This window comes from Cryptomeria japonica, chromosome 7 (genome assembly GCF_030272615.1).
Source record: "Cryptomeria japonica chromosome 7, Sugi_1.0, whole genome shotgun sequence".
NCBI classification, from domain to species: Eukaryota; Viridiplantae; Streptophyta; class Pinopsida; order Cupressales; family Cupressaceae; genus Cryptomeria; species Cryptomeria japonica.
In genome coordinates this window covers 768,567,796-768,711,974 of record NC_081411.1, presented here as the reverse complement: position 1 = coordinate 768,711,974, position 144,179 = coordinate 768,567,796, and the positions used below count along the sequence as shown (strand labels likewise).

At 35.7% G+C, this 144,179-nt stretch overlaps 1 protein-coding gene across 2 annotated transcripts; it reads right to left on the bottom strand.

The window, feature by feature from the left end:
* Positions 1-64,256: 64,256 nt before the first annotated feature.
* LOC131056706 (uncharacterized) lies at positions 64,257-117,851 on the bottom strand. Of its 2 annotated transcripts, XM_057990954.2 has the most exons (15): positions 117,689-117,851; positions 117,173-117,524; positions 115,657-115,697; positions 97,187-97,256; positions 96,896-97,044; positions 96,543-96,638; positions 93,091-93,161; positions 92,820-92,881; positions 92,555-92,618; positions 92,378-92,462; positions 92,170-92,296; positions 91,864-91,949; positions 84,450-84,510; positions 70,538-70,689; positions 64,257-65,240 (listed from the first exon to the last, which is right to left on the bottom strand). In XM_057990954.2, the coding sequence occupies exons 2-15, from the start codon at positions 117,246-117,248 to the stop codon at positions 64,971-64,973; spliced, it is 1,410 nt and encodes a 469-aa protein (XP_057846937.2). In that variant the 5' UTR covers positions 117,249-117,524; positions 117,689-117,851; the 3' UTR covers positions 64,257-64,970. The 2 variants fall into 2 exon arrangements, with proteins under 2 accessions (XP_057846937.2, XP_057846938.2); XM_057990955.2 differs by lacking the exon at positions 117,689-117,851 and having other exon boundaries at positions 117,173-117,660.
* Between the last annotated feature and the right edge of the window lie 26,328 nt (positions 117,852-144,179).

Sequence of the window (144,179 nt, the reverse complement as noted above, 5' to 3'; positions counted from 1 at the left end):
TCAAAGGCTCATGAATGAAGTCTTAGTTGAGTTTATTGGTAAATTTTCTATTGTGTATCTTGATGACATTTTGGTCTTCAGTGGGTCCAAGGAGGAACACCTTAAGCATGTGGAGATGGTCTTGAAGAAGTTGAAGGAGGCTCAACTCAAAATCAACCTTGAAAAATGTGAGTTCTTGAAAACAGAGTTAGTTTACCTTGGTTTTGTCATTTCACAAGGTTGTTTAAAGATGGATCCAAGTAAAGTAGAACCAATATTTAATTGGCCTACACCTAGGAACATAAGTGATGTTAGAAGTTTTCATGGAATGGCATCTTTTTATAGAAGTTTGTGAGAAACTTTAGCCATGTTTGTACTCCTATACTCAACACCATTAAAGGAGGGATTAAATGTCAATTTAAGTGGACATGGGAAGCCAATAAGGGGTTTTAATTATTGAAAGCTAAGATAAAAGAGTTGCCAACCCTTAGATTGCATGATTTCAGTCAGTTGTTTACAGTAGAGTTTGATGCTAGCCAGAGGGCAATAGGGGTTGTTTTGAGCCAAGAAAAATTGAATGAAGCCAAGAAAAGATACTCCACATATGATTTGGAATTGTATGCCATGGTGCAAGCATTGAAGAAGTGGCGTCATTACTTGCTACCCAAAGAGTTTGTAGTTTAAATTGACAACCATTCCCTTAGTTTTCTTAATGGGCAAGAGAAGTTGAATCAAAGACACCTAAAGTGGGTTGAATACTTACAATCCTACACCTTCACTATCAAGCACAAAAAGGGCACTACAAACAAGGTAGTTGATGCATTAAGTAGGAGAGTCATTATTGGCATATGTGTAGAATATGTTGACATGATGATATTGTGTTGTCATTGATGTCAATATGCTAAAAGGAAACTGGTAATATGTTGAAGAGTGAACTGGTAACATGATGAAGAGTGAACAGGATTATTGGAGTTAAGCAACTAACAAAGAGAACCGGTATGATGTTGTCAACCGACATATGTGAAAAAGTGAAGCGATATGCTTATCCATGTGAACCGGTATGATGTTGTGAACTGGAACCAGTATGTTAGAATGAGAACTGGTATATGGAATATTTGGTATCTAGGGTTCATATGGCATAACTACTGGTTGGTAGTCTTAGCTTCAGGGTTTCCAATTGAAGTGTTTCAAGCCTGTGTGTTTCAACCAATGGCATTATGTGATGAGTTAGCATTGTAATGGAGATCAGATCATGTTGCCACATTAGCCTCATGCATGTGAAGGATCTTGCATGAAGGAGATTGATCCTATCTACCTCGAGAATGTGTGAAGTCTCTGCAAACGGTGGAGAATGCGTGATGGGTTATCACCTCTGAGAAGCGGTGAAGAACAAATGATGGAGAATGTCTTGAGATTTGTTCAAGACCATTGTATTCAAATGCAAAGTGTTCAATGGTCAAGATTGAACTAACTAAATTTCACAACCTAAGTGTTTAGGGTTTAGGGTTTATGCTACCGACCTATCTATTTCCTATAAGGTCGATGTGGTGTTTCATGCTGAGGTTGTTGGCAAATGTTGTGTGTGTATCTATGTACAGAGATACATGATTCTTTCTAGACCAATTGAGAGAATCGATACCTGCATAGTGTGTGTGCAGAAAGAAGGAACTAAAGTGGATCTACATTGGCATTGAGTGCTATTACCAGATCATTGTAATACCTGTTGATCTCTAATCACTTCAACAGTTGAAAAATCCCTTAACAGGGTAGCTTTAACCAACTTGTTGTAAATCCTTTAATAGGGTGACTCAAAGCCATTGAGTTCATAAAATCCTCTAACAAGGTAACCTCTAACAGGTTTTAACCCTTAACTGGGTATTCTAGCCATCCCTTAACCGGGTGATCCCTAACAGGATCGGTTCCTAATAGAACCTAATGTAACAGTCTTTAACCAGACTAGGCTTCTAACAGAGCGAACTTCTAAAGAGTTCAAAACAGCTTGTGGGTATTCATCCCCACCATGGTTTTTCCCAGTTGGGTTTCCATGTGAAAAATATGTGTGTCATATGTGATGTCTTTTTCATGTGATGCTTTGTTGATTTATGTCAAGTGGTGAATCATGTTGATCTAGTAAGTTATTATATCTATGATGATAGATTATCTGCTTATGCATAAGGACAAAGTGGAAATGAGGGAGTAGGTTGTATGGAAAGCTAAGAAGATTGACCGGTTCATGTCTTTCACAGTTGCACTATGTTTAACTGGTAGTAGTCTGGTTTGGACCAGTGTTAGGGATTGCCAGTAGTTTACAGTTTGCAATCAAACCGGTTCAGGAAAAGTTTTTGTGCCTATACTGATTCACCCCCCCCTCTTAGTACCGGTTTGGTACTCACTATTCATCATTGAGTTATCAGTCATGACTATGCAGGAGATACAAATGCAAAGTGTGGCATTGACTGAGTTAAAAAACCTCTACAAGGATGATAAAGATTTTGCAGAGATATATGTTGTTTGTTCTAATTTTTCTAACACCTCACATGTCTCTTATTCGGAATATATGATACAAGAGGGTTTGTTATTCAAAGGACACCTTTGCATTCCTCAATGTTCTATGAGACAAAATATTATTCAAGAAAAGCATCAAGCAGGTCCAGGAGATTATTTTGGCATAGATAAAACTTTGGAGCAGGTTAGTAGGTTTTACCATTGGCCCAAGTTGCAATCAGAAGTGAGAAGGTTTGTAGAACAATGTGCAATCTGTCAAAGAGAAAAAGGTCCATCAAGTAATGCAGGTCTATACCAACCTTTGGTCATACCGTAGAGGCCTTGGGAATGTTTGAACATGGATTTTGTGTTAGAATTACCAAGAACTCCAAGGGGATTTCACAGTGTGTATGTAGTGGTTGATAGGTTCATAAAAATGACACATTTTATACCTTTCAAGAGCACCAATGATGCCACCTATATTGCATAACTCTTCTTCAAGGAGATAGTTAGAATTCATGGCCTTCCAATCAGCATAGTCAGTGATAGGGATGCAAAGTTCTTAAGCCACTTTTGGAGGACACTTTGGAGAAAGTTGGGCACAAAATTATCCTTTTCATCTACCTATCATCCTCAATCAGATGGTCAGAAAAAGGTAGTCAACAGATCCTTGGGTAATCTTCTAAGATGCCCTACCAAACAACATGGGCAGACTTGGGATTTGGTAATCGATCAAGCAAAATATGCATACAATGACTCAATTAACCGAAGCATAGGTAAAAGTCCCTTTGAGACAATGTATGGTTTTCATCCTAGGGGCATACTAGAGCTCAGAGATCTCAATTCTATGGCACTTAAGAGTGCATGATAAGGTAAAGTAGACCTTACAACAAAATTCCGAGTAGTATAAGATGAATGTTGATAAAAAAAGAAGGAATATGCAATTTAAAATTGGAGATTTGGTCCTAGCATACCTAACGAAGGAGAGACTTCCAAAAGGGCATCCTAATAAGTTATTGATGAAGAATATTGGGCCTCTCAAGGTAGTGCATAAATATGGTCAGAATGCATATGAAGTTGAAATCCCTCCCACCTTGGGTATTTCTCCTATCTTTAATGTATGTGATCTCTATCCATACAAGAGTCACAAACACATTAATTAGACACTTCATCATAGGATAATGAAGATTGGGTGAGAGATTTGCCACCAAGACAATCGATCAAGTTGGAAAGTATCTTGGACACCAAGGTAGTAAAGAAGACAAGGAAAGGAGTATACAAGCATTATCTTGTGAAGTGGGTAGGGTTACTTGAATCAGATGCTATGTGGATGTCAGAATCAGATATCCTTCAGCATAGATTGGAAATTGTAGACCTCTTAACTCAAGGGACTTGAGTTCTTTGTCCCAAGGGAGTATGGTGCGAGGCACACATCACTCCAAGCAATTTTGGTTTGTTCTAAGTTTTTGTGTTTTCTTTCAAGTTGTAATAATGGACCAACCATTTGGGACTCAATGGAGCCATGGTTGAGTTGTCCAATTTTTTGTTGTGTTCAGGATGTTATTAGTCTAGAAAGTTGTAATGTTGATGTTGTTCATAGATGCACTACTCTAAAATAGAGTCATCATGTAATGGGGTCCAAGGCATTATTTAAGGTCTCCTCGAATGAATTGAGGGCCTTTTAGAGCCTCCAAGTACACTTGAATACAAAGTTGCATCTTAAGGTTCAAAAATGTAAAAGTTACTAAGCAACATTTTGCAACATTGCAAAAAGTTGCATTTTTTATATTGGCAGTGAGGAAGTTGCTTGTAACCAACTGAACTAGGTAGTTTAAAGCCCAAGACATCATCATTGTATAGTTTGGGAAGTTTGTAATACAAAAGAAAGTTTTTGTTGCAAGAAGAAATATTGTTTTGAAACCGATTTAACTGTTTTCCTTTATTTGTTGCATTGTACGGTCCAATACAGACTTGTCAGAGGAAATTTACTGGCAGAGGATGAAATATTGTTGAGTCTAATTTCCAACAAGGTAGATTAGCAACTTTGTATGTCTGGTTGCAGAGATGTAATCCATTCTTTGTGACTAGGTGCAAAACCCTTGCAAACTAGGGTTTAAGCAAACATGACTCTAACCTAAGCATCCATTGATGGCACCAGTTGAAATCATGTGGAATGACAAGTTAGGGTCTATAAATATGTTTAGAGTAGGTTTTGTGTCTTTTCATTCCTTTTTGGTGATTGTAAAATGATACCCTAGGCTCACAGCTAGGAGTTGGTGAGGCTAGGACAGCAGAAGATTACATGTGGATTGGTAGAAGAAAAGTTGACCCATGGTTGGAGACCCCTTTGAGTGCCCTTAAATAATCCTTGATTGTTTTCTACAGATGTTTTGACTGGTGAAGGTTTTTAAGACCAAATTTGTAAGTCACCCAGGTAGGCCTAAAACCCTTAAAATAGGACAGTATTGGAATCCCCATGTGTACGGAGAACCCAGACGGCATTTTGAAATATTGTCTGTAACTTTGAAAAGGTGTCCATAAATGGAATTTATTTGTGGCCTTGTTTGGGAATATTTCAATCTAAGCCCTGAAAACCAAGATAAGAGAGCTAATTGCATTAGGCCTATTTGGAGCCCAGTAGAGACAAAGTAAGGTTGAGAAAGCTTGGAGATAGGCTTGAAGGTGAAAAAATCACTAAAAGACATCAAAGATACTATGTAAGTTCATTTCACACACATAGAACAAGTTGGAGAGTTAAGATCCTTGCAGAGGTTGTTGGAGCCCTTAGGAGTGGTGTTAGGGACTGAGGTGGAATCCTCAATAGGAAGGTTGATTGTTAAATATTAGTGGCTATACCTTGGAGGCAAGCCAAAGTGGATTCGGCCTTGGAGGTCTAACTAGTAGAACCCTTACCAAGTACCATTGGATGGGCTTGAGGAGCTAGTGGGTTGGAGAAACCAAGGAAGACAACTAGGTGTTTTTTAGCAACTCCAAGAATCTCTGCATCAAAGGGCTATCTATTACAACAGAAGGACTTTGAATGGATATGAACTAAATTACACATTCATCGAAAAGGATTTCTTAGCAATGGTGTTTTCTTCTCAAAAGTTCTGCCACTATATGCTAGCCCACACAATCAAGTTGATAGAAAAAATTGATCCTCTCAAGTATCTACTCAGCAAGGTAGCTCTCACAGGAAGATTATCTAAATGGGTCATGATTCTAAGTGAGTTTGATATTCAATACACAGAATGATGGGCTATAAAAGGACAAGTAATTGCAGATCAACTGGCAGAAGCACCACTACCAAACCAACACCCACTACAGGTGGAATTTCTAGACATGGATGTACTCACTATCACCCCCAAGAAATGGACCCTATACTTTGATGGATCTTATACACAACATGGATTGAGTGCCAGCATCATGTTCGTTACTCTAGAAGGGCACACAATTCCAAGATCTTACAGACTAATTTTCCATGCACCAACAACATTGCTGAATATGAAGCCCTGGTAACCAGAATCAAGGTGGTTGTGGAATGGAGAATCATAGAATTAAGAGTCTCTAGGGATTCTCCATTATTTATCAACTAGATCAACAATGACTATCAGACAAAAGATGATAATCTAATGCCTTACAAAAGAATGGTGGATGACTTCAAAAAATACTTTGTGCACATCACCTTTGAGAAAATTCCAAGATTGGACAACAAAGTTGTTGATGCAATGGCCACTATTGCCTTACTTCTACAAATTATAGATAAATAGAATCGTTATGAATTCCTGGTGGAGCAATTGTTTTTTCCAGCCTATGACAATTCTGCATCCCAAGTCATTTGTGCCCTAACTGATTGTGACTCCCCTTTATATGAGAAGATATATGACTATCTCAAAAATAATACCCTCCCACCCGACCTATCTCACAACCAAAAACATAGCTTCATCTGACAAGCCACCCGCTATACCTTAACCGTTGACACGTTTTACCGCCAAGGTCTAGATGGTACTCTTCTTCGATGCCTAGATCGTAACAAATCTGAATCCACCTTACATGAGCTTCACAAAGGTATTTATGGTATGCATTCAAATGTTCCTACTCTCATCAAGAAACTTCTGAGAATGGGATAATACTGGCCGACAATGGAAAGAGAGTCATATCAATTTTCTAAGAAATGTCCTAAATGTCAAATTTATTGTAACCTCATACATTCACTAGCACAGGAACTACAACCATTCACCACATCTTGGCCTTTTTATCAATGGGGACTTGATCTGGTAGGAAAGATTCATCCTTCCTCTTTAAATGGGCATAAGTATATTATCACCGCCACGAAGTACTTCACCAAGTGGATTGAAGCAGTCTCGATGACCACCGTAACTGGAAAATAGATCCCATCATTCATCCTCAACTATCTCATTTGCAGATATGGTATTCCCAGTTCCATCATCACAAATAACGAACATCCTTTCAAGAATCAAGATGTGTGAGAGCTATGCGAATGATTCAAAATCCAACATCACTTTTCCACACCATACTACCCACAAGGGAATGGCCAAGAGGAAGCATAAAATAAAACAATCCTGAAAATCCTCAAGAAAACAATAAATGATGTCGGCAAGGATTGGCATATACAACTTAACCTGGCACTTTGGGCGTATAGAACAAGTATCCGCACACCTACAGGGGCTACACCATATTCATTGGTGTATGGTTTAGAAGAAATCCTACCTCTTGAGGTAGAAATCCCATCTCTCCGAGTATTTTTGAAGGGCCTATCGAGTGAATAGGTTGCAAGAGCTAGAGCTTCTTGATGAAAAACGACATCGTACCTATGACCATCTCAAGGCATATCAGCAATGCATGTGCAGAAGCTATAATCACAATGTCATCCCAAGGGCTTTCAAAGTTGGTGATCTCATCCTAAAAGAAAATCCTAGAAATCAGAAAGATCGAGAAAAGAAGGGGAAGTTTGAGCCTAACTGATTGGGACCCTTTGTCATCATATTAGCCTATGGATCAAGCGCATATCAGTTGTCAACTTCAGAAGGGGACGTGCTTAATGAACCAACCAACAACATCCATCTGAATAAATTCTACACTTGAGTCGTCTAATGCACAGATCAAGCAAAAAAGAAAAAATAAATAAATAAAGTATCAAAAATCGTCACTAGGGTGAAAACCTAGCAAACAATCACCTTGTGACACGAAAAAATTAAAAAATCAGAAAAATACAAAAAAAATGAAAAAATCAAAAGTGCAATAAAAACAAGTGGTGAAAACTTGGCAACAAGTGCCACTTGTGAGAGAACAACTCTTCTATCTATTAATACTCACATCCTATCTTTGATCCATCTAGCCATCGCAGAACGCTTATGCATGCAGTATCAATCCCGAACATACTTAGTGTAGTCACTATCCTTGATTATCTGATCAGTCATCTGCATCATATCTCATCATGGCTTGGTGATGAATTATGTATATTCATATCAAGTAGTATCTAGAGTGGGGGCAAGTTTGTGACCTCGCTAGGGGCATTTCACCTTTGGGTTTTAACATCAAAACAAACACCTAGCAAGACAACAAGGATCAGAACAACCAACAAATGACAACGACAATGCAAGAAGACTAGATATCATGGAATTAAACTAATTGGAATTGAACAAAAGATCTATTTGCAAGATTTTTTACTTGAAAAGAATACATTTCTAATAGCATGCATGCTTCCTTATGTTTGTTAATTTTTGTTTATCATATCTCCTAAGTGACTCAAAGATGTCTCAACGACTAGAGAAGAAAGTAAGGAATGTGATGTTTTATTTGTCTACTATCTGTGAGTGAAGTCTTTTACCATGAAAAATTTTCCTACAAAGCAATCAGGTGGCATATCGCTGAGGACATTTTGGATTTGTATGGTACAAAGGTTAACTCTAGTCTGTTTACGTAAGCAACACTCAAGTCATCTTGGTTCAATTATACTTTGACGCTTGTGTTGTCTTGCAATATCAAAACTCATGTACGTTATACTCAGGTCATTATGGTTCAATTATACCATGATGTTTGTATCAACTTTCAACAACTCAAGGCTCGATGATGAAAACAAAGGAAGCACTGGCACTTTGATCACAATGGATGACAACATTGACAACAAGAATGCATATTTATCTTTGCATTAGTTGCACATCATTATCATCTTAATATTGCATTAGGTTGCATATCATTTTAATCTTGCATTAGTTGCACATCATTATCATCTTAACCTTGCATTAGGTTGCATATCATTTTAATCTTGCATTAGTTGCACATCATTATCATCTTAATCTTTCATTAGGTTGCATATCATTTTAATCTTGCATTAGTATCATTTCATTATCATTATCATTTACACATCATTTTCAAGATACATCTGACATCATACATCTCATTTTCAAGATACATCTCATCATCATCATCTAGTCACATTCATCATTGCATCCATCACATGCATATCTATCGCATCATTATGGAATCTTTCTTCACTTTCATATCTTCAATATTCTTCCAAATATAATCTATCATGTCTTATAAATGATGTATCTTTTCTGAAACCAGACGTTTTGATCATGTCTTATACAGCATGTATCTTTCCTGAAACCAGACGTTTTGATCATGTCTTATACAGGATGTATCTTTCCTGAAGCCAAATGTTTTGATCATGTCTTATACAGGATATATCTTTCCTAAAACTAGATGCTTTGATCATCTTTGTCTATACAAAAGGTGTTATTACAGAAACCAGACTTCACCTCAATTCTATCAGTCCATTTCATCTGATTCATTCTATCATGTCTTATACAAGATGCATCTTTCTTGAAACCTAATGTTTTGATCATGTCTTATACAGGATATATCATTCCTGAAACCAGATGCTTTTCCCATCTTTGTCTTATATAGGAGGTGTCATTCCTAAAACCATACTTGACCTCAATCTTATCAATTCTTATCAATCTTATCAATCTAATCCATATGATCAACCATATCATTATCCCCATCCATGAGCATATCATATCGACATGTAGAATGCTAGATCGCATTATCCACAACACACAAAACCACAAAATATGATAGAAACATTTGCATTCATCAAATCCAACCATCATCTGCATATCACCTTCTAAACATATAGTATCATTACAAACATCATATAAGCATGTAAATCATAAAAATAAAAAACCACACACATCACATCATTTGCATCATCATCTGCAAAATTCATATAGATTAAAAGCATATCATGTTAGGACCTGGAGGCAACTGAGAGGGGGGCTGTGAATCAGTTGTCAATTAAGTTCAACCCAAATATAACTTAATCAAACTTGATGCATAATACTAGTAAACTAAACTTAATGTCGGTTGACAGATTAGCAGTTAATATTAATACCGGTGAAACTCAATGCATAGAATAGGAAGAGAAACAATATCCACAAAACATAACACAGATATTCATACGTGGAAACCCTATAAGGGGAAAAACCACGGTGGGAAACCTTACCCACAATTAGATGATACTACTATAGATAGTATGAGTATACAAATGGGGTCTGTACATGTAGAAAGGCCAACCGCCTAGAGCTCACTGCCCAATCACAAAATAGGAGTCACACTGACTACAATTGGATGGTTAAATCCAATGATAATGTACTGTTCAAATTAGCATCTCCAATGCTGGATTCAATAACGGTTAAGCTCTGATAATCAGCTTCAAACCTTCCTTGAACCTTCTCTATGGTGTGCTCATATGATCTTCAATATTCGCACATACCATGTTACAATACCATAACCTTACTTACAATATACTTCTCTCCCTACCTATCTCACAAATGCGATCTTACATATATATCAAAACCTAGGACCAAATGTGTAGGTTGGCTAACTAAGAATATTATAATTAAACCAATTACAAATAAGTCAAGATGCGATGCATCATGTGGGCTCAATACATTTACAACAATGTCCAATTAATTAAATCATCTCTATAACGTGTTGTGTTGATTTGGAATAGATAATGCATGTCGATCCATAACCTAGACCAATTTGTTGGTAACAGCAAATATGTCAACCCGATTAGACCAATAACCAAAATACCAAAACCAAGTGTCCAAACCATGTCTTTGACATAACCAAGTGATCTTCAGATGATAACAACTTATCTTCAGTGTCGGTGTACAATATAACCTATCGATGAACAATATACCACTGACTGTGCATAAGTCACTGAACTTGTCGGTGAACATAATGTGTCAGTTCAATATAACCAAAGATCTCCAGAAGATAAGTGTTGACATCAATGAAAAAACTAATGCAACACATCTATAATACCAACAATATCCCCCTTTGGCATTGATGGCAACACAAGATGGAAAAACATCTAAGTGCCAAAACAGAATGCCAAAAACCAAAAACCAACAATCTCCAGAATAGATCAATACCAGAAATCCAAATAAATGCAAAGAGTATAGATCTCTCCCCCAATGAATAATATCTCTCTCCCCATAGAATAATGTTTTTCCATAGATATCTCTCCACCTTTGACATCAAAAGCCAAAGAAATACAAATACTAGAACAAATAACCAACTCAATTACAATAACAAATTGTTTTAACCAACTACTCCCCCTGAGAAGTAGCTCTCCTCCATCAAAACTGAAAAAAACTTTCTTTGTTAATTTTGTCGGTTTGATGCCAATCATCAACTATCTAAGTTTCTACCGGTGAGGGTATTACCCCAAGATTCTCTCTAAGATATTCAAAAGTTTCCTTAGGCAAAGGCTTAGTAAATATATCTGCAATCTGCTTTTTAGTATTCACATAAACCAATCTCACTTCTTTTGCTTCAACATTCTCTTTCATAAAATTATATTTGATAGAAACATGTTTAGTTTTAGAGTGAAATACTAAATTCTTAGATATATCAATTGCTGCTGAATTATCACAATAAATGATTATAGGTTCTTTGTATTTTACCTTTATGTCCTTCAACATTTGTTTAATCCATAATACTTGAGTACAGTTAGTTGCTGCTGCAACATATTCTGATTCTGTTGTTGATAATGATGTACAACTCTATTTCTTGCTCGACCATGAAATCAATCTGCTACCAAGAAAGAATGCCCCACCAGTGGTTCTCTTTCTATCATCTACATCTCCTACCCAATTTGCATCGATGTATGCACATAAATCAAAATTTTCATCTTTAGGATACCATAAACCAAGATTTGTTGTGCCTTGTAGATATCAGAAAATACTTTTCACTGTTGATTCATGATTTTCTTTAGGATTACTCTGAAATCTTGAAACAATACACAGTGCATTCATTATATCAGGTCTTGTTTGTGTCAAATATAGTAAACCTCCAATCATAGATTTATATCTTGTCGGACTAACAGGAGCTGAATCATCCTTCAATGTCAATTTATCAGTTGTAGTCATAGGAGTACTTACCAGTTTGGAATTTTCCATACCAAATTTCTTCAATAGTTCTTTCAAGTACTTTGTTTGACATATGAATATACCTCTATCAGTCTGTGAAATCTGCAATCCTAAAAAGGATTTTATCTCCCCAATCATAGACATTTCAAATTATTCCTACATCTTATTAGCAAAGTCTTTACATAATCCATCTTCTCCTCCAAAAATGATATCATCAACAAAAACTTTAATAACCAAGATGCCTTCATTAGTCACTTCTAAATATAAGTTTTTGTCAACATTACCTTTAGTGTAACCAAGCTTCAAAAGATATTTGTCCAATCTAGCATACCAAGCTCTAGGAGCTTGCTTCAATCCATACAAAGCTTTCCTTAATCTACAAACCATATCTTTATCATTTGTCAATGAAAACCCATCAGCTTGTTCAATATAAACTTCCTCTTCAAGATCGCCATTCAGAAATGCATATTTTACATCCATTTGATATACTTTATCGTTCTTGTGAGCTACAAATGTAAGAAATAATCTAACTGCTTCAAGTCTAGCTACTAGTGCAAAGGTTTCATTGTAATCAATTCCTTCTTTCTGTGAATATCCTTTACACACTAATCTTTCTTTATTCTTGATTACCTTACCATCTTCATTAAGTTTATTTCTGAATACCCATTTAGTTCCAATTACATTTTTGTCTTTAGGGCGGGGAACCAATGTCCATGTATTATTGTTTTTAATTTGTTCTAATTCATCTTCCATAGCTTTAATCCAATGTTTATTTTCACATGCCTCAATAATAGATGTTGGTTCAATTTGAGAAATTAAATATACCTCTTCATTTTCTAGTCTTCCTCTTGTCATAACACCTTGATACTTATTCCCAATTATCTGACTTTCAGAGTGATTTAGTCTTACATACCTGGGTGTGTTCACTTGTTGTTGTTCTTCAATCACTGTGGAATTCTCTGATGATGCTGGTGTGACTGGATCCACATTCTGTATCGGTGCACTCTATATAGGTTCATTTATGATCATCTAAATTGTTGGTTCAGAATCCATAGATCTTTAATATCCTCTAAATTGTTCATCTATCTTCACATTTGCACTCTTAATGATTTTCTGCAATCTTTTATTAAAACATCTATATGTCTTTCTCTTAGATGAATAACCAAAAAATATTTCTTCATCACTTCTAGGATCAAATTTACCAATATACTCATCTCTCCTAATATAACATTTTCTTCCAAATATTCTAAAATATTTAAGAGTAGGAGTATTACCAAACCATAGTTCATAAGGGGTCTAACCGGTTTCACCTTTGATGTGAAATCTATTAAAAGTGTAAACCGTTGTATTCATTGCTTCTCTCCAGTGCACATAAGGTAGATTTGCTTCTAATATCATGCTTCTAGCTGCATCGAGAATAGTTATGTTCTTCCTTTCCACAACTCCATTTTGTTGAGGTGTCTAGAGTGTTGATAGTTGTCTTCTAATTCCATTCACTTCACAAAATGTATTAAACTCCTTAGATGTAAATTCACCTCCTTGATCTGATCTTAAACATTTAATTTTCTTACCAGTTTCATTCTCTACCATTGCCTTGAATAATTTGAATTTCCCAAAAGCTTCTAATTTCTCCCTGAGAAAAGTAACCCAACACATTCTAGAATAATCATCAATGATTAGCATAAAGTATCTATCTCCCTGTAGACTTCTTGTTCTTGCCAGACCACACAAGTCAGTATGAATTCAATCAAGAACATTATCAGATTTCTCATAAACACTCTTAAAAGTTGTTTTAACTTGCTTTCCCATTTGACATTCCTTACATACCGGATTATGAGGTTTTACAATCTTAGGTAAATCCCTTACTGCCTTAGATGAACTGATCTTTATAATGCAATTCAAAATTCACATGAAAAAATCTTTTATGCCATAACCAACTTTCATCAATATGTGCAATCAAGCATGTCTTTTCGTTATTATTCAAATGAAATATATTACCTCTAGTCTGATTACCGGTTGCAATCTCCAAACCAATTCTATTCATGATTTTGCATTTACCATTCTTGAACTGTAACTGAAATCCCTTTTCAACTAATTGACCAACACTCAAAATATTATGCTTCAAACCTTCAACATAATAAATGTTGTCGGTATTGTGCTTACCATCAAAAGAAATAGTGCCTTTTCCTTTGATCAAACAAGCTTTATCATCCCCAAATCTTACTAGACCTCCATTGTATTCATGAAAAGATAAGAATTTACTTTTATCACTAGTCATATGATGTGAACATCCGGAATCTATAATCCATTCATCCTTTTCTTCAATTTTAGCTGTCAAGGCCTGCTCCACTGATGGAATAGTAGGTGACAGTTGATCTTCTTTTATTGCAAAAAAAGCCCATCCATTGTCTGACGGTTCTTCATCAGAATCATCAGTAACTCCTTCATCAGCATAGTAACATGATTTGTCTCTATTCTTCTTAAATTTGTATCTTTGATATTCAGGGTTAGGTTTATATGTCCTTTTAGCTTCTTCTCTCAATCTTGCATGTCTATCAGGACATCTAGATGCCATGTGACCAAGTTTATTGCAATTAAAACATTTAAATGGTGATTTACCTTCATACTTACTTCCAATAGGACCTTTAGGCATTTTTCTTGCAAATAGTGCTTCAAGTTCTTCCAATTCTTCATTTTCCTTTCTGATATCTTCAAGTTCTCTTGCATAAAGTGCTTTCCAATTAGATTTATCAGATGATGATGATGATGATGACGCTTTGAAGGCTAAATATGTCTTAATTGTAGCAACAGGACCAAATTCCTCAAGCTCAAATTCTAAAAGTTTTCCAACCAAGGTATCTCTAGATATTGTTGTATTAGGCATTGTTCTCAACTCATTTATAGAAGTTAATTTCATTTTGTATGCCGATGGAAATTCTCTTAAAACTTTAGAGACAATTTCATCTTCACTTAAGGATGTAAGGAAAGCATAGTGCAGAAAAATGCTTCCCTAATGTCAATTTGCAGGGGAAATAAGACTAGTATGTTTTATAACTTTACAGAATACTAAGATTAGCATATACGAAATAGAGACAATATCAGAATTCAAACACACATGGAGATAAACACCATGAATTTACGTGGAAAACCCTTTCGGGGAAAAACCCACCACCGACAACAAGAACACTTTATTCACAGCAAAGAATCTTTACAATAAAGTCTATTATCACAGCACAGGTGTTCACTCTGATTACTTTGGGTACACACCACAATATACAATTTATCATTAGAATAGCAGCAATGTTTGAATCTCCTCTTGGCTTCATATATGTTTTCATGTCGATCATTCAACTATCAGTTTGCACCAATTAGTTAGACATCTTAAAGTTTACATCGATCTGCATTCGTGAGAAAACAATTATCCCACATGCATCCAAGAATCGAACCGGTTTGTATTCAAAAACATCGGCTCAGACAAGTTCACTCCATCGAGTATCAGAGTAGATTCAAAACTACATCTTTGATGGTCGATGACAAACCTGATCGCCAAAGGCGATTCAATCGGGTATCGGTAAGACAAACAATCAGCTATCCTGAACATCCGATCTTTCTCTCTGTGCTCCGCCATGTGGCACCCCCTGATTGGTTCTGGGGTCCCTCCTCTGACATCTTAGCATGGCCTCACTATCCGCTTGAAATTCTTCTTTTTTGTTGGGTCACGATGGAAAGTCTCACGAGCAATTTCCCATCGCGACCTAGTGACCACCGATGGATCTTTTGCAATCATCATCCAATCATTTCGATCTTCTCGGCCTTTAATTCGCCTTAATTGCTCTTTTGTCAGGTCCCACCACTTGGTCGCCATGTCGCGAGGAATATACTAACGAGCAGTTTCCCATCACGACATAACGACCACCGTTGGATAAACCTTGATCGTCATTCAATCATCTCCGATCTGCATGACCCTTATCTCGCCTGGACCGCTCACTTATGTCAGGCCCCACCATGGTCACCAAGTCGCAGGAAATAACATGCGTGCATCTTTTCATAGTGGTAAAATGATGATCGTTGGATCTGGAACTAAACTGCAAGTCTTTTATCCTTTCATTCATCTGATAACCGATGCTACCTCGATGACCGAAGACAACTTCATCAAGACATCGGGATGACTTCAAACCTGCTACTTCGAGCTCCAATATGTCAAGTTCATCGGTAAAGGTTATACTGATAGAGTTCACAGATTTTCTTCACATTGTTTTACCGGTCAGAGTTAACCCAATCAGTATGAACAAAGGTCAAGTGAATTAGAGGCATACTTCCAACAAACTCCCACTTGATGAGGAATTCACTGGATTTCTTGGGTACTTTCCAAACATTATAAAGAGGGATGGGTACTGATACCCATCGAGTTAGAACACCACCTGAACTTGTGAGTGCTCATAGGTTTTGTTAATGCGTCTGCAAAATTTTCCTGAGTGTTTACCTTATTCAGATTAACCTTTCCATCTTCTACCATGTCACGCACAAAATGGAATTGCACATCTATGTGTTTAGACCATGGATGGTATGTAGGATTATTCACTAAACATATAGCACTCCGACTGTCACACTGCACTTCAACCTACCCTGCATCAAAACCAATATTTGTACTCAAACACTTGAGCCAAATAGCTTCTTTACAAGCATGTGTGGCTACCATGTATTCTCCCTTTGTAGTGGACAAAGCGACTACAGACTGTGGCTTGCTCATCCAACTTATTGCTCCACCGTTCAGAACAAAAACATATCCATTGGCAGATCTTCTGTTGTCAATGTCCCCTGCCCAATCAGAATCTGCATAACCACAAATGTTGAGAGTTCTCTTTGAATCATTTAGATTACCATGATAGCATAATGCAAAGTCTGAAGTACCCTTCAAATATCTGAAAACTCTCTTTACAGCATCTCAATGCGGTCTTCCTGGGTTTGACATAAATCTACTTAATACTCCCACTATTTGGGAATGTTTGGCCTTGTAAAAACCATTGCATACATCAAGCTTCCAATAGCACTTGCATAAGGTATACTCTTCATGTCATCTATCTCTTCTGGAGATTTCAAACTGTCATGCACATATAATTTGGTTCCCTGCAAAATAGGAACAACCTATTGTTTATAGTCAGACATATTAAACTTATCAAGAATGCTAGTGATGTACTTTCTATGGTTGAGCCAGAGTTTTCTCTTAGACCTATCCCTCTTGATTTCCATTCCCAGAATCTAGTTTGTTGACCCCAAATCTTTCATTTCAAACTTCAAAGATAATTGGGACTTCAAGTTTGAGATCATACCTTTGTTATTTCCAAAGAACAACATGTTTTCAACATACAAAGCAATAATAAGTACCTTATCATCTTCAACCTCGTAGTACACACAATGATCGGCAAAAATCTTAAAGACAACACAAACGTATCATATTTTTGATACCACATTCTGGGAGACTATTTCAAACCATAAAGAGACTTCTTTAGTTTACATACCAAATGTTCTTTACCCTTTTTCACAAAATGCTCAGGCTAGGACATATAGATTTCTTCTTCAAGGTCCCCATGAAGAAATGTTGTTTTCACATCCATTTGCTCAACTTCCCAATCATATGCAACTGAAAGTGACAAAATAAATCTAATAGATGTCAGCTTAGCTACAGGAGAGAATATTTCTCCATAGTCAATACCTTCCTTTTGAGAACACCCCTTCGCAACCAATCTGGCCTTGTACTTGTCAATGCTACCATCTAGACCATACTTCCTTTTGAAAACCCATTTACAACCCACCATCTTTCTACCTTTAGGCAGAGATAGCAGATTCCATGTTCCATTCTTGTCCAATGATTTGATTTCATCATTCATGGCTTCCAACCAAGAATCTGAATCTAACATATCCATGGCTTCTTTTATAGTGCTAGGCTCATCAACATCAACAAGTAAAGCATAGGCACAATTTACATTCAACATTGAAAAATTATACCTATCTGGGGTAAACCTGTCAGGTTGTCACCTCTCTCGTGTGGATCTTCTTAACACTTGTGATGAGGCTTCATTTTGTTCTTCTTCTGAACTTTCAGAGCTACTTGAACTCTCTTCATTTTCATCTTTAGGTACATCTAGAGTTTTCACTTCTTCTCCTAGTGGGAATTCAACCACATCCTTCTCTTTTTCCTTCTCTGTAGGTTTATCTATAGACATAGGTTTCAGATCTCGGAAGATGACACTTCTGTTGTACACAACCTTTCCAGTCTCAGGATTCCAAAGCTTGTATCCTTTAACTCCAACTCCATATCCAATGAAAATACATTTGACTGCTTTGTTATCCAATTTAGATCTTTTAACATCAGGCACATGTGCATATGCCTTTGAACCAAACACACGAATGTGTCTTAGAGAAGGTTTCTTATCAGACCATGCTTCCATAGGTGTCTTGTCTACCAACGTTGTTGTAGGTGACCGGTTCAACAAGTAACATGTTATAGCAACTGCTTCTACCCAAAACTTATGTTCCAACCCAGCACTACTCAACATGCTTCTTGCTTTCTCCATCAAAGACCGATTCAACCTTTCAGCAACTCCATTTTGTTGTGGAGTATAAGGCGTAGTTCTATGTCTTCCGATTCCATGGTCTACATAGTACTTGTCAAAATCTGTATTGCAATACTCACCACCATTATCAGTTCTTAAACATTTTATTCTCTTTCCAGTATAATTTTCAACCAAGTTTTTAAATTCCTTAAACCGACTGAACACTTCTAACTTACTGTTCATAAAATAAACAAATGTCCTTCTTGAATAATCATCAACAAAGGATACATAGTACTTTGATTTAGACAAAGAAGGTACATCCACTGGACCAAACACATCAGAATGCACATAGTCCAAAATGTCAGAAGATTTATGAGGACTTGAATAAAATTGAACACGGTTTTTTTTCCGTATATGCAATGTTCACAGAAATCAAACTCAAGGTTACAATCAGTAAGTCCTACCAGATTTTTACTCTTTAAATTTTTCAAACCTTTTTCACCAATGTGACCAAGCCTATAATGCCAAAGCATTGTCTTTTCTACAGGAAATTTAGCTTCCATAGAATTTACATCATATGTCAACTCGGTAGTTCTATCAAATTTCTTAGTGACTATATTACAGCACACAGGTTCAGCATTTAACTTGTATAATGTACCAATGCGTTCACCCTTAGCCAAACTAATAGACCCTCTAGTCATCTTACAACCACCAGACACAATAGTTACCAGGACTCCAACATCATTCTTCTTGCTTATAGAAAGTAGGTTTCTTGCCAAACTTGGTATGTGCAAAACTCCATTGATTCCCTTTATTCTCCCATCAGGGAATTGGATTTTATTTCTTCCTCTCCCAAAAATCTCCAGTGTTGAGTCACTTGTTAAGTACACCTCCCACTAGCATACGGTTCATACTTTGAGAACCACTCCTTGTGAGATGTCATATGGAAAGATGCCCCTGAGTCAATCAACCACACATTGTCAGAAGCAGGCATTGCCAAAGCTGCTACAAAGGGGTCTACATCACTGTGAGAAGATTCATTATCAGAAGAGTTCTTTCTCTTCTTCTCCTCTTTGCAGTCTTTTTGAATATGACCCTTTTGTCCATGGTTCCAACATTTCACCTTAGACTTATTTCCAAGAGACTTGGACCTCTCTTGAGACTTGGACTTGGACTTCTTTCCTTTCTTTTTGTCTTTGTCCTTTGGTCTTCCTCGAACAGAGAGTGCATCTTTTGTCATCTTAGAAGAATTTTTTCTCATTTCTTTTGACAAAAGAGTACTGCCCACAGTATCCATCTTGAATTGGGACGTAGTATTGCCAATGGCCATCACCAAATGTTCCCAAGAATCTGGCAATGAGCATAGCAGTAACATGTAACATTCTTCTTCTTAAATAGCTACACCAACTAAGGTCAATTGAGTGAGAACCATGTTAAACGCATTCAAATGATCTACCAAGGATGTTCCTGCATCCATTTTCAAAGAATATAACTTCTTTCTAAGGAAGATTTTATTCACCAAGGTTTTGCCCTCATAGATGTCTCCTAACTTCTTCCACAAATCACTTATAGTCATCTCCTCATGTACATTCAATAGAACTAAATTTGCAAGGTTGTCTTATGATTCCTTTGGCTTTCTAGTCTGCTAAGTCCCAATCTTCTTGCTTCATGTCTGAAGGTTTCTGTCCACTCACTGCAATCCAAAATTCTCGATCAACTAGCAGGTCCTCAATTTTAAGTTTCCATAAATCAAAATTGGAGCCATTGAACTTCTCAATATCCATTCTTCCAAAAGTGCTTGCCATCTTAATATGTAAACAAGTAGACACACTAATAGACTCCAACTGAAATAAATTAACACAAAAAACTAACCCTACCCACAAGGATAACACAACTGGCCAGGCTCTGATACCACTTGTAAGGAAAGCACGGTGCGGAAAAACGCTTCCCTAATGTCAATTTGCAGGGGAAATAAGACTAGTATATTTTATAACTTTATAGAATACTAAGATTAGCATATACGAAATAGAGACAATATCAGAATTAGAACACACATAGAGATAAACACCATGAATTTACGTGGGAAAACCCTTTCGGTAAAAAACCCACCACGGACAACAAGAACACTTTATTCATAGCAAAGAATCTTTACAATAAAGTATGTTATCACAGCACAGATGTTCACTCTGATTACTTTGAGTACACACCATAGTATATAGTTTATCATTAGAACAACAACAATGTTTGAGTCTCCTCTTGGCTTCATATACATTTTCATGTCGGTCGTTCAACTGTCAGTTTACACCAATCGATTAGACATCTAACTGTCTGTGTTGGTCTGCATTCATGAGAAAACAATTATCCCACATGCATCTAGGAATCAAACCAGTTCATATTCAAAAACACCAGCTCAAACAAGTCGACTCCATCGGGTATCAAAGTAGCTTTAAAACTACATCTCCGATGGCCGATGACAGACCCGATCGTCGCAGACGATTCAATCGGGTATCAACATGACAAACAATCAGCTATCCTGAACGTCCGATCTTTCTCTCTGCACTCTACCACATGGCACCCCCTGATTGGTTCTGAGGCCCCTTCTCTGACATCTTAGCATGGCCTCACTATCTACCTGGAATTCTTCTTTGTCACTGGGTCGCGATGGGAAGTCTCACGAGCAATTTCCCATCGCTACCTAGCGACCATCGTCGGATTTTCTACGATCGTCGTTTGATCATTTTGATCTACTCGGCCTTTAATTTGCCTTAGTCGCTCTCCTGTCGAGTCCCACCACTTGGTCGCCATGTCATGAGGAATATACTAACAAGCAGTTTCCCATCGTGACATAGCAACCACCATTGGATCAACTTTGATCGCAGTTCGATCATCTCTGATCTGCATGACCCTTATCTCACCTAGACCACTCACTTATGTTGGGCCCCACCATGGTCGCCAAGTCACGAGAAATAACATACATGCATCTTTCCATTGCGGTAAAGCGATGACCATTGGATCTAGATCTAAACTGCAAGTCTTTTATCCTTTCGTCCATCTGATAATCGATGTTACCCCGATGACCGAAGATGACTTCCTCGAGTCATCGAGATGACTTCAAACCTACTACTCTGAGCTTTGATAAGTTGAGTTCATCGGCAAAGGTTATACCGATAAAGTTCATAGATTTTCTTAACACTGTTTCATCAGCCAGAGTTAATCTGATCAGTATGAACAAAGGTCAAGTGAATTAGAGGCATAATTCCAACAAAGGATCCTCCACAACATTGTATTCCCAAAACAATTTCATTAACCCTTTCCATAAAAGAAAAAATTCTTTCATCTTCTTCCATTTTTAGATTTTCATACCTGACCTGGAAGCATTCTAGTTTTGCAATTTTGACAGTGGTGTCTCCTTCATTCAATGTCTCCAATTTATCCCAAATAGCTTTAGCAATAGATCAGTCTAATAATCCCATGATTTGTTGATCTGACAAGGCGCTCAAGAGTGCTTCTCTTGCTTTGCAATCATTCTCTTGATCCTTATCCAATTTTGGTGGATTAGGTTGATTCGGTGTAGGACCAACATAGCCATTCTTTGTAACATCCCATATGTCTCTTCCAATGCAATTTAGATGTGTCTCCATTCTGATCTTCCATATACCTTAGTTAGTTCCATCAAGTTTCAGACTGTCCTTCCTGAAAAAGTTTGTTGCCATAGAATCTACTCAAGTTGTTAAACTTCTGCAAAAAGAGGACTTAGCTTTGATACCAATTGTTAGGACCTGGAGACAACTGGGGGGGTGAATAAGTTGTCAATTAATTTCAACACAAATATAACTTAATCAAACTTGATGCATAATACCGGTAAACAAAAGTTAATGTCGGTTGACAGATTAGTAGTTAATATTAATATCGGTGAAACTCAATGCATAGAACAAGAAGAGAAACAACATCCATAACACATAACACAGAGATTTGTACGTGGAAACCCTATAAGGGGAAAAACCACGGTGGGAAACCTTACCCACAATTAGATGATACTACTGCAGATATTATGTGTATACAAATGGGGTCTGCACATGCAGAAAGGCAAACTGCCTAGAGCTCACTGCTCAATCACAAAATAGGAGTCACACTGACTACAATTGGATGGTTAAATCCAATGATAATGTATTGTTCAAAGTAGCATCTCCAATGCTGGATTCGGTATTGGTTAAGCTCTGATAATCACCTTCAAACCTTCCTTGAACCTTCTCTATGGTCTGCTCATATGATCTTCAATATTCACACATACCATGTTACAATACCATAACCTTACTTACAATATACTTCTCTCCCTACCTATCTCACAAATGATATCTTACATATATATGAAAACCTAGGACCAAATGTGTAGGTCGGCTAGCTAAGAATATTACAATTAAACCAATTACAAATAATTCAAGATGCGATGCATCATGTTGGCTCAATACATTTACAACAATGTCCAATTAATTAAATCATCTTCATAACATGGCGTGCTGATCTGGAATAGATAATGCATGTCGGTCCATAACCTAGACCAATTTGTCGGTAACAGCAAATATGTCAACCCGATTGTATCAATAACCAAAATACCAAATCCAAGTGTCCAAACCATGTCTTCGACATAACCAAGTGATCTTCAGATGATAACAACTCATCTTCAATGCTAGTGTACAATATAACCTATCAGTGAACAATATACCGGTGACTGTGCATAAGTCACTGAACTTTCCGATGAACATAATGTGTTGGTTCAACATAACCAAAGATCTCCAGAAGCTAAGTGTTGACATCAATGACAAAACTAATGGAACATATCCATAATACCAACATATCATTTAGCTCATCAATATAAAAATCGTTGCATCCATATCATACCATCATGCACATGTGTGACCACATGCTAATCCAAAGGATAATCAATGATACAAGTCAAAACAAATCATCAGTCAGAACAAATAAATGTCCAAAGTCCCTAGATATCATATTATTATCAAAAATCAATCAATCAAAGCTCCATATCAAAATCAATCAATCCAAGTTCCATATCAAAAATCAATCAAATCCCATATCGAAATCTAGCAACATATCAAAGTTCAGTATCATATCAAAAAATAAGTCAATCGAGACCCATATCAAATCAAAACCCATATCGAATCGAGACCCATATCGAATCAAGACCCATGTCGAATCAAGACCCATATCAACACTTGAACCATATCGACAATTAGGATTCATACCAATGCGACCTCGATGGACGTGTGGGGCATGTACACGCTATGCCCACATTAGTCTTCCTCATTTCTTCAAATATTCTTTTTAATAAAATTTATCAACAGATAAATATCAAAAAATTTGAAAATCATATTGCATCGTTGTTGGCATTTTGATGATTATGTTGTGATTGTCATTGATGGACACACACTTGCTATGAGATCACTTTGAGAATGTATGAATTATTCTCAACTGGTAATTGTTCCAAACCGGTATCATGTTGTAGTCTTTAGAATATTGTTATTATGCAGAAAGTGTTTACCGATCTCAAGAAGTATAAAGACCCAAGCAGCATAGAGAGATCAAACAGTTTAAGGATCTCAAGTGGAGTGGAGCAAAGGAGCCCCAAGCGGCAGTTATCTTTTTCCCAGTCTTCAAGTTTTGTCAACCGAAAATCTGTTTGAACCGGTATTACTCTGAGTCACCAACCGTTAACTGGAAAGTTGAACAAACCAGTAATACTCTGTGATGAGTTACCAACTGATATATTTGTGTGATGAGTTACCATCCACTGACACTTTGATGGTGATTTTGTGTCGTGTTCCCAAATGTGTCTAGATACAATGAACCTAGGAACTTGCAATGTAATCCTATTGGACCGACATGAAATCAGATTCCTTTTAAGGACATCATGTCTAGGGTTTTAGTATGTGTGTAGATGATAGGGTTTGTGGTGGTTGATGAGCTCTTGAATGTGCGACCTTAACCGAGAAGATCAAGTTTGTGAGTTGTAACAGAGTAAGAAGCTACTGAAGACTGAAGTAATGCTAAAATGCATTAAGCTATGAGCTATAATGGATCTAATCAAGCAGACTGTGTCATTTGCTAGATCATTCACTTGTTGATTACTCACATCTTTGACAAGTTAGAAACCCTTAACCGGGTAGGCCCAGAAAAGCCTTTGTAAATCCTCTAACAAGGTAGTTCACATCTGTGGATCTGAAATCCTCTCACAAGGTAGTCTTTAATCAGACTTATCTCCTAATAGAGATTGAGATTCCTAGTAGGATATGTTCTGGTAAAGAACATTGTATGACCTTAATCGGTGTGGTTACTATTCTGCCAAAAGTTACTTGTGAGTTTCATCTCACCGTGGTTTTTCCCATTTGGGTTTCTACATCAAAATATCTTGTGTTATGGTGATTGTGCTTCTGTGGGTGAATGCATTATTTGCTATTTGGTTTGAATGTGTGTTAACCGGTTTGTTTGCTAAATTGTTTTACCAGTTTACTGCTAGACTATTAAAGTGTTTAAGTACAGTATTTTTTGGTATACTAATTCACCCCCCCCCCCTCTTAGTATTCATCAATTGTTATCAGAGCCAACCTTTCTATAAGTCTAACCACTTGGAAAGAGATATGGGGGAATACACTGTGAGGGAACTTACTCATCAGCTCACTTAGTCTGAGCAAGCCTATGATGAACTTATGGTCAAATCACTAATACATTTAGCCTAAAATTATGACGGAGAAGGTATTTTGTGATCAAACTTGATTTTTTTTTTTTTAAATACCTGATTTCGTCAGAATTTTGATGATAATGCAACATTTGGTTTCGACGGAGAAGGAATTAGCAATGACATTAGGGTTTTTTTAGAAAAAGTGCCCACGTTCGTTGAAATTCCGACGACTGTGTGCATTACTTTAAAAAAAAAGAAAAGACCAAGTCATTTCTTAAATCCCACCTCAAAATCCTGCCTCTCATTCGACGTCCTGCCTCTATAGCAAACCTGTGGAGATCATTGGTGCGACAAACACGGCCACAGTGGGGAACGGGGGAACGAAGTGCCAAGGGTTGGCACATAACCAGCGAGGATGACTGCAAGGGAGCCCAAAATGGGCTGTGTAAATGATGACGCCTGGGCCTCCATCAATAGCAATAAGAGCTACAGATAGAGGAAGATGACTAATCATTGGTGTGACAAACATGGCCGCAGCAGGGAACAGGGGAATGAAGTGCGCTTGCATGGCAGAAACTCACGTCTGGTAAGCAAAAATCCATTCTATCTTATCTTCCATATAATGAATGCCTATTTCCATTGGTAAGAGAAGATTTCATTTACTGTGTGTTTGAATGTTTGTGTAGAAAATGGTGGAGTCATTTGTAATAATTCTGTCTGTCACGCAAATGGTGTATGTAGTGGTACTCATTCTCTCGCATCGCTGAATAGAAGAACGTACAAGGGTTGCCCTTTCTTGCAACCATTTTGTTTTACATTCTTTAAAACATTTTGAAGTTCACGGGCACAAAGTGCCAAGGGCTGGCACATAACCAGCAAGGACGACCGCAAGGGAGCCCAAAATGGGTTGTGTAAACAGTGACGCCTGGGCCTCCACGAACCTATGCTCGGAGCATGAAAATGATGATGATTAAAGGATCACTTACAAAAAAATGAGTTTGTATTTTTTGTGAGAGTAATGCTTGTGAGTAAAGGGCTAGCAACCAAAGGCGCCAGTTTAAGGAAAGTAAGGATCACGAGACTTGTTTTATTGCTTAGTAAAATTTTGAATATATTTGTTCTGATTGATGAAATGAATTATTTCAATTTGAGCCATATCAATGAGATGAATCAAAGAACAAGTAGCAATAATTGTTGGTGTAATAGGGATATTACCTAGCTACTTCCACTATTAGGTCATTTTATGCCTTATCATTTAAGTTTACTTAAGGTATACATAGGATACTTATCACTTTATGTCTCATATCATAAGATTAAGATACTTTCATAATCTTATGATATCCTACATGTCTCATCTTGACCTATATAATCAAGGGGTTCTATTTATAATCTCATTCATTCATATTGTAAACTTGCATTCATTGATAGGAATATAGTTTATTCGTGTCATATTGATCTTCTCATTTTGTTGTGCTTTCCATTAGACCTCTAGATCTTGGGTGGCTATCTCCATAGTCAAATCTTAAAATATTTACCTTTCTAGATTCTATAAAAGAAATGGTTTTATCAAGAATATCATATGGAATAGCTTCTAAATATTTGCATTTGATAACAATATTGTTAGAGCATTTTGCTTTATAGGAAAATAATCTAAACTAGACTTTTTTTTTCAAGTTAAGACAAAACAAAGTAAGGTAGTAAAATAATCACTTTCTCTAAATTGAGATTTTTTGGCAAAATTTTCCAAAAAAATCTCTAAATTAGTCACATAAACATACTTTCTCACTATCTTCTCCTCCATATAACCCCTTGGATCAAATAAGGGTATAATTCTGAATTCTCTCAAGTTATACATAGTAATATCTTTGTCACATTGTTTTAAGTTTCATATCTTATGGTAGTGGTTACTCTTGTCATATGATTGCTATTGTGTAGATGGGTCCTTGAGCCTTGGTTTAATCCCATTTTTTTTTATCTATATCAAAGATATTCTTGGCATCCTCAATCAATGGCGATCAAGCTCTCCCTACCCAGATTAACCTATCTCTAAATTTGGAAAATGGGTGCAGAAGTTTGAGTATGAGTACTCTTCGGTTATTTGTCATGCTTGTAAGGAGAAAAATAAGGATGAAACTTTCCCTATTTCCCAGGAGATTCAAAATATTGATTCTAATCAAGGAAGTTCCCCTTTGGATTGTTCAAGGATATATAATGCTTTGGGTTCTAATGATGGATGTGCTAATGATATTGTGTCCCTTCATTATCTCAAGAAAATAGGATTTGGAGAGAAGGGTCCTTCCTTTGTGCTCAATCAAAGAGCTTTGGATCAATTTTTTAAACCACCCTGATTTTAGGATGGTTCATTTTTGCTTTGGTTATTCTGCCTCTTGTTGTTTTGTTGTTTTGGAGTTGTTTTGTTTTGTTATTTTGTTGGGATTAATGCTTCATCTTTCTCTTTGCACAAGGGATCAGGGCCCTTTCAAAATCCCTTCTTATCTAATTAAAAACACTCAATGATGATGGATCATTATAGTCCCCCCTCTAAGCTTGGATTTAAAAATAGAATGAACTCTAACTACTTGTTTAATTCTAATAGAATATGACATTAGGGTACCTAGGTAGCATAAGAGGTTGTTTACTAAATTCTTCCACCTTAATGATAGTTAATGTTAAGGATTGAATGAAACAAACTCTTGTTCATGGATCACCTTCTTAGCCTCCTATGGAAGTCATTCTTTGTGTGGTCTACCATGACCATAATCAAGGTCTTAATAAATGTATTAGATACTCTCTACTATCAATAAGAGAGTTATCATAATATAGTCATGGCGAGTGGTTACAAATAAGATTAGTGGGTCCATAGTTCCCACTTGGTTTGTACTTAGAAACATTATCATTTCTTAGTTGTATGGAAACTACAAATTCATGCATCTAGGCAACAATACACACTAGCTATTATATGATTCCACTAATGAGAAAAGCCTAGTCAATCTTATAGTTTGTGGAATTAGTCATATCCCTCATATAGAATATCTATATATGGAGTATTCTTGCCTATAAATTACCTATTATTTTGCTTAATAATGTGATTATTTCACATACATCATAAAAGTGCCCTTCTAATATGTTTGTGCATCAATCTTGAAACCATATTTTTATTAACCAACCAATGATAAGAATTATCTTAAACACACCTCTATATTTGAATCCCACTAGCTTTGATAATCAACCATAATAACCTTAACAATGCATCGACGGCAACAATGCCTAATAAATCATCAATTGTCTTGGGTGAATTAGCCAAAGCCAACCCATCAAATCCACTAATCTCCCTTGCATCCCAATCATAAAATTTTATGGTTGTTGGAACAAGGTTGGGAGATTGAAGAGATATAAGGAACATTTCAACTTCCAAAATACCAAAGGAACAAAAATAATTAGCTAACACATCTTCTTTTGGGAATTTTTGTATTTAGTTCTTCCTTTGCAAATCAACATACCCTATTTTGGTTTCCCAAATATTTACTAAATAACTTTGAAGATAAATTGGGAAGAGAATCCATCATATAGATATTTCTTTTCAACAGCCTTAGAGGACATTGTTTTGTCTATCATTTATTATAATAGCTAATACCCAATTTTTTTATAAGATAACAAGAAAAACCTCCTCTTCACAAACTATGTTTTCCTTAATCATCCAAGAATGAAAAAAGGAACCCACATAAAATTTACTTACTCCCTACCATGAAGGCAAAAGAACATCCAATTTAAAGATTGATGTACCAAAAGGAAAGAAATATCACCTCAATATTTGTCTTGAACTTATACATTGAATCTATACACACGATAATCCCCTTAATAACTCTCTCACAACTTTCAATGCTAGAAGAATGAGTGTTTTCACAAGACTTTCATACTATGATATTTATATCAAAATTCACTTGCATAGTTTTAGAGTCAAGCTGACCCATTCTCATGAGTAGTTTACATGAACCCCTCATAAGAATGGATCACTTAGTACTCATTTCATCAAAGTGATGCTCATAGCGGTGAAGCATTAGAGATTCCTAGGAGGTCACCCATACTAATACTACTCTAAATCAAGCACGTTTAACCATGTAGATTGTCCCAAGATCAAACCCATTCAACTTGCCACCCCATTTGCAAAACCTTCATCAAGTGGTGTGCCTTATAAACCATTCATTATAGAGCAATTTTAGCTTATCCATTGACAATTGGGAGGTGTTGATGTGTTTTTTATGCACATGCGAACGTAGAATAAAATACCCAAAAGTATCTTATCCTCTCTTGAACAAAGTTACTCAAATGCTGGAGATTTGCTTAAGGATCACTTGAGACAACTCGAAGGTTCTGGTATGTCGGGTCACGACGTGTGGATAAACATAGTTGGTTGATGTGATTGCTGGTATCACAAGGGGATTTATGTTGAATTGTCGAATGCTTGAATAGCTGGAACTTGATCATCTGATATTTCAATCTCGCAATTCTTTTTGTCCTAAACTAACTTGAATTGAAAAAAGGGCAAAAGGTGAAGTGTTAATAAAATCTATTCTAAGGCCTAGACTGTAAGAAGATGGATCCTAGTTTATCCCTTTAACCCTGATTAATTTATTTAGAGTGTTTAGTTCCATTTTAATCCTTTCTTTTACAATTAAATATTATTGAAAAATTGTATTATTGTTCCAAATTTTGTGGATATTTAGGAGACACAAATAAAATATAAATGTAATCATTCCATATTTTTGTAGGAGATATTGGAATGAGACTAATAGGAAGAGTAGTAAACATGAGTCACAATGAGCACTTTAGAATAAATCTAAACATTATAAGGAAGAGTAGCTTGGAAAAATAGAAGCGTAATTTTTTTTCCAATATGCAAGATTATTACTTGGAAAAGAATCTTGAAAGAGGATTGAAAAGATTCCTTGAGCTAACATTGTCTCACTTATCCAAAATTATGAGGAAGGATTCATTAATGAAATGGTCATTAACAAGATGGAGAGAATAATAATTAGGAAGAGATAGATTTCACATGCTACTAGGTGACTAGATTGGAGAGAAACTAGAGGCAAATAATTTAGCTTGGCCATGACACAAAGTCTTAGAATAGATGCCAACCTTGGTGAGTGGAATGAAAATCCCAAACAATTAATGAGTAGTGAGACAAGTAGAGGCATGCATCTATAAATTTTGTTTTGAATATATATAAAATAAAGAAAAAATGGGACTAAAACCAAGGGAAATTCACATGGAAAGGATATGATGAAAATCAAAATAAATAGTTTGAAGATAATATTAGTTACCTAAAGGATATTCCACTTGATTATTTGGTATATCATAACTATTTTGACAAATTTTGAAACCATTAGAGGTACCTTTTACTTATGTAGATGAGGCATTCATTCATGTTGAAGTTGTGATAGCTTATTTGCCTCTTTATAGACAACAAATTATCCATACAAATTATCATATATACTTGTAACCTCCATCCCAAACCACCTATTTCACTCTTCTTCCTTTGTGTACCTCTTTTATTCTTCCATTACCTCTTCGCTTACCTAAATTCAATCCAAAACATAGTGTATATAGCATCAAAAAAATTCCATATTTGATTAATATTATCCACAACATATCGAAAAGACAAATACCACACTTAAATGTGTCATCAACCAAAAATAATTTACTTACATATTCAAAGAGTTCAATAATGGAGAAACATCCATGCGGTGCTCTACACGTCCTTGAAGGTTCAAGAAATACTTATCCTCTATTGGTCCAAACTTTAAATCACTTTCCATGCATGAAAATAATTGCAACCATACACAATTTCCCACCCAATGGATTCTCTCAAACTAGTTTACTATCTTAACATAGGGTCAAGGAAAAGTGGGCCAAAATAGGAATCCAAGTGTCTTAAAAGCCTTCAAGACCATAGTGGTGAGGATTGAATTTCTTTCTTTAGTGGTATCTTTCTATAGATTAATTAGTTGGAGATTGTATTAGGACCTTTTCCTAATTAAAAAATATATATAAAGATTACATCCCTAAATATTGCATTCATAATAGAATAAATTTCTGCAATATTGAGACTATATTCATAATAGATTTATAGTGATGAATAAAGAAATATTTAAGATTATGAAAAAATTGATGTTTTCTTTCTCCCAACCATCATTGGATATTGGGTGATCTTTGAGGCATTATGTCAAATAGTTCATGTGCCTTATCTAAGCTTACATATTTTTCATGCATGTGTACCTAGGCAGTTGCACTACAACATCTATACTCACTAATCACATTTGGTTGGAAGTTTCTAAATCCATTTCAAACACATCTTGTGCATATCCTACAATCTATGCTAACGATGATTGTCTTTAATGGCTTCATTGTGTGCATAATTGATTGGCTCTTCACTCCTAAGACCTTCAAAAGTCTTTACTAGCTTCATTGAGTCCTTTTGTCTTCCAAATTCACCTGCACCAACTTGAATTCTCCTGCACCAACTTGAATTCTCCTTCAATGCTTGATTGTCTGTTCACTTGGAATTGAATTGATTTTATAACTAAGAGATCACTTGATTTTATATGTCTTGAAATCATTTTATCCCGATGGCTTTAAATTAAAGTACTTTCTCTTCTATCTGGTATTGGTGGAGCAGATCCTTTTATGATACGTAAGTTGAGAATATTTTATGAAAGGTCCCTAAATGAATACACTTTAAACTGATTTTAATATACCTTGAAGTGTGCAATATGGAAGGTTTGTATTCTTAATCTCCTGCCCATTTCTTAATTTAAAAGATGATATCTTTATTAAATATCTTTATTAACTTGATTTCTCCTTCAATTCTTGATGAATGCTTGATTCCACGTTCACTTGGAATTGAATTGATTTTATAATTAAGAGATCACTTGAATTGTAGGTAAACCCCTTCACATCACAGGGTAGGCTTCCTTTTATACCTAATATATGTCTTGAAAGCATTTTATTGTGATGGCTTTAAATTAAAGTACTTTCTCTTCTATCTGGTATTGGTGGAGCAGAGGTTGCATTGCATCGTCCTAGGATACATATTTCCGCAGATACAACACAAGTTAAATGTATCCCAGGTCGATGCAAAGCAACCTCTGCTCTAGAGATCACCAAAAAATAGAGAAAGAACTTTAATTTAATGCCATCAAGATAAAAGTCTTTAATCAAGACAGATAAAATTTGATTTTGATTGTCATCATTTACTTTGCCAAATTCTTCACACGTAACTCCTAAATCAATTTCCTACTCACAAGAATTTTATTATGTCTCAAATATAGGGAAACAGAAGGCTTCAAATAGTAAACTTGAACATGCAACTAAATCCATTGACTAACCAGAACAACAAAATTAAGAAACAGTTTGATCATCTGAGAGATGTTGTAGACTTGCAACTCACCAGCTAAGTTTTTGCGGGCAAGAATTTTTTTTGTTTTGGTTATGGTTGTGGTGTTTATAGGGAGACATTTACAAATTTATATCTATTTCCACTATTTAATGGTTTATGGGTTTGTAATGGTAATTTAATGTTCTTTCATATTTTTGTATATATTCTTTATAATAGCCTATTATGTTGATTTGTTCTATTATGCATAATGGCGTGGGTCAGACGGCTTTGTCGTCGATGCATGAAAGCATTGAATGAGTTCTACTTTTAAAAATTACATGAAACATTTTTAATTTATTTGATTCAGTGTTATTTGCAAAAAATGATTATCAATGATGTTTCCTTTCTCCAAGAATTGTCTATGACCTTTCTATCAGATAATATGTAACATCGAATGACTAAATCTTTTCATTACAAATGCTTATTTTATTTAATTATTATCTCAGCGTGAATTAAAATGTATATCTGTACGGAAGCAGAACATACAAGTTCAAGAGTCATGTGCAAGCAAATTTCCTAAAAGAAAGCAAGCAGGCATTATCTTGAATGACATGGAAACAAGCTCATCAGCTGCCTAGAAGAGAGCAATTGGAGAATGGCAGAGGAAAGTGTTTAAGGGTGATAAATAGATAGATAGTATGCAATACAAACAAACAATGTCTGGAGTGTCTGATGTGACATCTCTAATTTATGTCCGGAGGGTCTAAATGGTTTTGGAGTTCCTGGGAAACCTATTGGGCCACGCTTGGAGGAAATCAATGTGTTCATGCAAGGAGCACCTTTTTTCTATTATGAGAATGATACTTTTGCACCTAGGGATATTTGGAAGTCAATATTCAAAAATTTCTATAGTGTGGAACAAGAGTTGGCGGACTCGAAGTATAATTGTCAACTTTCAGAAGACCAAGAGGTTATGTACACAATCTCCCAATAGAAGAGCAATTTCAAGAATTACCTCTCCCCCCCATGACTATTCAGGAAGCACTTCCTCAAACAGAGGACTATTGCCCTCCATGGGATCAAAGAAAAAAATTAAAGCATAAACTCTAGACGATGTGGTGGTGTCCTCTGTGAAGAACTCTACACTATAATTGAAAATTCACGAGGGAAACTGCAAGATAGTGAAGAGAAATACAATCTTGAAAAGTGGGAAGAATGGATCTTGGTTTGGGTGGGGCCAAGTCAGGTGGCTCCTCTAGAGGTTGACGAGATAGAAATCATATTAGGATTTGAAAAAGATCACACTCGTGGAAATTTGTGTGTGAGTGATCGATTGTGGTGTTTGGGTAATGCATTCCAAATAGATACAGTTGCATTCCAAATAGATATAGTTGCATGCCATCAAGACTGTATCTATTTGGAATGCAACTGTATCTATTTGGAATGCATTACCCAAACACTGCAATCGATCACTCACACACAAAGTTCCACGAGTGTGATCTTTTTCAAATCCTAATATGATTTCTATCTCGTCAACCTCTAGAGGAGCCACCTGAGTTGGCCCCACCCAAACCAAGATCCATTCTTGTAGAGTTCTTCACGGAGGACACCACCACATCGTCTAGAGTCTATGCTTTAATTTTTTTCTTTGATCCCATGGAGGCCAATAGTCCTTTGTTTGAGGAAGTGCTTCCTGAATAGTCATTGGGGGGAGAGGTAATTCTTGTGGTCGCTCTTCTATTGGGAGATTGTGTACATAACCTCTTGGTCTTCTGAAAGCTAACAATTATACTTCGAGTCCGCCAACTCTTGTTCCACACTATAGAAATTTTTGGATATTGACTTCCAAATATCCCTAGGTGCAAAAGTATCATTCTCATAATAGAAAAAAGGTGCTCCTTGCACGAACACATTGATTTCCTCCAAGCGTGGCCCAATAGGTTTCACAGGAACTCCAAAACTAGTAAGACCCTCCGGACATAAATTAGAGACGTCACATCAGACACTCCAAGCATTGTTTGTTTGTATTGCATATTATCTATCTATTTATCACCCTTAAACACTTTCCTCTGCCATTCTCCAATTGCTCTCTTCTAGGTAGCAGATGAGCTTCTTTCCATGTCATTCAAGATAATGTTTGCTTGCTTTCTTTTAGGAAATTTGCATGCAAGAGACTCTTCAACTTGTATGTTCTGCTTCCGTACAAATATAAATTTTAATTCACACTGAGATAATACTTAAATTAAATAAGCAATTGTAAAGAAAAAATTTAGTCATTCAATGTTACATATTATCTGACGGAAAGGTCCTAGACAATTCTTGGAGAAAGGAAACATCATTGATAATCATTTTTTGCAAATAACACTGAATCAAATAAATTAAAAATGTTTCATGTAATTTTTAAAAATATACCTCGTTCAATGCTTTCATGCACCGACGGCAAAGCCGTTCGACCCACATCATCTCTCGTCGTCGGAATTCCGACGACCACTAATGAAACACCCGACAAGGATGCTTTGCATCCCATGGCTGTCGGAAGTTTATACTTTGGTGTCGGAATTCCGACGACAGCATGAGATGGCGACGGTATTCATTCACAGAATGAGCATGCATGGTGGCCGTCAGAAAGGTTGTGGTAATGTCAAAATTGCGACGACCACGAGGATAGTCAGAACTTTTGACACAAAGTTTTTGACGACCGTTTTTGTCGGTAGTGCGATGAAATGTGGTCGGAAATCCGACGATTGGCCATCAAAATCTTGACCCAAATGTACTAGTGAATATAAGGCCTCTCGGGCAAAAAGAAGAGAGCATGTTGAAAAACTGATGGAGCTAACTAAAAATAGTTCTTCTAATGAAGCGGACATGGAAGCCCTAATTCAAGAAGTTGAAAAACTGAATGAGTCCAATGCCAATCTAAGAAGGGAACTTGAAGGCCTAACTATCAAAATGTGTCAAGAGCTTGAGAAATGGAGGAAAGTTGAAGATCTGGTAAAAGACAAAGATCATGAGATCTCCAAGCTGAAGCAAGAGATCAATGCACTTACCGCTCGTCTTCAAAATGGAAAAAGAAGAATTGCAAGGTGAACTAAACACGGCTATCTCTGAGAATGCAATCTTGAAGGAATCCAATGCTGCCATTTCCAAAGAACTCACTAAGTCAAAGGAAATACTTGCCAAATTCAATAAGAGCTTTGTCAAGCTAGAACAGAAGCTTGAATCAGCTAAACCAGTAAAGAATACCAATGGACTTGGTTTCTCTGAATATGATGAAGGTGAGACCTCTGGAACAAAAAGTGAAGTATCAAAGAAACAACATGCATCAAAGGATAAAGGTAAGCAAAAGTTCAAACTTGTTTTCTTTAACTGTCTCAACGAAGGACACACTGCTAATGTATGTAGAAGTAAGGATTACAATAATTTTCCTTATTTTCTAAACGATAAGCCTAGATCCAATAGATTCAAGGGTAATTGTTATGCATGCAAAAAGTTTGGGCATAGAGCATTTGAATACAGGTCTGTCATGCACAATACCGAAAGCTATCCTCAAAGGAATCAAGGAGTTTTTCCTGAACCCTCTAGGAATCGGAACCCAAACCGGTTTAATACCTATAGTCATCAGTCAGGTAGTGGTGGCTATCAAGCGACAACTAGATGGAGATAAATCTGTGTGATTTGTCATGGTCATGGTCACACTGCTGCAACATGCAGAAGGAAGAATGGAAACGTGAATAATGGACCTTGGAGAGCACCTGGAATGGTTTGCTATCACTGCAACAAACCGAGTCGTATAGCAAGATTATGCAGAGCAAGAAAGAGTATATCGGATGATATACCAATCACTCCGGAAGGAAAAATTGATGTTAAAATTGTTCAAGCAGATATGAAGAAAACCTGGAAGAAGAAGCCAGAAGAAGTGATTCAAGAAGAACCGGTTTCTACACCCAGTGTGGAAGTCGTTGAACCGGCAAACTAAGCATCAGAAAAGCTTAGGGGGAGCAAACGGTGAAATATCTTGAACCCCCGGTTGACACTGGTAAAAGACCTTAACCAGTATGAGATACCTGTTAGATTGGCAGAAGACCAAAAACGGTATAAGACAAAATTAGGGTTTACGCCCTAATAGTGGAGAATTTATTATGGTAGGTGGAGAATCTGTTTAAAAGGAATTTTCAAATCATTTCTCACTATCATTTTTTGAGCAAAGAAGTTTTTAAGTGCAGAGTGAAGAAAAGTGATTTACATTGTGATTCAAAGAATTTATCAAAATCCTAAAGAAGAATCTGAAGCAAACATTTGTTGGAGAAGTGTAGAATGCAAAGCGGTATTTCAGCAACCGAAGGAGTGTGTAGTGAAGTTCAAATTGCGAAACCCTAAATTTTGATCTACGAAGGTATTTTTCAAAATTCTCTGTTTATCATGGCTTCTGCATCACATGCTAGCTCTACTGCACCTGTTGATTCTGTAGACTTCATTCAACGGAAGGCAAAATATAATGCCCTATCTCAAATACCCGCTGGTGTCATAGTGGAAGAAGGCATTTCAAATTTCATTGACTGCAAGATTGAAGACCTAGGATCTCTTCCTAGTTGAGTTTGTTCTGCGGAAAGGATAAGAAGATTAAACTGAAATTCAGCATTCTGGAAAAGAAGAAACTTCACAACGTAGCCTATTTTCTTGAAAAAATTTCGGATGATCACATTCAAATTATTCTGAGTAGAGTACACGGTGATAAGATGTACTTAGAGTGGATGCATGATATCACACCAAAAGCAATTCATGCCATCATCGGTATCTACAACGTTGATGAAGTGCCAGCCCTAAGAAAGATTAGCAAGACAAAAATGACTAAGCTCACTGGTTCTATGAGCGATTCACGGGGAATGACTGTCAATTCAATCAAGGACGATCTTGTCAAATATGCATGTATGGTGATAGGATACCGAATGTTCCATGCCAGTAGAATCAACTCTGTCTCTGCTGCAGCAGTAAATGTCGCCTACAGGATGATCAAGGAAGATGCATCATTTGATCTATGCACTGGTATGCAAAGACAACTTTTGTTGAACCTCAAGTCAATCAAATAGGACAATGCCCTAAAATTTAAGTTTGGACAACTATTGATTGGGTTGTTCTTCTACTTTCAAGGCTATTTTCCATGAGTAGGTGATATTCAGTGGTCTGCTAACCAACCGGTGACAAAGCAAATCAAGGAAAGCCTACAAGTAGTTGGAACCGGCTATCCGGAAGTGTTGAACAAATACTTTGATGAGTTCAGATGCAAAATGAACCAAAGGGTAAGAATATCTAGTGATATAGTCAAAAAGTATGAGGAAGACATCTTCTTCACCATCAAAGTTGATGAGTGCATAATGGAGGTGATTGAGCCTAGACAGGAAGAAGTGGAACCAATGGGATATGAGGTAATGAATGACATGTTAGATGGGTATGCCTCTACCCTAATCGCCTCACCCCTTGATCCAAAGGAAAAGAGAACCGGCACCTATTTGGAAAGGGCTACATCAGTTCAAGAACCCTCAATAAAGAAGGGAAAGGCATTACCTTCAGCATCAGCACCAGCTACCACAGCAAGTCCCAAAGTGACCAAGCGGTCACCAGAAAAGAGGAAACCAGAAGCAGCACCCGCCAAAGTCTTTGAGAGGAAGCGGAAGACAAAAAGTAATACACTAAACTTAGAGGACACTGTCTCTGAAGAACAGCCTAAGAAGACTAGGCAAGCGAGGAAAAAGACAAAGAGTGAACCGCAACATCTACACCAGTAAATATTGATATTTCCTCTTACAAACCTTTGACACATTGTCAAATAACAATTAAGAATATTAGAAGAAAAGTACTTGGTAATTTGAAAGAGTGCTTTGATGATTTTAATGATGATGAAAAGAAAGAAGTTGAACAGGAAGTTATCAATTATTTATGTATTAATGATCAGTGGCCATCAGAAATTAAATCTGAGACGCCTGATTCTTTGTATAATTCTTTAGACAATAAGTGGCGCATTTCCATAGAAAAGGAACAAGAAATAAGAGAGGAAGTATTTGCACAATACTTTCCTGATGTGCCTAAAATAGAACTGTATGAAGTGGTGGAGAAATATAAGGGCCTCTTCTTCGTGAGAAGAAGAAGACTCCTATTAATGGAAGGAAAAAATTTCGGAAGTGGTCAAAGATACCCACTCCCTTGCCCAATCTACTTTAAGACTGCATGAAGTGGTTGAAGCCAACAGGAAAGCAGAGAAAGAACCAAAAATCACTCAACCAAATGAAGTATACAATAGTGAAGGAGAACCGGTCACCAATCAAATGGAACTGATTGATGTTGATGCCTTAAATGGTGACAATGTTACTCTGGATGCACCCATAGAAATAGAAGGTTGGGAAAAATAGGAAGAAGACGAGAGAAAATAGACAGAGGAAGAAAAGGAGAAACAAGAAGAAGACAAGAGAAAATAGGCAGAGGAAGAAAAGAAGAAACGGGAAGAAGACAAGAGAAAACAGGCAGAGGAAGAGAAGAAGAAACAGGAGAAAGAAAAGACAAAACAGGCAGAACAGGAAAGGAAGAAAGAGGATGAGAAGAAAAAGAAAGAGGAAGAAAAGAGAAAAGAAGAGGAGAATAAGAAACAAGAGGATGAGAAGAAGAAGAAGGAAGCGCAAAAGAAAGAGGAGAAGAGAAAGGAAGAGGAGAAGAAAAAGGAAGAGGATAAGAGAAAGGAAGAGGAGAAGAAAAAGGATGAAGATGAAGAGAAGCGGAAAGAAGAGGAAAAAAAGAAGGCAGAAGAAGACAAGAAGAAAGCCAAAGAGAAAGAAGAAGCGGCACAGAGCACTCAAATGGAGACTCCAAAGGCAACCGGTAGTCAAGCCAAACCAGCTGACATTACCAGTCCTATTGACCTCCAGTCTGCAAACGAATCAGAGCTACTGCTGAGCATTAAGCTTGCTCAAGAACAATTGGATGCTCTAAGGAGGAAAAAGGAGGAAGATGTTATCCAAACTGTAGTGGAAACACTCACCAATTTGATACCCGGTACAAACCTCCCCAGTACCAATTCCTCACTTGCCCAATTAAAACTTCTATGTACATTTGTGGAAGACCAGGTCCAAAGCCTGGAAGAAGTTGCAGAAACAAATGCCAAAAAGGAGCATGAAAAGGCTTTGAACATTGCCTTGGTGAAGAAGTTGAATGAGCTTCGGTCAGAACTTCAGAAGGTAAAAAAGGACATCAAAGATGCAATGGATGAGGGAAATCTACTACTTAGCAAGATTTTTCAACCTCATTTATTCTGTGATGATGTGCTCACTCAGAAGGACAAACTGCAATCTGATATACAGTCATTTATTAGCACCCTCAAGATGCCATATGATTCCTTCTCCACTTATGGACAAACTGCTCACTAGTTTCAACTTCAGTCTGCAAGACTAGAAGTAGAGATAAGCAACTGGACACGTAATTTGCAGGAACTTCAACTGGTCCTACTGCCAAAACTACGAATTCTCCAGAAATGCTACCTCAATATAGATACCCTAACGGTTACCCAAGAGATGAGTACCATGGATGCCATGGAGGAGCAGGTTTATCAGATGCAAATGGAGAATGAGGTTGCTACCTCATTGCTTGAATCATGGTCTTTATCCATGAAGACATTTATGCAGGATTTTAAATCAGTTTTTGACAAGTTTCACTCTTTATTGTCATAAACTTTTTAAATCAGTTTTTAATGCTAATGGAACAGGGGTTTTCCAACTATACTTTGTCATTGTTGGCAAAGGGGGAGTAGAATTCTGTATTTAAAATTTTGATGCATGCTTTGCATACTTTCATGTTTATCTCAGTAAGGAAGTAGTATACATTGTATTTTCTACAAAAGGGATAGTGCATATGCTTAGGGGGAGTAATTTTGCTTATGGCATAATTTTGTTGTAAAACACTTAGATGTCAAAAATTTTCCTAAGTGTTGCCATCAATGCCAAAGTGGGAGATTGTTGGCATTTTGATGATTATGTTGTGATTGTCATTGATGGACGCACACTTGCTATGAGATCACTTTGAGAATGTATGAATTATGCTCAACCGGTAATTGTTCCAAACCAGTATCATGTTGTAGTCTTTAGAATACTGTTGTTATGCAGAAAGTGTTTACCGATCTCAAGTGGTATAAAGACCCAAGCAGCATAGAGAGATCAAGCGGTTTAAGGATCTCGAGCGGAGCGAAGCAAAGGAGCCCCAAGCGGCTATTATCTTTTTCCCAGTCTTCAAGTTTTGTCAACCAAAAATCTATTTGAACTGGTATTACTCTGAGTCACCAACTGGTAACCGAAAAGTTGGACAAATCGATAATACTTTGTGATGAGTTACCAACCGGTATATTTGTGTGATGAGTTACCATCCACCAACACTTTGACGATGATTTTGTGTCATGTTACCAAATGTGTCTAGATACAATGAACCTAGGAACTTGCAATGTAATCCTATTGGACCGACATGAAATCAGATTCCTTTTAAGGACATCATGTCTAGGGTTTTAGTATGTGTGTAGCTGATAGGGTTTGTGGTGGTTGATGAGCTCTTGAATGTGCGACCTTAACCGAGAAGATAAATTTTGTGAGTTGTAACAGAGTAAGGAGTTACTGAAGACTGAAGTAATGCTAAAATTCATTAAGCTATGAGCTACAATGGATCTAATCAAGAAGACTGTGCCATTTGCTAGATCATTCACTTGTTGATTACTCACATCTTTGACAAGTTAGAAACCCTTAACCAGGTAGGCCCAGAAAAGCCTTTGTAAATCCTCTAACAAGGTAGTTCACATCTATGGATCTGAAATCCTCTCACAAGGTAGTCTTTAATTGGACTTATCTCCTAACAGAGATTGAGATTCCTAACAGGATCTATTCTAGTAAAGAACATTGTATGACCTTAACCGGTCTGACCTTAACTGGTATGGTTACTAGTCTGCAGATAGTTACTTGTGAGTTTCATCTCACCGTGGTTTTTCCCATTTGGGTTTCCACATCAAAATCTCTTGTGTTATGGTGATTGTGCTTCTGTGGGTGAATGCATTATTTGCTATTTGGTTTGCATGTGTGTTAACCAGTTTGTTTGCTAAACTGTTTTACCGGTTTACTGCTAGACTATTAAAGTGTTTAAGTATAGTATTTTTGGGTATACTAATTCACCCCCCCCCCCTCTTAGTATTCATCAATTGCCACACTGCCCCAGAAATCATAATTTTTCTCAATTTATCTCTCGAGGGGGCATATCGACATCAATTTCATATCAGCCTCATATCAACACCAACTTCATATCGAGATCTCATATCATATCAATTCTTCATATCTGGGGCATCATATCAACAATTCTGGCAACAACATCATATCGAAAAAATCTTGACGATAAACTAAACGTTTTCTTTGAATCAACATGTGGTCACACGTTGACTCAAAGAGGGGAAAAATGTAGACACCTAGAACTGACACAACTTTTAATCATTTAATCATCATTAAATCACCTATTAATTAAATTAAGATTTAATTAATATCCCTATTCTTCTAATCACCTATTAATTAAATTAAGATTTAATTAATATACCCTTCTTCTATCTAAGTCATTTAATTAACCCCCCCCCCAGCCGCCCTCTAGCCATTTTAATTAAATTCACATTTAATTAAAAATATCAATTTATTCCCTTTCCCATTTTAATTAAAATCTCCTTTACATCTAAATTAAACCAAAATTTATTTGCAAATCACCCCCCACTTGCAAAATCCTACAAATGCATGTTGCATCCTCTTTTGGCTAAATTAAATCTTTTTAATTTACTAAAATTCCTATTTTCCTTCACCCACTTGCCAAATCCTACATTTCCCACTTGCCCTCCTAATTTCTTCTATAATCCGTCTAATCCTCCATTAATTAACCTAATTCTCCTCATCATGTCCAATCCCTAAATTTGGGGAGTCACTTCCCCAAATTTGGAGAAAATCTTCAAAATGTATTTAAGACCTCCTTTCAACAAGGTAACTTGTTGAATACCCCAAATTTGTAAGGCTCTTATGTCCCCTAGACCACTAGTGGTTTTCCTCTTGAAGAAAGTTAGCCTCCAAAGTCTTCAAAAGTCATTTAATTCCTCTTACAAGCCCACACCCCTAACCCATGATGGTTGTCCACTTGACCATCTTTTATCCTTGCACAAGAGTTTACCTCTTGAACAATAGCCTACTTCCTTGGATAAAAGCACTATCCAATGATGTCACCCCTTGAAGCCTTTCCTAATGCTCAATTAGTATCTAATGATTTCTTAGCATCTCTCAAGCCATCTCAAGATGAAATTTTTCAACTTGGGATTGGATTGAATCCCTCACATGGATTGATAACTTTCAATCCTAGCCCTTGTTGATATTGCTCAATCTCAACCATCCATTTCTCTATTTTCTCTATAAATAGAGCCCATTTCTTCAATCTAAGGATCCATCCACTACTATTGCATCCAATCTATAGTATAATTGTGTTGTGCAGGTTATCAAGGAGCTCAATCCCCATCACCAAGCATTTAGGCCATTTTAATTGCATTGTAGCTTAGTTTTTCTAATACATGTTAGAATATCTTGCTAGCTTAATTCATATCATTTTCATAGCATTCTCATATATCATCCTCATATTAGCCTAACTAGTTCACTTAATATTTCAATTTGGAACTAATTTCATATCTTCATCTTGCATCTTCATCCATCATCTCATCTTACCTAGGATCTTATTTGTATCCATTTTGATCCTAGAATCATCATTCATAACTCATTCTCTAGGTTGTCATCTTTAGGATCAAGTGCTCTTCCAATTGAGGGCCACCTTGAATCTTAGAGATCTTTAGAGATAGAGGAGCATGGGACGGGCTTAGCAATATTGAGATTTCTTGGACTAACAAGTAGATTAGTTTGCATTTTCAATGTCTTGATTTCACTAACGTAATGTCTCATGTGTGTGTTTGATATGTGTTTTCTTGCAGGTGCAGGCATCCCCCACATTTTAACCACACACCTTGCACCAATAGAGTGACAAGGATCATTAAAAGAGAACCTAACATAATAGGAAAAAACATCACAAGGGAAACACATTATGAATAGGCAAGAGAGGAGAGAGAATCTATGGCACGAATGGAGCTAATCAAGAAAATCATACGCCTCCCAATCTGTTAGATTCTGCGAGAACGAGAATCAAGTCAGGATCTGATGTCAGTCGTAGATCACATGCAACTCCCCAAGCAATGGATGATCGAAAATCAAAATAGCTAAATGAAGATCAATCTAATATGAGAGAAAAATAGAGACAAAGAAGAGAATTTCGAGAAGACTCTCACCAAGCTATCAGTGAACTAGTGAAGATGAGAGTATAATGCTTATTATATATAAAAATAATAGCATATACATCCAAGGGGTGCATTAACTCCTATTTCCCATAAAAAAGTGGGAGGTGTTACCTTCTTGATAAATCTCAAAACATGTGGCATAACCTCCTTACATGAAGATAGGAAAGGAGTTGAGAAAGGTGGCACATAAGGCCAAAAGTGGGTGACAATTCCAACTACCCAATAACTCACTTAAGAAATGACAAAATAGTGGTTATCAGAGGTGGCACAACAAGCCAAAAGAGGGTGTGTAACTCAACTACCCATGTGAGGTGGAGAGTTACACATGTAGTTGAAGTATTTCGCCACGTGTCCTCATATTAACCACTCCTAATAACCTAAGAAAGCTTAAATAATATGTGTAGGAAAAATAAATACCCCCTAACATAAGGAAAAATAAAAACCTACACTAACACCCCCCCTTAAGTGTAGCATAGGTGGGTGAAAAGATGGATCCCAACAAATGAAACCATGTTAGGTACCCATGTACATAGATATCCCCCCCAAAAGAAGAAGCCCCCACCATAAGACGAATAGCCCCCCCTAAATAGAGAGAGAAAGAAGGAAAGACTAAGGAGCCCCTCCTGAAGTAGACACCTGTCGCATCCCAAGCAAAGCTTGCAAATGAAGGAACTTGCTTTCGGTGAAGGGTTTGGTGAAGATGTCTACAGCCTACTCTAATTTAGAACAATACTTAAGATCAATGATATCTTCCTGAATCAGCTCTTGAGTGTAGTGCATATGTATCTCAATGTGTTTTGTCCACTGGTGATGAATTGGATTTCTTAAGATTTGAATAGCACTTTGATTATCACAAAAGATGATGGTAGTATTTCTGATTGGAATACCAAACTTAGTGAGAATATTATGAAGCCAAATAGCCTCAGTGGTGGCATTAACTACCCCTTGATACTTAGCCTTTGTCGATGAAAGAGCAATTGTAGACTGCTTCTTGCTCAACCAAAAAACTGGACCAGAACCAAGTGAGAAGCGATACCCTGAAGTAGACTTGTGATCCTGAGAATCACCTGCCCAATTTGAATCTTTATATCCCACCAAGTCGATATCCACGCCTGTTGCATACTGAATTCCATAATTGTGAATACCCTGAATGTAGTGGAGGATCTGCTTAGCTGTTTTCCAATGCAACTCAAGTGGCTTCTGCATGAATCTAGAGACCATGCCCACAACATATGAAATGTTGGGTCTCGTATGAATCAAGTAGATGAGACTCCCAACAAGTTTTCACTATAAAGTGCCATCAACCAAGGGTGAAGAGCACCTAGCCTCAAGTTTGACCCTTGACAAAAATGGAGTAGGTGTAGGCTTACAATTAGCCATGCAAAATCTGCAGAGCATATCAAGTGCATACTTAGGTTGTCCAAGGTAGATACCCGAATAAGACTGAGTGGTCTCAATCCCCAGGAAGTAAAGCAAAAGATCCAAGTCTGACATCAAAAATCTATCATGCAGAATAGTTTTCACTACCTTGATGGTGGATGAGTGACCCCTTGTGATCAACAAGTCATCAACATAGAGAACTAGAAATGTGAGTATCATGCAGCTTCAGAATGTATATGTTTGGATGAGAATGGCACCGAGTGAAACCAATCCTCAGAAGAAATGAGTCCATCTTGGCATACCAAGCTCGAGGAGCCTGTTTGAGGCCATCAAGAGACTTTCAAAGTCGACACACAAGTGAGGGATCCTGAACAAACCCCTATGGCTTCTCTATGTAGATTTCCTCCTAAAGGTCACCATAAAGAAATGCGCTCTTCACATCCATTTGATGAACTTACCAAAGATGGGTTGTAGCTATGACAAGGACAAGTCAGATGGAATTCATCTTAGCAACTGGAGCAAAAGTCTCAGAGTAATCAACCCTTAGAACTTGGGAAAAAACTTTTGCTACCAAGCGAGCCTTATACTTATCAACTGACCCATGTACTGCAAATTTTGTTCGATAGATCCACTTGCATCTAACAAGTTTCCTTCCCTTAGGAAGAGGAACTAAATCCCATGTGTGATTACTTTCCAAGGAATTGAACTATTCTTGCATTGCAGCATCCCACTCGGGAACACCTGAAGCTTCTCGAAAATATTGTGGATCAGAAGCTGAAGCAATGAAGAGATGTGGATCCTACTGAAATTGTGACCTTGTTCTTCTAGTATCTAATGGATCACCAAGCCAATCTCCTATTGACTCAAATATTTGTCGAGCCCAAAGAGGCACCGAGGCTGGAGAATTTGGGGGAGAATCACCAACCTCTAAATGATGACTATGAGAAGAATGTGAATCCTCATCATTATTGTTGCCATTTGAAGTGGAAGAAGTCTCCCATCAAGATTAGGAGGATTAAGATCCTCTAATGAACTATCATCATGATGCAATGTCTCCAATGTGATAGTGGATGGAGAAGTGGTATGAGAATAACTAGACAAACTCTCCTCAAAACGAACACTCCTCTCAATGAATAACTCATGAGTAGTGGGATGGAGAAGTCTATACCCTTTGACATCATTTGTACATACAACAAATATACAAGATTGGCTTTGTGCATCCATAGCCTTGCATTTCTCTATTGGAATGTGGGCCCATGAAAGAGAACCAAACACTCTAAAGTGCTTAGCTATGGGTTTTCAACCAGTCCAAGCTTAAAAAGGAGTTACCCCCTTCACAACTTTGTGAGGAACTCGGTTTTGGATGTAACACTCATAGTTGATGGACTCCCCAATATTGAGGTGTCAAAGACTTGGAGTGAATCATACAATTGGCCATCTCCTTCAAAGACTTTTTCTTGCGTTTTGCAACACCATTCTGTTGAGGATTGTATGGAACTGTGTGTTGCATGTTGATACCTTCTAAAGCACAAAATTGTTCAACCTGATTGTTAACATATTCACCCCCATTATCTATTCGCGAAATCTTGATGAACTTCCTAGATTGTTTCTCTACAAAATCTTTTAAATCTATTAAATTCTCAAAGACTTCAGACTTTTGTTTGAGAAAGTAAACCCATGTATATCTAGAAAAGTCATCAATAAATGTCAAGACATATCTAGCACTGTTGAAAGATGGTTGTGGAAATGTTCCTACCAAGTCACTGTGTACCAACTCCAATATCTATGTAGCTCTCCATGCTTTGCCTTTATCATACTTCTCCTTAGGATGCTTACCAAGAATACATCCCTGGCAAACTGCATCAAAAAATATAATAGAAAGAAACCCTGAAACCATGTCCTATTGACTAAGCTATTGCAAGTAATGGTAGTTCAAGTGACCAAACTGTTGATTCCACAAACAACTCACCTCATCTGCATGAGTGAGTAAAGTTGTCAAAGGAAAGTCAGGAACAAAGTGAGAAAACTGATATAATCTGGAACGATGATCTACTTTTCCCACAACAATAATAGACCCATTATGCATTTCACTGATTACCATTGTATCTGGTGTGAACTCAACTCTCTTGCCAAAATCAGTGTGAGTGATCTGATAAACAAATGGTGCAGTCATGGTTAAGAGGGACCTCAATGATATTTTTCTAGACCATGAAACAAGTGTAAACAAAACGAAAGCAAGACAAGATGATGGAGGCAATGCAAAATTGAATGAATTAGATCATGAAAATTGATTAAAAATAGCCGATAACATCCAGACTACAAGATTTGGCTCACTGGCCTACTACATACATGCATGATTATAGAATCGGTCAACTCCAGACCTCTAAATCTTAATATATATCTTCTATATTCTTTGGAATGAATTATGATGCTTAATCACATTGATATATATGCTCAAGAGAGATCCACGTCAGCCCAAGAGGGATCAAATGCCGAAGAACAAGATCAAACATGTAAAACCAATAGGTTGGCCTCTGGCAAAGAGAATCCTATGAAAAATCCAAAGGATGAAGTGCGGATCAGAGGGAAGGTCAGCCACATGCTAAGGAACATTGGAATCAACGAACTGAAGCTCTGCAAGCTACGGAAAGGATCTGCAAGATTCACCAATAGCAAATAGGTCTAAGCGGTTCCGATGTTCTAAGCCAGAAAACTCTCTCAAAATCCAAAAGTGATAACTTGCCAGAAAATTATCCAAATATCCCGCAGTTCAGGAATAAGGAAGATAGTCATGATTACAAGCAAAATCCAGCTCCACAAGATCTTGTGAGCAAATGCAAGAAAATGCAAAAAGAAATGTTGAAACTACAAAACATAAAACAAACTGAAAAGAAATATGTTTGGTTGATGCAAGATTGCCAAGAACCGGGGATGCTCCTACATCAACAGATAGGAGATTATTTGATAAAGATCGAACACAAAGGACATCTTGAAATGTTCCTTCGCCCACATCAACAGATGAATGCAGATTTAAGTTAAAAGTTGAATTGTGAAAATTTGATTAAGTGTCGATTCACCCCTCCCCTCTCAGCACCGGTTGGGACTAACAATTAATCATAGCCTTCACCAACCCACTGCAAAGCGTGGAAATTTCGCTCTTGATTACTTTTGGCTTAAACAACCTGAGCCTCTTAAGCCTCTAAATGACACCATTTTCTTATCCTATCAAAAATAGAAAAATGAGATGATCATGGCCTTGAGTACACCTAGAGACCCTACACCCATGAATATTCCTCCTCCTCATAATGGACCTAGAATTCTTCCTACTCCTTTTATTGCTCCTATATATGCTTCAGTCCCACCTCCTACATCCTACAAAGGAAAGTTCTTGGCATCAAGTATCTCTCAACCTATTGGGGTTTCTTCCATTCCTCCCCCTATAAGGGAAAAAAAGAAGCCTATGTCCATTGATCATAAACCTTTGCAAGTCTAGTCTAAAACTAAAAGGAATCATTGTGCAAGAGAAGGCTGGTGAAGATGTCATGTTGAGGCTCCTGAGATGGCTTCCTAAACCATTTCCTCCCCGAAGACACCAAATGTTGACTTGGTCCGATTTATCCAAACTTCACCTAGCCATAGGGAGGAAGTTCAATTCAAAGAATCTAAATTAAAATTGCTTAATAAAATGATGGTTCAACCTCTTTTTGTGTTAAAGATCCTATTTTTATTAATCTAGATGATGATATGGATGATGGTAATGTTTTTGATATTTAAAGAAAAAAACAGGGGTACAAACCCAAAAGACAACAACCCAAAGGGCGTAAAGATAATCAAAACTAGTAGCAGCATATTGATAGCACAATAATCACAAGCTATGAAGACCAAAACAATAGACAAAAAGAGACTAGCCATAGAGGCACTTCCATAGCACACAGGCATAGCTAACACACATCCCAAAACCCAGCTCAAGGATGGGGAGAAGCACCCAGGCCTTGACAAAGAGGGGTTTGGGGGAGGGGAAAAGACTTCCCCTTTTGCTTGCGACAAAATACGGTCCATTAAATACTATTACTATGATTCTAAAGAGAAGGTTAAAGTGGGGAGGACCCCATAGAGTTACAAACAGCATCCACGGTAGGCTGTTGCAACAGAACAGGAGCAAGTTATCGAGATGAAACAATACCAGAAGTAGGTTCAATAGAAGTAGAACAAGGCTGAAGAATAGGAGTAATATGAATGATGATAATGTTTTTCAAGCTAACGATGTTGATTTTAATGATATGTATGAGCTTTTTGAAATTAATCATGAGTTGCCTTCACATTTTTCAAAAGTATTAATTGTATCTCCTAGTGACAAACAAAGAGATTCATTCTTAGAACATGGACCTTGTTTGGAACTTGCAATAACTCCATTTGTTGTGCTAGAAGTGGCTCCTCTTGAATCTTTTCCCCCATCCCTAGATGATGCTAAGAAAGACTGGGAGGCAGATGATTTGCTTGACTAGCTTCATTCGTGTCGTAGATTCTCTTTAATGTGTTTGCTTGTTCGTGATGTGCTTCCCTCGTGATGTGTTGCTTGACATGATTTTGTGTTATGTTTGGTTCTCTTTAGATGACCCTTGTTACTCTGTTGGTACAAGGTAACAAAGAGGCTAAATTCATTGTGGCATTCTTCTATTTGTATCTCAATTCTTCTATATGTTGTATTTATGTTGTGTCGCACATGTGCTATTGTTCGTAAATGTGCCTTGTGTCGTCTACTTGGAGATTATCCAAAGCATTGAGATATTTTTTTGGTCTCTTCCATGTTGACTCAAAAAGATATTTGTTTGTTATCTCTTATGCTCTTCTTCCATTATTTTTTTAGTTCCACTACCTTTGAGGGATGAGGTCAATTCAATATAAATATTCTTGATATACATTATTTATCATAAGAGAATATCGACCCCAAAGTTAGTGGATTACTTACATGCTTCTTTTTCCTATATGTGTTGTGACCATTATCCTTTGATTTGTCCTTTCTTTGGGGAATCTCGTTGTGGTAACATTCTTTTCTTTTGGATGAATGCTACCTTAAATCAATTGCTCTCGATAAGGTGTATGCAATCACTTTAACATGGGGACATACACTCCGCTCAATGTTACACTGTATGCACACACCATGACATATTTTTTATTCTCAAGTTACTTTAAACCAATACTTCTACTTTGTAATTTGGTATTTTTCTTTTTCATGACTCATAGTAAGCAAATATTTCTAGGCCAGTATAGTCATGGGCTCTCTTTCCCTTTCATGTGTTGTCATGTTTATCTTGATATTAGAGTAGTAAGATCCTAAATTCCTTGGAGGCTTCGTATGTCTTGTCTCTCTAATATCTTGGTTTAAATTTTTCAATGTGACTTTGTACTTTACCATGAGTATGTTTAGTCTCATACTCTGGTGGGACAACTAAAGTGGGGAATAAATGTAGGATTGTAAATTGTATCTGCATACAATTTCATCCTCACCTTGGTACTTCATCTTTCGATGTCTGATGCCTATTTTGATTTTGCTCACACCACCTCAAAAACCTGCAATTTTATCATCTCCCCTACCTTCTCCCCAAATTTGAGTCCTGATTCTCAAGACCAAGGCTCCCAGGGCCCTAGTTCTCCTAATCAAGACTCAAATTTGGTCATCACAACCGTCACATCAAGTGAGAGAGAAACTAGATCCCGTGTCGGCCTACTCCAAAAATTCAAATAATTTTCAGGAAATCAAGTATAAAAGGAGGTCTACCCCTCTCATTTGAAACCTAATCTAACAAATATATGATCTAGAAAATTCAATTCAAGTGAGAAAGAAATCAAACATTCATCAAGCATTGGAGAAGAAGTGAAGTCAAGTTCAAGCATTCAAGATGGCATCCATGATCAACCTTTTATGAAGACATCCTAAAACCCTCACATGACGATTTAATCGAGCTTAATCAAGGTATACATTTCAATTACAATCATTTCATTTTAGATCTAGCCTTCCTTCAAAATGAAAGTAGCTTATTGCAATTTTCCATTTCAATTATCACCTCAATTTCAAGGTTAATTCCTAAATCAAGGTTTGACCCAAGGCAAACCCCTATCCACAACCCTTTCTTCTCTCTTTATGTGTACATGGAATTGTCTTAGGAGCTATAATCAAATATTCCAATAGAGTTGACGATGATGAATAGGTTTATCATTCAACGGAGCAAAAATCGAAGGATTAGGGAAAATATCTACTACTCGATCTTGAAAAATCAGCCCAAACTTTCAAGAGTAGGTTTTGAATCTCTTATTTTGCCCATATCCCTGTCTGTGGCTCTGTTCGATATCTGCAACATTTTGTTTTAGTCAATTTACTTCAAATTCTTAAACACTTTCCCTAGATTCAACTATAGAATTTCAATTGCATTTTCAACTCAAATAAAAGGGGAATAAGGCTTCAATCAGCATTCAACCCTCGTCCTAATAGAATTGAGGTTAGATCTATTGTGTTTATGCTCCTTTTAATGTGATGTACGGGATAGTTATGTCATTTCCTAGTTTACAAAGCATAACTTGTGAAATCCTATTTTTACATTCACTACATATTGTAAGCATTTTTATTGAAGTTAATGCAAGCTTGTCCTCTCTTCTTGGTGGAGTTTTTTTCTCGTGAGGTTTTCTCCACATAAATCTTGTGTTATGTGTGGATCTTATGTTGTTGATTTATGCCTTATTGCTACTATCTTATGCTAATGTCAATCATTATCTATTACTATTATAAGTTCACATAAGATAGGTTTAATAAACATGGTTAACAGGCTGATTTTTGGCATCATAAAGAAGAAAGATCTAATCATGGGTTTTCACAATTAAGGCAACTTAATTTTTAGATTTGCATATGAATTTAAAAAATTTATGTTGTTGTTATCCAAGGCTTGAATCTCATCCTTTGATTAGTTTATTGGATAGAGATTGATCTTGTTGGTATTAAACCTATTTATTTCCCAACACAATACCCCTTTCACACCAACACCCCCTTAAGTGCAATTTAAAGAGAGTGTACACAAAGGCAAACAATGAAAGATGCAAGATGGATCCCAGCTACTAGGCAATATTAGGTAATCATGTACAAATGCAATGCAATCTCTCACAAAGAGAGAAAAGGAAAAAACCCAATGGGACAAAACTCCTCCTCAAAAGCGAGATGAAAAGAAAATTCTCTCAATGATGAATGAGATGGAAAAGGAGAAAACCCAATGGGACAAAAATCCTCCTCAAAAGTGAGATGAAAATAAAATTCTCTCAATGATGAATGAGATGGAAAAAACTCCATGCGAGGAAAAATTCCCTCCAAAAGAGAGTAGAAGAAGAGAGATGATGTAGCCTCGCATCAATGTAGAGTCTCCTAAAATGATGGTAGATGACCAACATTGAATGTTGAAGATAATCCATTGTTGTTGAACAATGTTCCTCCCCTTAAGAAGAAACAAAACCAAGATCATATGCAAGATGTCTTCCTATTCATGAAAGGAAGAAGATAGAATATAGCTGAAATGTGATGTCTTTGAAGTATTCCCAAGTGTCTTCATGTTGATGTGGAAAGCTACCACACTCCAATTAGGTTTTCTAGGCCACATTGTTGAAGAGAATTTACCTAATCTCCTATAAATTTATTTAGAACATCATCCAAATACAGGGATACCTCCTCAAAAGACAAATAGACATCCTCCAAATGTTGTTCATAAGTATCCGCAATCATTTCAAATTGTGAGGAATGATCATGTAGAGAATGAAGAAGAGGGTTAATGATTTTCCCTTGCAACAACTGAAGAAGGGTCATCTCAATCAAATTAAAGATTAATGTGATCAATGTTGTCTCCCAAATCTCAAATGTAGGACTCCACAAAAAAACATGCAATGTTTGTCAAGTGATCATCCCATGAAACCATGTCTAGAAGACAATATGTGTCTCGTTGCATTGAATCACAAGGAGCCCATATTGTAGCAACACAAGTATCATCAAATACAACTGTAGATGAAGAATATGGAATATCATCACATCTCTCAAGAAACTTAGTAGGAAGAACTCCAAGTTTCAAATTATTATATTGAATGTCCTCAAATATGTACACACTAGATGTGATAGTGTGTACATCAATTGAATGAATAATAGGAGAAAATTGCGAGAAGGTATAGACTAGAGATTGGTGATCAACCTCGCCAAATATCTCTACTCTAGAAATCTTGAATGATCAAAAAAAATGGTGTGAACTCAACACTCTTTCCTACTCCACCATGTATGATCTAATGGATAGAACGGATATTGGTTAAAAATGAAGGCACACAAAGAATATCGTTGAATGTGAAGAGCATGCAAATACTCAAAGTGGGGATGAATCGGTATATCAACAAACCTTTACTTTTCAACACTTGATTAATCATGGTGTTCAATACTTCACAAATGCAAGATCTAGCAAGAGGAACACAAAATAACACATGATTTACATGGAAACCCTTGCGAGAGAAAATCACATTAGAATATTGCTTTTGTATTAGAAAGTTCTTATAAACTTTGTAGGCACCAACTCATTGGAGACACCAATCCCCACAACTAAGCACCAACTCAGCAAGAGACACCAATGTATTTGAGGAGGCACCAACCTCCAAAAAGAATAAAAAATATCCCCTTCTTACATCCGTTCTAAAATCCTTCACCAATTTTCTCAAAAATTTCTTCTTAAATATGCTTATATTCTTCAATAAAATCAACTCAAAAGTCTGCACTTATTCGCCCTTTATGTCTACAATAAATGACCTCCAATGTCTACTCATACTCTTTAAAAAAATTACTCAAATTGGTCTGAAACAAATTGCTACAAGTATGGGGTTGACATAATGTCTTATATAATCTATTCATGGTATCTAAAATAGTCTTCAAAAAGTTGTTTCACATAAACTCCTCAAATCTGCTCTTGCAGTCTACTTAAAGATGCCTTTAAATCGAATTAATTGGAATGCTTGTCTTTATATCCACCAAACACCTTTCCGCCAACGGTTGCAACTACTCAATTAGGCTGGCCGAGAAAAAAAAAAAAGTAATATATATTTTCTTAATTTTAAATTCACTTTGCCCAATGTGGCTAGCCCAAACAAGTAATTTATTAATTTTGTTTTGATTCCTTTGCTCAAGGAGGTCGTCCTTCTTAGGGACCCAAACATAAATAAATAAATTGCATTCCTTTAAAGAAGGGCATCGCTCGTGTGGGTAGGCCATTTTTTTCTTGCATTTTATTTAATGTTTTTTCTCTGTTGGCATGCTTAACATGGGTTGGCCCATGTAGACAAAATTCTACCCCAAATAAAAAAGAAATTGCAATGAAAAATGAGATCTTGAGCTTGAGATAGTGATGTCTGAAGTTTGTCTTCATAATTGAAAATGCAAATGAGGGGGTGGGCAAATTTTTGAAAAAGGTTGTTTTTCTAGTGCTCATGTCACCGTTCCTTGAGCTTAAATTTTATAACCTACAACAAATCTTGAATATGGGCCGAATATTCTTAAGAATATTCCTCCAAAGCCAATAACATAATTTTTATTGAGGCTCGAAATATTCCAACCATTGGTTGTTTGGGTTGTGGGGCCACCATTGCTAGCATGGCATCATAGGGGCTTCTCGAGCTAGGCAATATTACATCACGTGCATTCATATTGGGGAGTTTAATATCCCAAAAATAAGGGTGCAATATATTGCCTATCGGTGAAAATAAGGGGGGTTTTAATTTCGGCTATGAAAAAATACAATATTTGGTGAAAATAGGGGTGCTTTTAATTCAAGCTGTGTATTGGGAGGGGTGACAAAATAGGAGTTTAGGGCAATTTTTTTGAAAATAGGGGAATTCTTTAGTATGCCATGAATGCACGTGCTATAACTCAGGTTCATTAAGTGAAGCCATTGTGGATGGCATGTACATTGGGACCGCTCCAATGAATGATATACCACCCCGTGGTGAGCACTAGTAGAATCAAGTAATGTCATACCCTAGCATGTGCAAGCCAATAAATTTTTTAATTCACAATAATTAATATTTTTTTTTTAAACTATTTGTGAATCATGTCATGTTGCACCAGCATTGCATAGATGATGATGTCAACAATGTACCATCATAAGGATGTCATTAGTGGCATCGAGGGGGGGGGGAGCAAAATTTTCTAAAGGCCTAGGTCAATTACTTTGATTTGAATGATTTGATAGTCAATCTTAAGATTCTTGTGCATCCCAAGCATAATGGCAAGGTCAATTTTGGCCCAAAATGCTCAAATATGGTAGGTACGTCCCAAATGTGGCAACCACGTCCCACCTTCAAACCTTCATAGATTTAGCCTCTAGTGTTCGATTTGGATGAAACAATAGGCAAAAATTAATTTCTCAAACTTTCTAAATTTAATGGTGAATTCATATTTGTACCAACAAGCTCCAAGTTTGACCTACAATACAAAGCCACAAAAACAAAACCCCCAAAATGCACCAAGATTTGCAATCTACATCTCTTAAATAAGACTAACAAGAGGCAATCCCGCGAGCCTTGATACCATATTAAAGATGGTATAAAATGCTTTAGACATGCAAGATTGGCTAAAGATTATAGTCACCCAAGGTCTAGGCACTCCATGAAATCACAAGAGAGGTCAACAATAAAAGAATAATGTGATAATGTTATGAGATAATATGGTCTAGGCACTCTATCAAGGATGCAAATGATACAATGATATGAGATAATGTTACAAAGGGGACTCATCAATTATAAAGGTCATGGTGAACATAGTATGGCATAAGATGTGTCATAATCTTATGACTTGAGACACAAAGTGATAGCATATCATCCTCTTTAAGATGGAAAAGTGATAATGTGGTAACTATCCACTTTAAGTGGGAAGTTTCCTAAGTGTTCCCTAAGTAAACTTAAGTTACATGTGTCATAAGGACCTAGGTGTCAAACTTAATAGGTACAATACCCTTCACACAACAAGGAGATATAACCTTCACTAGCGAGGTCCTATCATGCAGGTTAGGTACCTGGAATCCCCTTTGCTATGAATTATTCTTTGAAATATATGTGGAACTAGATCAAGAACAAGGTTGAAGGGGGTTTGGGTTTGAAGGACCTGAAGTTGCATGGTGCTTCTTCGGCTATCAAGTGGGTTCTAAAATCCTTGAATGACAATGCACCTTGGAAAGTATTAGTGAGGAAAACCATTTATATGGCATCACCAAAATTGGAAAGATACTGCTATGATTCCTTGTTTTGCAAATTTTCTATCATTCCCTCTAGTTCTAATGTCTTCAAAAGCATTTGGAAAGCTTGGGGAATTGTTAAAAATTTGATTATTGATTGTGAGTTCTAGAATGATAACAATAAGATCTTCATCTCAAGATACGTATGGTGGAGTGTTTTTCACAAGGATAAGCCTCTTTCTCTGTGCAAGAGTGCTCATCAAAATTTTAGAGTAAAAAAGGCATTAAGGAATTTAACAATATTCATGGAAACAACCAACTGAGGTCTTGAATTTCACTAAGTACAAAGTTTGATCTCCCCTATTCTCACTAGAGAACTTAGTTAGTCCTTAGGGAAGCCTGCAAGATATTTCATTTTCATGTTTAGTTTGAATATGATGATCTCATTCTTAACAATTCCAAATGGTAGTTCCACACAGTGAACTCCAAGCTGATCTACAATACTCTTGTTAACTCTCAAAAAGAGACCAAGCACCTCAATGTGTGTTAGAACTTAAACCTCAATCCTAACCATTGGTCTAAAATCTATTAGCAGTTTTGTTCAAAAGTATTGGAACCTAAGAAAGCCTACTTCAAGTTGGTGTTGTTGAAGAAGTTGCTCCTTAATGTGTCCTTCAATCCCTATGAATATCTCTGTCTTGTTTGTAGGATTATTGATCATGTTTTCTTTGACTACATTTTTTATAATGAGATTTGGTTTCTCTTTTTATCTAGGTTGGGAAATTGTGGGGCTAATGGTAAACTTTCCCAAAATGAGATTTTATTTAGTTTTGTCATTGGTCTGAGTAAAGCTTGTAATTTGTTTTTGATTAAAAAAGCAGCGTTAAAGAGGGCGCTGGCCCTTTACAAAGTCAAAGGCTATCAAAATTAAAAAGACCAAGCAGGGGAGCAAGTCCCAAAAGAACAAAGTCGGACAGGCCAAACTGACCTGTCAAACCATCAACAACCCAACCCAAATCAAGAGGGGGGAGAAAAATCCGGAATTTGACCAGGGGGGCTTGGGAAAGGGAGTTAGATTTTCCTTTCCTCCTACGGAAAACAACCATCCATGCAACACTATCATTAGGAACTTTCAAAGAAGAATCAAGCGGGGAAGACCCTGCAGGGTCACTACCAGACTGCTGATGCAGAGCAGCAACAGGCTGTTGCAGCGAAGCAGCAGCAAGAGAACAAACGCTAGGAGCAGAGTGAAGGTGAGGAGCAGGAGCAACAGGTGTAGGAACCAAGGGGGAAGGATCCGCCACAACAGTAATATCAACCAGGCCTTCATCAGTAGTAAGGGGCACCTCATCATGAGATGAATCAACCGAAATAGAATCTGAAGCATTAATCGTCAAGTGGTCTTCCGTAGCATCTTTCCACCAAGTAGCAACACCTTTGCGATGAGAGAGAGAACACTCAGAAGCAAGGTGACCCGTTGAGAAGCACCTTCGACAGCGAAAAGGGAGGCCCTCATAATCTAGCGGTTGGGTCCAAGGCCTATCTCCAACCATAAGAACCACATCCCTAGGGAGGGCCAGAGATAAATCAACATCAATTAAAAGGCGAGCAAAGGTAGAATGGCCCATGGAGAACGTGGCATCATCAACCTTCAAGAAGCTGCCAATGGAGTTACCGATGGCCTCAAAACAAGAATGTTCCCAGAAATGGAGGGGGAGATTGGGGAGGCGGACCCAAACCGGACGAACAGAGAGGGATTTCGTAAGGGGGTTGAAGGAAGGAGTCCAGGGCTTGATAGAGAGGGAGTGATCCCCCCAAGTCCAAAGTTTTCCCAAAATCAAATCATGCTCATGAGTAGAGGTAACAGAGGCAACAAAAAACCCCTTAGCACAAGGGAAACGCTCAATGCCATAAGAAACAAGGGGCTTCCAAGAATCACTCACCCAGCGATGAAGGTTCGAGAGGGAAGGCCAAAACTTAGTAAATCTGTAGACCAGAGCGTTGCGTTGATAGAAGTCAACATTCTCCATAACCTCTCGACCACAAACCACAACAGGAGAGGTCTTGGCACAAGGGAGAGGACGAACTCCCTTAGAAGGTTGGGCAGTAGATTTAGTCACACAGGCAAAGCTACGCTTTCTAGCAAAGGGCCTGGGCAGAGCATCTTCACCCTGAGCATCACCCGCAACAGCAGCAAGGGCCTCCAAATCCAAAACTGGGTCAACACCAATCATGGGGGACCTAGCCCGAAACCCCGCGCAGAGGGCGTGGGTGAAGGCAGAAGGGAGCCTCCATCAGCAACCACGGGAAGAGGGCGACCAGCACCCTATAGACCACCAACGACAAAGGCAGAGGGACAAGACGAGGCATCCACATCACCCACCAGGGAGGCGGGGCCGCCAGCAGGGGATGCCGAGAGAGAGTCCAGCAAGGGCCACAAAGATCCGCCACCAGGTACGTCCGCAGTAGCACTGCCCAGCACAGGGTCCAGCGCTGCAAAGGAGACGTTGCGAGGGTTTTTCAAAATTACCTGGGCGGGAGACGTTGCGGGAGACATCGTCTATGTTGCATCCAATTATTAACTCAAATGTTAACAATAAGCTTGTAATTTATTTTGGCTTCTTTTAACTACTAAATTTTAATGATTTTTCTAGAAAACTAGAAAAGAGGATCGGTTCCAAGGCAAGAGGAGATTGCTTACTGAGTCTTCTAGCAGACTCATTTTTTTTCCACTCTATTATTGTCTAGGTCGTTATTACCATGGAAATCTCCAAAAAAAAAGCTTCAAGAACTTTTGGACACAAGTCAAACCACTTTCAACAAATAAGTACCAGACATTAGCCTCTTCCTAGAGGAAATAATGAGGAATTCTTTAGGAACTACCTGGAGTTTCAAAAAGATACAACAAAAATTATTCCCATAAGATGCTACTTGAAGACTACTTGGGTTTCAAAGAGAAGCAAAATTTATAAGATGAAGATATTGTGTTACAGATAGTAAGATCTAATGAAGATGTCTCAAAGATCGATCCTCTAATTTGCTAGAATAATATTGATGTTTAGAGTGAAACCTATAGCTTTTAAGTTCTCTGTATACTTCATTCATGTTCTATACTTCATTCATGTTCTATATTCATGGCAAGATCCTTTAATGAATATAATGACAATGAACTAGTGACTATAATTAGGACTTTTAATTTGGTAATCTACTATCAATTCAAAAGAATATGAATCAATCAAGCACAAATAAGGGAAAAATCAAAACTTGATCAAAACAAAAATATAAATTATAATAATTAAACATGTAAAGGTAATACATGAATTTATTTACTAATAGGTTTAATGAATATAACAAGGAATGTGGTCTAATTAACATAATTCAATTGTGAAAAAAATAATGATAGAATTTAGAAACCTAAAATTCAAGAAGAGGGAAAGCGCTTAGTTGATTTCTATGTCAATAGGTAGTTTTCAATTATTTTGATAATGAAATTGTTTGAACATGGATACATTAGAAGAAAAACAAAAAAATATAAATTGAATCATTTTCAATATTTTGGTGAAGTCAATTCACATTTGGATTTGACCTTTGACTTTTAGAAATAACCTTCAATTGTACATCTAACCCTAATGCATTCAAACCTTCTATACTCCAAAATAGAGACTTGCCTATTACCTATGCCTACAATTTTGATAAACACCATTTGGAGCTTGCTATTTAAGAATCTTTGCCTTGGACAAACCCCGCAATCAATATAATGATTTTAAAAAGAGTTGGAAGACAACAAAAAGTAATTTAAATGACACTATTTGGCTAGGATAATGCTAGGTGATAAACACTTGGGAGTTGGTATAAATGGAACGCAATACGACATATATTAAAATGACCTAGTCAAAAAGATAGAATTTCAACATGTGTTTATGCAAGAACTAATGTGGAAGGTTGAATAGTGACTAATGATTGATTGTTTGTGATAGATATAGTGGGTTTATCCTAGTTGATGGGCAAATCTAGATGCTTCCTTATGAAATAGCCTAAGAGGTTATGTCTTTGTATAAATGTCTAGGGCACTCAATTTGAATGTTTTTGTCATGAGAAATAATTAACAACTAAATGGATGGTGATTAGCTAGAGCTAGTTATAAATTTTGAATTTGAAACAAGTGAGTCAAATCTAAAACTATGAAATTAACCTAGGTCTACACTAGCATTTTTTCCCCAAGAGAGGAATGTGCCACCCAATGTCAAGAAATTATATGAACACTAAAAATAATCTGAATCTAGGGTCAATGGAAACATCGAAATTAGTTTAAATCATATGCTAAGGCCAAGTATTTAGGGCATACTTACAAAGTGGAATACAACAAAGGATAAATGTGTAAGGTATGCACTTTCCACCCCTACAAAAGAATTGTAAACTAATCTTATCAACAGACAAGATTAGAAAAGGAGCCCTATGTTGGAAGGTCATAAATATAGTGTCGCCTCCAAAATCATACAATAAGTAGCATCAACATTCTTGTGCCAATGACATGTTATGGTTGCAGACTCTCGACTAAATGACAATAACCTATTTCAATCATAATTAGTTTCTTCTTATATGTTAGTCAATCCTCTTATGTAGTATACAAGATCTTTTATATTCACAATAGTAAGATAATGGATACTAAAATTTGCAAGTTGTTAGATATGAATTTAGACAAACAAGTTTTGTGAAGCTAGGCTTTTTACAAGTGCACTCTAGTTTGTCACTTATGGTTCTGCCTCATTTGTTTCAAGATATTTTTTGCTTGTGGTTCTTCTCAATGTCTGCTAATATGATAACTTTTATTAGCCTAATATTTCTCTCCAAGTGATGGTTCGTTAGGCTTTGAGCATACGACATTTTGCGCTCATTACTACCCTTATATGTCTTGTGACACTCTACAAGGCTACAAATTTGTTTTTTGTGTAAAAGCATACCCAAGTTAATGTGAAGTGAGTACTTCACCAAATTCCCATTTGATCTTTTGGTATGGATTCATACATGTACAAAGGCTAAACTTCTACAGTGATTGTATTTAGATATTTATTTTACTTTCATGCTTTGGCTTCTAGACTTCTTTGTAAATAGCTGGTTGGCACGCACCCTCCTACATCCGGGACATGTTATTCTCTGAAATGTAATGTGGGGTTTGCACCATGGAACTCTCTTGGAACCTTACACTCATGTTACACAAAAATGTTCAATAAAAAGTTCTCTTTTAACTACTGGATGACAACAAAAATTCAAGACTGAAACCAGTGACTAGTCCGTGTATGGTTGCAAACCGAATCTGATAATTATATTTTAACTTGTAGGTCCAACGTTCAACTCTCGTCGGCTGGGTTTACCCAGCGACTGGGTTGTTTGAGCCTGCTCAATCATCCATCGAGTTATTCTCGTCTCAGCTTGCCCTCTCTATACCCCAAAACTCGGAAAAAAGTAAGACCAAGGCAAGGTGTGGTTGGGTCGTTGGACTGAGTCACTGAGTTATCTCATGATATCAAAAACAAAAAAATTATAATAGCATCAAATATTTTGCAAGCATCAATTTGTAAACATTAATAATCATAAATTTCATTTTTATCGAATTGGATGACTGATGAACATTATTAGCACGGCTATTGTTGCCCAAGGACATTTTCTTGTGCTACACAATAAAGCCGAAAACATTGATATAGTTTTAAGATGCCCTAGGTATGACAAGGATGCAAGACTCTTCACTATGCATTGGCTACTTGGCTCTAAACCTTCAGAATATTACATCTTCACTATCAGTGTAGGATATAAGAACAACTTGACCTAGGAGAATGTGCATGAAATTTGACCTGCCACCTGATCGATCCACAACTAAAACATTAAAATTGGAAATTCCTTTCTCTTCATATAAAACTGGATTGATTGGGATCAGGAAAAGATAATGGACTTCCCATAACCCAGATTTATGGCTCAAATTAGTAGGAAAGCCATTTCTGAACATGATTTATTCAGTTGCCAACATTGTTTCTGTGTCCAGGACGGGTATGTAGCGACATGGATACATCTTTTCGGGCATGGGAAAAACTTGCCCAAATTATGGGTACAGCAGGGGACATTTATCAAAAAACAAACTAAAAACAGCTGAATTTTAAAAAAGTAAATACTGTGCTGAATATGCAATGACAATCCTTCCAGTTCTAGATTTTTGGGGATATTTAGCATACTTTTCCTTTCAAAGTTATTTTTTCATTTTTATGTACTAAATGTCCACGAGTACCAGGCACTTCAGGGACATCACCTGGATCCCCAGGGATGTGTCCCCATGGAACACTGGTTGCCAATTCATCAAAAAAATTGCATTGTTTTAGAGTAATGTAAAAGCAAGAACTAGATCAGAAAAATTAGAATGGTGACATGAAGTTTCTTGACACTGTAGAAAGTTTACAATTTCCTTCTAGTTGAGGGTAGGGATTTTCTATGTATAAGCAAATGAACCACCAACGAAACTGTTTACGCTAGTTCATATTTTAGTTATTGGGTTCCAGCAATGGGAAGGCAAAGGATAGAACTAAAACTGAATTAAGTTACTATCATAAAGTACACACTGAATTTATCAAAGCTAATTTGTGCCACTAGAAGGGCTTGCACACTGCAGCAGGAATTTAGACTTGTCCTTTCCATGATACTTAAATTAGGGATGATAGTGGATAACTGACAACATTCCCTTTATATTGTTACAAGTATATGCATTTCGATCAGGATTACCTTAAGAGTCTCATTCAAATAGGACAGCTCCACACACTGGAAATATCAATAATGGTAGCAAGATGACTTCTACCACCCTTCCCCCACAACAAAGAAACAATCAACATAGAGTGTGTTTAAATCTAACCCCCTTCAGATGAAGAAGAAATTCAAACAAGAATAGGATTCTAAAGAACAGCCCTGATTATCTCAATCGAATTGCATTTTCTTTCCTCGAACACAAACAGGTGTAGGGGGCACTTGATTTAGAGAAACGAAAGGATCCTTACAATCTTCCAGTGGGATTAGTTTCTTTTCTGCAGTACAGGTGGGCTTTGGTTGGCTCAAACAGATCACCCGTAATCAGTGTCAAGAAAGTTCAGGCCTAGATCTCAGTTGTGGTTTCTGGCCATAACATAGTTGCAAAGGCTCCAGTCACCTGTGTGCCTAGCCTAGATCCTAGGTATCTATTATTTTGGGTTAACACATAGCGCCCATCCTTTTGTTTATAGAAAGTCTTATTTTAGAATCTATATCAAGAGAAAACCTAACCTTCTTACAAACAAAAGAATTAACGGACTCTGTCATGACAAGACTTGGATTCCAATTCATTCCCACGTAAACAGTAACTTATGAATCATTGATGAAGCTAGCTTTATTTTGTTGAAACACGTTGATAATTATATGTATAACTTATTTTGGAGAATGAATAAATGTTATTTTGCTTCTTGTCCCTGACCCTGTCTACAAGAAAAGAAGTTGGGACTATGGTAAACCCAAAACAAAATATTAAAACTATTCTTTAGGTTCAAAATCACCCCCAAGAAAATAGGCATTAACCATTCTTTCAATTTTTGGTTCAAACGCACATCTTGATTGGCCCAAGTAATTTGCTGTATTGCCGTCAGAAATCGGCACAGTAGCCAATTGCTCTATATTCTAATAGAAAAATTACAGTCATAGAGTGATCAAAAGAAATGAATAAGTATTTCCATTAATTAAATATTTTACTTCTTGTCGGTACATCAATAAAAGAATATAATCAATAATCGTCATATTACTAGTTATTGTACCTCAAATCTCTGACAACAATGGTAAAAAGAAAAAAAACATTATGTTGAGAAATCGTTCTTACAGTATGCCAAGTGAGCAAACACTCATAGAATGTTAAGAGAACATTATGTTCTTTCTGTTTTACCGAATAGATGATCCTATCCCTCCAAACCTCTTGAACATAACCCCAATCCCTAAACAAACTACATATGGTAGTAAACAATAGATCATAGCTTTCCAACACTATTAAGTGGTTGAAATAACTTTTTCAATGCTGATCGTAGAGATTAACAACCAAATCTGGTAGGGTCAATTAGATGAGCTTCCAAAAATTTCACTCCAGCCCATATAAATTGACTATACCCTTCAATGTTTCATCAAGAAATAAATGAATAGCTGCATTTTGAACCACAACTTCTCAGAAATGAAGTGTAGTTACAAACACTAATTTGATATTTACCTGCAACTTACAGACTCATGCCTGCACATTCCAAGAAACCCAACCCTCAAAAGGCTAGCACATAAAAGCATTTAGAAAGCAGAATTAATCAAAGAACCATACTCCAAATCTGCATAGCCTCTTTGCCCATGGCCACCCAGCTACAAATTACACAGTACAAATCAGATCATCTCCTGTGCTGTGGATCTATGGAAAGAAGCTGAAAACTCCTTAGAGAATTTTCTTGTTGGCTTCTAGTTGATGGATTTCTAGACATTGTAGATCTTCTGGTGTCAGCAGTTGCCCCTGTGGAGCGAATATTTGGAGAGAGATAATTAGCTAATGAGCGAGAATGTTCACCAGTCTCTGCTGCAGTATTTGGCCTGCTTGAAAGAGCTGATCTCCTTGAACTTCCAGCTCGCGTAAAGGAGGAATGTCCCATGTCAGTTTCTATCCCCTACAAACACATGGACTTCCACGTCATTTTAAAGAACATGATTTCCTGTAATTAACATAAAAGAGTAACAAAATAACAAATGCTTCATTAAATCATCATATAAGCAAAGGTACAACAAGAGGTTAACTGTGATAATGGTTTTGGAGAAGAATTGTGAGAGAAGTACTTAACAAATGCAAAAGTACCACCAAGGGTCAAGGAAAAAATAGCAGTGGAGCAATTCATAATTAACAATATTTAAGGAAAAAGTTCTCCTAATACCTACAGATGACCACAGAGCAATCAGCGGATGTAGAATTGTAAATAGATTTTGGTATTATAACAGAATATGGATGAGCGGAAGTTTGTAATTATTTCTTACCTTTGTTTCAAGATTTGATACTTCCAGAACATGTTACCACATCACAATCACATAGGACTCCATTATAAAAATCTGAAATCAGTTGGTCAATGTTATCTGAATCTTACAGTATGTAGATAAGGGTTAATTTTCTCACCTGCTGAAGAAGCCTTATTCACATATAGGACCCAAATATAATAATAGGATTTAAGATGCATGAAGCTATTCACTTTGTGCTTTATTCTTATACATGAATGATATAGGGTTGAATGAATGAATGAAGATTTTGAATGACGTCCACGAGACCAGGCAGTCTATGGGACCCAAAAAAACTGAGAACAACAAAATGATTGCCAAAGAACAAACCGACCAACCCAGGAGCAGACCTAGAGTGACCACTGATCCTTGCTGATCAAGTTTCTTCTGCTTTGAATTTTGACCAAGTAATGAGTGAAGCTATGCATCTTCTCTGCTGCCCTTACCTATGATAATTCTGCTAATAGACATGAAATAATCCTTATAACAAAACAGACTAAAGAACAGCTTTGTTCTTACCTGTCGTATTTTTAGCCTATTTCTTTACGGTTAAAATATAATAACAATAATTCTTCACTTGTCAGTATTATTTATGATTTCTTGGATAGTCTTTGTATCATTTGCCACTGATGTATGGTTGTATGCTCCACAGATGAAAAAATCACCTGAAACTCGCATATCAAAATGATTTGCAAGGTAGTATAACTCAGTGAAAAATTATTAGCATGTTTTTGGTGAAAACTCACCAATAAATTACGAAATGCAGAGAAAAACTCAGCCACATTACAATACGTATGTCTACCAAAAAGACAAAGATCATTTTTCAAATTTGTTTTTCCAAGCATTTGAGCTGTTTCTCTTTCAAGCATTTGAGCACACACCACAAAGGTTCCTGTGGTCTCAAGGACCTTAATTTGAGTTTGGTGGTGGGGTATCTGCCCCTCGACTCCAACCTTTATCGCAACAGGGGTGCTGCTCCTGGAACCCATGAGGGTGGAATATCTGCCCCTCGCTCCAACCTTTATTGCAACAGGGGTGCTGCTCCTGCAATCCATGAGGGGCTCTACCCCACGCCTCCACAAGAGGCACCACCCCTTAACTCCACTTAGGGCTGCCACCCACAAAACCCCCACCCTGGTTTTAAAAAGAAAAAAAATAAAATTGTTTTGGGCCCATGTTTTCTATGGATGAAATATGTAAAATATTAATATGGCCATGTAATTTATAACCATATGACACTGTGATGTGAATTGAACTCGTTGTTTTTTAATCTTTGAATGAAGGAAAAACTACTTATGACCCTTTTGAATAAAATTTTATGCAAGTTTTTTGAGGTTGTTTTATGGAATTGTGTTTTTTTTGTTTTAAGGTTGTTTTATAAATTTATATGTCTTTTGATGTTCAGAAAATTTGCTGAGTTATTGCCTACATTTTGCCCAATTTTCTATAACTAGTCTTTCAACTATGGTATGCTCTGTAATGTTGTAATTGTATACCCTTAATGCTATATATGGTGACATTTAATATTGGTATCAGAGTATTCAAACAGAGCTCAATAAGGTTAATGCATCGATCTTCAGATTTAATGCTATTTTTCCTTTCAAATCATTTTTTTTTTTCAATTCATATCACTATACTGACTAGGAGGATTAACTGGAACTTGAAAACAAAATGCATTGTTCATCTAGATGCATTGTCTACCATGGACAATTGTGTGGATTATTTGTGGAAAATGGTGTATAAGGGTATAAGGTAAAACATTGACCATGTGACCAATGTATTTGCATTGAGATTAGGATGATTGTAACTTTTTTGTTTCCTAAAGTAAAAAGACTCCTTTTCTCTACATACTGGGTTCAATAAAGCATTTAGCAATAAACCCCACAGTTTACAAAAGGAACAAAAGAATGCAAGAGAAGAGATTTGCTGTGCTGGATAAATTTGGAAACAATAGTCTTCTGCTCTGCAGTTCCAACCAAAGTAGGTTCAGCATGCCATTCTCATGAAAATACATTGAAACTTTCAAGAGAGCTGAAATAACAGAAAAAGAAATTGGCAATCCATGCACTCAAAATCACTCTTTAACCTCTTCTAGACAAACTAATAGAAAATCTCCACTCGATGAACCTCTCTTTTCCCTTTCATTCCAAACTTTCAACAAGCTGTATTATTATTTACAGTACTTTTCTGAACGCCAGTCATGAGCAGGCATCTTTTGATGGGAATTGTACTAATATCAAATTTAACAGCTGTCCAATTTACATGCATAATTGAATATAGTTACTTTAAATCTCTTGGTCTTAATCTGAATGGCACTGACATCGCCAGTAATAATAATTAGGTTGCTTTATTACTAATTACCATTGATACATGTGTGTTTCCAGATTCCTGTAAAACTAAATAAAAAATGTTTTTTAATTAATCCTTGAAGTTTCTTTGACAAATTCAACTAAAACTCTGCAAAATCACCATAGCATTAACTTCAATAAACCTTCTTAAACAACTCTCTGCACTTGTTTATTAACAATTTAATTGTTTTGAAAGTTTCAGGCTTCCACAGTGTGAGTGGTTTTTCTGTTGTGCTTCTGGGATAATTGTGTAATGGTTTTTAATCGTATAAATCATACTAATGTCCTCTGTCATATTATTAAAATATAAAAATCTAAATGAGAACTTTGTTTTATGGAATAAGGTTCACCTACAACAGTTCTCTTTTCCATTCAGTACTGTTTTTCATCACTGCCCTATCTCCTAGCTTGTATAATTGTACTCTAAGTCACAGGATACGGCGATTTTCATGGATGAGGTTCGAATTTAATCAAATTTCAAACTTCTATAAAAAAAATCGAATTTAATCGAATTTCAAACTTCTATAAAAAAAATCGAATTTAATCGAATTTCCTCTATAAAGCACTGCTATCCGCCTCTAAACACAACTCAGCTGGTAGTGGGTATTCTCTGTATATGTTTTGTATCTATTGGGTCATGGGTGTCTGCAACTGCTGGGTCGCCCTTGGATTTTCTCCAACAAGGGTCGCTATTCTGATAATTTATTAGAAGTATACATATATTTAAAAATAAACAAAATTATAGAAGGTGAATTTTATCCGATTTTTTTTTCGAATTTTTCCCTTGTCGAATTTCATCCGAATTTCATGGCTGTCGAATTCGAATTCGAATTCGAACCTTGTGACTTAGATTGTACTTATTTGAGCTTTAGGTGGTTATAAATTTATAATAGCCACAGCCACTAAAATTTTAAAATGAACGATTTCCTTTTAAGTCATGTGAATTAATATACTCAATTTCTTGTTAAATTCCTAAAACTAGCTTCATTTCATATAACAAGAGTGACCTCTTTTGGTTATCTTAACCCATGGAGAAATTCCAGTGCTTCTAACACGCAAGGAAAATGAGTAATATTTAGTTGGTGTTTGCTTGTCCCCACGTGGAACTGGAAGATCTGACAGCTGAAGCATTTGGTTCCAATCATCACCACATCAGCTGGACTACTGTGCTCTAGGACCCAACCATCATGCATGTAGAATCTCCAGCAGAAATACCTCAAAAATTTGGCTGTAGACTGGAACCTTTGTGGTTGATAAATATATTAAAAAACAAATTAGCTCAGATGCTATGTGTCTATCTCCCAAACTCTTCAATTGTAGCACCCAATCTTGTACAACTTCAGAACCTTGGCAGTTTCTACTACTCATTTTTATTTTTTACCAGAAGCACATATAGTCTACAAAAGAATAAAAATTGCATCTGCCTTAACTCAGTGTGTGTACATTTAATGGCATGCCAATGAACTAAAGCAGAGTATTAGACATAAAATTCATATTGTTATGACATTTTAACAATTTTAGAACTGCAATAAGCCTCATAACAGGGCTGGGGTTTTAGTAGAGGGAAGCATCATTATGCACTTTTGGTAGATTAATCACTCTATCAGCTTGTACTAGTATATTATGAACTTGCTCTGTTAATTAAAACCAGCAAAAAAGAAACCATATATGCAGCCAGTGAAAGGTCCATGTAAAGAAACAAAAAGACCAAATCAAAACACCATACTTCCTGCAGTTTCAGTGAAAACTTCGTTCTTTGGACATTTACAGCTTGGGTTAGTATCTAGAAACTAGAAAAAACAGACTGTCAAAATCTGGCTGTGAGCATAAGATTACAAGACCTGCCTCTTCTTTAACACAAAACTGTTAAAATGGATCACTGAAGAGACCACTTCACATTTGTGTTCAAGTGCAGTGATAACAGAAGCTGCAAATATTAAATTGTTCTATACCATCAGTAAGTGCAATCAATCCCCTAGAGCAAAGAGGAAAATGTGAGGTGTGGAGAAAATATTCCCGAGTGGGATGTATGTACTACAAGTGTGTTATTAAAGCTTCAGTCAAAAGACTGTTCCACCATTTCCTGAAGGCTGAAATATTGTATGGCAAGCATCATGTTATCACTCGTAAGGACGTCTCTAGGAGTCTTATAATGAATAATTGAGGCAGAATATATTTGACTTTGAAACCAAGTCACTATTCATCTACTGAGATTCATTTCATTGCAGAAAAGGATTTTAGTTCGAATGAATTTTGGAAGATACAAAACGTCTCCACAGTTTTCCTCCAAAATCATTCAAACTCATAAACATGAACTGTGGAAATATCATGTCTATTATCAGCAGAGGATTTGCCAATCCAAAAGTAGATAATTTCCTCGTAAACAACTTATTCTGCGATAAAACTTTTAAAAGATTCCAGAACATGATGAAAATTAATGAACCAGAAAGTTATGAAGACAATCCACGTTAAACCATTAACATAAATGCTGTTAAAGTTATCCTGATGCCACATTATTAATACCCAGAATGTAGCAGGTTACTTCAGAAAAGCAAATGAATTCAAAGTCTTACCATTCTATTAGATGTTGAAGGACCATCCTGTCCAGAACTTTTGTATTTAGATTGATTGCCAGACCGACTTAAAAGTGTAGCATTAGCTCCATTAACCTTTCGATTGTGTCCTTCCAATGCCCGAGAATTTGTTACATGATTTTCTTGGGCAGCTGCATGCAAAGAAAATTTTGATAAGCATTAAAACAAAGTTGATCTGTGAGAGGAAGGTGAAAATATATATATTTTACAAATGGTAGACAAAATCATACCACTGTACATGAATGACCAATGTAAGTCAATGGAACTCAAAATACAGCAATCTAGGGCACTAAACTGGTAAAAAGTAAACCCTAAAATAGCATAAACATAACAAGAAGGGTTAAAACAAAACAAGTAAACAAGTACAAACGCAAATAGACAAGCCAGGGGAAGTGCACTCAAAGAAACAAAGAGCCAATGAGACTGAGCTTAATAGTTGTAGGAGGGAGCAGGATTTGCTCCACCCAGAACTTCTAACAGCCAATGCTGATCGAACTAGTGATGTGGAGAGAAAATTGGTAATGCATGCCTACCTATATGCCCTGAGCTGTAACTAAAAATAACTAAATGGTTGTTGATATGGAATATAAGACAATCAGAAATCCATAATATATGTATGTATGTATGTATATAATACATATATCTATGCATGTATACATGTTCATACATACATATGTATGTATACATGTGCAGTGGTTCTAGGACTCACCAGAACCCGAGCCAAGTGACCCTAGCCGAGTCTCAGGGATTCGGGACTCTCTAAGGACTCGCTTTAGGCGAGACTCACTAGAAACTAGTATTTTGCCTTGTCCTGCCGAGCCCTTCCGAGTTTTGCCAATTTTTTTGCCGAGTCCCAAGTCGGGTCAGCCTTGCCAAGTCCGTGCTGAGTCTGAGTCTCGTTTCTATGATGTGCATACATGTGTGTGTGTGTATATATACATGTGTACACACACACACATATATATATACACGTGTATATATGTGTGTGTATATGTATATATATGTGTATATATGTCTGTCTGTATGTATGTATATATGTCCATAAATTCATATACATATATATGTATGTCTGCATGTATGTATGTATGTATAGATATGTATATATGTGAAACACTATGAAAATGGAGGTTAGCATAAACTAATAGGAAATCATGTTAGCAAGAGCTTTCAACCACAAGCAAAACATGAAGACAAATCCATTCAAAGCATTATCAAAGAAGATTAACACAAGGGATTAGTTAGGAAATAAATAAAACGAAATTACTTCCCCATGATGCTCCCTATGGCATGACTCTTCCTTGTCCTCCTCTCCAAGATCCTGCTGCTATGTGAAGTATGCCCTCAGCTTGAGCACTAGCACAAAGGGGATGTCAAATGGAGGATGGGAGATGGTTGATTATGTGAAGTGTGGATGAGGATGCAGATGAAGTATTAATGTCAAATGGCAATTCCAACTAGTGGAAGAGCTAAAACATAATACAAATCATTCAAAATCTAAACAAAATAACAATGCATGGATAACTCTTGTGTGTGTGTGTGTGACCCTCAACAATGAAGGAATGAGCTTTATTTATTGGGAAAATGGACAAAAGAAGGGTTGAGATTGAATTGATTGAGGAAGGGTTAGGATTGCTTGAGGAAGTGGTGATCCTCAATCCATGTGCTCTCCTTCAAGCCAATCACATGTTGGCAAGTGTCAACAAGGGAAGGCTTGAGAGGAGAGGGGGACAAAAGCATTAAATGCTTGAAGACTTGAAGGAAGCCAATTAAGGCATAAGAGGACTCTAGAAGGAAACCATTAAAGGCTTGAAGACTTTGAGGGAAAATATTAAAGGCTTGAGAAGACTCTAGAATGAAACCATTAAAGGCTTAAAGACTTCAAAGGAAACCATTAAAGGTTTGAGAAGACTCTAGAATGAAACCATTAAAGGCTTAAAAAATTTAAAGGAAGCCATTAAAGGCTTGAAGACACTAGAAGGAAACTATTCAAGGTTTGATGGGTTTTGGGTTAACCATTGGTTTAGGAATGTGCAAACCATTAAAGGGTGATTAGGCTAATAATAGGGGTTTAGACATGATTAGGATGAGGGTTTAACTTACAACTTACATTTTCTAGAAAGTGCAAGAGGGTGAGGGATTTAGGATTTTAAATAAATATTTATTTATTTAAATGTGAGAGATGGGATTTTAGGATTTTAAATAAACATTGATTTATTTAAATGTGGAGAAGGGTTAATTAAACAAATGTGCTTTATTTATTTAATTAATTGTTAGAATATGGTTAAGTGAATTAAATCAAATAGATTGAATAATTTATTTAATTAATAGAAGAACATAGTTAGGATGAATTAATTAAATATTAATTTAATTAATAGTTGAACAATGGTTAAATAATCAAATAAATATCAAATATCTATTTAATTAAGTGGACAGAAATGGTTGTCTACATTATGTATGTATGTATGTATAGTAGCAAATAAGACATGCTTTTGTGCTTGCTCTTCCTAATTTACAAATGCCTTTTAAAGTAGAGATTGATCATAATCAATATTCTGTGGGTTATGTCTTGCTTTGAGGTGGTAGACCTATTTGTTATCATTCAAAGTTTTTACTTCAATAGTCAGAATAATTGATGTACAATAAAGAATTGTATGCACTAATTAAAGTCATTAAAGAACAGAGTCATTACTCATTTGGCAAAGAAACTATTGTGCATGTTGACCCCCAACCTCTACAATACTTATGGGCACAAAATAAATTACAAGACATCACAAATGGGGATGGGATTCTTACAACAATTTTCATTTGGTGAAAAAATATAATTTGGGAACTAGCAATATAGTGGTAGATATGTTATCAAGAGTCTAGACTACCTATTTCAGCTATGGTAATAGTTACACATTTGGCGACTTCAGCAAAAAGGTTTTACTTTTTAGAATATGAAATGATGTAGACTTCAGAAAAAGTGCAAAAAACTTCAAGCTCAAGGATGTCAAAAGAAATGAAGACTTCTGCCTTTACAAAGTAGGATAACTATGAGCAACAAAGGCACAAAGGCTTCTACAGGAGCTGCATACCTCCAAAGTGACAGGTCATGTTGGTGTTGATAAAACAATGGCTCATTTCCAAAGTTATTTGTTTTGGCACAAAATATAGCAAGAAGCAACAAGGTTTACAGTTTGTTACAAGTTGCAAATTGAATTGCACTAGTAAATCGAACACAACAAATGAAGGAACGTGTTTGCCTCTGCTAATGCCCACAAGGCCATGGGAAAGTATTTCTATGGACTTTGTAGGAGGTTTACTTGTGTCTAGATATGGACATGATTATTTATTTGTGGTAGTTGATAGATTTAATAAAATATGTAGTCTTATTCCAACACACTGCAAAAAGACTATCACAGGTACAGTAGTTAAATTTTTCTTCTCACATTTGGGTGCATCTTGGGCTTCCTAAGTCTGTTATTTCAGATAGAGATACAAGATTTGTTGGGAAATTTTGGTCCACTTTTTGTAGGCTAATGGATACAAGTATCAAAAAGCGTATTGATATCACCCTCAAACTGATAGCCGAACAAATGTGGCCAACAAGACATTGGAGGAACTCATAAGGGTGTACAACAATAGTTCTCAGACTTACCAAATAACAAGCCTAACAAGTCATCTGATGCCTATAGACTTGGCTGTGAGTCTTGGTAAGTTTCTGCAGAACTGCTAAGTTTGCCAAACTTTGCGAGACTCACAGATGTCAGGGATCAAAACTAAGTGGATAAAATTCATTCTTTTACAAATCAATCACTATTTGTGACTTTCTTGGGGCATTTTCCCTCAATTTCACTTGATGTAGCTTTTCATAAGCAAGAAGTAAAAGTAGGACAAGAAAATGAAGTGGCTAAGCTTCAAAATTTGTTGAGACGATTAAACAAATTCAAATTGAGATAAAAGATCAATTGGAAAGAACATGAAGATTATATAAGCATGATCAACATAGAAAAGAGAAAGGTTGGCTTTGCTTGGGTGGAAAAAGGTTACAAGGGCAAGCTAAGGAATATACACCACAAAGGTATGGACCCTTTACTATTTGGAAGCCATTGGTAAAAAGGCTTTCAAACTTGATCTCCTCCCTCCATGAAGACGCACTCAATTGTAAAATTGTAAGTACTTGCAGCTTTATGAGACCTTTATGTTAGATGAAGAAAAACAAGTACTACAGTCTTCACGAGATAGGTATCTAGAAGAAAGAGCCATACTCAAAGGATGTGGTACTAGAAAAGAAAACAAGGAAAACTAGGAAGAGTTCAAGTATCATGGAATATACAATTCAAGGATCAAATGATCAGTCAAGCCAAATGGTATTATAGAGAAAAGGTGGTGGAACCATTTCCCCACTTAGTGTCTCATTAAGCTTTTCTGTGGAACCAAAAGCTCTCTAAGGAGATTTTATCAAGAAGGATTCAATGAACAAAACATGAAGAGTAAGATGGATTCAGAACCTAGGCAGAAAACAAACCAAAAGGATACTATTGCAACTGCAGTAGTGTCCAAAACAAAGTCTTGACCGTAGTTGTTTACTCCAATTGTGTAACTTACAATTTGAAACAAACAGCCATCGTTTTGACTTATAGCATCTCTGGGAATTCTTCTAGGGCCCAAGAGAATGTGCCAACATCAGCATTGTGTAAATAAGGGTGTTTGAGAGGTACTTTGGCATTAGAGGATTCAAAGAACTATCGTAAGAGAGTGTTTAAGGAATTGAATTTTCATTGATTGTAGGAATATAGATAGGAAGTAGAGGTCAGCCATTGCTACACCCATTGGTTATACTATTCTTTTCCAAAGAAATACTATGAGCTAGAAAGGCAATTGCCTCCATCACAAAAGCATTTTGTGGCATCAAAGATATGGACATCTCAACCTCAGTATTTAGCCAAACTAAACAAAACTGCCTAAGCTCATGGATAGTGATATATTGAAGTGAACAACAATATAAGTACAGGATGTTTGGCTAGAAAGCAGAACTATAAGCAATTCCTATAAAAGGAGCTTGGCGTGCAATGGGGGCTTTGAATCTTATTCTTGCAAATCTTCAGTTCTTTCGTTACATTCAAAGCATTGGATGAGAATCAAACAAGCAGACAAATTGAACTTTGTGATCCAATAGTAGGGGAAAATCACTTCCAAGCAATTTAAGGAATACTACAATAAAGAAAGCATTCAAAGAAAGATGACATCCTGTACACCGTTCAATGGAATGAGGTAGTTTAGAGGAGAAACAAGACAATCATGGAGATGGAGAGGTCCATAATGCAAAACATAGGTGTATCATACTGATGTTAGGGTAATATATCTCCTAAACAAAAGTCCACACAATCCTTTGCAAGTGTCTCCTCAAGAATCAGTTTTCGGGCTCAAACCTAAGGTAACACGCTTCATGTTTTTGGTTTATTTATATATTTAATTCTTAATAGCAAGCGGACTAAACTAGTTTCTAAGAGCTTCAGATATTTCATTGATGTGTATGGTTTACAATTTGAGACACATGGACTCATTTAATATTTCCATTAACAAAGTCATCATTAGTCAAGAAGAAGGAATAAAACAAACAAAAAACTTTCTTTGATTGTATTCCTAATCTGCGTGTTGTCAATGATTAGTTAGGAACTAGTGTTGTGATGTGCTTCCTTTAAAAGATAAGGGCACCAGTCCTTGTATTCTATCCTTGTCAAATGCATCAGCCTTGATGGTAGCCTCTACCTAATATTTCTTCTACTGTGCTAATATATCAGATATGAATTCATGGGTTGTTTTCAACTCAAGACATGATTGATTCATCATAGAAATCCCCAATCCCACAACAATGCAAGATGATGGCCTTCCTAAATTTGATTGATGCTCAACCCTGGTGACTGGAAGTAGATTGTTAGTTTATATAAGCATGTTCATTTTGTTCTCTTCTGACCTTTTCAAAATGCATGAACCACAACTATTTACAAAAGCTAAGGAAAAACCTAAATGGATGGATACCATGCAAGTTTAGTGTGATGTCTTGATAAATAATCATACGTGGGAGTTAGCAAAGTTGCCTCCAAGAAAAAATCTCATTAGTCGCAAATAAGTGTGCAAAATTAAATATAAATTGATGGTACTTTGAATAAGTAAAAGTTTCATCTTCTTGTGAAAAGTTATTCCTAGCAAGAAGAGAGATATTAAAAGGAGACTTGTGTTCCTCTAACGAAGGTGCTCACATTTTGGTTGCTTCTCTCCATAGAAATCCAATTTAATTGGAATGTGTATCAAAAGACAAATTTGGATTAGGTCTACATGGTGCATCCTAACAGTCTTTAGGTACCTAGTAGTGATCATCTAGTTTACAAGCTTCTTAAGGCTCTATATAGGCTTAAGCAAGCTGCACAAGCCTAGAACACAAAAATTGATCGATATATTCAAGATTACTATTTAAAAGAAGACTTTCTATCTCAAATATCTATTTAGGATTTAAAAGAAGACTTCTATCTTAAATATCTATGTAAAAAGAAATAATTATGACATTGTGATTCTTGTCGTATATGTTGATGATTGCCATCACATGTAATGGGACTGTTGCATTAACGCAAACGTGGTCTGGGATAAATATTCCTTTGACATGACATAACTAGGCCTCATATGGTACTACCTAGGTATATAATTCTAACAACATGATCATCTCATTTTCATGGCTCAGATAAAGATTGTTACAAATCTTTTGGAAATACTTCATAGGATAAATTGTAATCCTTCCACTACACCTCTGGAGGTCAGGCTAAAGTTGTCAACCTATGATGATTCATCAATAGTCAATGAATCAACTATCACTTTACACACAATTAGTAGGCAACCTAATATATCATAAATCCCCATAACCGGATCTTTGTTTTCACAGGTAACAAAGTGTGCTGTGATATCTCAAAGGTCCTCTTGAAGCTGGCATTCTTTATCAAAAGATAAAGGATTTCAAGTTGACATGCTATATGGACTCTACTTGAGCTAGATAAGTTGATGCATGGATACTAACTAGTAGTTCAATCTTTTCTTTTATTTTAAGAGTTGTTCTGTTTCAAAGTAAGCTTTAGCACATCATGTTAATTTTAGATCAGACTGTAGCAAATTAACTAACAAGAACAGAAAGCAAATCAATGTGCACAATAAACACCAAGAATACCCTGGGAAAACCTCCCTCTTGGAGGTGAAAAACCCAGCTAAAGATCTCAGATCTTATTATGCAATAATCAAAAGTATTTTTACAATATGGCTTCAACACTTGAAGCAATCAGAACCAGCAAACTACGCACAGTAGGATAAAGCCTTCAACTTAGGATATACACAAATGATAAACTTATCTCCAAGCATAGGATATCTGCTGTTAAGGAGGTTTTCTGTCTCAGAGATAGTGTTCGCCGTTCTAGGATGAAGATTGCTGTCATCAATGATAGTTCACAGCCTTCAAATGATGTTCGCTGTCTACAAGAAGGTGTTCGCTGTCTTCAAGAAGGTGTTTGCTGTCTTCTTAGATGAATTCGCTGGATACTGCTGCTAAAGGGAGATATTTGCTGATTAGAGAATGTAATCGCTGTGTGAATGATATCTTGAAGAATGATTGCTGACTTGTACGTATAGGCAACATAGCCTTTTGATTCTCCAAGTCGGCTAGCATATATTTAATTTCAATCCAATGCATTAAGGTGGCGCCAAAACTGAATTGATCCTATACGTTACAAGTAACCCCAACATGGGTCAGCTTCAACACGTTACTGTTGACGTGCTTTTTATGACAGTGTCGAACACAGAATAAAGTTTCCTAACGGTCACTTCACTCTCTCGATCAAAGTGCGATTGAATGCTAAGATTGCAAGAAGTTCAAACAATCGACTCCAAGGTTCCTTTATGCTACGAACGTGACTCAGTTGGTTGATGTGATTGTTGGTAATCCAAGGGGCCTTACGTTTGCATCGTTCTTTCACTTCTTTGTTGTGGCTGGAACTCCATCATCAAATATAGCAATTTGGTGATGTTGTTGCTTCGAACGGACTAAAATGAACTGAAAGTAAAAGGGAAACGGTTTAGAAAGATCTAAATCTACTCCTAAGGGCAGTGATAACAATGAATAGTGCTCTGGTGGACAAATTCCAAATAAACCAAGCTCTGCTTCGCCAAGTTTAACTACAACTCCGCAAGAACCGGTGCAATCTTTTGAGGATGATGACGGATTTTCATATTGAGAAAGTGCATTTGAATACCCAACACGGCGCAATCCAAACGACTGTCCACAACCGAACTTAGCACAAGTTTAGTGGCTCAGGCTAACTTTACACTGCAACTTACAATCAGCAAGATGCAAAAAGCATGAACCATGGAAATTCATCAGACACCATTACATTCTCCATTGAAATCAAAGCACTTTACTATTTCTAATCTAAGTGAGGAAGGTGAAACCATGCAAGCTTTGAAAAAATAACTTAAGTAGACACCATCTGAGAACAATGTTTGACTGTTATTATCTCAAAACTTATCACAAGTCTCCCTCTTTTTACAAATGAGGGGGGTCACCCCTTTATATAGCTCTCAGGCCATGATTACATGCAAACCCTAATTAGCGTTTTCCCTAAAAGATTCTCCACTCAAGATGCAACAAGGTGGGAATCTCCAATTAATAACCCATTATGCCCATATACAATTAATTCAAAAGTACCCAAAATAGCATCCATTGTGCATTAAATGCACCACCTCTTTCAACTTCGCCCAACATGCATTGAATATTCATCCATGCAAAAATCACCCCATTATGTCATAAATGCTCCATCATTTCCACATGCAACGGCTGCATCCAAAAAGAATCTGCCATAAATTCAACATGAAATGACCGGGTCGCCATTTGGTCAAATATTTGGGCAATGAATGCACCACCATATTGCCATGCATTCAATAGATCCTCGCCATGCAAGAAATTTTGATTCAGGAAGAATTTTCTTGAAGTCTCTTCAACTTTCCTTGCTTGAAGAAGGTTTTCCATCACTTTTCACCATCTCCTATTTTTTAGGAATTTTCCACAAATTAGGGTTTCAAGTCCAGGAGGGAGAGAATTCTCCTACGAATCCAAATCTATGAAAATTTTGAAATTTGAATGTGATTTGATGCCCGAGAATGGATTTTTCAAAACTTTTCCTAGGGGAAATTTCTTGTTCAGTTCATCCCTGATTCCTTCCTTGCCAAGAAATTGTTTTTCCACCTTCAATTCATCCCGGCGTGGAATTCATGTTGTGAAGGAATTCTCCTTTGAAAAGAAATTTGTTCCTTACCCCCGAGGAAGGAAATTCTTCATGCCTTAGCCAATTTTCATGATTTCCAAGAACTGTCCTGAAGGAAGAAATTTCAAACACTTAGTCAATTTTTCACCTTTCCTGGAATTCTGTCTTGAAGGAAGGAATTTCCGACACAGCGCCAAATTTTCACCTTTTCCAAGAATTGTCGTGAAGGAAGGAATTTTCGACACTTAATCAATTTTTCACCTTTCTTGGAATTTTGTCCTGAAGGAAGGAATTTCTGACACAGCGCCAAATTTTCACCTTTTCCAAGAATTCTATCGTGAAGGAAGGAATTTCCATCACTTAGTCAAGTTTTCCACTTTCCTGGAATCTTGAATTTTCTCCATCTTCCACGCCTTGTGAGTTTTGGCGCCTTAATGAACCCTTGGGCGCAAATTCTCCATGGAGTTGGAATTCATGAGTTTGAGCATTCTCCAAGGTATATCAACTTTAGTGCCCTCCCTTGGCTTGGGGCGGATTTTTGCATTGGTCAAGGAATTCCTTCATTTTGCATTCTTCCATACCTTCATGGATTTGGCGCCCCATCCTATGCTTGGGCACTAATTTGCTTGGGTCATGGTTTTTTATTGTTCTTTCATTTTCCTTCATCTCTCTTGTTTGGCACCTTAATCTCACCTTGGGCACTAATTTGCATGCATCAAGGAATTCATCAACTTTTGATTTCTCTAGGACCCCTCTCTTTTGGCGCTTTGATCATGGCTTGGGCGCTATTTCACCTGAGGAAGGAATTCACAACTTTTCCTTCCCTCCTTGACCTCTTTACTTCAACGCCCTACCTAAGAGTTTGGGCGGAGTTTTGCACTGGTGGGGGATTCATACATTTTTCATCTTTCCTTGATCACCTTCCTTTAGCGCCCTCCTTTCTCCTAGGGCGCAATCTCACCTAAGGCAAGGATTTCAACATTTTTCACGAATTCCATGGCAGGGTGGTTTTGGTGCCTTGCTACCTTCTAGGGCGGAATTCTTGCTTGTGAAGGAATTTCACTGAATGTTGAATCCTCCATGACCTCTCCATTTTGGCGCCTGTTCTTGGCCTAGGGCAGAATTTCATTGTGGAGGAGGAATTTCAACATTTCATGCCTCTTCTGAACTTGGATGGAGTTTTTGAGTTTCTTCTGGATCAAGCCACCATATAAGAATTTGGGGTGATTTCCTAGACAGACAAATTTCTCGAATTTTCGATTTCAGGAATGGGCTTCCAGCACTTAACCATTTTCTGACCCTCCCTGTCTGCTTTTTGGCTTTCCGGAATTAGAAGTAGTTGCAAATGCCTGATCTTTGTCACCTTGCCTAAATGGTCCTGTCAGAACAAACTTTCCAAAAATAGAACCCTTTAAAATGTCAGCATTAGATCCCTAGTTAGGACACGGGAATGACTTACTATAAACAGAAACTTACTAAAAATAGAAATTACTAGAAATAGTAAGTTTATTTTTGGCAAAATGACGATATTCTGGGACTCAATAAAATCCCTAAAAAATAGGAACTTTCTCAAATTTTACTGGGAGGTTCCTTGAAGGGTCTTGATTCCAGTTGCATGTTTAGTTTATTCAAAACCCTAACAGAAACCCCTAAAATCTAGGACTAAAGGCAAAAACCCTAATATTGACAAAACATGCCCTAGACTTAACCAAATTCGCTCAAACAAAAAGCAGATTGAATCAATATGACCCCCAAACACTTGCAAACTGAGGAAACTGACGAAACGCCACAAAAAGACCCAACAACAAAAAACTAAAAGCCCGAGAGGGCCTAAAAAGTAGGGGGTCCCCATTTGCAATGGGGCGATGTGTTAAAACGTCACAATAGTTACAGCCTCCATATATATTATTATGATTATTGCAAGATGGGACATGACTAAGGCCAAAGGCCAATTAGTCATTCAAACGTGCTAGGTTGTTCCTAGAAGGGATCCGACCTAGCTACAACATTAACACATCAAAGCTTTATCTTCCATTTAAGGTAAATACAAAGCAACCATCAATGCCAATTGTAAATCAAAATGGCTACATCAAGTTGTGTGATTTCCACCTTCTTCCATCTATAGTGACTCCATGTTCCTGTCATAATCAAAGTGTCATGAAGTTGTTGAAAAATCCAATTTATCTTGCTCACATCAAGCACTTCAAGGCTCATCATCACTACATTCAACATGCGGTTAGTTTTGGTGACATTTATCTCTTCTATTGTGCATCAAAAAGCAATACATTAATCTAATGATTATAACTCTTGGTTCTACTCTGTAAAGTTTTGGGACAGACTAGGGATTGTCTCTGGTTTAGTCATTAGCAAGGTATTAGATGTTATATAATATTTAGATAATATATTAACAGGTATTTATTGATTCGATGATGATGTAATGACACACATTACAATAAGTTACAACCACCAATTTAACTTCCTCATATATTTCTAAATGCAGCATATACGCATCGAAATGTGTGCCACACATTCCCTGTCAATCTATATGCATTTATTCTTCTAACTAATGCAGTCTACAACAATCATCTCTGTATATCTCAAAAAGAATTAATGGAGAGGGCACTCTCTTGACTCCATGCATGCTCTTTGCAAATATGGAGAGTATATGCAGAGACTAATACTAACCAGCATTTGTCACATAGAGCCTCTTGATATATCAATACAAAACAACCTCTAAAATGGTAGATATATGAGAAAATAATCAAAGGCCTTTCTAAAGTATAAATAGCTACTAAAGTCTTTAGAAGATTACTGATGGACCTTCTTGATGATATCCCTGAAGAGTAAATATGTGATCAATCATATTGAAATATATTTCAAGTCTTATTTGTCACCCTCCCTCTCAAAGTACCACGCTCCAAATGATCTAAAAACCTCATGTCTAACATTATGGAATACAACTTAGAATGCATGTCCAATCACGAGTCTTTTAATTCTTTGGCTTTCAAATATCTCCCAACTTATGAATAGAATGAATAATGTGTTGTGACCAAGTGGTACAAAAACAAAAACAAACAATCTCTTTGAAAAGATCTGCAATAGAAAAAACAACTAATTCCACATCATCCTTGATTAACTCAACTAATTACCAATTGCAATTGCTACTATGTCAACATTGATTTATGAATAGCTCTGCTAATGTCCCTTGGAAAATAAAAATGAATGCCAAGAGGAAATGAGGCTTGGACAACACATCATTCAAGAAAATTTTAAGGGCAAGTTTCACATGTAACCTAGGTTTAGGTGTCATGTTTTGGCGAGATTTCATCAAAGACAAGGAGCTCATATCGCCTAGATACAAGAAACTAGTATTTCTCACATTTAATTAAGAGAAAAATATGCATGTCCCAACTCAACTGTGAGTTGCAACATTTCGATTGTCCCAACTCAATCATAAATAAACCATAGTTACTCAAGAAATTGTACCTTGACCCATGGTATCAATCTCCCACATTGCAAGCACATTCCCACCTCAAAGATCCATATGGGTATGTCTCCAAGCATTAGGAGACTTCTGATGAAGTTTCTTTGAGTCTCTATACATCTGCTAGAAGCATCCTTTAAAAAATGGGAAGTTTCCAATAGAGGAGGTTTCTCAAATATATTTTATAAATTACACTAGATTTTACCTAGTGTTGACATTAGGTTGATAGAAGCTAAAAGAACTAAACAAATACAATAACGGACTTGTAATTTTCTTTTTTTAACATAGGATTTACAAGTTTTGACTTTTTTGTATCAAAATTTTAACAAATACATAAAAAGACTCATTTTTTGTAATTTTAACAGAATTACAAGTTTTTTTGTATCATTTTTTTTTCTTATCAAATGCCAAAGAGGTAAAAGTAATAACAAAAGAAAAAATGAGGCTTAAGACAAGTACATCCGTTAAAGTTTTATCAAATGATTGAGAATATTGTAATGTCTATGACCCCAGTACCATGTTAATATAATTGAATTCCCCCCCAGTCACAACCTACTATCTCCAAGTGATTAAGGTTTGAAATTGAATTGTTTTTATCACAATCATTGATAAGCAGAACATCTATATGAATACTTTACAATATTAATTTTTAAATATTTAAACATTTTACTTTTTAGTATTTGGCATTCTTTAAAGTTGCATAACCATTGCATAAGTATTTTTTCTAAATTATTATGTACCATATCTCTATTTTTTTTTGAAAATTTTGTACCAATATGAGTATCCATCTCGCATGCCAATATCAGTCCCTATCTCCTAGTAACCATGCAAAAAACCAATAACACAATCTGAAAATGCTATAAATTAGATCCAATATCACTAAAACAGAACAGACTTGGACAAAACAAAGTGCCAGTGAACATAGAGCACACAACTTAAGAAATCTTTGTAAATGATCCTTGTGGATTCTCTAACTAGAATTGTTGACATCACTGACCTTCAATTAACTTTGAAGTTCCAAATTTTCAATAATGTGACTAGTGCTTCAGCACCAATTAAAAAACATGAGAATGTGAAATAATATGAGCAAACCTAATAAATGACCAAATTTATTGGACATGCAAACCTGAAATCCTTTCTGTAGGACCAGCTGCTGTTCCTGATTTTCCAGGTGCAAATATAGGTCGCTGCACAATGTACATATTATTCAGTCAAAGGGGCATGCTTCAATATGAATTAAACATAATATAAAACATATAAAATTGAAAGAAAACTCTCTGAACCCATATCAGGTTATGTAAGAGTTTTATACGATATGTATTGCTTATGCAGAAGATTTATGCAGTATAATTTGTTGACACTTATTTGTATGCTTAACCAGATTTGCAGTGTTGCTAAAGATCAAAAGGTTTGTGGCCAATTTCTAGTTTGTAAAATTAACTAAGAAATGTCTATCCAAGTTTACATAAAATAATATTTAACTTGCCAACAATGTTAAATGAGAGTTGAATCGCCCCAACATGCTTATTTTTTTCTGTGCATAAACAATTTACAGAGAGAGCACTGCACACATAGTTGCATAAGGATCTCAACCGAACAAATTGTGCATTAGGTATCCTTTTCTTGGAATTTTATATCTCTGAAAAAGAAGACCCTTCTTCAATAAAACAAGTCTAGTTTTTCTATTTAGTCATGTCTTTGTTACTGAGCATCAATATTACAGTCTTGATACTTTGAGTCATTAAATGGTGGACTTTTGTTGATTATCCGGTACTTCTATTTTGAGCATAATATAAATATGTCATTACTTCAGTTCATATATCAAACCATTTATCACATGTTAAAGACTGAGGTTCATTATGTAAATTGCAGACAGACAAAGTAGTATATATAAAAACAACAAAAAATAGTACTAGTAAATAAAGAGTGTTCATAAGAGCAATTTTTACATGGACATGCAATAACAGTCAGAAAGGGAAGAGAAAATAATGTAGAGAACATATATTCTTTCTAGAAGATGTGTCAAACAAAGATGCTATCCCAAGGACTTGGGGGGCTCAGAAGGGATGTCCACTTTTTTCTATAATTTCCCATTTTCATTTAATTTAAGTGATGCAGGAGCATCCAGGAGTGTAGGGCAATCCTGCATCTCCCAGAAATATTGTTATTTTTATTTTCTAATATCGTTAGGTGGTTAAAAATAAATGCAAGCATATATAGGTCTCCATGTACCTAGGAAAGTGCCCAAGGGGACATAGGGGTTGAAAATTATTTAATATTTGTGGCCTATGTTCAATGGCAATTGTAATTTTCAAGAAAGTACACATTTTTCTACCATTTATATGCTAAAAAATCATAAAAAACACCCTTCTTGGCATGGGAACAAGGGGACTAGTCATGCACTCATATTTATTGAATGGTTACATAAAAAAATTGGGAAAAGACACCATTTTGGGCACCCACTTTAAAAAATTGAAAAGACACCTTTAAGGAGCCCTCTTGGGGAAGTTGAAAGGTCATCTATTGGCTATGTGTTACTTTTCTTGATAGCCATGTGTTGTTCATCAAGAGGGGGAGTGGGATTTCCAAGAGGCACAAGAATGCTATAAAAGGGAGGCTTGGGCTAGAGGTTATTCATTTGGAGTTGTGTTCTTGTCTTCAGAGATAAAGAGGAGTAGCAGCTAAGGGAAGTAGAAGAGTAGTTTATAGCTCCATCTTGCAAAGTTGTAATGCCTAAGTGGCTAATATTTTGTAATTGAAGAATTTGTATTTCATTTTATTGAAATATAAGGCAAATTATTTCATGCAATTTTCTGAGTTATTCTCTTTATAGTTTATTATGCTATGTATGGATATTAGGTGAAGTAACCCTAGATATTCGAAGATGCGGATTCAAATTGTGGCTGACCTATTATTGTTGTAGTAAAAAGGTCAACACATCCATTCAAGGATCATGATCTATCACTTTACACAAACCCCTATCCAAAAATCAATTGAGCACTTGTGTTCAACCAAGAGATTAAAGGATGAATATCCTTTGATTTTGAAAGTCAAAGGATGAAAACCCTTTGGATGGAAAGTGGTCTCATTTAGAGGTTGCATTGGAGCTTCATTGATAATGGATTTTTGCCACATTGCATTGGTCCACTTTGTTCTTGCCATGAGTGTGAGCATGAAAGTTTAACGTTATTGTAATTGTTAATGATGCAAACTATTTGAACAAAATTGTATCATTATGTGTAATAAGAGAAAGTGTGAGAAATTTTGTCCCTTATATTCCATTTGCTGGTTAGAATGTGATGATAATGATAATATTTAAATTCGAGTCATTTAAAATATTATTATAAAATTAGAATCCAATATTATTGTCCCCAATAATAAGCATTTGTATAAGGTTGAAAATCGGATTTGCTTAAGTATTCTGACCAGAACATTACATTCTCACAAACAAACAACCTCCTCCATTTGGTGCACAAAAGATAAAAAAGATATCCTTCTTAAAAAAATCTAAAAACCTCTAAAAAGCTAAAAGGGGAAGAATTGCCGTTGCAAATTCAACACATGGTATTTACTATTATTATTTGCCTTTAAAATTTTAACTTCTTTTAGGTTACTTATGTTATTTTAATACCTATCCCCCTACCATTCCAACAAATCAAGAATCTTTTTGATTTTTCACCTTTTGTTGCTCATTCAAAGTTCTCACATAGTTGCATTGATAGCATAGTAATGATAGACCAGTGTGACGGTGAGAGATCACCACTAAGAAAACATTGATATACAAAAAGAATAAGACCTTGTTGTGTAAGCAGTCTTCTTTGAGAGTAGGGTCCAATCAAATACTTGATGCTTGATTGATCTATGGATTTAGCTTAGTTATTTGTTGTCGGGCTAGGAAGATTGATTACAATGATTAGTAAAACTAGTTGATTGTTTAATCAGACTAAGTGTCATTCCAATCAGTTGTAAGATTAACTTGGAGCTTTACTTGACACCTCATCTAGTTTTTATTACGAAAAATATAACACAAAACGATTACCAACATATTCGATATTAACAAAAGCTTTATCCGTAAAGGATAAGAGCAACAACCCATAAAGAAATGAATAAGAAATAAAGAATATTCTTAAAGTCTATACTAAAGACTAAATGACCATTATATACTAAATATTACAATAATATTTTAATACCCGCCCTTAACGGTCAATCTACTAACTATGCCAAGTTTATCCTGAAATTTTACAAATTTGTTAGGACTCAAAGACTTGGTAAAAATGTCTATAGTTTGATCCTTGGTTGGACAATACTACAACCATTTTATAGAAGTTGTCTTATGAAATGACAATGAAATTCCACATGTTTTGGTCTCCTTTTAGAAGCATCTTCAGCCAGATCACTATTGTCACCATGACTTGGGCTTCCTATTTCTTTGTCATCTAGATGCTGATCCATGTTATCATCAAGAAATTCTTCTGGTATTATTACCTACTTGGGAGACTCTTCATGCTCAAAATCCTCCCCCCTTTGGGTGGAGCCAACAGAAGCTGAACACCAAAATCCTTAGATTTTATGTGTTGCTCTTCAGTAATCCTGATCTCTAAAGAAAGCTGGAAGGTCCCAAATTCCACACCAATCACAACATCCATGTTGAAGATCAAGCGGTTAGTGTCAGGTTGTCAACATCAATCAGTTTGTAGGCTTTATGATTTTCACTATACCTTGTAAGCATGAACTTTTGAATCCTAGGGTCTAACTTGATTCTCTTTGCATCTAGAATACAAACATATGAAATAGAACCGAAGACCTTAAGATGACTCACTCTCAATTTCCTCCCAAATCTTCCTCTAAAGTCTTTCTCCTTCATTGCCAGTGTTGAAGACCTATTAAGTAGATAAATTGTAGTGCGAACCCTCAGCCCTAAATTTCTTGGAAACACTCCTATTCTCCAACATCAACAGGCCATCTTTGTAATTTTACAATTCCTTCTCTCAATGACTCCATTCTACCATGGAGTATAGGGTGTTGTGCATTCCTCTTGATTTCGTGTTTAGCACAAAATCTATTGAATTTGTTTGAACAAAATTCACCCCCATTGTTATGATGTCACATCCTAACTCTTTCTTTACTAATGATTTGAACTTTTGAAATTCCTTGAACACATTTGATTTTGATTCAAAGAAAAACACCCACATTTTCCTACTGAAATCAACAAACAAAAGAAAATACCTAGCACCATTGACTGATGTCGTATTCATTGGTCCACAAATGTTTGCAAGAACCAACTGTAGGACTCTCGAGACTCTCCAAACCAATCTGTCTGAAAAAGAAGTTTTGTTCTGCTTTCCTACTTGGCAAGCTACACAAACAACCTGTATCTATTGATGGATGTCGAGTAATCCCTCTACCAAATTCTCTTGAGCTAACTAAGAGAGGTGCCCATACCACTAATGCCATAGTGAATTGATACCAAATGTACTCTAGGCTATCAAGGCACACTCCTATACCTGTCCAATATCAACAAGCCATTACAAACCATGATCTTTGATACCATCAATGATGTTTTTCTTTGATTCCTTCTCAATGATATAGCATTTGTGTTTGCTAAATTGACATACAAATTGGGACAATGTCACATAATCTAACTCACAAAAAGTAAATTGAGCTTCATTCCCCACACAACAGACATTTTGAAAAATGTGATTTTTCCCTCCATGAACATTTCCCCTGCCAACAACTTTGTAATCCTTACTACCACCTAAGATCACTAAATCTGAGCAAGCCACGTACATTGTGAACCAATCTTTCTGATATATTGTGAGAAGACACACATCCTCATACAAGAAGTTATTATTTATCCTTAGTTTCCTTATACAACAAGTGGATGTAATCAGTCATATCAATGTGAAAAATGTGTAGGCTAAATTACTCATTACCTTGTACATTTTCCTCCCTGCTAGGTGTAGCATACTACTCATCATAAGTGTAACATAAATCCTACTTATTTTTCAAGTAGAACTAGGAACTTGAACATTATTCAATCCACAGGAAAAGATTGAAGTGCTATCCTAAAACAGACTATACAAATGGGAAACCTTTTGCACTTATCTCCTTTTTTAATTAAATAAATGCTCTATCGAAGTATCAAATGGCTTACCCTAACAATCTAATGGTGGTGTAGCATCATGTTATAGTTGTTCTTTTTTTAACTTGGTTCTTTAGTGTTCTTTTCTACCCCTTGTAGCCACTATTTAGGTGAAGCTCACAAGAAAGTTTCCAACACTTGCCATCCCAATGTCCTATTTTACAATAAGAGGAATATTGGTAGTTTTACACATGCTCAAATCATTTTTTTAATTTCCTTCTTTGAGAGTGTTTTGGCCTTTCTCTCCCTTTTGTTTAGAAGTGTAGCTCTTTCTATCCTTACTAAAGAACATTTGTTCCTTAGTGGTGTTTGCTTTGCACAATATTTTACAATTGGTTACTTCTTCCACATCTAATGAAAGGAACAAGATACCTACATTCTTGTGCAGAATGTTTTTCCTTTTGCAAACATCACAAAAGATGAACTTTTTACCTTGATAACCCACATGCTCCTTTACCTTCTTAGGTTTGACTAGTGGTGAAATATGTGGAGTGAAAACTCCCCATTTCCTCTTTCCTGACAGCAAGTTATCTTTTGTTGCTTCTTTTGAATCTTTGATTATAGAGTATCCGTTTCTATTTCTCCCTTCTACAAAGGCCCTCTACTCAGATAAGGGTCACTTCCACCTAGGTCATTCCGCAAGTGAAGATTCATTTCCGGCCATGTCATTCATGAAAGCATCCTTCTGCATTGTTTCTACTTCTTTGTCCTCCAGAAGTTGAATCTTGTTCCTCTTCTTGTGTCAATTGTTACTTAGACTTTTCTACTAACATACAATCATTTAGAGCTTTAACAAAGACAATATTAGTGAAATTTTTACCTCCAATGAGTTGTTCCTAATGAAACATGTTGTACACCTCTTCTTAAAGCATTCACCAATTTCCATGATCTCATATCCAAGTCCTCCATATGGTGGTCTTCCATTTATTGTAGTCGGTTAGGAAGGATTCCTCAGCCATTTTTACCAAGCCCTCTTCCTTCATACAGCATCTTCAACAACTTGAAGCAATTTCCCAATAGAAGTAGCAAATTGTAATCCATTGAAGAAAACATGGATGCTTTCCTTGCACACCTCTTTTGCTTGTTCTTATTCCATGAGGTTGACCCCTTTATCTCTTCTTGGAACAAAGAAAGCAACTCATCTTTTACTTTTAATTCATGTTGCATTTGCTCAATGATTCCAATCAAAACATCAGATGGATCCTTCTCCATATGAACTCTTCAATTTGCTCCCTCAAATGGTGCACCTCTTCCCAAAGAACTTGATTTTCTCCCAACACCAACTCATGGCTTGTTAGAGTTCTTCAATCTTCTTCTTCATGGATTTGACCATTGTTTTTTCTTTACAACCTATACCCCTTGGGATCAATTGCAAAAATGGTTATACATACAAATTTTTTATGTTACCAAAACATTTTCCTACAAGCCTCACAGAACTTGCTGCTCAGATACCAATTGACTCAAAATTTCCACCAAAATTTAATTGGAAAGTCGGGAATCAAGAAATAAATTACTGTTCTACTTGGTCTTCCAAATGACATTCAATGTTTTTAAAGGAATTAAGGTGTTGCTAACAAGAAATGAAAAGCTAAAACGAAATGAACAACACAAACACAAGAACTTTGATCCTAGGAAAATTGTCTAAGGGATTAACATTTAGTAGTGGCAATTGCTCTTCTATTGGAGCATATTGCTCAAATGGACAATTATAAATCTAGATCAGGCCCTTCTTCTGTTTTTATTTCTATAAAATACCAACTTCAATGTCCTCTTTTTAGAAAGATCGCTATGGATTCTATGATCCTCTTGGATGATCAAAACCAATACTCTCCTCTCTTTTAGCTGCTATTTTAAGAGAACCCATTGTCAAATTGAAGCACTCCTATACACTATTTGGAAGTGGAAGAGTTGGCTGTTCATTTCAGATTCTCTTTTCTTTTATTGGGGATCGAATACATGGTTGTAGATTCAACATGGGTCATTTCCAAGGTGCAAGTTTGACTCTGCAAGTGCAGATTTGTCCCATGTTTCATGATACTGTTTTCCCCTATTTTTCTGAAATGACTGTAATCTGAGACTGAGCTTATCTACACCTCTACACCTGGACCTATTACATATCAATACCTAAGCATTTAAAGTCAAAAATAAAGCCTTAGGAATAGTTAAACACTTAAACACTGTCAATCAAACCATGCATACTCTAATCTATGGGTTCTGTACAAAAGCCATTCGCATGCATATCATGAGAAATCTTTTGACAAAAACAACAAATACAAAGTATGGTCAATCAATCACACTATACATCATCCTGCTAAAGAAAAAGATTATATAGCTAAACAATACTAACATGGGCATTATCGGGTTCATTGCACAAACAAAGAGTCTCTTGACAACTTACAATTCCTGTTGGCCGAGGACTACTAGCAATTTGAGTTTGCTGATACTTCAAGATGGTCCAGTCAAAAACAGAGTCAAACTTAAAACCTGCATTGCAAGGTAGGATGATTGAATATTTGAAAGATTACTGCACATCCTTGACTAAAAGAAAAGTGGTAACTGTAGAAAAAAATCTCAAAATGCTTTTCTTAAATGCTATACTCTCAATTAAGCATCAATTTGTAATATATTGTTGGTTTTTCCTAGGAATAAAAACTTCAAATTGGAAGATGAAATTGAAGCTGGTTGTTATTTAAATTATTGTTACTTTCTCGCACGAACAAGTCCCGAAACATCCTCTTCAAGTATGCATAATCAGGCTTATCTTCAAAGCGCAATGAACGGCAGTAATGGAAAAATGATGCAAACTCTGGTGGATATGAACGACACAGGACCTTCCAAAAGACGCAATAATAACCATTAGCAGGTGTATCACAGACTTAAATTGGAAAGTGCAACTGATACATGATAGCTACCTCAATTGAAGTGGTGACTTTCTTTTCACTTATTTTGTCATATTTTTGCTTTTTAGTCCCTGCTCTTAAACCCTGCCATGGAAGGCTGATATAAACAACACATTAGATATAAACCCTGCCATGGAAGGCTGAAAATCAGAAAAATCAAAAGTTTTGTTGTTTGTTAAATTAACAAACCTTCCTCTTAGGAAGTACATTAGCACATAGCCCAAAGATTCAAGATCATCTCTCCTGCTTTGCTCTGAATATAGCATATAAAAAAACAGTTTGGAGTAAGCATCAAATCATTGTAATAATCTTACTAAAGAGTAGCAATCACATGTTTAACAAACAATGGAGAATGATGTGTGCAAAAGAAAGTTCATATACTGTGTCCAGTAATATAGTCTTAGATCAAGAGAAAATAGTCCTTGGTAGCAATTGAAAGAAAATATTCACACACCTACTCCAAGATGTGTATTGATACTAGCATATCGAGCAGTTCCTGTAAGATTTTTGTTTTCCCTGCAGAAAAGATCTCAATAGCTTATAAAACTCTTTATAGAGGAACAATGAATTTGCAACACAAATGGTTGTATATATGTAAAACTTGAACTGTTGTTCAATCTTAGCATATATTATTATACATGATAATGACCAACAGTTCTTGCAAAATGCTACCAAGTCAAACTACAACTATTTTCCACCTTTAATAGTACCAAAAATTTGCACACCTATAAGGAATATGCCTGTGGGAAGTTGGATCTCGATACTTTTTGGCCAACCCAAAGTCTATAATATATACCTGCAAAGGTACAACAATGAGTATGGGTTAACTTGGGAAAATAATCACTTGTATAAAATATCCTAATATTTATAGGCAGAGACGGCATACTCATCAAGTACAATACAAACCTAGTTTTTCAGCCATTTACTCGCTAGAAAGACTCGCCAAGTTTCTAGCAAGTACTCGCAGGATTTTTGGCGAGTACTCACCAGAAACTCGGTGAGTTTGACAAACAAACTCACCAGACACATCCAAAAATGCAAAATACAAAAATAACACAAAAAAAAGTCAAAAAAGACACGATTTCACCCTATAAATGCATGAACGCCCCTCAAGCTTCCTCACATAACACTTGGAGAGAAAATATTTTTCATAAAAATGTGCCAAATACCTGATTTCTCTCTTAAGTGATGAAATTGTGAAATGGTGTGCGACAAGTTTTGTGTGGTTTTAAAGGCCCTTGACCCCATCTTGTGTTGCAGCAGGGAATGCACCAGGTGTGCTTCCCCCAAAACCCACGAGAGGCGTCGCCCCTCAATCCCATTGGGGTCTCCAGTCCTAGACCCCCACTAGTTATAGGGATTTCTTCTCATATAAGAAATTTGATTACAAAATGAGGGGATTTGGGAGTGTAGACCAAAATCGACAGCTTAGACAATTATCTTTATCACTATCATTATATCATTAATCAATGATGAAGTATCATACTATGAGTATCGAAAATTCAAATGCCATTATTATTATTATAAAATTTAATACAATCTACAGCATTGCACATGAAAGGTAGACAACAAATTAGAGGTGTTCATTGATTTGGTCAAATCAGAGCCACAAACACTTCCTTCAATATCAAGTGAGAAGAGCTATGACAGTGCAAAAATTAGAACCTCCCCAAGTTTTCACTAGACTAGGAAGATGAAGATGCCAAATGTTTTAATATACAATTTATGACTTATGATGATGAATTTCAAAGGCAATCATCATAAATTCATAATAGTTGCCAAATAATTATAGTATTAGGATTTTATATGATGATGCAATTTTGTACTCAACTTGTATTCAAATGAATCAAATTTAATAGAAAAAAGTTTTGTATTCTATGGACTCATCATGAATATTTTCTCTTTGAGTTTTGCACAAAAATTGTGTTCATAAAAAAATTTAAGCTTTTTTTTTTAAGTCGTTAGAGTTATTTGCTGAGTTTTTGCCAAGTTTTTGCTGAGTCAAATTTTTTTGGGTCTAGCAAGTTTTTGTTGAGTCCAAGTTTTCCAACCATGTTATTTGTATAACATTTTTGGCCATTTACAATCAAATGTTCTTGTAAGAAGTTTGGAGGGGTTTGCCAAGGAAAAGATCTTATAATAGTTGATTCAAGATGCAAGCATCCCATATAATAATCTTTTTAGATTTTAATATGCCAACATGGGTGAGAAGGACTAACTCCAATCTCACAATACTATTATATATTGTCTTCTATTTGCTTACATAAACGTAAGAATAGAATACTTTTTGTTGAATATTTTGTCATTGATGTCAAAGGTTGTACAAACTTTGGAAGATTACTCAAAGTAAAAGGGAACTATGGCACAAAAGGTTATATTCTTCAGCTACTTGGTTGTCTATTTGAGTTGCTTGAGCAACTTTGGCTTTTTGCTTGAGCTCCTTGGTTGTCTGCTTGAGCTCAATATTTGTCATATCATCGTTTACAGGTGGATTCTTGAAGGCAAATCGATTAAAAGAGGCACCTTACCTTATTCATCTATTTGCGGAAGACATTAATAGTTCCTGAGCACTTGATTTTTATTTTTATTTTTTAAACCAAAACCCAATCTTTATGACACAGCAGTCATTGTGGATGCTATTATTGGCATAGACTTCTGGCACAACAGTCATTGTGGAGCATATTATTGGCGTTGACAGATAGTGGCGGAATATATACCTTTTCTTGTCACATGATTTTTGTGTGGTGCTAATATTTTTTCTTTTGAATTGGGAATGCTCACGTAGTATGCAACTTGATATACATGTGAACTGGTGAAAATACAGAGGTGAAAAAAAATATCTCTGGTTCAGTCTGCTGCAAGTTTATTTTAGATACCTTAACTGCTGTGAGAATGGGAGTGTTGTGTATTTCTTGGTACAATGTTTGAAGTGCTGAGTGGATTCTGATTTTTTTAAAGTCTTGCATTTGAGTTGATGCTAAACTAGAGTTGGTGCTTCTAGGAGGATTGGTGCTCTCAGTGAGTTGGTGCTCACTTGTGTAATCTGGGTTGGTGCCCATTTTTTGTTAATGAGAGCTATTGTGTGCTGTGGTTTTTTACCTGAAAGGGTTTTCCATGTGAAATTCGATGTTTGCTCTATTTATGTTTTTTGTGGTTTTAAATTTTATGTCTTTTAAAAATTTAAAATACTGATTCACCCTCACCCCACCCCCCCTCTCAGTATTTTCTATGTGCATTTCACTTTCGTCCATGTGATTAGACTAACATGCATTCCTACTCAAGCGATCATGTGAATTCATCACTAAACTTTCAATTGAGGGCAAAAGTATAGTCATCACCAAAGCTATCTTGGAAATATTTGAGGCGCCATTTGTCATCCATCACCAACATCCAAGGCTTTAAGATTGCTAGTTTCTCTAAAAAATCTAAAATATGCACCCTACCCAATACAGTATAACAGGTACAATACAAACATACAAGGGAACTAACCAGATACTCTATGCTAAAAGAAGATCCTCTAGAAAACTACAATGCAACTGCCACTCTCAGCAGTTATTCTCTTACAGTCTCCAGCTTCATTTTACCTTGACACCCTATGTAGAGATCAGAAACTTAAGTGCAAAGATTCTCATACACAGAAATAAAAATCATAAACATAAACACATGCAAATGATGTACATTTCTGCTTGAAATTTGCCAATATGAAATTTACTTGAGTTAAATTGACTACATTCTTGAGCACCTTAAAAGGCATCAAACTCTGTCAAGCTAATTATAGAAAATTTCATTTATGGCAATCCACCTGCAAATTATTATTATCCACATCAATGTGTTTCTCTCCATTTCAGGCCATGCTTATCAGATTTTACTTCATAAATTTTTTATTGTTACTCTTATGAGTTCCATGGTCAAATTTTCATCTGATACTAGAACTTATAAGGAAATATACAGCCAATATTCCAGGGGCCAAAAAACATGCAAAAATGAATCAATGTTTTAATATTGAGATCTATTGAATGCTATGCATCATTTTTAATATATCAAGACCTTGGGGGGGGAAGCAAGATTCTCATATATTGATTTAATCTCATTTACAGTGAAAGGAGAAATAAAAATTTCAACATTTCAGGTCACAAAAAGAATCATTATAAAAGCTAAAATTTACAGCATTTGTCACCTGATTTGCTCTCCGACCAAGCCCCATAAGAAAATTGTCAGGCTTGATATCCCGGTGAAGAAAACTTTTTGAATGCACAAATTCAACTCTGGTGATCTGTAAATGAAGATAGGAAATAAAATTATTGTTATTGATTTTCACCAGTCATCTCAGGGTCCACACCATCCATGTAAATAAGTTATAAGGTCCATATAGATAAGTTATGGGCCTTATGGCAAAGCACTAACTTTAATGGAAAAAAATTAAAATCAAATACAGAACTTTATATTTATCTCCCTCCTTAAGATATTAAGATATAACATGTGTTTAGCTAAAGCAAGATAATTATAGTAACTTAGTAAGTAGAAACACACCAGCTGTTCAGCAAGCATCAGAACAGTCTTCAATGTAAACTTCCGATTGCAATAATTAAACAAATCCTCAAGACTTGGTCCAAGTATATCTATGACCATTGCATTGTAGTCACCTTCAACACCAGACCATCTTATATTGGGAACTCCAGCTGCAGCTCACCATTTTAAACAAAGAAATATATAAAACACAAAAATTAATCTCGACGGATATAAAGCAGCAGTACAGAATGAAAACTATTGCAGAAAATTAGGTCTGAAAAAATAGTCTTTATAATGGAACAGCATTCTTACTTCCTCCTTGGAAAATCTTGTACAATTTGGATTCATAAAGCAATTGTGGATGCTTAGTTCTGACACTTTCCTGTTCGAGAACAAGAAGGTTAGTCATTCAACACTTCTTCTGGCATCAATTTAAACAACTGCAAATACAGAACACCTTTTCTTAAGAACATTATAAGATCAAAACTATTACATCTCATCCAGAGTTCAACCAGTCAGAACTGTTTATAGTATTATTGTAGTTACTAACCACAAGCAAGAGTCTTCAGTGATGGTGTCTGGTTCATGAACCAAACTAGCAACATACTTGATCTGGGTTTTGCTACTAAACAGGGTCAATACATAGTTCTGTATTCATTTTTATCCATAACTCATTCCATAAGATTTGTTGGGAAGTGTCGCTTGGAGAACTCAGCCAATCCTGGGATCCTCCATTTGGAAACAAATCCAGCAGAGGAAGGTAAGAAATGTAGGGCATAAAGTAATGTTTGGACTGTGTTACACAAAGACATGCCCACAATCTGCAGAAAATTTGCAAAAAGTCCCTGAGAAGCCAATGAATCAAAGAAAGTAGAGTTGATATGTTTGGCTGTCCCTAGAATGTCCAGGGATGTCTAAGCATCCCCAATGGCCAAAACAAAAAATTAAAAGGGGTGAGGGGACCCACATGCACTCCCACACCCTTCATGCAACCCTAAACAAACTAAAACATAAACCCCATGTCTTTTTTGTGAATCATTTGACGTTTTTCCCAGCTTGAGGAAGAGGAAGCAAAGAATGGCAAAGAAGGAAAGAGGAAGAAGCTTTGCAACCACTCTCCACGTTGTAGTTCATTTTTATTCATTGCAAACTCACCATGGCTATTTTTTAGTTTGGTTTCATCTTTTTTAATTTTGTCAGAAAGCTTAGGAAGTGTTTTTTTTTCAACTTCGCTCTTTGTTGTCAATAGCACAAACCAGAGTCCTACAGCAGCCTGTCACACATTAAATTTGCAAGTAAAATAAGCAGCAGTTATGAGTGTGAGATGAAGAGTGCAGGAGTGAATTTTAACATAAACCTAAGGCAAAATAAAGTTTAAATGGAATGGTGGGGGTTCTTGTTCTTCTAAAAACACAAATGCTGTTGCAACAAACCATTTTGCATGCCCTTCACCCTCTCTCAAGAATTTTGTCACCATTTTGGGCAGTAATCAATACAAAAAAGAAGAATGCAGCAAGCATTGGTTGTCCGATGTTTGCAATTGTGATTTCAAGAGAGTTGGAGCAGGGTTTGTAACTTTGTGTAGAAATAAAGTTGGAATAATTGAAATGGCAAAGATGGTTGGTGACAAGGCAAAAACTAGTAGATATGTTTCCATGCCATCTACTCAATAGTATTCCAATGTATCAGACGTTGCTAGTAGAGGTGGGGTTTATGATAGAGAAATGAGGAAGACACCTCTATCATAGGTGAGAAAAATACAATGGTGGGTATTGCATTTCCAACAACATGAGGATGCCAATGATTTAGAAGCCAAATTTTTGTATGCACATGCCATTGCAATTCATGTGGCATGGTCTCCTTATTTCAAAGAGACATTGAAAACAAAAACACAATTGGACTTTATACAGCCCCTAAAGAACATCGATTGAGTACCTCCCTCTTCAAAAAAAACAATATCCAAAGATGAATGTACTAATAGAGGAGAAGAGACAAACGTGGATTAGGGCATATTGTTCTATTGTCATGGATAGTTGGACTAGTATTATACATTCTTAGAGCTGATGATTGCTCTGGTAAACATAAAGATTTTGATTACCAATTTGGCCTTTCGAAAAAAACCTTAAGAAAGTTGGGCCTTCTAATATTGTGCAAGTTGTAACAAATTCAGCTTGTATTTGTGAGATAATTGGTTTGATGGTTTTGAGTGCTTATAAACACATTTTTTTAACTCCATGTTGTGTACATGCTTTGAACAATACTTTGAGAAGACATTGAAAAAATAGATCATGTAAGAGAACAGTCACTGAAGCTAAAGACATAAATATTTATAATTTTATATGTCACCACCACATATCACAAAAATTCTCAAACCAATTGAGACTAGATATTCTAGCTATTCCATTCTGTTAGAGAGATTATCAAAGGAGCAGAAGGCCCTACAAGCTATGATGGTTTGTGGAGAGTGGTAAAAATGGGCTAAATCAAAGTCAAAATAAGGGAAGAAGGTGATATAAAGAATGCTTAATGACACTTGGCGTTCGCTATCCAGTAAGAAATTTATATTTATATTTAATATGTTTGTTTTTCAATTTATAATTTACCTTTAATTTCTATTTTTCTTCAAAATTACCATTCAAATTTATTTTTGAATCTTTTGCTTTTGTTTTTAGATTTTTTATTTATAATTGTTTTTTAAATGTTGTTTGCAAATATATTTGCTCTATCATATAACCTGTTTAGAGGGTAATCAAGTACGTTGATACTCCTAGCCTTAAAGAGAATTGTGAGACTTTTAACAATATAACTGATCAAATGAAGCAAACAATTTGTAGTAAGGATTCCGAATTACAATTCTATGACAAGCATATTAAAAATATTGTGACCAGGAGGTGAAATACAAATTATGCATCTTAACTTGGTAGAGCTCCTCCAAATTATGAGGAGGTAAACGAGGGGTTTATAAAGGCCCTTGGGAAGATGTATAGCACTAAGGATGGAACAAACTTCAAAAATAGTGGGTTCAATTTGTCACTTCTACATCCTCCATTCAGTAAACCAAAGGCTAGAACAAACAAATACCCTATTAGATGGTGGACATGGTATGGGGAGGATACATTAGAGCTATGGCACCTTGCTATTTGCCTACTCTCACAAGTCGCTACCTCCTTTGTTGCAAAAAGGAATTGATCCAACTATAACTTCATCCACTCAATCAAAAGGAATAGGCTTACCTCTATACAAGCAGAGAAACAATTTGCAAATTCATAGCATCTTATGACTTCAAGATCAACAGACTCTTGAAAATGTTAAACAAATTGACAATGATGAGTCAAAATTGATTATGGTTCCATTAGACAAGAGGTCTCAAATTCAAGAGCACTTTGGATATTGATAGCTAAGATGAAGCATTGTTGTACTTGCCACTATATTTGTTCTACTACAATGCCTATCAAAAACTGTGTTTGAACAATGAAAACAGAAATTTTCATTTTAAATTTTTATTTCTACCATACTAATATCACTAACAGGCCACGTGAATTACATTTTGAATCTTTGATTTAATTTTAATCTCAAATTTGGATACATTATTTGAATGTCTAAACTTAAATTTTGATGTCATATATAGTTAAACTTGTAAAAATTTGAGTCTCCCCTTTTAAAATTCACATATATATTGAATAACCAAAACATGCCTTACCAACTGTCGTCCCCAAAACACATCCCTCCTTGCCATGGAACATAGAGAGTAATATTAAAAAAAGATAATATATTAAACACAATAAATAAAGAGATGTTGGACATAAACTTTTCCATTACACATTATTATACAGGATGCAAGAACGTACATAGTTTTTCAGCATCAACATGTCATAAATCAATCATTTATTATTCTACCAGTACCACCTGCTCTTTGAATTTGGGATTTCTGTATTGTCACATATTTTAAATCTTGCACATTTATTATGAACCATTTGAGAAATCAAAAGCCCAGATTTTGAATGTCCTATTCAAAAATATAATTGGATCCAATAACGCATCCCCAAGCCCAAGCCCAATGACCTTGATCTGAAAGGAGTTATTATTTGGGTCATACAACTTTGATCTCTGGAAAAGTACAAACAATTTAAAAGACAAACCACCCACTACAATTATGGTGCTAACTATAATTGTAGAAAATTATGGTGCTCACTATTATATTTTTAGATCTTGCACATTTATTATGTATCATTAGATAAACTAAAAGCCCATATTTTAAAGATATCATACTCAAATCACAAGCCCAAGCCCAATGACCTTGATCTGGAAAGGAGTTATTCTTTGAGATGCACCATCTTCTGATCTAGGGAGAAGTACAAAAAATTTAAAAGACAAACCACCACCATTTTTAAATCATTTGAAGGTGATTTTTTGACTTTCAAGCATCTCCAGCAAACTGTGGTGTTAATTGTTAAAAGTAAAGTTTTCCAGCAAATTCTGGTGCTAATTATTATACATATTTTGTTTCCGTGTTAGAGAAGCAAAGATATTTTGTCTCATCAATGCTTGTCAAAAATTTAACCAAATAAGCAAAGTTATTGATAGCCTTATCACTAATCAATAAATAAAAATTATTGTGAAGCACAAATTGATTGGATAATCAGAAACAGTAATTATCATGATAAAATCTACTGAAGAATTTTGGCATAGATACCAAAATCTACAAGCATTTGCAGCCTAGTGTGCATTAGACCCCATTAAATACAACTCTAAACTGCTACAAATATGTTGTATGCACTATCCCATACAAATTATAAAATATACAATGACGCTGAAATATTATGATGAAGATTATTGGAAAAAATCAGATCAGATGGTACCAATATTCTCCTTTGAGGGGCCCTTCTAGGTTTCTCTTCCTAGAACTTTCTATTGTAAAATATTCTACTCTTGAGACCCATTGGCCTACTTTTGGTCATCCATGGACATTAACATAATTTCTTTCTTTCTTTCTTCTATCATGCCAAACTTGATCCATACTTGTGCAGCCCCTATAATCTATTGAGAAATCATTCTTCTCTCATGCAACTTGAAAATAGTTTGAAGTTACCTCCACAAACACTTTGTTGTGTTGCAAACACACATGCCCCATTGCAAATGGGGACCACCTTTTGTTTGCTTCTTAGGTTAGTTGTTTTCTTAGTTTTGTGTAGCTTGGCAGTAGTTTTAGTCTCCAGATCCTGGGAAGGTAGTGATGTCTTGTCCATCCAAAGTGAATGCATTGTTCAATCCATGGAGTAAGTGTTTGAGTCCATCCTTGATAGGGGAACGTTCAAGTCTGGAATAGGATGTTCAAGTTAGGAATTTCTAGGTCGAGATGTGGAGTTTGGAAATTTTCCAAGGATTGATTCTCAAGGAGAAAATTCATGTTTGAGGTGAATTTCCTTTAGGTAATCCGCCTCTAGGTCAAGGTTCCCCTTCAATCCTTACATATGTTGAGTTTCCCCTTCCAAGATCTGGAGTTGAGATAATGATTATTAGGCAATCCATGTTTGGAGTATGGAAATGCAGAATTGGAACGTAGAAATCCTTGTCTAAATTGCAAGATCCAAGACAACCTTCAAGGATGAAAAATGGAGCAAGATCATGAGGGTTCATAAAGTTTTCATAAAGTTCACTCGACAAAGCATGAAGTTGACAAAGTCGTAAAATGTTATCAAAGTTGTCAAATACAAGGAAAGTTGTTAGGAAAGTGAAATGAGGAAAATACTAAGTATGGAAAAATGAGTGAAAATTTCCAAGGAATGTGACACTTAAACAAGGGAAATTCCTCATCAAGGTTGGATTTTTCCGACCTCGATAGGATAGAAAAATTAAGGAAAATTCTTAAGATTGAAAGAATTTCCTTTCCATTGGATAAAAATGTCACGAATTCCACCTCCTAGTCGAATTAGCGCTCAAGAAATGCCTATTAACTCTTGGATTTATTTGTGCTCCATTTATTTCTTCTCCATGGTGAATTTGAGCCCAAGACGTCATAGGTATGGAAATGTGAAAATTCCCTTGGATTAGTCTAATTTGCGCCAAACACTTCACATTTCCTTTCCAAGGCTCATTTCCGCTCAAACATTTCCTTTCCAAGGCTCGTTACCGCTCAATCATTTCCTTTCCAAGGCTCAAGAGCACTCAAGATTTCCACTCCTATGTGAAAGTGCACTCTACATTTCTCAAGAGGCATCAAATCCCACCCATGGAAAATTCCTTCACAACATGGAAAATGCGCTCATAATTCCCTCACAACATGCAAAGCCTGCTAGGGTAGTGTTAAGGCTTTAAGGTCGGCTGACTTAAAAGAAACAATTTGAAATTTTTAAAAAAGCAAAATCAAATCGCATGCAAGCTTGCAAGGCAACGATGAAGTCGGCTTAGAGTAAAATCAAAACATGTGAACTAGGGCAGAAAAAATGCATTAAAATGCAGAATTAAAAGGCAGATCTGAAAAGCAGATGCAGATAGGCAAATTTGTGAAAATCAAAAGCTGATCAAATGCAGAACTAAAGATCAAAAATCAGGAGCAAAATTAAGAACAGCAAAGATAGGTCCAAATTCATTAGCAGAAAAATGCAGAGCAGAAACAACAATTGAGTTACAGCAGAAAAGGGGAAGTGAATTGAAAAGTATAAGTGCAATTTTGCTAAGGCAGAGTAGTGGATGTCCATGTTATTCAGTCACAACTCCAACTTGATCCAAGTGAAGACCATGTGGAAATTCATATCAGATAGGACGAATTTATACAAAGGAATCTACTTTCAAAGGTTCAAATCAGAGTGGAAAACAAAGAGAGAATTGCAGATTCAAAGGTTCAAATCAGAGTGGAAAACAAAGAGAGAATCAGGTATAAATGAAGTCCAAGGAAGAAGGAAGAAGTCAGAAACAAGATGCAAAATAACTTCCAATTCCAGTGCCAGTCAAAGCTTAAAATTGATGTTGTTGTCAACAGCAAATCAAGAGACTGATCCACAATCCAGAAGATGAAAACCAAAGGGGGGGTACAGTCAGCGAATCAGTTTCTTAATCAAAGTGAGAGATGGAAGCAAAAGTGTGATGACAAGTCAACAATCAGAATGTGATATTAGGCACTAAGGATAGCAATTTTGAGTTGTTCATACCCAAGTTTAAACAGCTTCCTCACTTCACTGAACCATTACCAGACCTGGAAATTTATTTTCAGAATCTTTATGCAATTTCCAGATTTTAAAAGGTTTCAAAAGGCATGATTTTGCGAGATATTATTTTCATTCATTCATAGTGTTTTGATTCAAATGTGTTTATTTTTCAGGTTAGATGCAACATGGAGGAGACAAGAAGAAGATCAAGGTCAAAATCCAAGTCATGCAAGGAATAGAAAGATGATGAAGCATGAAGAGGCGGATGGAAGAATTCAACAATGCAATGAGGATGAATCAAGGATTAACTGATTAAGTCATTCGGGGAATGATACATTGGATGAAAGAGAACAAGAAGAGGGACTTCACAGCATGAAAGAGGGAGCTGTTCAAAGATTGCTGTACAAGGAAGATTCTACAATGACCTTAGATTTCCTTTGGAAATGCAAGATCAAAGGGAGGAACTCAACAATATGGAAGATTGCTCAACTAAGGACAAAGCTCAAGACATGAAAACGACTTCACAATGATGGCAAACAAATTAAGGAAAGACAAAGACATGACAAGGATGAGAAAATCGAAGTCAAGGATAGTGAACACAAAGGATTCCATAGCATGTAACTAAGGACAAAGCTCAAAGACATGATTCACATTTCAAAGATAAAGTCAAGGAGAAAGATGATCACAAGGTGGATTCCCAAACATGAGAATGAAATGAAAGAATGGTCAAGGAGGAAGGATAGTTCCGGAAGAGTTAATCAAAGTAGAAACTTGATCAAGATGATGCAATTTAGAAATATGAACCATCACAATCAGTCAAAAGGATAGACAATGTGAGTATTGAGAGATATTGAAAAGGATGCAATGACTTCTTTGTGATCATCTACAAGGAGTGTAAGCTGAGGTGGCAGCTGGTCATCATCAACCAATCCAATGATGCCATGTCAACATGTCCAAGTTCATTGAACCTGACTTATCAACAACTATACATGTGGAAGGCACTAAATTCGATGTAACGACTCCTATTTGCTCATTGGTCCACATTCAAAGGGATATGTGTCCAAAATTGTGTAATTTTTTCATTGGACAGAATTAAATGTAAGGTGGTGGTTGTTGTAACTACCCCAATTAGGGTTTACTTTGAATTATCTTGGCCATTGATTTCGAATCAATCTGGGCCCTTCATTCGTAATCAAGACCTTTATATAAGGCTGTGCCTTCTCATTTGTAAAGGTTAATAGAGTAATAGTAAATAGTTGATAGCTCTTTAGCAAATAGAGTAGAGTAGGAAGAGAAGACCAAGAATTGTTGCCAAAGCTATGTGGGAATAAACATATGATTTTCAATGAAGATATGGTGAATTCTTGTGTGTTGTTTCTACATGTTGCATGGTTTCTACTTCTCAAGTTTCAGATTTGTTTACATGGAATTGATTAGTTAAATAGAAGATCTTGTTGTTGATTAATCGTGAAACCTATATGTTCATACCATTTGGAATTTGTTGATTGCAAATTGCAGCGCATGGTTAGTCTAAACTCAATTGAAAGCTTAATTTCAATTGCTCTATGTTCATTGTTCATGGTATTGATGTGCATAAGTGATATGAAAATCATTTGTGTACCCTTAGGAGATTGCACCATCTTTGTGTAGTTGTTTCCTCATGGCGAAGCAAAGCTTGGTTTGGTTTCACTAAGTCAGAAATCATTTCTTGCATTGTTAGGCTTTAGATTAGATTTTGTATCCCTTTATCCCTTTTTATCTTTCTTTGTTTGAGAAGTTAAGTTGGTTCCAGTTCCAGCAAAGCATAAGTCCCTTTGTGTTACAAGCACTATCAAATCATATTCACTGAGTCTATCCATCATTAAAGTCGATTGTTCACATTCTAAACCTTGGGGTTGCCTTATTTGATCACAAAGTTTAGCATTTTAGGTTTCCTTGTTCAAGAGAGGATAGAATACTCGGTATTTTATTCTGTGTTCGAGATGTCATAAAAAACACATCAATACACTCCTCATCTCCTATTTCAAACAGCCAAATGCAATCTTTTTACTCAGGGAATAGCAAAAATCTGAAAGAGTTTTAAAGTATAAAAGAAAAAGCTTCAAGGCTTGTCCTACAAGAGGCAAGCCCTGGTTGAAATGGAGAATCCCCAACTATTTTGAGATGCTCAATTCTCCAAATTTCCAAGTACAACAATAGATAACAATAAAATAAGATGGATATTTATATATGTATGAATGGCGAGCAGAAATAGGGGCACTAAGGAATATAGTAAAAGAAGGCCATTATAGGCGAGGAGCATGGCATCAAAGAATCCTCTATGCAAGACTGATGGAAATGGTCTTTTTGCTACAACCTTTCTCATGTATTGTGTAGGTGGAAGCAGCAGAGTCTCGAGAGCGAAGATCTACTTGGTTTCTCAGTCAAAGACTTCTCAAATTCCAAATTTAAATTGGAGCAGGTTTTTTACCGTGGGTCTCCAAGGCAACACTCTTGGAATCAACAGTTCCCCTTCCATCAATATGGTTCTGGGTCAGTCTTGGCAACTAGAGAAAATGCAGTTCTGTTTGGGAATGGAAGGTTCCAAGAAGAGGAGACTTTCTTTATCCTGTCCCTTCAAAGATTGTGTTGATAGCTAGGACCTAAGTTATCATGTTGTGTTCAAGGCCCCCCATATCTGGGTCCAATCAAAATAAATATAGAATTTGAGATCCACTTCAATCTAGTTGGGAGGTCATCCAAGAGGCTACTTTTTCCTTTATGTGTCCATCTCAAACAAACTCAAGCTAACAGCGAACGCACACCAAAACCAAAAAAATCTACTAGATCATTAAGTGAACCCACATCGATTTAAATCTTTTGTTAATATTTTTCCTTGTTTAATCTTTTTTGGCAATTAACTTTGACTATGATGGATCCAAACAAATACCTAAGCTTAAGAAGTGACTTCTAAAGCATTTGAAAGACTAAAACAGACTAGTTGTACCTCAATGTGAATGGAAAACACAAAAACCATTCATTCATTCTTGTTGAGTTGTCATTCTTGCTTGCATTGCACAAATAGAGTTGAAGATTGATTAGTGAAGGTTTCAGAATCATTGGTTTGATATTCCTACATGTGTTCAAAATCATTGGTTTGCTATTCCTACATGTGTGCAAGATCCCTTTTGCTTCCAAGGAGATTATAGAGGTAGATTTTGCAAAAGAGCCAAATTTTTTGCACAAGAGCCAAGTTTTTTGGATTTTAGTTTTTTGAAAAATTGTTTTAAAAACATCTCTTGTTTTGTTTTCATTCTTCTATGAATCTATGGCATATGGCATATGGCATATATATACATTGTTTTCATTTGTTTTGAATGTCTTGTTTACCAAAACTGTTGCCATGGGGATTAAAATGGCAGCCAATTCTAGGTCCATAGGCAACCCTATTTCAAAACAAAACCAAATTCTCCCCTTTGGAAATATGTTGAAATGCTGGCAATTATGTTTGGATTTGCAATGGGTTTGACATCGAGTATTCAAGCTTATACAATTGATTGAAAGCCCATTTGTGTGCCATTTCTATACAAGGCATCAAAGCTTTCTCAAGGAACCATGGTTTACATGTTTCATCAAAGCAAGTCCTAGCATCCTTTGGCAATGAAAGGATCTTGAGGAATGAGGCCCCTTCCTACCCTGTCTAATCTTAAACTTGTAGAGAACCACCCATTTTTTGCCACACCAAAGGAACAACTAGTGGCTATTACACATAAGACACCAAATGAACCGTTTGAAATGGTATTTCACAATGTGGCCATTACACATAAGCGATTGCCAATCAACACGTTGCAAGATGTACCTATGCAAATGGATTGTCTTTTAATGTTGCATTCTAAGAATATTGGCAACAAATTGTGAGATAAATTAATGAGTCCTACAAAAAAAACTAGGGCCCGAGTTTTGAGAAAGTCTGTAGCACCTGATTAGAAAAGAAGGTGAAGCTTGTCGAGGATTCACCAAAATACATTAGAGACTTGTACGCCAAACTAGCGGTGTCTGTCGTTGATGATAGATGGAAGGATGCAAAAAACAGCTATTGATCAATGTTCTCACAATGTCCCCTAAAGAGGCAATGTTTTGAAAGTAGTGGATTCTAAAAGGTTAATGATGACACATTTATTGCTAAAATCCTCTTGACAACAATAGAGGAAGTGGGGCCTTAAAAAAATATTCAAGTCATAATAGACAATGCCAAAAATTGTAGAGCAGCTAGTTTGTTGTTTAAAGAGCAATATTTACACATCTTTTGGGCACCTTGTGTTGCCACTCCTTCAACCTTATGCAACAAAAGTTTGGCACCAAAATTGATTGGATCAAATAGGTGTATGCCGAGGCCAAATAGATCCGAATGCTCATCACCCACCACCACTTGTCACAAAGCATACTCAAATCATTTTCAAAAGTGGAGTTGATGTAGAAAAGTGAAACATTAAAAAGAAATTTGATGTAAACCCTACCTTCATAGTGTAAACCTCATGTGGTTCTTTCTTTAGGAAATTAAGATGCCTAATAAAATTGTGGCCTCTACTCTTTTTTACCTAGCATAGCTTCTTTCTCATGTTCAAAATGAGTTGGGCTACTCCTTTAGCTCTTTCCAAGAGGATATTACATATTTTTTGTTCAACATGTTCAGCCATGTTGGTGTAATTAATTATTCATATTGGATATTATTACACCTTACTTAAGATTACTTAGGTACATGCATATCATAGTAGTTTGGGTATGAGACACTTGGGTATTTGTGCCACATTGGGATAGTGTGTGTAGGAGAATTTCCACCTTTTGTGGTCTTATCTTGTTGTTACATTCCACATTCGGTGGGTGATCCACCTCATGTGGAATATTATATTGTTTCTCTTACCTACCACACCTATTTCCTACCTACCCTTGTTTCTCATTGAGCCACATGTCATGTTTGTGTGCTCACATATCCATATAGCCTTGCCTTTATAAGCAGGCTCATATTCATTGTATGTGATTGATTGATGATCCAGTTGATCAGTATTTTCATCTTGATAGAATACAGTTTATTCCTATCATCTATTTTGTCTCTCTATTGTACTTTTCATGGAGCTCTTGATCTTGGCAAAATCTCACAAGCCCTAACTAATCACCTAATTTGAAAAAGAAAAACTTGGAAGGAAATTTTTTGTCAATTGACCCTAGTAGGTTGTGATGATAATGCAATCTCCACAGCTAGATTTAAGCAGGTTGGTTCTTGTAGAACTACTTTGTCTAAATTAGGCTTCAAAGCTTTTATAAATAATAACAACTTGGTAGATGTAATTCCAAGAGTAAGCACCCTCTATTGAAACAACTAGAGATAAGTTTTTCTTACATTGTGGAGCATCTAGACAAGTTTTGGTCTCTTTGAATTGGTTAAGATAGTCTTGGGTCTTAGAATTGCCCATTTTGTCTATTGCAAGGTATGACCACTTTCCTTTTGAGCTTAAAGTTTGTCAAGATCATCCTCCTTCAAGATGTCCCATTAAGTTTGTATTGATGTGATTGGATCTTCATGAGTTGAAAGAAGCTTTGAAGGTTTGGTGGAACTCTTGCCTATTATGATAGATTCCCATATGATCTACTTTGCTCAAATTTTGAATTATGTGACAAGGTACCTCAAGAAATGGAACAAGACAGTTTTTGGAGATATTTTTGTATCTAAAGCTCGGATAGGAAATGAGTTAACACATGTCTGTGAGGCTATTAACTCTAAAGATTTGACAAACACTCTATTCGAGGAAGAATCTTCCTATCCAAGCAAGAAAATATTCTTTGGAAGGAGGAAACTTTATAGAGACAAAAGTAGAGGGAGAGATGAATATCAGAGGGAGACAAAAATACAAAATTTTACCATTTTGCTATGGTAGCCTATTGTAATTCTAAACATATTTCTAGTATCTCTTCAAGTGCTGATATTCTTCTTTCTAGTCCTAGTGAGATCACTCAAGAGGTTGCAAGTTGCTTTGAGTCGCAATTTTTGGATCTAGAGATCTTTGATCTTGAAATGGTGGAAGCTTTCTTGGTTGTTATATCCCATAGTTGATTTTGGACGATTCAAATAAGATGCTTTTCACTCCTTTTGATGGAGAGAAAATGTGAAGTGTTGTATTTGCACCAAAGGTGAAAAAGCACCTAGTCCAAATACCTTTAAGTTAGCTTATTTTTAGAGTTTTTCAAATATTCTAGACAAAGATCTCACAAGTGTAGTAAATAAATCCTACAAGTTTGGTAAAGTGCTTCAATCTTTTGAGTTCAATTACTAGAGCTAAGTTCTCTACCCTTCTAAATGGGAGCCCTTTCAACTTCTTGCAGCACTCTCGAGGGATCAAAAAAAGGGAACCTCCAGCTCTATATCTTTTTGTCTTGATGTCAGAGACCTTGAGGACACTTTTTTCCTAGCAACAGCAAGTGGGTAACATTAAGGGTTTTACAGCTTCTATGGTTGTAAACTCTATCACTTGTTTGAAATTTGTAGATGACATGTCCTATTTGAAGAAGGGTCTATCTCAAAACCCAATATCTTTATGCATATCTTTTGAAAATATAATTTGACTTTTGAGGCAAATTATCAGTATTGAGAAATGTAAGATTTTTTCTATAATGTCAACCAGTGAGTTTAGCCAACAATAAGCCTTTTGCTTGGTTTCCAAGCAACTTCTTTGCCATGTCCCATTGTTCACTGGCCTTTCTAGAGACAAATTATCCAAGGAGATAGTGAGTACAATTCTAGACAATCTAGAAGCTTGGAAGAGCAAATGGTTTAGCTTGGTAGATAGAATACTAAAGATTAAGGTCGTTCTCCAAGCAATAACTATTATTTCCTGTATTTTTTTCCTATTCCAAAGTCTTTGCATGGCGCAATAAAGTCTGTATGCTGCAAATTTCTGTGGCAAGACATCCCAAAGTACTGAAAATCACCTATTTGGTTTGGGAGAAGGTGCATAGTAACAAAGAAGAAAGTGCAGCAGGTATTATGGATCTTGCCTTGCATAATCTAGTCCAAGGAGCTAAGTTGGCTCGGCATCTTCTAGTAGAACCACAATAAAATTGAACCCTATTTTTTATAGGTAAATATTTGAATAATGGCAATCCTTTAGGCTTCTTTTTGTTGATGATTTTGCTCAAGGCCCTCTTGTTTAGAATTTTAAGGCCTCTTCTAGAGACCTTATGGTTCAAAACTTTCCTAGGATCTGTGAAAGACATATGACAGACTTTCAGTTAGATTTGGAGATGGGCAATCCCCCTCTTTCTACCTCTCATGATTTGGATGAAGCCAAGGAGCACCTTACCTCACTTTGGGGTTCTCAGGTATGCAATTACCGTTAATGTTAGAATAAGAAAGGTAAGACACAGCAATCTGAAACTTAGAAAATCTTACAAGAACAAGATACGCAGAATTTTATCCTGGGAAAACCCTCCACCTGAGGTGAAAAACCCAGCCACACCAAAAATCAAACTTTATTGAAGGTACAAACTTGAGTACAATGCTCTCAAACTGAATGATCTAAACACAATTGTTAATACTTAACAATCAGAAGATGAACCCGATAATATCTGAAACTGAAGGCTTCTACAATATGACCAGCACATAAGCTTTCTGTAACATTTAATAATCATACGCTGAAGACAGAGAAGAAATATACGCTGAAGAAGATACAGAAATGCTACAGAAAATACTGTCAAAAAACTCATCCTCTGAAAGATCACTGATGCATATATAAAATAGTCTCTCACATCTGAACTTCACCCCCTGCACGAAAACAATTCGCAACACACTCAAGGAGACAAGGCAATGCTCAAAAATGGCCAGTGCAAAGGAGTACGAAACGCCCATACTTCTCGCACGAAATATTCTTGTCGGCATTTACTATACATGCCGCTACATAAACAATAACCAAAAGAACCACGGAGGTGATGATTCAACCAACCCTTTCATCGGATGGAATAGAAAGAAAACGCTGCCAGCAAGGATGCAGGTCGGTGACAGTTATCAAGGAAGCCGTTACACATCAGCTTCTCTTTGAAGTGTACGAAGAAACCATCACAGGCATAATGAAATCTCCTGCTGCTAAAACATTAACAATTGCTACAAGCTTAGATGGTAAGATGTAAGAGAGGTAAAATCTTGGAAGTGCTAGGATTCTGTCATTCTCTAAACATCAAAAATCTTCATTAAAGACTATCAATTCTGATGTTTGAATTCCCCAAATTGACAACAAAATGAAATTAGATGGATTGGGGATCCCTCAATGATGCAACAAAGATCCAAGGGGATTTGGATGGTAACAAGTTTGTTCTCATAACTCTAATAGTAAATATGTTTTAAGTAGCTCTTTCATTTTGGGTATTTAATCAAATAATGAAGCTGAATGAGTGGCAATTATTGAAGGAATCTCCTAGGTAGTGACTTTCAATTGTCAGTAACAAATTGTGCAAGATGATCCCTCTATTGTTATCCAAGGCTTATGTAAGGGGTCATGTACCAGTTGGAAATGTAATAGCTTAAAAGAGGAAGCATTATTTCTTTGTAAGAATCTAGATGGCGTCTTCTTTTCACATAGATATAGGGACATTATGAAGTTGGAAAACTATTTGGCTCAACAATGTCTTGCGGTGGATCCCTTCTTGTCCTTTTTGCCTAGTTACTTTCCCTTTTTTGTTCTATGGTCTTGTCAGGTCCCCTTGGTGATAGGATGGACCTTCCTTTTAAGAGTAATAATGCCTAGTTATGCATCTGTATGGGGAGATTTGTTTCCATATTTCCAACAACATGTAGAGATTTGGTAGTTTCAAGTCATGTTACATATGGAGGCTCCCACTTGGCCTTTTTATTTGAAGAGTTCTTTCTTTTCACTTTATTTGTGCTCTAGTTTTCTTCACTTGGTAGTGTTTGGAATGGTGTGGTGCCTAATTTCAAAGGCCTTGTCTCAAACCACCATTTGAAGGTAAGTTTTTATTGTTTAAAGACCAATTTTCTTTCTCTCATCAAAGACGTTCTTCGGCCGATGAGAATTGGTGATACAAGAGTCAGTGCATTCTTGTGTCTCCATTCTAGAAGACTTTCATCGAGGGCTAGAAGATAAGATGTTGGACTAGGTGGTTAGACAACGGATGCTCCAACATTTTGATAGGGAAGATATGTTATCTCAGCTAGGCCAGGAAGACTACTTGAAGGGATCTAGATGTTATCTGGAGTGTGGATTGAAAGTTATCTTGAGAAGGATGGTGTTTTTGTGATGGTTTGTGACCACAAGGATGTTGTTGGTGTTGGATGTTCAAGAGCTGTTAATGGTTGTTGTGTTGTCTAATGGTATCAAGGTCTTTCCTTTTGTTGCTGTTTCTGGCTCATTTTGTTGTTTCAGACTTGGCAGTGTAGTTAGTTGTTGGTAGCCGTAGTGTTTTCTCCTTTCAGCTTTCAGCTGCTCTGTATATTTTTACTATGCTAGTTTTCAAGGGTGAGGGCCCCAATAGAAACCCCTTTTAATTATCAAACAAACAATAATAAAAGATGGCCCATGATAAGAAATTGCACAAAATCATTATCTACTAGTAAGCCAACTATATTAGGGCCCCTAAGATTGACCATATACATCCTCCTTGTCATGGCAAGTACATGTCTAATTGGTATGATTCCCTGTTCATACATAACACGAAAAGGAGCAGATCTTATGATAACCTTATTGTGCCTTTTGTGGTCAACCTGTTAAGGCTGTTGTCTTTTTCTTTATCATCTTCCTCCGGTGTTGCTTAGACTTGTCATTCCTCCCAATGTACACAATATATTTCCTGCTAGTTGAACCTATTTTGCAGTCAAGATCCGAATGGTTCTAGTGAAATATTATTTGTTAACTTGACCAAAACTCAAAGTCATAGTGTGAGTTTAATTAACTGGACCCATGTGTCTTTAGAAATAGTGTTTACAGCTACCCGATCATCAAACAATTAGTACCGCTATCAAGATCTTGATGCTCAATACAGCCCCATTGTTCTCATGCACAGAAATAGTATCTTCTATGTAACTGTCAATTACCTTAAGCTCATGTTCATGCAATGAAAGATTTCAAAGCAACCCATGATAATCAGGTAAAGACTCGGTAATGTTAACATCTAACAGCGAAAGAGTTTCAAATTTCCTAGATGGCCAGGGTGATCTTGACCCCATGATTTAAATTCCCTAGAGCAGCGGATCCCTCCCCCTTTCTCTTCAAAATGGGCTATGTTGCTTTGGCCAAAGCCTTCAGAATGAAATCCTGCACTTTCTCCTTGGGATTGCAATGATGCCGGTAGTCTATATTGACTTCTAGGTACTCTGCCAGTTTCTTAGCCTCTTGTCATCAACATCATACACTAGTGTACAAAATCAACATACAGGGACATGCTTTGGGCAATTCTCATTACAGTGGTCACTCGGCCCAAACCATTTACATGTTACATTACAGACTTATCTACTACCCTTGGCAAGGTGATCACCACAAAGTGTTCCTGCTCTTAACAACTGCTACACTTGACCATAGGCATTCCAGCAGGGTCATAAGAATTCCTGCTCGCTATCAGTTTATTCTTTTCTTATTTTGTTGTATTTAAAAGCAACTACTTCTTGTAAACTTTTCCTGTGTTGAAGCACCTTGAGCCATGCATACTTGTTGAGCTTGCTACTTTCTTGTCTTAAAACTGATTTTGCATTTTTATTTACTTTTTGAAGAATGTGTATATGGAGGGTGGGAGTGGAACAATATTTGCTATTGAACTATATTCATATAACTTTACAAACTCATCATAGACTAACTGATGGGTGGAAAAATGGCCAACAATTGACAATGTGACCAACTTCCCTCCCATTGTCCCCGTCTCAACCAAAAAATTGAGTGTGTACCCTACATTTAAAAATATAAAAACAGTAAAACTTTGTGTTCAAATATCTGCTAAAGTAGGTTAACTCTTCCACTGGTGAGAAACTAAAAATGCAGTGCAAACAAAGCAATATGGGGGGTTAGCTTAAAGGTAAAGATATTAAAATATAAGATTCAACAAATCAAAAAATGCTAATACAAGATTCCCTATATTAACATTGCGTTAACATGCAAATCATTATACCTAATCAGCAAAGGCATGCACTGAAATGTCAAAATGGCAATTTGGCCCAATAAATTTCTAATGCATCAAATCTAGCTGTTACCATAAGGACTATAACAGAGGAACTAATGTAGAGCCCCATTATTCATCTAATTCTGTTAAAATCCTACGAAGGATAGCTATGCACAATGGTTAAGACAAAAGAAACCAATCCCTATGCATGGTTAAAACTTAAAAGAGAACAACAACATAAAATTTCAAAAACAAAAATTATGTACCACAGATAGTAGCACAATATGATGAATTAATTGTGGATATGCAGTTACAGATCACATTCCAGTATTGCTTGCACACCACATATCTGACAAAGGTGGCAATGTAAATAAAACTTCGATATCACAACAAGAGACAATAATAGTTTAAAGACCACTCGAAATTACATGATAAGTGGTTTAATATTTGCCTATTTGCCTACATCTAACTTTCATGAGAGCCTCGTAAGAAATAAGATGGACATACCAGTTTGATTGCCACTTCTTCGTTAGTCTGAATATTGACTCCTGAAAATAAAACACAAATAAATCATAAACAAGGTGTTTCAATTATGAAATAGCACAACAAAATATATATATTGATTCAATAATTCTTGTAAGAAAACAAAGATGCAGTTATCTAAAAGTGGAAAGAACATATCTTTTTATTTCAAATATCAAAAGAAAGATTATGCAAAACCACATTTTCACGACTAACTCTAACCAAGATTGCTGATATTTTAAAACTTCCCTCAAGGTTTTGTTGAACATTGACTTTGTTCTCATATGGTCCTATGTTAAATGTTACAGTATTATTTACAGAACTTGTAAGCATAAATTAATACTGATAATTATCTCAGATTTTTCTCTAAGCCATGCTAATTATCTCCTTAAAATATTTTGACAGCCCAACAGCCAGATCCCCATAACCCATGGCTTTTAAGCCAAAGAGTAACCTCACAGAAATGATAAATCATAAATAAGCACTTCTTAGCTATCACGCAGAACCTCAGCGTAAAACTTTGTTAAAGTCTGAAGCAGGTACTCAATCTGAATGTTTTATAAACATCTCTACTGTGAAGAATAATACAACTGACAATTTAAGGTATTCTTTTTTGAAAAACCTAGTTTCATTTCCCTTGAGGCCGGCCTCTGGTTCCTAACTAGTTCAATGGTTGCAGCTATCACCCAAAGTGACAGATGGTGTATCAATCATAGCCATGATTACATACCACTAATTCGACCTCCCCCAAGGATGGATATCAAAATATTTCTCTCAGGCTTGACAGGTGTAATTTTCTTCGATTCAATGTTTATAATCTCCGTTTTCAATTTTATAAACAAGGACAAATCGCTATGAAAGCATTTTCAAGATTGTTGAAGCATATGCCAACCAAAAGACCTGAAAAAGTTGGCTTCATTAACAGCAAAATAAAATGTTTCAATCATATTGCCTCTAGATCAGTCAATCCAATGCTGATTGAAGGTAACTGCCCTAAGCAATAGAATTTTCAATTCATAGATTAAGAAGTCACAGTGACCATCTTAAATGTGAAAATTTATCTAAAAACCGTGCATTGGAATGTCATATAAAACAACCAATATAAACTTAACCAATCGTTTTCCATATGCAAAGAAACTGCAACAAACATCACTGCTTATAAATCGACTCTAATGCACTGTACCCTACATGACTGATTTAGCAGATACGCTATCCAATAAACTATTCAGCTATCTGTATATTTTGAAAAGAATAAATGGTTGCCCTGAGTTGTGGAGGCGCCCACAAAGGTAAAGTTATTCAACTCTCAAAACATTGCATGAATTGATTGATTTCTCTGAGATTTTGAAGCACCGGAAAGGTAAGAGTCATTGAACCCATTGAAAATTGCATCAGTTTAATCGTCTCTGATAATTTTGGAGGCACCCACAAACTCAAACTTATCCAACCGTACATAGATCAGAGACAGAGATTGATTTTTCAGAGTTTTGGAGGTACCCACCAAGATAGATTTCTCCAAACGAACCGCTGCCAATTTTGCGCCCCAATCTGTACTTCTCTCCCACAAGAGGCTCCATTGCAAGAATGTGTGATTAAAAGCACAAGTTCTACAAAATAAAGAAAACAACCACAACAGAGGACAACAACCCCCGAATAAAATGGCCAGTGTTCTGCTTCGCTACCCCATTCTATTTTTCCGATCTGAACATGGATTCTTCAGCAGATGGATTCAGCCCATTCATAGATCATAGGACCGTTGCCCCAACATTCCCTTCCAATCAAGAATTTGTCCACGGTTGGGTATATAATACCAGCCCCGCTGGTCGTAGGAGATTGTTTAGCCCTTCATCTGACTGCAATTATAAATCACCAAAATTGATGCAAATATATTGAAATTATAGAAGAGAAAAATATTTGATCCAATAGATTGGAATTATAAACGGCTAAAAGTGGACTACCAGATTGCAATTGAAAGTGGAATTTTTTTATGAGAAAGGTTATAGATGCCAATTTATACCTAAGAACATATGTGCTTCATGGTACAGGAATATATGCAAGTGAAAGGCGGCAAAGGGTATGGGGATCGCATCTTTTCCTTTTCTTCTTTCCTCCTGCTCAAATATTATATTGGAATAAATCCTTCTCTTTCCTTTATCTTTCCCTTTGCATGTATAATATGACAGCGATCAACCATAGAGTTTTGAAAATATATATAGTTTTTGTCGTTATAAATTGGAGCAAGAGAGCCTCATAAATTAAAATTATAAGTTAAAGGTCTGTACCTTATAGTTTTAAGTTGAAGGTTTTTTTTAAGTTAAAATAGATTTTTCTAGGGAAATTAGTCTTTATTAAATAATTTATTATGAGAAAATAATTATAATTTATATAAAAATTATTTCAGTTATAGTGAATTTACTAGAACTTCAAATTTGATAAAAAAATTTTAAAAAAAAAAATTTAGGTTGTTTATAATTTTTTATTTTATATTATTCAGATTCAAAGAAAGAATTGTTGATTAGACTAACGTGCTAAGTATGTTTAATTTTAGAAGAATTTTTTTTAAAGAAGCAATCTGAATGAGATCAGCTAAAAACAACAAACTAAGAAGATTTTTAAAAATATGATGAGCTCAATAAGACAAACAGCTCAGACCAGCAATGGTTGGGTTGGCACCTTTGTGTGGTTAAGTGTGTTGATGGATAATCTTTCAAAGAATCTAAATGTTAAACTGACACGCAATGAGTGTTAAGTAAACAAGTCATACAAATTATGCAATATAGGTTATTGCAAATCACTACTCATAAATATATGACAACAAGATTGACTCCAAAACTATACAGTTAAAAAAAATGATGGAAACTATCAGATTAGCATAGATGTCAACATCTATATCATTATACAACATCAAATTACAACTCTGAGTAAGCACGCATCTAAACTAGAAGTCATTCTTGGAGTAAGCAACCACGTGGAGGGGGATCTTACTGACATTAAATTTATAAATAAAAAATTCATAAATATTATGACATATAGGTAGTTGCAAATCATTGCTCATAAATATAGAACAACAAGATTGACTCCAAAACGGAAACTATCAATTACATAGATGTCAATCACGTGGAGGGGGATCTTACCAAAATTAAATTTATAAATAAGAAATAAAAGTCTTAGTGAATTTGATAGGCAAAAGAACCCTAATGTAATATTTGTCCCATATAAATGGAACTTAATTTGAACAGTAAACCAATTTACCTCAAATTTTGAATGGCAATCCAAGACATAAACAAAATGAATTTATTTTAAGTAAAAACAAATAAATTTGAAAATAACAAGGAAAACCCTTTAAAATATTGTACTATGTTAGAAGAGTGTGATGTTAACACATTGTAATAACTGTTGTTCAAAAAATATGTTTATTTTTGTCAATTATATTTGGAATTTAAATTGCAACTATCTATTTTAATATTTTTAAATAAAACATTATATATTTAAAAATGCATTCACACTAATCTAATGCTAAAACAGGATAATGCAAGCATTATAAAATTGTTCTAAAAATATGATGAAATATATATTCTTTAATTTTAAAATAATTAAGATGAATAATATACAACTATAAATTTGGTCAAAATATTGAAATAATATTTTATCCTTAAAACAAACATAAAATTTTAATGCATAATTCTAAATTTCTTGAAATATATAATTTCAATTCTAAGTTAAAAATAATTTTCACAATATTTATGTATGTCTCCATAACTCTTAATTATTTAAACAAATCCTACTGTTAATATATTTTACTTCCAAAAAAATATTATTATTTTTCTCTCTCCTCCGATCTTTATTTCAAAATATTTCTCACAACTAAATTTACTTTTAAGTAGTTAAAAGTAATCATCATTACAAAACCAACTCAATAAAAAAATCAAATTTTAAAAGTAAAATTATTTTAAATATCCATATTAAAAACACAACATCCAACAAATTCTTATAGAAAAATTAATTAATATTGATTTACTCAAAAACCCAAAAGAAACAAAGGGCATAATTACCTTACCTTTTATTTTCTTTACAAAAACCAATAAAAATATAAATGTAATGCAAAAGTTGACATCTTTATAGTACTTTGTGCATTTTTCATTAAAGTCATAATCAAATTTAAAATAAAAAATATATTCTCGCTTTGAAAAGTTCTTAATAGAGCGTAGGAAATTGCAATATTTTTTTTAGCCATTGCTTTCAGTGAAAGTTATGATTCCCAACACGCCAAAAAATTAAATTAAAAAAAAGATATTTTTTATGCCCTTTTCTCCTTTTTTTTTTGTGTGACATTGGGGGAAAAATACTTGTTCAATGTTGAAGGAGTCATCCAATGTGGGGAATTGTTTTATTCATTTTATTTTTAATTTTTTAATTTTATTCATTTTTTTAATGAGAGGTGTTGAATAACAACTATTATAATTAGGTGATGACTCACTTATGGATTTGGTGTGGTGAATATGCAAGTTAGGTGATGGATTTTGTTGCTTTAATAAGTCTACCACCATTACAATTATTAAAATCATAGTGGAGGTTTAATGTTATACATGTTTTATTTTAAATTAGTATGGTTGTTTTTTGTTTCTGTTTTTTAAAGTGATGGGATATTTAGTATTATTACGAAGGAGAGTATATTTAATTTAGGTTTTTAGAAGATAAATCTTAGGAATTCAAGTCTTAGTGGAGGATAAGTACAAAACATTTTTTGATAAAATAGTATTAACACACAATATTGACTAAGCGTTATCATTGCATGAAAATTTATAATATATTTTTAATTTTTTTAAATGAGTTGTATCAGCAAATATATTTTTTGGTTGTCAAATATTTGTATGTGGCTATTTATTTTTATATGAAAGATTCAAGTTTTTTATTAGAGGATTTGAAATATTCAACCTCATCTCTTGTGAAGGTTGGATCTTTGCACTGAACAAGTAGTGGTCTTTAATGGACACTTTTTGAACCATTCAACTTTAATAATAAACTAAAAGACACTTGACTAAAGTATTGTAAATGTTATATTAACTTAATATCTTCATTAATTAAACAATGGTAAATCTACTTTGTATAATTTATTTTTAAAATGAGCATAAAAAAATTATATTGAAGTGAAAGGTGGAGATATTTGGCCTAGATTGTTTTTAGTTGACTAGCTTAATATATTTTCCATCAAATTCATATATAGAACAATGTTTTTGATATTAATAGCAGCAAAACAAGGGTGTTGACCCTATGGCAAAATAGCCTGAAGGCAGCTTTAATAGAAAAGCAAGCCATATATAGAACAATGTTAAAGCTTAGCATACATAAATAATTTTTATCATCTTTGCTATCACCTCAATCGAGAGGGAAATCACCTTTATAACAAGACTACAAGATAACTTAGTCCCTACTTGAATTGCAAAGGTAAGTTGCCAAAGCAAAATGTTTATTTTTAATGTTAATTATCAATACACTTACTTTTACACTAAGTAGCAATGTTATGTATTTATGCTCATTTAATTATCGATCAAGGAGGTATCTTTTTGGATGATGTTGGCACTATATGTGTAGCAGAGGATCCTCAATCTTTGTATTGGTTGCATAAAGGGAAAATGTTAACTAACGAAAGCATGAACAAAGTTGGAATGGAAAATCTATTTACACAATAGTTGTTGCGAGTAATTTGATAAGTGACTCTACAGTGGTTGTGGGTAATATAATGACAACTTAGTTGCAACTTGGACTCTAACCATTAATTATAATAACAAAACACTTAACAACAATGGTTTTAAGAAGTAACAATAATCTAATTAATAACTTGCATTAATGAAACTAACTAAACAAAAGGAAACATAGGGAGAGTTACACTACCTCAAGTGGCCCTTGCTTGAGAGAATGTAATCAACAAAAGTAAAAGTGCGCTAACTCAATGTGTGACGCATTGATTTATTCATGTCAGCAACAATAATATTCACTGCTACGTAAAGAATCTAGAGATAAATCTAGTCTACATGATACATGAACTTGTAACTACTAAGATCAACCAAAAATTGAAGAAGTAGAAGAGTAATTAACTTGAACAACGCTCTCTTTTAAACAATCTAAAAGAGTGGAGTATTTACTTCTTCAGATCTAACCTAAGACATGTGTCATTCGTTCCTAATATAGAGGGCGACTTATTCCAAAAAGGAAACTACAATAACAATTCATTCTAATAGGAGTCCTAATTTGAAGTGGACTCTTTATTCAATGGCAACATCAAATCAAGGACATTTGAAGATTCAATTAAGTAGATTTATGAAGCATAACTCCATTGTTCTTCGAACTCCTTAAATTCTTCTCCACATTTATTTGATAGAAAATGTCAGCAAGGCTTCAACATAGTCACTTCCAAGTTAACAATCCTTTGACTAATTTTACATGATTAGTAAGGCAAGTCTTCCTTTATCTATAGGTTGGTTGTGATCCTTTAAGCTATAGGTTGGTTGTGATCCTTTAAGCTTTAGGTTGGTCATGATCCTTTAAACTACATGTTATTTCTTCAACACAAGCATTCATTCCACATAAATAATCATTTATAACATATTGGCAATCTACCCATCATAAAAATCTGACATGGCATATTCATATATTAACATGTCATATATATCATAACTAGATAAAAGTATGGTTCCAAATATAGTTAAAACATATTATAAGTCTGATAAAAGTAGTACTAAACAATTAAAATTATGACAATCCTAGGACTCATCACATCCCTCAAATTTGCCTTTTTCTTGTCCTCAAGCAAACTAGGGCCTAAGATTAAATCCTAAGACATCTAGTTTGCAATCTACAGACTTAGTAGCTCCTAAGAGTTGATGAAAGTAAAATCTTTTATCATTTGTGATCCACTCTCATTGTTCCCTTTCATTTGTCATGTCAATCACCTATCTTCTTGTCCAATGTGGTCCTAGGTAAAGAAGGAGAGGAGGATGGAATCTTAGTGGAATCCAAGATGCTTCAATATCCGATGAGGCCTTAGTGTACCTATGTGCTCTCAAATCCAAGGTAATGAAATTATACAGTGAGTGTGGCTCCCTCCATTTAAGCTCTGAGAATAATTCTACCCACTTGTGTTGGCAATGTACAATGATATTTTCCTTACCTGTCTCATGCATAAAAGTCCTAAACCTATGATAATCATGTTCCCTGCATTCATAAATTTTCATAGCTACCTCTAGTTTATTAGTCATCCAAACCTATTCAACCAAAATTCTTATTGGAGTTAGCTGACTTAGCTCTAATCATCAATGGATGTGACTTATCTCCCTTGATAAACTTGGTGTAGTTCCCCGCTTTCATTTTCATTTCTTAAGTAGGATGTTAATTCTTTCAAATACACATCCTCCATATAAAGTAAGGGATTTCAACTGTTATTGTAGGGAACTGCCAACTTGTGGAGATAAAGCTCGCACATCTAATCTTATGTATCAAGGGTTTTCCTAGAGTATACAGTAAGAAGTGACCTTAGTGAAATAATAGAGATGGGTGCATTACTAAGTAACTGACTAATCCAAAAACATAGAAATTTATCTTATAAATACAGGGTGTACACTCTAGCAAGGGGTTGTCAACTCCTTAGTTGATTGGCTAATTCAACCATCTTCTCAAGATTAACAATTAAGTTATTGACCTTTGTGTCCTTTTCTTATAATTTTTACCTCATAAATGGTCCTAAGTGCTTTCTTTTTCATTTCCCATTGTTCTATATGCCATTAAAATTTCAATTGTGCCCTCCATAAGGCAATTCCATTAGTGAGTGTGGTGAGAGGCGTTGGTGCATTCTTCTCCTTAACAATTGGGAGTTCCTTCTTTTATAGTTCTACAATGGCCAAATTGGCCAACATTTCTAATCCTACCCCTTCCTATTCTTAGAGTTTCAATTGTGTTTCCAATTCCTTCACTCTTCCCTTTAACCTAGTCTCTCTTTTTCTATAATCTACTAGCTAACGCTCTAAATCTTTAATCTTTTCAAGAGCTAGCTTTATCTCATAATTCTTTCCTTCCCCTTTTGGGGTGAGCTTTGGACCAATAAAATAATCTTCCCCTACATCAGCTCCATTAGTGTCACCATAATTCTCCATTGGTGGTATTATCTCATATTACCCCAGGCTCAATGTTTTAGTGGCTCTTTTTTTTGCAATATAAGGGTCATCATCATTAGTTTCATGCTCAGAATCATATCGTTCTTGCCCCTTTTGTACATTATCCCCAATGATTTATTTTTTTGATTTCCATTCATCCTCTACAACAACCTTGCATTCCCTCTCAAAATTAGTATCAAGATTTATAGTGTCTTGTTTAGGAGCCTTTTGTGTGGATATAGACCCCTTTTTTGAGAGACGACTAGAACATCTTTCTGGATTTTGTGGCACCTAAAGCTTACTTTTCTCTTACTTCATTTTTTTAGAATTTTTCATGGACCTTAGGGTCTCAAAATTCTCTTTAATTTTTTCTTTCTCTGACCCTCTTTTTGATACTCTTCTACATTTTTCATAAACTTCTACCTTTTTGACATGTGTTTCAATTTTTTCTTTAGTCCTTTGTTTCTTAAGTTTTGTTGTTGAAAAAGAGGCAAATTATTTCCTTTTTTTGTTTGAGGTATATTTGGAGGTGTAGGGATTTGTGTTGAGGATGAAATAGGGTTTTCCCAGAAGCTACATGTATCTTTATTGATATTGCAGGTGAATTTGATGTCTCATTGTCACTGTTAGGTTCTTGTTGCAATTCTTCTTTCTTTGGCTCCCTGGGGCTTTGAGTAGGTGGAGCAAGAGGTATTAGGTTCCCCTCATTGTTTCTTGATACATTTCCTATGATGGTTTCATCCTCTTCTACACCTATTGTTTTTTCTTCTTCCACCTCGACCCTATTAGACTCTTCAACCCCATTATCTACATTTTCTTGAGCATTCCTTAAGAGCCAATGTTGAATGTTGTCTTTCTTTGAATTCACCCCATCTAATATTCAAAAATTGGGAAAACAAGCTTCTTTTTACCAAAATAATAACTAAACAATGATGAGACAGAGAATACAGTTTCCTCTTATTTCTATATTCAATAGCCATTCTAGTTAACATATGATTGAAGTAATTAGGTACATTGACTAAGATGTTGTGGTGAAGATAAATCATTAACTTGAAATGCATAGTATAAAGAAAATAGTGCCTTCCATCATAGGTAAAATACCTAATTATCTGAGATGCCACTTCTAACTATGGCCAAGGCAAAGAAACTCATTTAGTGCCCCCTAAGTGGATGAGTCAAAATTTTCACATGAATGAGTCAAAAGTTGTTTTTTTCGATTAAATATAATGAGATCACATTACAAAATATATCAGCATCGGAAGTCCCCCAATCAAAAATACATCACGAGTCAAAAGTTTTAGGTGATGACTCACTTATGAATTTGTTGTGGTGAATATGCAAGTTAGGGTATTAATTATGTTGCTTGATGTTCCCACAAGTCTATTACAATTACAATTATTAAAATCATAGTGGAGGTTTAATGTTATACATGTTTTTTATTTTGAATTAGTATGGCTGTTTTTTGTTTTTGTTTTTTTAAGTGATTGGATCTTAGCATTATTATGAAGGAGAATATATTTAATTTATAATTTTAGAAGATAAATCCTAGCAATTCAATTTTTATTCAGGCACCAAGAATTAACCAATACTTTTTGCACAAGAAATTTTTTGATAACATAGTATTAATTTATAATATCGACTAAAGTGTAACCATAGCATGAAAAAAATTATAAGATATTTTTTATTCTTTTTAAATGAGTTGTATTGGAAAATATACTTTTGGATTGTCAGATATTTGTGTAGCGTCCTAAATTGTAATTGCCTACAATTTTGTCCTCTCTTGGACCTCACTTTGGTACTTCGACTTTCAAGGCCTGAATGAAGTGTTGATTCTGCTCACACAACCTATCAAACATGTTTTTTCACCACTTCATAGTCTCCCCCCAAACATAGTGCCCTAAAATTATAGGACCATGGTGCCAAATGCCATGGTCCTCTCAAAAAGGGTCCAATTTGGGGCCTCATAATGGTCACATAATTTTAGTGGGGACCTAGATCTTGTGTTGACTTGTGTCAAAAATTCATTTTTTTTTCGATGAGCAAGTATAAAAGGAGGTCTACCCCTCTAATTTAAAACCTAACAAATGGAAATCAAGATCTACACTCTAGTAAATTCAAGTGAGCAAGAAATCGGCCTTTCATCAAGCATTGGAGCAGAAGTGAAGTCAAGTTTTAGACATTGAAGATGACATACATGAGATCTATGTTTTATGAAGACAACATACATGAGATCTATGTTTTATAAAGACAACATACATGAGATCTATGTTTTGTGAAGACAACATACATGAAACCCTAATTCATTTGTGAAGGTCAAACAAAACTTCATTGAGGTATATCATTAGTGTTTCAATCATTTTCGGCCTTTCCCTTAAAAGGAAAATATTTTTTTGTAGTCTTCCATTTACATTTATCAATTCAATTTCATGGTTAATTCTAAACCTAGAGTTTGACCTAAGGCAAACCCCTATTCCCAACAATTTCCCCTTTCTCTTTGTGTGCAGGAACAAGTATAGAGTTGTGCTCGAGGGGATTAGCAAAGTTCATAGGGATGAACAAGTTCAGCTTTCAATGGTGGAAATTTTAGAGGACCATGGTGAAATGATACTACTTGGTCTCGAAAAATCAAGCCAAACTTCTACAAGCATATTCTAGACAACTTATTTTGCCTAGATCTAAGTCAATGGCTCTGTGTGACATATGTAGCTTACTATTTTTGTCACAATAATTCAATTAATTATCAAATCAATTCAACTTAGTAAGGAGAAAGGCTCAACCAAAGGAGCTAGAATATGATCAAAATCTTAGTATTTTGAGGCTAGATCTATTAGATTCCCTCTCCTTTCAAATGTAATGGTTAATTAGGTCATTTAGTGGTTTTATTATCTTAATTTAACCCTAACCCTAACAATTTCACACCTATTACATTTTGGTGAACCCAACTTCTTGCACCTTAATTTTTTATTTGTGATCTTAGATCTGATTTGTATGCATTTTTCAAATTCATACTTGCACTCGTCATTTTATTTTCAATTGAATTACATAAATTTAGAGGTTAAATTCACAAAAACTTTAATTTATATTTCTAAAATTAAACTTGTGAGTTGCATAATTTTGATTTATTGTTTCAAATCTTATTGTTAATGCTTTTAAAATTTAAATTTACACTCATAATTATATAATTTTAGAGGTTAAATTCACAAAAACCCTAATTTATAATTCTAAAATTAACTTGTGGGTTGCATAATTTTTCAAGTGTATTTCCAGATTTGATCTTTATGACATGTTATACTATGATTTAGAGGCGTCTATTGTTCAAATTCAATATTCAAATGGCTTAATTAATTGGTTAATCGATCATTTTTACAAATAAATTACATTGTTTAATCACAATTTTTAATTTTTGCATTCAAATTTCCCTCTTTTGTGCATGATTTTTGTTACCATTGGTCCTACATACAATATTCTCGTGAGAATTTATAGAATTAAGGCTTCCCAAGGTTTAATTACTAAGGATATGGAGCCTAATTTGGATAACTTATTTCATGAGAATGTTGGTGCTTCCTCTAACCCAACAAATGATATCACGTATCCTCATTCTCCTCATAATTCTTACTATGTGGATAAGTCACTAACTAGGGTTACTGTTGACCAATTGGAGAAGATTGACAGTGAATTTTAAAATCTTCAATAATGGATGAGTTAACAATACCTAGAAAGTGAGGCAATCCCATTGATTGAAGGATAAAAAAGAATGGTGCAAAGTGATAAAATTGGTGTTGATTTGTCGCATGGCCTCGCTCATATTATTGACACTAATATCACTATGCCAATCAAAATTTGTGTTGAATTCCTTGGTTACTCTCAACCCACTAGTCAAGCTAATCATTCCATTCATAAGTCTGCATCCTTGCCTAGTGTTCCTACATTTACATTTTATATCATGACTAGTTCCACACAAAATGTTAATCCTACACATGTTGGTCATGGGGTAAATCCTATTAATAAATATTTTATACCCCTCCTTTTGTGAGTCTTCCATTTGTATCTCAATCATCTCCCATACCCACATATCATAATGTTCCACCTCCTTATTCTCAATCTCCACCCACATACAACCCTCCATCACAATCCAATATGTCCAATTTCAATCCTTCTACTGAAGCAACCATAAATAACTTAGCCCAAACTATTACATCCTTACAACATCAATTTGCTTCCATCACTCAATCCAAGTTTAATGTGCCTACATTTGATGTAGCAAGCCCATTATTTGATGACATTTTTCATGTTGTCCCTCCTAAGCATATTGAAGTCCCTCAATTGGAGTTATACAATGGAAGGGGTGACCCCTTGACTCATGTGAAAACCTTTCAAACTTTGTGTAGTGATTTTGATCATGACCAAAAACTTATGGCTAAATTGTTTACTATAACCCTTAGGGATAAAGCTTTCTAATATTATTGTTCTTTGTCTCCTTATTCTATCACTTCTTTTCAACAATTGGCTAATACTTTTATTCAACAATTTCAAAATAATATTGGTCCTAAGATTACTTTGACCAATTTGATTCATTATAAGCAAGGAGTTAAAGAAAAAGTGACTAATTTTATTGGTAGATATAAGCATTTATATTCTCAAGTTTATTATCCTATGCCTAATCAACATCAATACTCAAGTGGCAGCTACAACATCAGGTGTGGCCCCTTTATCCAAATACTTTAGAAAAGAGTTAACTTCTCTTTTTGAGCCTTTTCATGTAGCATAATGTCGAGATTGATTAATTCTAACGTGTTGAAACTTTCTCCCATTAGACAAATTGACTCTTCTAAACCATTGCCACCCTATCATGATCCCAAAGTCTTTTGTCAATATCACCATCAACCTGACCATGATATCGAGAAGTGTTATACTTTGAGGTGTAAGATTCAAGACTTCATTGATAATGATACTATATCCATAGTTGGTGTGAATGACAAAGGAAACAAATCTGTAGCTCCTCCTAATCAAAATCTTGAAATCTTCACCAATCCTTTGCCTTGTCACTCTACTAATGTTGTCTAGTATGAATCTCATGCCTTTTCTCTCAATGACCTTGGTGTAGAATCTAATAATCTTGTGAATATTGTTGACAAACCTACACCTCCTAAGGACCTATGCATTACCTTTTATCCTAGTGAGACTATTGTTGCACCTAATGGCCCATTAAATATCACTATGAAGATCAAAGACAAACTCTCACGAGGAGTGCTCATTGATCCAGTGTGTATGGTGAATGTGATCACTGGAGAATATCTCTACATTTTACAATTGTATCAAGTAACGTATGATAAATCTGATGTTATGATCAAGGTGTATGATGGTTTATCTGTCCCTATTATTGGTTCTATTACCCTTCCCATAGAGGTTGGTACTAAGTGCTTAGATGTGACTTTTGCTATCATTCCTACATTAGATCGATTTAGTGTGAAGTTGGGACATCCTTCGCTCTCTTCCATGAGAGTTATCCCTTCTAATATTCATAAATTTTTGAAATTCCCTCATAATGGCACAATCATAACAATTAATCATAGCCTTTACCAACCCAAGGCGAAGCATGGAAATTTCACTCTTGATTACTTTTGGCCTAAACAACATGAGCCTCTTAAGCCTTGAAATGATGCCCTTTTTTCTATCATATCAAAAGTGGAAAAATGAGATGATCGTATCTTTGAGTAAGCTTAGAGACCCTAGGCCTATTCCTTCTCCTCATGATGGACCTAGTATCCTTCCCACACCTTCTATTCCTCCCATATATGTCATAGTCTTACCTCCTATGTCTTGCAAAGGAAAGCACTTAACATCTCCTATTTATCAACCTAGCAGGGCTTCTCCTATTCCTCCTCCTTTAAAGGAATACAAGAAGCCTATGTACATTAATCCTTAACCTTCACAACCCTCAGCTAAAACTAAAAGAAACCATTGTGCGAGAGAATGCCGACGAAGATGTCCTACTAAGGCTCAAGAACTTGCTTCCCAAACCATTTCCTCCTTGAAGCCACCAAACATTGACTTGTTCCCATTTGTCCATCCTTTTCCTAACCCTAGGGAGGAAGTTCAACCTAAATCACCAAAGATTAAAAATGTTTAAGAAAAATGATGGGTCATGCCTTTTTTCTAATTTTAGAGATCCTATTTTCATTAATCTAGACAATGAAATGGATGGTGATGTTGTTCATGCTAACAATGTTGATTCTGATGATTTTGATGATATGTATGAGTTTGTTGATGTTAATCATGATATATCTTCAAATTTTTCAAAAGCATTAACCCTATCTCCTAGTCACAAATAAAGTGACTCATCATTAGAGCATGATCCTTGTTTGGAACTTGTAGTAGCTCCATCTACCATGCTTGAAGTGGCTCCTCTTGTATATTGTCCACCTTCCCAAAATAATGCTCAACAATATTGGGAGGGGAATGATTTGATTGATTAGATTCATTTGTGTCGTAGATCCTATGTTCTTTGTTTTCTCGTTTGTAATGTGTCTCCCCCATGATGTGTTTTTGTGCTATGTTAGGTTCTCTTTGGATGACCCTTGTCACTCTATTGGTGCAAGGTAATAAAGAGGTTGAATCTCTTGTGACATTCTTCTATTTGTATCACTATTCTTCTATATGTTGTCCCTTGTGTTGTCTACTTGGAGACAATGCAAAGCGTTGAGATCTCTTTTGGTCTCTCCATGTTGACTCAAAAGACACATGTTCTCTTCTTCCATTGTGCTTTTAGTCCCACTACCTTTTGGGGATGATGTCAATTCAATACAAATATTTATGATATACACTATTTATCATAAGAGCATGCTGACCTTGGAGTTAGTGGGTCCCTTATGTGCTTTTATGTTTTGTGATCATTATCCTTTGATTTGACTTTTCTTGGGGGCATCTCATTATGGTAACGCCATTGTCTTTTGGATACATGCTACCTTATAGAAGTTGCTCACGACAAGGCATATGCAATCGCTTTAATGTGGGGGCATACACTCTTCTCAATGTTACACTTTATGCACATGCCATGACATGTTTCAACACTCAAGTTACTTTGCAAACTAAGCCTTTTGCTTTGTAATTTGGTATTTTTCTTTTTTATGGCTCAAAGTAAGCAAATATTACTAGGTTGTTAGTCATGTGCTCTCTCTCTTTTCTCTTTCTTACGACATTCCTTTTTTTCTTGATATTAGAGTAGTAAGATCTTAAAGTCCCTGTGGGCTTAGAGTGTCTTGTCTCTTTGGTATGTTGATGAAAGTTTTCAATGCAAACCTTTGTACTTTACTGTGAATATGCTTAGTCTCATACTCCCACTAAAGGGGAGGCTAAATGTAGCATCCTAAATTGTACTCAACTATAATTTTGTCCTCACTTGGAGCTCACTTTGGCACTTCATCTTTCAAGGCCTAATTGAAGTGTTGATTCTGCTCACACAACCTACCAAACATGTTTTTTTACCACCTTCATAGTGTCCCCCCAAACTTGGAGCCCTAATTTATAGGACTATGGCGCTAGGTACCTTGTTCCTAAATCAGGACCATGGTACTCAACACCATGGTCCTTTCAAAAAGGACCCAAATTGGGGCCTCATAGTGGTCACATAATTTTAGCGGGGACATAGATCGTGTGTTGGCTTGTGTCAAAAATTCAATTTGTTTTTCAACAAGCAAGTATAAAAGGAGGTCTAATGCCTTTATTTTAAAGCTAAAAAATGGAAATCAAGATCTACACTCTAGAAAATTCAAGTGAGCAAGCAATCAATCTTCCATCAAGCATTGGAGCAGAAGTGAAGTCAAGTTTTAGACATTGATCAAGTTTTAGACATTGAAGATGACACCCATGATCTATGTTTTGTGAAGACAACACACACGAAACCCTAATTCCTTTATGAAAGTCAAACAGAACTTCATTGAGGTAAATCATTAGTGTTTCAATCATTTCTAGTCTTTCTCCCAAAGGAAAATATTTTACTATAGTCTTTAATTTACATTTATCAATTCAATTTTATGGTTAATTCCAAAACCGAGGTTTGACCTAAGGCAAACCCCTATTCTCCATAATTTTCTCTTTCTCTCTATGTGTAGGAATAGGTCCAGAGCTATGCTCAGGAGGATCGATAGAGCTTACAGAGATGAACAAGTTCAGCTTTTGACGATGGAGAATTTAGAAGACCGTGATGAATTGATAATACCTAGTCCCGAAATATCATATTGAACTTTTGAGAGAAAATTCCAAACAACTTATTTTGTGTAGATCCAGGTAAATGTTCTATGTGACATCTATATCTTACTGTTTCTATCAAAATACTTCAATTATAACCTATATTTCCCTAATTATCAAACAATCAAATCAATTCAACTTGGGAAGGAGAAAGGCCCTACCAAAGAATCTAGAATCTGATCAAGTTCTTAGTCTTTTAAGGCTAGATCTATTAGATTTACTTTCCTTCCAAATGTAATGGTTAATTAGGTCATTTAGTGGTTTTATTATCTTAATTTAACCTTAACCCTAATAATTTCACACCCATTGCAATTTGTATGTGGTTATTTATTTTTATATAAAACATTCAAGTTTTTTATTAGAGTGTTTGAAATATTCAACCTCATCCATTGAGAGGGGTTATTCCCGTAATGTATTGGTTAGGTGGTGTTCTTGTTGTTGTGGCCACTAAGGTCCAAACCCCCTTGGGTCGTAGGCTTTTTCCTTTGCTAATCCAATGTGCTCACAAGTTTGAGTATTAGCTTTGATTATTGAGGATGAGGTTCCCCCATTTGTGACCTTATTGGTTCATAGCTTTGGGTCAAAAGTGTTTCATGTGAGGCCAGAGGGCATGTCGTGCTATCATCACCAATCACATTAAAAAGTTTACAAGGTACTCATTTATAAATTAGGAAAAAAAACTCATCCCTTGAGAAGGCTAGACCTTTGCACTAAACAAGTTTTGTTCCTTAATGGACTCTTTTTGAATCATTCAACTTTACTAATAAACAAAAATCCACTTGACTAAAGTATTATAAATGTTATATTAACTTAATATCCTTATTTTTTAATTTAAAGTAAGTTGTGGACAAGGTGCCCAGTCCCATATAGTTGAAATTTAAAAAAAAAAAGCATGCATGACCCAAATGGGTGTATGATAGATATACAAAATTTAAATTTCCTCTCTTCTTTATTAATCTTAAAGTCATTTGATGCACCGATTTAATGATTTTTTCTTTCTTTTTATCATAGTCCATTCATGTTCGTTCTTGGATAAGGGATCCAAATTAGATTTGTCTATCCTTTTTGGCCTTTCATCATATTTGGTAGTTGTGGGAGACCGATCACACACAATTATGAAAATAGGGTTGCATGATTGAGTGGTAGAACTATCCCATAATGTTTGAGCATTGACAAAATGGGTTGTATGATTGAGTGGTAGAAGCCTCCCCCAAAGTTCAAGCATTGACTTTTGCATCAGAGTTGACTACCAAAGTTGGTACAGACGTAGAACTAGATGAACTCAGCAAAGGTGGGGCACCTAGTGAAGGAATATCATCATGACAAACAACTGGGGCAATAGATATAGATGTCTCATTTGGAGGAATATCATAGTGGTGTTGTAACTAGGAAAATGGGGGAAAACATCAAAGCATACAATTAGATAACCAAAAAACCTAATCAAGCAATGGAATCAACTCCTAATTCAATCAATGAAAGCACAAAGACAAGATTCTAGAATTAAAATGCAAACCAAAATGCATAATCTCCTCCATGTGATTCCATTGTCCTTCTTTCTCCTTCAAATTGGATGTGTGGATCTCACCTACAAAGAAAATGCAAGTGAAAGCAATATTTCAAAGTGAAATTCACAATGTAAGGATACTAGAAGCATGGTTAGGATTGATAGAGAAAAGAGCTTAATTTATAGGACAAAAAACTCCAAAATTGATGAGCAATTGAAAAGGGAAACAAATTAAAAAATTGGCATGATCATGACATGATGGAATGACAAATTTCATGACAAGTTGCTATGTCAAAATAATGGCAAATTGGTAGCAAATTATTCTCATCAATTATGACATGATTGAGAGGGAAAATAGCCACTTGATTATGACAAATTAGCCACAAAATTTGCTCATGAAATAATTACAAATTGAGCATGAAAATAGCTTTCAATTAAAGAAAAATTAGCCTTGAAAAGTGGAGACAAATTAGAGGAAAAATTAGTGGAAAAAGTTAGGAGAAAATTAGGTGGCAAAAAGAAAAATTTAAAAATTAGGAAATCAGGTGCCACTAGCTCACTAAAAGGAAAACTAATTAGCCAATTAAATAGCTAAATTTAATTGTGACATAGGATACTTAGAATAAATGAATAAATTCATTCAACCTAAAGAGAAGCGTCAATAGGATTAAAATGATTAAATCATAAAATCCTAGAAGATAGACTAAGAATGAATTAGGGTCTTGACATAATTAAAGAAACAAATACATGATGACAATCATGATCAAAAGGAAAAATGACAAGGACTTGATAATGATATGAAACCGATATTGATTGATGAAGACTAATGACAAATTGGTTAGGTATGACAAAAAAATTAATTTGATAGATGACAACTGACAAGGATCAATGACTAATCAATCTAAAATTGATGAGGATTGATGATTGATTGAGATCAATGATGAATTGATCAAAGATTGATAAAAGGTCAATTTGATCAAGGTTGACTTGATAAAGAGATTGACAAGGACCAATGACGAATGGACCACAAATTGATAAAGGATTGATGATGATGAAAATTGAAGATTGAAAGGGATCCAAAATGCTCCAAATTGATCGATAATTGATCAAGGATGATTAATAATTGATTGAAAATGATAAAGATATAGGACAAAAGTTTAATTTTACACCAATTAGGATTGACGATGTCTAATTGACATGATAAGCTGGTCACAACCACTGATTGCAATTTGAAAACAATATTGACAAGACCTAATTGAAACACAAGAGAATCATAATCAAGCAGGGGAGGAATGTAGAGGAATGGCAAGATGTCGACAAATGATAAAGATTGGATGTGCGACATAGAAGAAATTAGTTAGCAAGCATGAAAACCCTAAAATAAGGTCACACAAACATGTTAAAGTATGACACCACAACCATTGACCATTTTTAGATGCCTACATTTTTCCCCTCTTTGAGACTGTTTAATTTTTAGTGTTTTTTCAAAGAACAGTCAAGAAACATGCCCTAGACAATGAAAAGGTATATGTATGCCCCCTTGAGGAATTGGCTAGAAAAATATAGAAAATAAGCCAATTGATTGACAAAAATGCCAGGACTAGACCAAAGAGGACTGCAAGGACTAACAAAAGAAATGTTAGTAAGAAGAAATTAGATGGATAGAAATTAGTAATTAAGAAAAACTTGCTTTCACAAATTCAAAAGAGTAGGTGAGAACCTTTATTTAATTGGCAAAGTGGATGCAACGCACCATGGTAATGAAAGCCAGGGTGATAATGTAATCCCTTTCCATAAAACAAACATGTCATAGACAAGGAATGGTTAAACCATCCTAAGACATTAGGTGTGTCAAGGGTCGAGGTATGTGTGACAACCACAATGTGGACATGCTAACAGAGACACCCAAGACATACTTACCCCTGAATGTTATGAAACACTCCACAAACAAAAAACAAAATCAAAAGACCATGAGACATCCCGACCACTCTAAATAACTTAGTGACATCATCAAGAACATGGGAACATGGTTGAAGATAAATCAATAAAAAGATAAGACACAAATTCAAACAAGTCAAACAAACATTCTAATCTTCGTTGTTAAAGTGGATGATATTGTGGTCGATAGGATGATCATATTGTCTGGTTTCAGGGAATGTAGTACCCCGTCTACGACAAGTTACAATCTAGTTTCGAGTATGCCACACCCTGTATAAGACCCATGATAATGTTTACAAGGACCAATGAGGTTGATGTTGTTTGTTGATATGACAATTTTGATCAATTTGAATACTTGCTTGGTTAAATAGTTCATTTGTTGATACTTGATTTCATGTAAGTGCAATATTTATAGTGCTATATGTCTGATGTCCACTCAAATGTTTGTCTATGTACAAAAAGGACAGTATATTAGTGAAATTAAATGAAAACGATTGTTTTTGGATTTTTGATGTTTTCAAATTTTTAGGGTTTTAAACTTTTTGAAAAAAAAAATTTAGGACATTTTATGATGTTTTTTATTTTTTCAGGACGTTTTTTATTTTTATTTTTTGTTATTTAAGGACATTTTGCAAAAAAAAATTGGATTATTTCAAGTCATTTTGCAATTTTTAGTTGTTTTTTTCATGACATTTTTCTTTTTGTTTTATTTCACGACATTTTGCAATTTTTAAGATTTTTCCAGGACTTTATTTGATTTTTTATAGATTTTTTCAAGAATTTATTTTCTTTTTAGGGATTTTTTTGGGGGGACTTTATTTGCTTTTTAGTTGTTTTTTAGGGATATTATTTGATTTTTATTGATTTGCTCCCAGTGTCTAGCAAGGCAAAGAATATGATGAATGGATAAATAAGCTTGCTGAAATGTTGGTGGATAGAGGGAAGACAAAGGCCATTTATTATGGAAACAAAGCAGATTTAATTTCCAACGACTACCACACGATGGGATAAGGGACTAGATATGATAATGTAAAGCAATGGAATGGCATGATGAACATGTCAAGAGAGTTTAAAACCATGTTTTACATTTTACATCCTTATGTTAGATCAAGATCAAGAGATGAAAAAGAGAGTATGGACAGTGATAGGATATATATTGGATAAGGGACATGGACTGAAGGTTGCAATAGGCTAAGGGATAGTGATAGAAGGTTGCAATAAGCCAAGGAATATAGACAAAAGGTTGTAATAAGCTAATGGAAAAAGATCAAAAGTTATGATAGATTGAAAGTTGTGAACGTGATGCATGACACTTAAGAAAATCCTCAGCCTTGTCAAGATCAAAGGTGGAAAAGGGAATATGGACATGATGGATGATAGGATGATGGAGGGTATGATAGGGGTACGAAGGGGAATAGGATGATGGAGGTAATGCCAGGAGTATGAAGGGGAATAGGATATGATAAGATAACATAAATGAAACTTGCCCCCAAGTATGGAATGCAAGAAGATGAAGGATTACACATGACGCCTATTTGCCAGGTTTTCATCATGTTACTTGTCCAAGGCACTTTTTTTCCAGATTTTCACCAATGGATGAATGATTTTTCTTTACTTTTTTTCTTTCACACAAAGTGCCTATTTGCCAGGTTTTCACCAAGGTGATGATTTTTTATTTTCTTTTCTTTTTAAAAAAAAAACTTTTTTGACTTTTTAGAAGAAAATGGGCACATGATAAGATATGAAAGGACTCAAGCATCTTGTTGTTTAGATGGTAGCATTGAAAAATAGACCATGACTATTAAAATTATGCTCATAGACATTGGTAGGATAATGACATGGAAATGAGATGAGACTATGGTAAGGATTTATGCAAAATATTGGATTAGAGGGACATAAGGATGAAACATATGCATTGGATAATGGATAGGGTATTGAAAGAATTGTGCGTGAGTGGATCGAAATAATGGCAAGATCAACATTGGAACATGCCTTGAGGGGTGGTGGATTGATGGAGAAAAAGTGGATCTTAGATTTTGAGATTTGGATGGAGGAATGGATATGGATTTTGAGACACAAGGACCCAAAATGGATGAAGGAGGTGATGGAGGAGTATTTTTGAAAGGTTTGGATGGAGGAATAGCAATTTTGGATGCCAAGTTTGATGCTTCTTTTTTACTATTGTGCTTCAAGGAGCCATTTAGGAATCCACATGGTTTTTTATTTTTCATGCTTTTGTAATTCCTTGGAAAGCATTGCTTCTATGAGTGCCTTAGGAACCCATATAAATTTTGAATTTTCTTTATTTTTCTCAGTGGGCCTTTGTGGCCTTTTGGATATTTGTTTTTCTTTTTGGATCATATTTTCCTTTATTTTGACATGTCGATTAGATGGGACATGTTGATCCTTGATTGTATGTGGATTTTTGGACTTATGAATTTTATACTTGGCATCCAAATTGCTTGGGGGGGGGAAGGCATGCATGGAAGGATAAGAATTATATGGATTTATTTTAGATGGATGAAAGGTTCTCAAATATGTATGCCTTTACTGATCCTGCATAGTGGGCAGAGGGATATAAGGACCTAAAATGGATGGAGGAGATGAAGGGCTATGTGTATGTTTGGATTTAGGTTTGGTAGGGATACCAACATCTTGAGGAATGCCACTAAGGCCATGACCATTAATATTTTCTTCTATATGGAGGAGTTATTGATTGTGAAGGTTTATCCCTTTGCCTTTATAAATATTTTGGCCCACAGGATACTCTTTGCTTTGTGAAGAAGACGCAAGTCCATTATGAGGTGGATGTGATATGGAAGAAATGATGGGATCATGAAGTGGATCAGATTGGACCAAAGTGGAGGAACCCATTGTGCATGTAGGGGATTCATGAACATCTTGCACCAATATGTTAGAATCATAAGGAGGGTCGGGATCAATGATGACTCCTCATGAGATGGAATGGGAGTAATAATGGGATCATCAAAAGAAATGAGATCTTGGAGTGTATATAGAGGAATAAGACACAGAGATGGAAAAACAAAGTGTTCTTGTGGAGGACTTAAAGGGATGATAGGGTCTTGTGGTGGACATGAAGCTAAAAGGATACTTTTATCTTGTCAAGGAGGAAGATCATTAGATTCCTCATTAAAGGTTCTTTGCTTGACTTTTAATGGGATCATTGGAAAGGATGGAAGGGATATCTTGACCTTGCTTAGGGAGTGGAATGTCAATGGGATTTAAAAGGACATTTTTTCATGAAATGGGAGGGGATCATTTGGGATAGGATGGATAGGGGTATCTTCATCTTGATCTTCATGCTTTGAATCATCCTCTTGACATGGGGTTGGACTTTGTATATCCATGAGGGATTCTGGAAAGGAATCAATTATTTGACATGAGAGAGATGGACTTTGTATGAGACTCTCTAAAAGAGAAGCATTTGGTGGCATTGAATCTTGCATTTCCAAATAGGATAAGGGATTTGTATAAAGACATAGATTTTCATGTATTTTTGTTGTAGGCAGCCCTTGGGAGGATACATTATTCGATGTATCATTTGGAGGAGATGGTGGAAATTGCTCTTGTGAAACTTCAAGATCTGATAGAATGGGAGGGGAAAAAGAGGCCACTTGAGGGTCAATTTCTTGATGGATTTATGAGCCATTGCTAGATATGGGTTGAATTTGTCGCTGGTATTGCATAAGTGGAGTTTTTGTCTCTTGTTCTAAAGTACGATTCTAGACTTGATTTGTTTGAACTTGTTGTGGGACACAATTCACTTTCTCATATGCCAAGGCTAGTGGTAGGTCTACATTATTTAGGAGAGATCGATGCTCAAGAATTGAGGTTGGTTCTCTTATAATGCATGGGAAGTATTTTAGAGGCTTGCTTAAGATTACTTGGTCCAAAAATTCTGCAAGCTCGAGATTTTGTTCAATGGCTCATTAACTTCAGATTTTGTGTATGATTTGTCATATGAATCTACGTCTTCTTGGAAATTTGATAATGATTAAACTCAAATATAACCAAAATCTAGATGAAAGATGTGTTGTCTATTTGACAAAGGTCCTTGTTGGAAGTGGCCTTGACTTAACTGATTCGAATAAAAAATTGGTGTCATATTCGTTGGTGGCATTGGTGAAACATTGCCACATCCTAGTTGTAAAATTGATTCAAAGGGTGGTGGTGGTGCTAATTAAATTGTTCCATACTCTAGTAGCATGTTTGTAGGTGGACCAACATTTGGATTAAAGTTTGGTTGTCTTGTATCGCCTTATTGTTGGGTTGAAAAGAATTGTGATTGTTTTGGATTAAAACTGGATTGCATTGTGCTATTCATTGGACCAATCATCAGTTGATATGTCAAAATTTGTTGCATCATAGGAGCTTGGAACCTTGTTTCAATAGACATGTCACTATGCTATGCTGTATTTTTGGAATTTTTGGATTTTAAGGATGCAATGAGATGCAACCAATGGAATGACAAATGCAATCCTAAAGGATGACAATGCAACCTATTTTTGGACTTTTGAATTTTTGAAATGAAAATGATTATGTAACTACGTGCAACATTTAAAAGATGATAACACAATCTAAAGGATAATGCAATCTATGTTTTTGGATTTTTCAAGATTTGGACAAGCTTATGGAATACAAACCTAAAGATGCAACCTTGGGAAATTGAGATGAAGTCTAGATCTTTAGAGGACAAAGGACCAAATGATAATAAGACAAATGACAAAGTCTCACCTATACGCTTGGATACTAAGCTAGGTTTGAGGAAATGATGATAACAATAGGATAAATGTTTGACAAGGTCAAGACTTCCTAATAACAAATTAGGGTTTAGTCTAAATTTTTTATTTTTCAAGTTTGGAAAACCTAATTTTGAGACTAAATGGAAGAAGGAAATGATAACGATAAGACCTAAGGATATGATATGAATATGATATGACCTCAAGATATGATATAATATAGGGATATGATATGATATGACAAAATCAAGATAAGACAAGACTAGGGTTGGGACAATGTAATAATAAGGATATGTGAGGACCACTGATTTTGAATGTGCAAAATTCAACTTAAGCCAAGACCTAATTTTGGTATGATAATGATCATGCAACCAAGACTTAGGAAAATGATTCTAAACCTAAGTGCAAGTGGGGATAAATGACCAAGCAATGGACCTAATATGAAAGGAGATGAATGTATGCTCTAAGACCTAAGTTTGAACTATGCAAGAGCTAACCCTACGTGACATGAATTTTGAAACAAGAATACCAAATGCTTTGACAAGCCATGTTCATGAAATATTTTTGAATGTTGGATGGATACTTCAAAATGTTTTGGACCAAGTTTGGTTTTTTTTTTAGCTTTGTTTGGACACTTGTTTGAACTTTTAACACTTTGTTTGAGAACCAAGGCTGATTATACTTGCTTTTGAAGGTTGTTTTGTTTGCAAATGTTTGCTTGATATATGCCCTTTGTTTATGATTCACACCTTTAACAAGCACAAAGAATATAATATTTGTTTGATTTTTTTGCATGAAAATAAAACATTCAAGCACAATTCCTAAGGTTGCTCGGGACAATACTTATTGAATCCCCTTGCCCAAAACACCTCATTCAGTTGGATAGATAGAAGCTTGGTAGCACTGGCTCCCCTCAATGACACACACTTCTCGGGCATACCAAGCTTTGAATTTCTAAGGACCCAAAGATCCCAATAAATTTACTATCTCAAGTTGAAGGGTACATGAGGAGTTTCTTCGGCATGTGCGTAACACAACGCCTAAGTCAACAAGTAGAAGGTTTTTGGCAATCTAAAACAATGGCTTCTTTAGTTTGGGCATCCATATAGGTGGCCATGCATGCAGTGTTTTTCTCTTTTAAAAGAGGCCTCCCAGCCCTTTCTAATTTTATGCACCATTGGGGTACTTGAGGAGATAGACGTCGGTATAACACATCAATACCTGTCACTTGTGAGTTTCCTCACAGACACATTTATTTATAGTCACTTGGAAGAGCTTGGCTTTAGCACGTTACCACTTGGTTCATCCCCTCTCACTTGGCCTTATGGACTACTCGAGACACAAACCCTCTACCTAAAAAGAAAATGAGCGTTGCTAACACTTTTCTCGTGCACCCAAGACCACAAGGGCCAAGGGGAGAGGATAGTGTGTGTCAGTTGTGGGACCACTCACATGCATAAAGTTTCCCAACAAAGAAAACACATGTTAATTTTAAAACCCAAATTCAAATGTTTTCTAACTACTAAAAACAAAGACAATATGTTTCAAATATTGGTCTTTGTTAGCGTCTTGCATCAGATTGTATTAGTAGTTCATATTTAGTCTTCTCCCAATGTTTGCCAAGTTGTTGCATAGAGTTATCAGTAATACCAAAAACCCAAGCTCTAAAAAATGAAGTGAAATTGACATGTTTGAAAGATTAAATGAATAATTATACCTTAGGTTTTGCCTCTACACAAGCGCATAATAGTGCTACATAGGCGCAATTTGCTGCTACACAAGCACTATTTGTTGCTACACAGACATAATTTGTTGCTACATAGGCACAGTTTGTTGCTACATAGGTGCAATTTGTCTCAACATAGGCACTGAAGCTCTGAATCACCCCTGAAAATCCCTTTTCCTGCAAATTTGACCTACAATCCATTAAAGAACACTCACAAGGCAGAAGATTAGTCATGTTCATGTCGGGTTCACCAGAAAATGTAACTAGGAAAATGGGGGAAATCATCAAAGTATACAATTAGGTGACCACAAAACCTAATCAAGCAATGAAATCAACTCCAAATTCAATCAATGAAATCATTAAGACAAGATTCAAGAATTAAAATGCAAAGCAAAATGCAAAAATTTCTCCATGTAATTCCATTGTCCTTCTTTCTCCTTCAAATTGGATGTGTGGATCTCACCTATAAAGAAAATGCAAGTTAAAGAAAGATTGCAAAGTGAAATTCAAAGCGTAAGGATACTAGAAGTATGGTTAAGATTTATAAAAAAAAGAGCTCAATTTATAGGACATAGAACTCCAAAATTGATGAGCAATTGAAAAGGGCACTGAATTCAAAAATTGGCAATGATTATCACATGATTGAATGAAAAATTTCATGACAAGTTGCTATGTCAAAATAATGACAAATTGAGAGAAAATTATGCTGATCAATTATGACATGATTGAGAGGGAAAATAGCCACTTGATTATGACAAATTAGCCACAAATTTGCTCATGAAATAATGACAAATTGAGCATGAAAATAGCTTTCAATTTATGACAAATTAACCTCAAAAAGTGGAGACAAATTAGAGGAGAAATTAGTGGAAAAATTTAGGAGAAAATTAGGTGGCAAAAAGAAAAATTTGAAAATTAGGAATTTAGGTGCCACTATCTCACTAAAAGGAAAACTAATTAGCCAATTAAATAACTAAATTTAATTGTGACATAGGATACTTAGAATAAATGAATAAATTCATTCAAGCTAAAGAGAAGTGTCAATAGGATTAAAATGATTAAATCATAAAATCTTAGAAGATAGACTAAGAATGAATTAAGTTCTTGACACAATTAAAGCAATAAATACATGATGACAATCGTGATCAATAGGACAATTGACAAGGACTTGATAATGATGTGAAACTGATATTGATTAATGAAGACTAATGACAAATTGGTCAATTATGACAACAAAATTAATTTTATAGATGACAACTGACAAGGATTGATGACTTATTGATCCAAAATTGACAAGGATTGATGATTGATTAAGATCGATGATGAATCGATCAAAGATTGATAAAAGTTCAATTTAATGAAGGTTGGCTTGATAAAGAGATTGACAAGGATCAATGACAGATTGACCATAAATTGATAAATGATTGACAATGATGAAAATTGAAGATCGAAAGGGATCCAAAATGATCCAAATTGATTGATAATTGATTGAAAATGATAAAGACCTAGGAAAAAAACCTAATTTTACACTGATTAGGATTAACGATGTCTAATTGACATGATAAGCTGATCATGACCACTGATTGCATTTCAAAAAGGATATTGACAAGACGTAATTGAAACACGAGAGAATCATAATCGAATAGGGAAGAAATGTAGAGGAATGACAAGATATCGACAAATAATAAAGATTGGATATGAGACATATAAGAAACGAGTTAGCAAGTGCAAAAACCCTAAAATAAAGTCACACAGACATGTTAAAGTATGACACCACAAGCATTGACCATTTTTAGATGCCTGTAGGTGCGTTTTAAGCCCATTCCACCAAGTTGGAGGTGACCAAGAATGAGAATTTTTCTTACTGTAATGGGAGGTAAGACGTTCTATTGAAAAGCAAATCCTATACTTGAAAGTGATTTTCTCATAGTCAACTAGTTGCCTCTAGAATCTATTACCAACCTTCAATGAGAACTTGGATAGAAGTCCCTTCGAAAGATCTATCTCCATGCGAGCCTAACTTAAGTGAAGTTTTCATAATTGATTGTTTCTTTCGATATGCATTTATATTTTCCCAAATTGTTACTAATCAATTTTAGATACTCAATCTCCTAGAATTGTAATGGTAGATAGGGAAGCCAAACCCACAAAATGATAGAGGAAAATGTCTCTATTCAAGGGTCAAA

Coding starts and splice junctions, on each gene's coding strand:
- LOC131056706 (XM_057990954.2), bottom strand. CDS start 117,248: ATGGAGCCTCTTGTGGGAGAGAAGTACAGATTGGGGCGCAAAATTGGC. Junction 115,698..117,172: donor GTTTGGAGAAATCTATCTTG/GTGGGTACCTCC, acceptor TTTTATTTTCAG/GAGTCAATATTCAGACTAAC. Junction 97,045..97,186: donor CAAGATTTTCCAAGGAGGAA/GTAAGAATGCTG, acceptor GGTGAGCTGCAG/CTGGAGTTCCCAATATAAGA.